Source organism: Acipenser ruthenus, chromosome 8 (genome assembly GCF_902713425.1).
Source record: "Acipenser ruthenus chromosome 8, fAciRut3.2 maternal haplotype, whole genome shotgun sequence".
Lineage (NCBI taxonomy): Eukaryota > Metazoa > Chordata > Actinopteri > Acipenseriformes > Acipenseridae > Acipenser > Acipenser ruthenus.
This window is the reverse complement of record NC_081196.1, coordinates 4,293,974-4,404,078: the sequence shown is the minus strand read 5'-3', so window position 1 is coordinate 4,404,078 and position 110,105 is coordinate 4,293,974. Positions and strand designations below refer to the sequence as shown.

At 38.2% G+C, this 110,105-nt stretch overlaps 2 protein-coding genes across 20 annotated transcripts; one reads left to right on the top strand and one right to left on the bottom strand.

The window, feature by feature from the left end:
• Window positions 1-22,103: 22,103 nt before the first annotated feature.
• Window positions 22,104-30,831, top strand: LOC131737683 (ATP-sensitive inward rectifier potassium channel 15-like). Of its 3 annotated transcripts, none has more exons than XM_059028168.1 (2): window positions 22,104-22,643; window positions 29,095-30,831. In XM_059028168.1, exons 1-2 carry the CDS (start codon window positions 22,623-22,625, stop codon window positions 30,211-30,213), a joined length of 1,140 nt encoding a protein of 379 aa, XP_058884151.1. In that variant the 5' UTR covers window positions 22,104-22,622; the 3' UTR covers window positions 30,214-30,831. The 3 variants fall into 3 exon arrangements, with proteins under 3 accessions (XP_058884151.1, XP_058884152.1, XP_058884153.1); XM_059028169.1 differs by lacking the exon at window positions 22,104-22,643 and adding an exon at window positions 26,418-26,515; XM_059028170.1 differs by lacking the exon at window positions 22,104-22,643 and adding an exon at window positions 26,964-26,982.
• A 4,018-nt stretch (window positions 30,832-34,849) lies between these two features.
• LOC117406025 (transcriptional regulator Erg) lies at window positions 34,850-103,938 on the bottom strand. 17 transcript variants are annotated; one of them, XM_059028151.1, is made up of 14 exons: window positions 103,730-103,937; window positions 84,300-84,392; window positions 56,902-56,979; window positions 55,785-56,002; window positions 48,876-49,027; window positions 46,329-46,376; window positions 45,791-45,994; window positions 43,883-43,963; window positions 41,912-41,983; window positions 39,943-40,005; window positions 39,531-39,587; window positions 38,556-38,603; window positions 37,610-37,648; window positions 34,850-37,006 (listed from the first exon to the last, which is right to left on the bottom strand). In XM_059028151.1, the coding sequence occupies exons 2-14, from the start codon at window positions 84,336-84,338 to the stop codon at window positions 36,486-36,488; spliced, it is 1,620 nt and encodes a 539-aa protein (XP_058884134.1). In that variant the 5' UTR covers window positions 84,339-84,392; window positions 103,730-103,937; the 3' UTR covers window positions 34,850-36,485. The 17 variants fall into 17 exon arrangements, with proteins under 17 accessions (XP_058884134.1, XP_058884138.1, XP_058884140.1 ...); XM_059028155.1 differs by lacking the exon at window positions 41,912-41,983 and having other exon boundaries at window positions 103,730-103,938; XM_059028157.1 differs by lacking the exon at window positions 43,883-43,963.
• Window positions 103,939-110,105: the final 6,167 nt, after the last annotated feature.

Sequence of the window (110,105 nt, the reverse complement as noted above, 5' to 3'; positions counted from 1 at the left end):
GTGAGACCTTCAGCGTCTTGGCAGCAATTATGCCTGGCGCCAGTTCAGAGCTCAGCTCCACTTCTTTAAAGGCAGAAACCACTGTAATGTGTGGAGACAGACAGCAGTCTATGAATTCCTGTCATCTGGAGTGGAGTGGGCACCAGTACCCCGGGAGACTCTCCTACGACTTTTTATTCAATCGCTGTCAGTAACGCTAAAGATACTTCAAGGTCCTCCATGGAGCGAGTGACATTTTAGGATGTTCTCTTACATGGAATAGGTCAAAGTGTTTGATGTGTGCTGATATGTCAAGCAAGGTGGACGAAGTAAGGATTATCAAAGTAAAACATATCTTTATCCTGAAAGCAGCAAACCCGCAGTGTGTGAAAACATGCATTGAAAAAGCTCCCCAAACAGAGTGAAAACACCCTCCACCCTCCCATCGCATCATTGAGTAGGCTTCTGTGTGACCATTCCCAAAGCATTAGGAAAACAAACGTGTTCTTGAAAAAGTGCTACTAGCACTGGCATCTGCAGAAGCTGAGTTAATATAATATCAAACGATCACCTTTTCAGCTACTGTTTATCCCCCCAGCCAACAAAGTATTACTTTTTAATAATTTTAAAATGTATGAACTCACTTTCATATACTGGATACATACACAATCCCATTTCAAACATTATTAAGTATACAGTAATGTATTCTTAATAATGACAGAAGATGTTAAATCAGCTGCCGCTTTCACTGTCTTAAATATTGTATAATGATCTATAGTATTCATATAATCTTTGAGAGGAATTCCTGAGAAACAAGAAAATCACTGTGTAGAACATACAGATACTTGCAGGTTCTGAGATACAGCCTAATTTATCCCCCCCCCCCCCCCCCCATGAGGTGACCTGCTTTAGTGCAGGTCTGAGGTCATGTAAGGGAGAACTAAACTGAAAACTAAGGCTCTTTTTGGAAAATGGCCCCCAGACTATAGATTTAAAAAAGCACACACAACACATTTTTTTTTGCGGGTGCCTGGCATATGGCTGGACTGCATGAGGCAGATCCGCTGGCACAGGGATGTGGAGCATGATGGGTGGATCTCATACATGGCACCTACAGTGTCTGCTTCTTCATGCTGCTCCTGTCAGCTGTTACCTAGTCCGGTAACCAGAATTAACCTCTACAAAGTGGAGCGTACAGTAAAGCGGCTCACATTGTAACACAACTAAACAGCTTCTGAACAGGTGATATAAAGACAGATAAAACAAATGATAGGCTGCTAGTGTAATCACTTCACACTGTCACTGCTGCAGTGTCTGCTCTAGTACTGAAAATGAGTTTCCCAGCGATGTGATTGCAAAGCACAATACCTTCGGAATGACTTCACTGTTCCGGCAATAGATTGCTTTTCTGTAGTTGAGCAAAATAACTGAGCAAAGTACAGTATCACAGCACTGGTTCTCTGTACTACTCATATTTTCTCTATACTTGCTGTACACAGTTTATATGGGTTTATATTTTCTTTAATACATTTCAATAAAAAAAGGCAGCTGGTGCAAACTGGAATTGAATTAATGGGATATGGTGATGACAGTGCCCATGCTTACCATAGTGATGCATTCAAATCTAAAGACAACTGGTGCAAACTGGAATTGAATTAATGGGCTATGGTGATGACAGTGTGCACATTTACAACAGTGATTCATTCAGATTTATTTGATATAGTGTGCATGGGCAGCATTTGTAAAAGAAAGAAAGAAAAAACCAGAACGTTTCTTCTCATACTAGTATTGTTTTTCTGTAGACTGCAAGATGTTGCAGTGCTGTGCCTTGGTAGACCATTGCCTACACTCTTAAACACTGTGAGCAGATCTTCCCTAATCTTTCTTGTTCTTGGCTAATAGATTCATTTCCCTCAATCTATCTTCATAACTCATACCCTTTTAGCCTTTAGATTAGCCTCATTGCTCTTTGCAATGTCCCTTTGTAATGCAGGAGCCAATATTGTATTTTAAATAATTGCATATCTAGACATTTAAATCACTGATAGAACATGGTCATTAAAACTATCAAGCATTGAACTTCACAGTGTTTTTTAAATCACAAATACCGTACATGTAAAAAACAAAAAACCACAGTATGCAACAGCAGAGATAGAAGTCATTGTACCGTGGGTGCACAAGCCACTTCTAATGGCAATTATCACTCGTCACTCATCCACTCAAACAGTACATGAGAGAAGCCCCTCTTGTGTGTGTTATTGTGTGCGGGATTCATATTGTAAATACATTGTCCACTCCACCTCGGCTCTGGCCTCATATAAACTGAGGCCAGGAGAACTTGGTGGATAATAGGGATGGTTTTCCTGCAGTATTGTCCAGGGTTGTATAAATTGTATCTGGGACTTTAAAAAGTTTGAAAAATACCATTGTTCAGTCAGGAAACTCACGCAATAGATTATTTATTAAAGCTTAGACTAGACAACACTAGCACACTATACATATTTTACACTACATTCTTTGGCCTTTGGCCTTGCCTTTCGAGGTACCTCTGCCCATCAATGAGCTTGCAGATAAGTGGAGAGGCTGACCATACAGGAGCAATGGGGAGGGGGTCAGGATAGCTGGGACGTATCATTGGACATATTGTTTATCGAAGAACAAATAAGATGCTAGCGATTCATTTGATGATTTGTTCTGGTATTGGAAGCGCCTAAAATATGCTTGATGTTTACATGATTTGATCTAAGGTTAAAGTGAGTTCCCTGCCAGAACCACCAGCTTTGCTTAATAGATATCATTATAAATGCATGCACTGTGAGGACAGGTTCTAAATAGAATAGAATAACATTCGGCCCATCAATGCTCACCAGGTTCCTAGCAGCTGATTGATCCACAAACAGTACAGGGTAAAAGAAACAGTGCCTTTCATCCAATTGCCATTTTCTGTTGTATTTTTAAACACACTTTCTAAACCATACAGACAGGTTAAAAACATGTTGCATGTATTCTCAATCAGTTTCCTGCATTTCCTCTCTCTGGTGTGGAAAGCACTTCCTTCATAAGCAATTCTCAATGGTACGACCCCTAGCCTTTTCGATTAGTGCAGACATAAAAAAAGAAATACTGTATCTAAAATGCATGCAGTAATTGACAAACTTGTTTGTGCACAACACAGGTCTAATTTAATTTGACTGTGGCGGAACAGAGGGACAAACTTACAAGGCATCCATTTCATAGCTGGCTAGTTGCCTGTTGTTGAGTCTGTTGCAAGGTCAGTCAATACTGGAGCTGTGACAAGGCATTCCTAGACTTTGAACATGATTCATAGGATTCCCCAGGTGATAAATAGCACAGTGGTAAAATAAAGCCCGGTATCAAACACTTCCATTGACCTCACCCGTTCTCTGCAATGTTTCAAGCAACCAGGCCATGGCAGATTGTGTGCTATGGGAGTGGGGGGGGGGGGGGCAGCAGGGGGGGACTGAGCAGTTTGGGGATGGGCACATTATGGAAAAGGTCACCCAAGTCAAATCATTTGCGCCGCAATAGGACTGCGCCCTTGAAATGTGCAGATTAGAAAACATCACATACTGTGAGAAACGGGGACCCCACAAAGGGGGTTGCTAATCTGGAGTAGAGTATTACTGGTATTGATTTGTAAAAATATACAACCTTGGAAATGTTCCAGAAATATTATAGTTTGTTAATTGTATTGAACTTTACTTTTGTTAATGACGTGTCGTACATTTCATTTGATCTCATTCTAGATTCTGAACAGGGGGCACTAGATCTTAGCTGAGGGTACTAACCCATTAATTCAACTTGTTTCCATATCCCTCGATTTAGAAGATAGCCAGGCTTTGCTATAAAAAACGTTGAGAATATGTCAATTATTTCACTTGAAAGCTTGTTTTTAAGGGTGTTAATGTAGCTTTTGAAACAAAGCTTTATAGCTTTCTTTTTTTATCCCAGTGCTATAAAATAAGCAGACATATCATGATATCACGTTCACACAAGAGACCGGAGTTGTGCTCCCCTGAGGGATGACATAAAAATTGGAAACTCCAAGATAAAGTCCAGGAATGTGGAGTTTCAGAACTGGGAGATCTTTCAAAAGAGTCCCAAAGCGAGCACACCATCAGGATGACTCCTTCACTCCAGGCACTGCATTCCACACACTAGAACCACACAATCATATCCATCACAGTGGGATCATTGCTCAGCAGTCAACAAGACTCTACTGAATCAAACAGTCCTCCAGGCCTCCAGCTCTCCCTGCAGTTATCTCAAGGTAGATCACTCTGTCATGTAAACAACCCCACTGACAGTAAGTAAGTGCGTTCTAAGACAGAAGGATCCCATGTTGGAATTAGTATTGGAAAAGCGTTTTCATCATGTGATAGTAGAAAGGAACTACTTTTGTCTTACTGATGAATTTGTGTCTTAAAAAGTGAAGCGAGGTTGTTTTAAAATTGACCACCAGGGACGTGCAGATGTAATTTATGTCCTGTACTAAAACTGTGATTTTTGTATAGAGATTCTCCATTTAGAGTTGCCATGGCTGCAGAGAGGAAGAAATTACAGTTGCACAATCCTATGGGTAATTTCCAAAACCACCTTACATTAGTAAATGATGATCCAACTAGAAACAACAATAGAGAACATACATAGGAGGGTCGTAAACAGAAGATGTAGCTGATACAAAGTATCCCTGTAAATGCCATGTTATTACACTGAAGCATCCCTTTAAATACCATGTTATTACACTGTAGTTACTTTATTCTGAAACCGACATTCCATTCACTACAATACATGTACATTTCAACACATACTGCTTTTTAATATTCTTTCACTCGTGGGATTGCAAGCTGATTGTACATATTGTGTGTATATATATATATATATATATATATATATATATATATATATATATATATATATATATATATATATATATACATACATTTTCATACCAACCTATTTGCAAGACCAGTAATACACACACTGTGGAAGATCATGCTGAGAACCAGAGACACCACATTGCTTGTCAGCACGACCTTCCACAGTGTTTTGCATCACTGGCTTTGCAAAGAGATAAATGGGTCCCAGTGTAATTGTAGGTTGAGTTCAAGGTGCAGCACTGTCCACATTGCATGAGCCAGTCATGATTATTACCAACACCCAGCATGGAAGTCTCTCCTTTTTTTAAAGCAGCTTGCCTCACAGTTGAACAGCATGCTGGATGTACCAACGCCATTTCCTCAAGAGACGCTGCTGCTTGTTGGCCCATAGTTTTAAAGACTGTACAATAATACAATCTCATACAGAATACTGTATATAGACTGTCCCACAAGAAGATACAGGAAAGCTGTTTTGTTTGAGTGATTTTTTAAATAGTTTTTTGTAATTAAGCATGTTTTTACATTGGAACTCTACAGTCAGAGAAAATAAAGAACACAATGATCTACTCAAATCAAAGCAGATGCTTAATCAAAAGCTGACAAAGGTGTTTTTCTTTTAATTCTGCCTGCGGTGTTTAAGGTATTCCCTGCAGGTAGTGTGAGAAGAAAGGGGTCAGCTGTTCCCTTTCAGCAATGTGGCAGTCACAAGATCAGTGGCATTGTTTTTAATCTGAAAAAGAAAAAGCTTGCAAAAGGAATACCTGATGACTGGGACAAAGTATTTGACCGCTCACTGGCACTGAATCGTAATGTGCTGGAATAATAAGATGGGTTTGGGTGGGTCTCGGCAGAGGGGTGCACCCTCAGAAGGAATTAGCTCACAAACCATTCGGACCGAGCTCACCGAAGTAGCCGGCCCTGTTAAAGAAAGCCTTTGTTCATTCTGCAGGTTTTGCAAATATAATCTCCATTCTGTTGAAATGTGTTTCTTTCACAAGGTGTGTAAACTCGTTCCACTGGTCTGCTGTCAATGTGATGCTTTTCAACAACAGATTCAAAACACAGTGTGGAGCAAGAGGAAAGAAAAGAGACGCACCAGCCTTTCAGCCCTACCGACGCTATCGATTCCCTCGATTCAATTACCTCAAGTGCAATTCTCACAATGCACTTGTGTGATGTTTTACCTACAAGCTGCAAAGCAGCTGTTCCAAGTTGGAGGGTGTGTAGTGCTCCATGGCAACAGGCTATCAATTCTAACACGATCAGAAGCTTTCTGATCTCCGTTGTTGATGGAATGTGTCTGATTCAGCCTCTACTAATCTATCACTGAAGACCAATTAAGACAACACTTTGTGTCTTGATTTAGAGGTAGAATAATCCACAGGAAGGGAGTTTTCCAGTTCAGGGTTTTAACCCATCAGTACGTGTTCTGGTAACGGGTGTGGTAAAGCGAAGCAGAGGGAGGTTGGGTAGTTTCCTCCAAGAAATTTAAAGACGATGTTGATGTGGTTGATGCAAATCCCGCATGATCATCCAGTGGTATAAATGCTTTAAAAAAATCCAACAGTAGTATTATAGGTTGATAAAATCTAAACCTTCACTATGGCATGAAACATCTGAATTAGGACAAACTGCAAGATGTCTTGGCACATTACTTTCCCACAATACTGTTCCTGCAGAGTACCAAGGATTCCAGGTAAATGTTAACAAATGTCCTGTGAAAAAAACGCAAGCAGTGGTGTGAAACTTATAGAGAACAATCCATGCTGTTCACACTGAAATAAGGGTAAACTGAGAAGAGGTAGCTGGGAAGAGATTACTTGAATACCCAAAGAGCAACTCTTTCTCTTCAGCAGCCCAATACAGGTACTAATGCATTTCTGCTGCATGTCCGCTGGTTTCTATTCATAATTAGCAAGAGCCTCGTTTCAAGCCAAATTCTGTGAATCCGTAGCCCTGTAGTGACTCTGAGAGGACTGACAGAGGGATGAAATGTAACGGAAGATAAGTTTGACACATCTTGATAACACTTTGAGGGTCTCTGAGACCTGACTGGGAAAAGCCCCTGAGCCTCATTGCATTATGACAGCTAAAATGTGTCATGCAAGCGGATTGCAATAGAGGGGTTATGCTAATGATCCCTGCTTCTTGATTTGATCTTATTTCCACCAATCCAACTCAAGTAGTTTAGCAGCTTATACACGGATTACCTACTTTTACCAGCCTAAGATGGAGTTATTACGTGAGCCATCGTGATGTCTTTTGAAATTCAACACTGGCGACCAGCTTCTGTGCTGAATCAGTGTATTATGTGGAAAGCCAATTTGCAGTGTCTTCGGAAAAGGTGAATCCACCAACTTGACAGTCTTGTTCTGTTGTCAAACCGTGTTCTTTTGCTCTGCCAGCAACTTGGCAGAGATGACTACACACTCTATGTGAAGGAGCCCAGCTTCCCCAGCTGCTATTCACACACTTAAAGCCTACCTTCATACTGCCAAATAATGTAGTGTACCTCTGTGTTCTCCTTAGTTTGGTCTAAGGACTATGCAGAAGAATGGAGTGTAAAAAAAAGTCGCTGTTTTAAAATAAATATGTTGAAACTGCAAAAAAATGTTAAGTGTTAAAAAAATGAAAATAGTCTGACCAAGGATCAGTTTACACCAGATTAACCGTCCGAATGTCCAAAAAGCAATTTATTTCTTCATAATTTTGGCTATTAACACACACACATATATATATATATATATATATATATATATATATATATATATATATATATATATATATCATATACCATCATCATCATCATCATCATCATCATCATCATCATCATCATCTTTAGCCTTTTTCAGTCTACTGCTCCACAAGAATCTTCCACAAAAGCCTGTCTGCTGCATTCCTCATCCATGTTGCTCCGGTGTGTTTCCTAATTTCATCTTGCCATCTTCTTGGTTGCTTTATACTGTATCTCTTGGGATCCAGTCTAGTATCTCCTTGGTCTGTTCTTCTTGCTACATGTCCGGCCCACTGCCATTTCATTTTTTTCGCTCTTAAAATAACATTGCATACTTTTGTTTGCTCTCTTATCAATTCCTTCCTTTTCTTGTCTCTTCTTGTTATTCCCAGCATGCATCATTCCATACTCTGTTGAGCTGTTTGTAATTTTTTTGTCATTTTTGCATTGAGGGTCCAGGTTTCGCAGCTGTAAGTTAGCACTGGCAACACACATTGGACAAAGACTTTTCTCTTGTGGAATAAGGGTAGTTTCCCTTTCAGAACAATGCTTAATCTTCCACAGGCACTCCAGCCCATTTTTGCTCTTCTGTTGATTTCGTACATTTGGTTCTCCATTGCCGAAACTAACTGTCCTAAGTATACATAGTTATTGACTTCTTCAAGCTTGATCCCATTGACTTCAATTGCCTGTGGAGTGGTATATTTATTGAACATGACTTGAGTCTTCTTCAGGTTCATTTTCAAACCCGCTTTGATGCTAGCCTTGTGTAGTTCTTGTATTCTTGTTTGCAATTCTTCTGGGCGCGTTGTAAATATGAGGATGTCATCAGCAAATCGTACGTGATTCAAGTAGGCGCCATTGATTTTCCCAAGCCAGTGTTTTGAAAATGTCTTCTAGGGTGGCCAAGAGCTTTGGGGAAATTGTATCTCCTTGACGAATTCCTTTTTCAATCTAGATTTTGACGCTGTTTTTATGGATATATATATATATATATATAATAGCTCCACTCCTCAATGTATTAAAACATATTTGCTTGTTATTTCAACAAGCATGCAGGAGATAAACAGTAATTGTGGAGGCTTTTAATTTAACTTGAATTGCAGTAACTGAATACACTCCTGAGGATGATCTGCTCCAGAACAGACAGCTCTGCCAAGTTGATGCTGATGAACAATATGCAAGAAGCGGAGTCGGGAGGGACCCACACCGCACTTCTAATTATATATATATAATTTTGGTGCTCTGATGAATACATGTTGTTGAAACGCGAAAGCTAATTTTCGTAAGAATAAAAAACTTGTTTTGTTGAAACCTTGATAGATAGATAGATAGATAGATAGATATTTTTTGAATATGAATTGTAATTGTATTTGTTGATGCTGTGCAAAACCTCTGGTTCAATTCACAACTCTGCTTACTAAGAAATGAACTGCTGGCCTGTGTGTACAAGGGCAAGTAATGGTATTGCAAAAGTAATTGAGAATAAAATAAAATACAGGGCTATAAGGAATAGTCCAGATGGCTCTAACACCATTTAAAAAGGTCTAGTTTAATTTTTAACTGTCATATGAAAATCTATATATAATTGAAGCTATAAATTACACTGCCAGCGAGTAGGACCTGGATTCAATTAAACTCAGTATTAAATAATTCAATTAAAAAAAGACTTAAAGACCACCATTACATCTGAATCATAATCTGGCACAAAAGCGAATGGTTGTATAATTTGTCTATTGCTCAACACAGTAAGGGTAAACCCTCATATGCCCAATAGTTCAAAGTGCCTTCTCAAACTCTTTCTCAAGACACGAAGGTACAAACAGCCAAACAGCCAGAGAGTTAGCGTTATTCTCACTAGACAGCTTTGCTGGCCGGGGGGGGGGGTGCAGGGATTATTTTTATTTCACGGTTTTACCTACAGTACATACATAAAAGGGTTGCAGGTCTTTTGTCATCTCGTTTTTTTTATGAAATTTGTGTTCAGAAAATAAATGTGCTAACAGCAATTTGGAGTAAATAGCTTAGATAATCTAGCCCATTGTTACCTAGTTGTGTTCACTTCACCGTTCAGTAAAAGCTGTATACTGTGTCGAGAATTTGGATTAAATGAACAGTTAACAAATCCCAGAATGATTGCTGGTAACATGGTACAGCATGCTCTGCGAATACAAGATCTACAGAGGTCCATTTATTTAGACGCAGGAAATGGGATTTGGCTGTTCTGCAGCTGGCTTTACTATAAGGTGATAGAGGAGATCATTTATAAATGGTTGTTCATGAAGCCGGGCGCTGTGAAGGAGGGCACTGTGCACTTGTACTGAGAGTAACAACATTACCTTCTGACTGCAAACAGGCTGGTAATGTTTCCCCCCTTCCTCCATGTGCTGTATCTCACTTTCACAGTCCAGCCCTGATACAGTCTTCCTGCTGTACACCACAGGAGTCAGGGAGGGGGTGGAGAGGGACCCTAACTAGCAAAACATACACTATATGTATGTGTTTCCATGGCAACAGACCCCGCCCCCCTCTTTATATATACTGTACAGTCGTGTGCAAATGTATTAGAACACCTGAAGATTTGTCATGTATATATATATCCTTTATATACCTACCTGCATGAAAACCACTGGGGGTGAGTGATCATTGATATAGAAACAATAGCCTTATAGGCACTCATGTGTGACACTTTGTGCTTCAACAAATAAAAACAACACAAGCAATGGGGTGCTCTGATAAAATTGCACACAACTGTATATATATATATATATAGATATACACACACACACACACACACACACACACACACACACACACACACACACACACACACACACATACACACACACACACACACACACACACATATATATATATATATCAATCGTTTTACTCCTCTTTTTCAGATACAAATCAGAGAAGACCTACAAATAACAGATGTATGGTTTTATAAACTGTAATGTATTTATTAAAATGCATTTATTCATGCCCGGTTAAATGTAGATTTACCTTCTAAAGAGAGGTGGAGGGATGATTGTCATTTCAAATGAAAGGGGGAAGGTAGAATAAAAAAACTAAAACACGTTTGCACAATTGCCTGACAGAATAATTGGAGAAATGAGACAAAATAGTTTTATATAAGGTACCAGCACCGGAGGGTGTTGCTTGCAGTGTGGGTGGCTGTCCATCAGAATTGGAAAATATGTAGAGAAAGTGTTCATTTTCATACTGAGATGGGGGGGGGGGGTATTCTAGGGATGACAATGAAAAAGGTTATTTCATTTCATTCAAGTACTTTTCCCTCATACTTTTAACCCATTAAGGTCTGTACAAAAGGCTTTTTCACAAGCCTCTAGCATTTTGCACCAGCTCTCCCGATTCCTTCGGAAGTTTTAATGACAAGAGAAGAGTTTAGCGAAGAAGATGTGGTTTACTGTACTGTGCATGAAATGTGGAGCTGTGGACAAAGAAGAGTTTATTGAATTGTTCACATTATTGGATAGTTGATTGAAACAAGCAATGTGAGCTAACCAAATAATTCAACAACGTCCAGTACATCTATTAGAAAGACCTTTCAAAATGATCTACTTTGTTTTAATGAGATGCAGCGTCTGGAAGAGGGACCAGTGTGATCGTATAGCCTCAAATTCGGTAGTGTTTGGGATTCGGTTCCGTGCACACACCTACCAGCTACCCTACACTGGGGCTGTATTTTGATCTGTAGCTTTAAGGGACTGTAAGAACAATTCAATAATTGATCATTCAGAGTTTATCAGGGTTGATTAGTTCTCTTATTAATAATATTAAATTGACGTGTTACAAAGATCGAGGATTTACTATGAACACACATACAAACGCTAGACACAAGTACTGTTTAATCAATAGCAGTATTTTATGAAGTACACAAATATGAAACAGAAAACAGAAAAGTCAGAAAGTAAATCTCTTAGTCTCTAAGCACAAAACACAAGTCAAAAGCTTTCACTAGCAGGGCTAGCAGGGCAATTGAAATATGACACCGCCTATCTCCTCACACCTGTCCTGTCCCGTCAACTGTTGGTGTTGTTGTTGTTGTTGATGTTTTGTTGTTGGTGTTGTTGTTGTTGGTGTTGGTGTTGTTGGTGTTGTTGTTGGTGTTGGTGTTGGTGTTGTTGGTGTTGTTGTTGTTGTTGATGTTTTGTTGTTGGTGTTGTTGTTGTTGGTGTTGGTGTTGGTGTTGTTGGTGTTGTTGTTGGTGTTGGTGTTGGTGTTGTTGGTGTTGGTGTTGTTGTTCACATGCAGTGTAGTAGTTCTACTTCATTACAAGCTGAAACAGATATTGATAAGATGTCTCAGAAATGCATTATTAGATCAGCATACATTGCTTTGCAGACAATTGCAACTCAAATGTCAGAAAACACGCTGTTGTGTGCCATGGCGTATAACGAGTGTCTGGACAAAATGACTTCTAGGACAGTGTCATGAAATTAACCTTAGCAAGCAAATAACAACGTCTCATTTATAATGCCAAGTCATCAGTGAAGACCCCAAACTGTATTGACAATGGATACAGCGTTTGAAGAGAAGCAAACACAAGAGAGGAGCATACTGCAGGCTAATAATCAAATGGATTAGCCATTAACATTAACTGCATGCATTTCATTTGACAGCTATAGATAATGACCTGTTAAAGTAGCCCCTTCAACAGCATGATCTTTTAGGATCCTAAATGGTAATTTGAAGAGCAATTTCCAGGGTAAATACATTTGTACATACAGTAACTAATTAGGCAATGTTCTAGTGTGAAACTAAATACCAGTATAAAAATACTGAAAGCACTGAAAGAGACTTTCAGGAGGTTGAATACATTGATCTACAAAGTGGTTGAATTAATCTGTGTTTCTACAGTATCTGATGCGAGGCTGTGTGGCAGTTATCTGTTTCACTTAGACAAGGTTTCTTTTCTGTTCACCGTAAACTCTTCATTACAAGAACTAGGCATTACTCAGCTGCAGAATGACCAGCACAGACCCCTGACAGTAAATAACATTAGCATTATTCATAACCGCTGCATTTGTTCTATATATGTATTTGAGTGGTTATTATTGCACTTACTTAATTGCTGTGTTTTTTTTTTCTTTCCCCCCTGTATTCAATAGCTACTCTTCAGTTAAAGATGCCAATATGTCAATATGAGGCTACTAGAACAGAAGAGCAGCTCCTGAACTCACAGCTCAACACCTTACACAGACTCATCAAAAACAACAGAAAACCGCGTTTGAGCCATTCTAACAATCAGAGAAATAGCACAGGAAGAGGACTGATCTTTGGAGCATGCAGCAGAAAACATCACAATAATATCGAGTCATCAGTGCAGGTTCCAAACTGTATTTGTGTATTTGTGCAGCAAGGACAACGCATACAAATGCCAAGCAGCATAACAAGCTGAGGGGACTAAGACAACCTATGTATAGCTACTGACTCTTTAACAGGAAAAACTTTAGCAATGCATTTTGATTTGCTATAGAAGGTGAATATCCACTAAGGGGATTAACAAGGAGAGCTAACAATCTGTCAAGCATGACAGAGAAAGCAGAGATCACATCCAGTCCTGTTATATTCATGCTGCAGTGTACTGGTTGAAATGTGTACAAGAAAGCACAGCAGAGGTTTATCAATGCCTTAAAAACCAAGTAGAGCACAGAGAGGCGAGGATGAAAAGCGAGCAGATAAAAATATATCTGGTAAGACTCAGAGGCATTGGTGATGCAAGAGAGAGAGGGGTTCTCTGATGAAACTTAACAGAAGTATGCATGCAGCATTCTGTTATATAAGCCACAAGACTAGAGACCAGGGTCTGGTATATAAAGTGAAACACATTTGGAGGTTAGCAGCACAGAAATAACAGATTTCTTCTGTACCAATTGGCAGCTCACGTTAAGGAGAGGACCACAATTATACTGTACAGCAAGAGCGGTCGTTCTGATGCATCCAAGACCTACATAAACATATTAGAGATACAACACCCTACCCCTCTGAAATATAACCTCATTCTCCCATATACTGACCTTCAATTTCAACACATGGCAAATAAATGAGTTCACTTTTACTGCACGCTTGTGTTTCACTAGATAAGAGGCGCTCTCTAGTGGATCCTTATGGAATTGCATGATCTCATTGGAACAGATCGAGTTCAGAGTAAAAATGCCAACAAATGCCCATTCAGGCACATGAAGCAGCCATCCACTGCTTTAATGCACAGTGTAAGCAAAGGACAAGCTACAGCGGCCAAAAGCATAGAAATCTTCAACACTGGACAGGCCATACCTGTCCCTCTAATGTTTATTTTTGCGTACAATTGAACGTAAATGTGGGACACTTCAGACTTAACTGGGTTGTAACAATTTCTGATGGTGTTTGTTTCTAATGATCACAACCCAGCTGGAAACTATGGCATATGACAAGAAGAATCATGGTTTATTTATAAGTGATGTACAATGCTGTTCTGCATCATCCCCATTCTCTGAATTGTAAATTACATTTTCCCATTGCTTTGACAGGTGAGATTGATGCACACATCAAACAGAACTCACTTACCCATTGTCATCAATTCACAGGCAGGGAATAAATTAATTGAGCTCGCTGGCATAAAGGGAAAATAAAGTTACAAAAATATGTGTGTATATATATATATATATATATATATATATATATATATATATATATATATATATATATATATATATATATATATTACAATGACATTATAATTATAAAAAGAAAGCATGCGATTACCAAATGTGTCTGAGTTCATTAACATCAAACAACGTTTGTCTCAGTACCATTCAAAACTACTGCAATGCAATTTTAAATATAATTATTCCATTTGTCTCAGAGGATGAAAAGGCAGGCAGCTGTCAACCTTTTGAACTTTCAACTCCAATGAAGTAATCCAGTAATACAGATCATTTCAAGACTATGGAAGTTGTTTAATCTGAAATGGAAATTAGAAATGTAAGGAAAATGTTCACTCCTTTTCTATAAACACTGAAATATCTGCCAATGCTTACGGACATTTGATTTCAACCTTGTCCTCCAGTTTGTAAGAGAACTCAGTCTGTAAGTGACTGCCCACAATACCAATTGCTATGTTAGTAAGTTTCCTTTATTGAATCCAATATTCAAAAGTTACATAGTGATCAATTACCTAAAGTTCTGGGAGAAGCTTGGGTATGGTGATGGTCTCAGGTAAGCATTCTCACTAGTACTAATGAGCTTGGCTTTCCTAACTGTGTGTGTGTGTGTATGTGTGTGTGTGTGCGTGCGTGTGTGTGTGTGTGTGTCTGTGTGTGTGTGTGTCTGTGTGTGTGTGTGTCTGTGTGTGTGTGTGTGCGTGACTGTGTGTGTGTGCGTGACTGTGTGTGTGTGTGTGTGTGTCTGTGTGTGTGTGTGTGTGTGTGCGTGCGTGTGTGCGTGCGTGCGTGCGCGCGTGTGTGTGTTTGTGAAGCTGAACTTCGTGAACTCTGCTTACACTCTGTTTTCCTAACAATATCTAAACCCTATCAATGTCATAGTGTGAGTTACACTGTTGCTCCAGACACAGATCGCACACCTCTTCTGCACAAGGTCAGCTGTACTTTATCAATTCCTTGTTCCTCTGTGTCCTGAGTTGGTTGAGCTGAGAAACACAATGTTCTCAAGTGTGCTCACAATATTTGTTGAACCTTTATTGGCCCCTATAGGTTTATTTCCAGTATCCAACACCTTTCTTTCATTCTTGCTTTGTAAAAGCAAATGCATAAAGTTTATTAACTGTTAACACCAACATGTTGTTGGCAAATGTGTGGAGCAGCAGTGTGGGCAGCAGTGTGGAGTAGTGGTTAGGGCTCTGGACTCTTGACCGGAGGTTCGTGGGTTCAATCCCAGGTGGGGGACACTGCTGCTGTACCCTTGAGCAAGGTACTTTACCTAGATTGCTCCAGTAAAAACCCAACTGTATAAATGGGTAATTGTATGTAAAAAAATAATGATAACTTGTAACAATTGTAAGTCGCCCTGGATAAGGGCGTCTGCTAAGAAATCAATAATAATAATAATAATAAAAATGTGTTTCATTAGTTGTTACTGGTTAGCGAATAGGCACACTTTAAAAAAAAAGACAGTTCTTTTTAAAATCCCTTCATTGAAAATCATTGAGAATCATTTAAGGGGGGCGGGGTTCTGCACTTGACAAGAAAAAGATAAACAATAAAATACCAATTAAAAAAGGAAGCTAGTTATTGACAGGTAATTATTATTTTAAAACGTGACCAATAAAATAAATTATGCGAGTGTCTTTTTAATACCCCTTGCCAAGTCGAACTCCTTCAGAATGTGTTGTTTGAGTTGTGATTTGTTTGTTGTTTATGTTTTTGTATTTTTTCAGTCGGTATCTTACAACAGGAAGCATCTGTACACAGCAGGACCCCAGCAATCCTCTGTATAGATATAGAACAAATTAAAAAATACATTCACGTTGCTGCGAGGAAGTATTGCTGAATGAAGCAGCCTGGCGATCAGAAACCGCTAGAGGATTATAACTGAGCGTCTTTTCTTGGTATTCCACTCCTGTGTATTGCCTTTTGAAGCTCCCTGTCCCTCATCCCTGCAGGGGCTAGGTACAGCCTGGAGTGGCTCGATGTCTCCTCACAGCTAGGACCTGTCAACACCAGCTTCCAGGGGGAGAACCTGGTTAGTGGAACTACACACTCCACTGCACAATCTGAATTTCAAATCTCAGTACCTTCAGGTGCAAGCTTTAGCAGTGGTAAAACATTAAGTGCCAGTAGCTCTGTTTTAAAAAAAATGTTTAGGTAAGAACATATTTCCAGTAAATCTTACGTGATATGTTTCATAATTACATGGTGATTTATTATACATGCAGGTTTGAAGGGGGCCAGCATAGTTCAAAGGTCCTGTTGTCACATGATTTAAATGGAAGTGCTGGCAGTTAAGATCCCCGGGCAAGCTCAATATCAGTTATTAAGGTCAGATCTAGAAAAAAAAATGCAATAGCAAGATATTGAAGCAGCAGAACCCATATATGTAAGAACAACATTGTATCAGAAACGCCACATGCTCTTTATAATAATAATATATGGGTCACTTCTGTTTTTAAGCTTGTTAAACTCTGTTTGAGTTACACACACGCCTTTCTCTCTGGCTGGAGAAAGTGTGCAGCTGTAAAATATGAGTACAGTATAAGAACTTGAAAGCCTCCCTTCTTCTTATCAGTTTGCCAAAAATTTGACATGGCAAAACATTTCAAGCAATAGAGCTACAGTGGGATTTAAATGTAATTATTATGTCGCTATTCTTAAAGAAAAACAGAAGATTGTAATAGAGATAAAGGCTGTGTTTGGTCATTTTAGCTGTTTTAGCAAACCAGTACCATAACTGCAGTTTTCTTCATCACAGTTCAGGTTATTTAAAGCTGCTATAAGGGAAGTGATGCCATAATTAAAATGGATCCCCAGGCAGTATTTCAAAGGGATTCGTTTTGAGTTTTATTATTTGACAATTCCCATCAGTCAATACAGATCAAACAAGACAGTGTCAAGACTGAACCTTCATTGGAAATATAAACCCTGCTCACATATGTAGGGTCGGGTTTCCATTCAAACTGCTCATGAACTCTAGCAGTTCAGTTCAGTTCAGCAGTACTATAAGACGTAACTCTTTTAAGGAGGTTCTCAAGTGTACGTGTCTGTTGCTGATCAATTGCGCTGCAGTTTTCTGCTACTTCTGCACAGTGATGAGGATCGTTTCTCCAACTAGTAAAAAACCTTTTTTTATTATTTCTGTTGCCAGCTTAATGCTTAGGTGCACACTCTGTCTTGAAGATTTCATACTCTACCTGTGAGTGTTGATAAAGTCATACAACAATCTTTTTGTTTTCTTTTGTATAACATGTCCAGTTTAAATTGAGCCCTATAATACTAGATATAAAGTCCAGTTAAGAGCTCTCATAAATGAACATTCGACATCGTTATTGACTGTAAATCTGCCCAGCCACTTTTGAACAGAACAATCACAGAGCTATTCATTATGTGCTGTTATAATTTTCTGCAGTTGCGTTGATATGAGAATAAATGCATTTTTTTCTATAGTAAATGAGTCTGTTCCCGATTTGGGGGCTATGATCTTTGATAAAATCTCTCTATAAATAGACCTGCCCCTATTCAGAACACAGCCTGGAGTATTGTGCTTGGAATTGTGTTATGTAACCGCACGGTCTGGACCTCAGAGATGCTGCTGGACCTGTTAGGCAAGTCTGACAAATGAATTGAAACCTTGCATAAAGGGCACCCTGTGTTTATACACAAGACGCATACAATACCTGAACAGAGGGAGGTCTTATGTAATAATAAACCATGTAAATGTGAAAATTTACACAAAATGCTTGTTTATCTTGTTTGGGAGACCATTCACTTCTCCTCAAGATCTTTATGGTAGTTGACTATATAAAGTTCAATGCAGTGAACCCCTGTAAAGTGATACATATAAAGCACTTATATGGACTATAATATACATTTAATAAACATCCCTACCAATAAATAAATACAAAATAAATAAATACAAAATAAATTCAAGCACAATTTTACAGCGAAGCTATAGAATTGTAGTCATGTACCAGGTTCTAATGGAATTGTAGTCATGTAGAAGGTTCTAATGGAATTGTAGTCACGTACCAGGTTCTAATGGAATTGTAGTCACGTACCAGGTTCTAATGGAATTGTAGTCACGTACCAGGTTCTAATGGAATTGTAGTCACGTACCAGGTTCTAATGGAATTGTAGTCTTGTACCAGGTTCTAATGGAATTGTAGTCATGTACCAGGTTCTAATGGAATTGTAGTCACGTACCAGGTTCTAATGGAATTGTAGTCACGTACCAGGTTCTAATGGAATTGTAGTCACGTACCAGGTTCTAATGGAATTGTAGTCACGTACCAGGTTCTAATGGAATTGTAGTCACGTACCGGGTTCTAATGAGCGTTCCCCCTGTTTTCAGACAGGAAAATGATTTAGGCATGTGCGAACACACACACCCCCAGACACCCCCCCCCCCCCCACAGCCCCCCCCTCCCCCCACACACACACACGCGCGCTCGCACACACACACACACACACACACACACACACACACACACACACCACACACACACGCACGCGCACACACACACAAACACACACACACACACTTATTTTCTGTTTGGTATCAGCACCAAGCAAAGCCCTTCTCTGGAATGTCACTGCTTACTGCTTAGACATGCTCTGCAGTGGCCCGAGGATAGATATTAGAGGAAGTGCTGTAATTTATGTACAGAGTGTGCCAAGCAGTAAGAATATTTCACACTAGGACTGACAGGCAATGATGGTATTTAAGGTGGAACAGCTGGATTCATTTGCAGGTGAGCCTGGTGACTGCTAGTGACGGCTGCGTGATGTTTTAATTTACAGTCACTGCTTCGGTAACACTGTTAGCTTTCTCAAACTCTGAGCAAGGTGTATGAGAAAGAGAGAGCTGTGGGTGCTGTGGGGGGCACTCTAGAGATTTTACAATTCCTTTAATGCTTTACATGAAGTGTCTCTAATTACGGTGTATTTACATGGTACATACATGTGTACCTACACATGATTGCAGTGTTGTTGTTGGCAGTTATAACATACTTCATGTGTAAATCTTTCTGCATGAACAACATTGTATCAGAGAAGGGTTAGGATTAGGGTTAGGGTTAGGGTTAGGGTTAGGGTTAGGGTGAGAGTTAAGGTTAGGGTTAGAGTTAGGGTTAGGGTTAGGGTTAGGGTTAGGGTTAGGGTTAGGGTTAGGGTGAGAGTTAGGGTTAGGGGGTTAGGGTTAGAGTTAGGGTTAGAGTTAGAGTTAGGGTTAGGGTTAGGGTTAGGGTTAGGGTTAGGGTTAGGGTTAGGGTTAGAGTTAGAGTTAGAGTTAGGGTTAGGGCTATATTACTGCAACTCCTAGACTACTGCAACTCCCTCCTGGCTGGCCTCCCTGCGTCCGCCACCCGTCCGCTCCAGCTCATCCAGAACTCTGCTGCCCGCCTGGTGTTCTCTCTGCCTCGCTTCGCCCACGCTACTCCACTACTCCGCTCGCTCCACTGGCTCCCGATCACCGCTCGCATCCAGTTCAAGACTCTTGTACTAGCCTACAGATGCCTTGACCAGTCTGCACCCAGCTACCTCCAGACCCTCATCTCTCCCTACACCCCCACTCGACCTCTCCGCTCGGCCTGCACTAGAAGACTAGCTCTACCACCGCTACGCTCCCCTGCCTCCAAAGCCCGCTCCTTCTCCACCCTTGCTCCGCAGTGGTGGAATGACCTTCCTACAGATGTCAGGACTGCCCAGTCCCTGACCACATTCCGGCGCCTCCTTAAGACTCACCTCTTCAAAGAGCACCTGTAGAACTCCTCTGTTTGTATCCTGGGACACTATCACCCTTCATGTAAATGTGCTTTATTTTGCTCTTATCAGCCCCTATTTTACTGCATTTAATCCTGTACTTCAGAATACTGTAATCTGCCAAGTTTTTAACCTGTAGTACTTTGTATTTAATCACATCCTGATGTAACTATCACTATTTAATCATATCCTGATGTAACTATCACTATTACCTGCTGTATTATTGAATTGTGGTTTGTCAAACTTGTACTTTGCTTGAACAAAAGTTATTGTATTTCTTGCTCTTATTGTATTACTTGTATTGTAACGCTTGAAATGTTTTTGCTTACGATTGTAAGTCGCCCTGGATAAGGGCGTCTGCTAAGAAATAAATAATAATAATAATAATAATAATATATCGCGCAAAAAGATTTACACATTAAGTACATTGTAACTATGCATAATAACATTGTAATTATGTGTAAGTACACATATATTTACTGAGCAACTACCATGTAAATGCACGGTACTTAGAGGCACATTATAAAGTGTTACCACATTAAATATATAAAGCCTCAAGAGTGCCCTTAATCATTTACTTTCCCTGCCATTCCTTTAAAGCTCCCTTAAGTGGGGTAGATAGCATATCCACATAAAACATCACCTTGATTTTAATAGCACAACAGTAAAGAGAATTCGAGTCATAAGCGCATGCTCGAGTTCACAGTGATTAGTGATTAATATAAAAGACATACAGTAAGTCACGCAGTCCACAGCATTGGTGCCCCTGGTTTTCAAGGTTACCTGCCTTCTTAAGAATCATTGCCTAGCATGTTATTATGAAGCAAAAGAACAAAGTGGTTGCGTGTTTTGAAGATTAGCTGTACTCTCACCCACTGAAAACAAGTGGTGAACCTGATCTGTTTGTTTTCCCTTGTCTTCTGTATTCCTGCTTTCTTGTGGTGAACGGAAGCGGGTGGACTCACTGACACTCTGCATTCCCCTTGACATATATAGACAAGTTTGAACAGGTCAAAGGAGACATGGTTTTCATTGGGAGCTATTTTCATCTCATTTTAGTTACAAATTGAAGCCCCTCCTGACGTCTGTTTTAGTTAGTTCTGTGAGTGGATGTCAAAAACAAGTAAGTTGCAAGTGGTTGATTAAGTCATGGCCTTGATCCAGAGAAAAATAAAAAGTTAGAGAAATCTTGTTCAAGACGGATAGGGCTTAAATTTCCTAATTATCCTGCGTTAAATATAAATAAATAAATAAATAAATATATAATACGCTGGCGGTGTAGTGCAGATTTAAGGTGTTAAATTATTTAAGACCATCATCCCCTAGATTTGATCAAAGGGACCTGGGGAGCCCAATCCTTCATAAGTTCAAATATATGATGAAGACGTGTCAATAACAATATATAACAACTCTGGTAAAGTAAAGCATTTTATTAAATACAAAATAATATCAGGTAATCATATATAGATAATAAATAAATAATAATAGGGGCTAATATCATGTTATCCATACCAACCAACATATTTTTTAACTAAAAACTTCAGACGCAGGGTTTAGTTTTAGATTATATAAGGGCTATATTCATTATAGATCTCAGAACCAATCAGGTTCCTTAGAATCTTGAATCAGGAATAACTTATGTTTTATAATAGCAATAGTACCCGGAATTGACCATTGGTCTGATTTAACTTTTTTAATGTGAAAAGTCCTTTTAAAATTGAAAGTAAATATTGTCCCACCATGTGCTCCATTTAGAACAGATGTCTTTTCACAAAACGCTTCTTTCCAGTAAATCAAAGTGGGCTCCTTGTTTTTATTTCGAATCCCTTGCTCAGTTATATACTGTAACAGCTAATGCCCTTAGCATTGGGTATTATGGCTTTGTTACTGTATGTCACAGCTGAGCAGTTAACTTGTTCGACATGTTAAACAGCATGTTAGGGGCAGTGCAGTTAGCCGCGTACTCGTCAGTGAGCTTGAATTCATTTGTCATGGTTGGCTGGTTTCTGGGTTTTATGCACTGTAGGGAATGTAAGTGTGGGTTGTTGGTTAATATCTAACGCAGCAATCTGTCCTCTAATCCGTTGCTTTCTTGACGTCCTTTTTATTTGAAGATAAGGGAATGTTTTAGTACTCAGTAAGTGAGTCGACGTGCTTGTTTTTGTTATTATCGCTATTCTAATTATTCATTCTGATTGGTAGACACATCATGCATGCTTTTAATATTTGTGTGGTGGCTTCAGGTTCTTGGCACCTGGAGGAAGAATCAGGGTAGAGTGGAAGGAGTTCATTTGCCTAGACTGCAGTGTTTACTTGGTGGAGTCCCTGAAGTTTCAATCAGGGTGACTGGGAAGAGCCAAAGTTCATTTCTCTATAAAATCTTTGAAGACACCTCTGGCCTCACTGATAGATGTCATACTTCTTGCATCTCATATTTCTCTCAAATACCTGGGCTAACTTGTTCTAGTCTGTCAGGAACCTACAGGCAGTGACCCAAAAAAGAAACTTAAACACAAAATAACACTGTTTAAAAACATCCATGCTCCCTTGAGGAATGGCAGTGAGCAAATGAACAGCAAACTTTTTAAGGTAAGAGATTTGGATCTGTTTGTTTAAAGGAAAAAATGATACGATTGCATTAAAGTTGACAAGATTGTTTTGGAAATAAAAATGACAAAAGTCTGAGTTGTCATTCCTGCGGAATATACAGCTACTTACGTCAAGGGATGTTGATTTAGTCAACAACAAGTCCTACTGGCTTGAATATCACTGAATAAACACTATACATGCTTTTCTGTTTCGTACATTTTCTACACAAGCAGATGGGAATGGTGCTTTTAATTTTAAATGAAAAATGACTTTAAGTTCCTTAAAAGCCACCTGTTCTGGTTTCAGTTTTGTTGTGTTTTTCTTTCCTTATAAAGTTAAATGAACTTTTGATGATCTTTAAAGCTATGGCATGAGAAATGACACCACCTGGAGTCTCACTGATTCACTATTTGAAAACAATTCTAAACTAATTTGAGTTATATCATCAGGTTTGAAACATTTTGCTGTAAAATGATTTCCAGCTGCTGGGTTATTGTCCTAAGCATTTGAAAGCTAAACAAGTTGAAAGCTAATTTCGTTATTGCAGTTCTGGGTGTGCCAAACATTAGTATGTGTTTGTTTTCATGTTCATGAAACGTTTTGAATTAAAATCATCTGCTGGTTGTGTAAAATCACTGTACCTTATCCTAACTTGCCGGATTTGGCAGCTCTTCCCATACGGAAAAATAATATATTGCAGTATATGTCAAAGCAATAGAAATATATTTAAAATACACGGCAATATATTGTCATCTCTTTCCTAAATATATACTGTACAGAGCAACATATTTTAAAATATATTCTCATACATTTCGAAAAACATTCAAAATATATTGCAGTACATCCCTACAAGAATACAAGATATATTTTATAGATGACAGAATACTAAAATATATTTTGGATTTCTTCAAAATATATTGCAATACATTCTAAAAAAAAAAAAAAGGTTACTTTATTGAAAAAAATCTTTGCAATTTCAACATGCAGAAAACGTTTTTTTTATTCATTTTCTCTGACTCAGAGTTCAAATGTTTTATATTTACATTTTTTATTGAAGATAATTAATTAATTAATTAATTAATTAATTAATTAATTAATTAATTAATTAATTAATAACAGTTCCACTCTTAACTACCTATAAGAATAAACCATACCGTAATTCAACACATTTTAACTAGGAAGGGGGTGGGCAATGTATTGCAATAAAACTGAAAAATTGCATGACAAAAAACATAAAATAGAAATTGTAGGATTATCAAGCAATTCGCTTTGAAAGCCAGGGGCTGGGTTCAGAACCACAGAAGCTAAGTGATTGGAGCAAACGGGTAGATATAACGAAATGCCTGAGCTTTATGGAGCTGTTCAGCTATGGCCAAAAGTTTTGCATCACCCGATATAATTAACTAATTTACCTGCATAAAGTCGAATGAAACCTGCTGAATTATGTTACGTTAACTTAATTACATACCGTTTTGTAGTTTTCCAGTAGACTTTTTGCAATATCATTGTGTAGTTTCTTTGATCATATGAAGTTAAATAAAATATCTAAATTATATTTAGATATTTTTTTTTTAAATGATGTCTCAGTCCTAACATTCTAGGTGAAGCAACGCTTTTGGCTCTAGCTGTAGGTACTTTACAGCAATCTGAGCGGAGAATCGAAGGCAGCCATGCAGACAACTGCAAATGAGCAAAGAAAACGGACTGCGAAGAAAGCGCGGAAACCCCTTTTAGGACAGTGTTAGTGAAGCAAGCACCGGAAAAGCTGTTAGAAAACAATAATACTAATACAGAACAGAAACTGGGCCTCTATTTTTATCCACAACTCATCCACTTATCTGTTGTTTTGGAAGCACAATTCTAACTAGTGTTGCTTCAGAGCTCCCAATTCTTCATTCAGTCTGTTATCAAGCCTGCTTCAGCACGAACAGGTGCCAGCTTTCTTCCAAGGCACTTCATCAATGTATTACACCGGCTTGCTACACTTTGTCCAATAATTGCTTGCTGTCAGCACCTGATCTAAAACCTTGGATTCAAGTTTTGTAAACTTCAATGTCATCCTGGTACTGTATATTATACCTTGCTTTAAAAAATGTTTTTAAAAAAAATTAAGGAACAATAGAAATTAAAACTAGATATTGAGGTCTAGAGAACTTGTTTCCATAATAATCATTTAATAGAATGTTTTGTACAGGAATGGAACTTTGTATATTTTTAGAATTTTATTCTGTGACAAATGTTCTGATATACAAATATAACAATAACAAAGTTTCTTTTGAGGTCTTGAAAGCGGATGATTTTATATGATAATAACATCTTTTTAGATTCTCACTGTTTTTAATTCATAGAATATAAAACAATTATAATTCAAAAAATAAATAATATACAGCTTATTACTTCTAACAAGCCACCGTGGTACATTTCTGACATGTTTCATTTTATTGGGTGTGTTTTTCATTTCTAAAAACAAATGTGCTAATGACAGTTGGGACTAAATAGCTTTGAGAATCGACCCCATTATGTTTAAAACAAGTGTCAAGTAAAAATGTGTAATTGTGCCATCAAGAACAATCAGAACTCCACACAGGTGATGAAGTTCTGATCCAGCAGCAGCTGGTGCAGGGGATCTGTTCCACTTAGCCATGTCTGGTATGTCTGAGAAATTCTAAGCATGCAGTTTAACCACGGATTCTGGACCCCCCATTGTCTTTGCCTTGCCTTGAAGAGAAGTCTCCTGTCTGTGCTTCAGCCAGTCCTTTCCCTCGGGCCATTGTTTGCCCAAGGGCATATGCGGTGATGTGTGCAGTGCTTGCCGGTGCTCTTAAACCTGTAGGTATCCTCTATTGCCTGCAGTGGTTCCATGAACACTTTATATTGAGCCCTCAGGAACTGTTACCTGTTTTCCAATTGGAGTGTTCCACTTTGGAGAAACTAATCGGGCCAGTTTGAGTTGGCTTGGTTTGCTTTTGCACTGATCACAAACTCCGGTCACCACCCAGCAATAAAGCAGTACAAAATGGTCAAGTGACTTGATAGCCTTCTTGTGCATTTGATTAAGGACCCCCTCTGGTACTGTACTGTATGTCCTTCACTGTTTCAGTAAATGCCAGCTCAATTTCTTTCTGATACAAGAAGAGGTCAGAATTATTTATTGCTGGTTTTGCTGGAAATGCTCAGTTGACCTTGAGCCGAATATGGCTTCTGTATCGGGTGGTCATGTGACTGTTTAATTCAGATCCAGAGTTCCATGGCTCTGTTTGCCAAACCTGATTGGCTTGCTGTTGATATTCATTTAACACTTCAAATCTAACAAACCATTGGATGCACTCCAGTCATTGCACACTACTGTTCTAATACATTCCACTGTGCTTCGGTGGGGCTTTGTTCGCAAAAAAGACACACAGATTATATCTTACAAACTGAATTTCACTCATGCACTCACATGGCTTTGTAAGTTGTAGATGTCTTAATAGAACTGGATTGATAGGAAATCTGATCTGGACGTGTCTCTCTTTTATATACTAACTCACAGTTGTGTTTGCTAGATTTAAAAAACAAGACAGGCTTATTTCCTTTCAAAAGAGAATAATGGTTGTCGGATATGTAGTAAACACGCTCTTGAAATCTGTGCGCATAAGAGCAAGCCTGCTGACTTGATATTTTCCTGTTGTTTTTGTTTTATTTAAATTTTTTATGAGGGATTGTCGTATTTTGCTCAACCCCCAGCCACGCCCTCCCACCTGTAGGAATGCACTGCTGGTATCATGACACATAGAGAGCCCAGGTTTCAGCGTGAATTCAACTCCCCTGGGCAGCAGAAGTTACTGCACTTCAGTGTCTTGGAAGGCTGGGAGCTAAGAAACGCAGACTCAGTGAGTTTTTATGCTAGGCTTTTGTGTCTGCTGTTTAGAAGAGTAGATGAGTACAAATGGGCTTGTTCATTTTAATAAGCAAAGATTTAAAAGATTTAAGCAAAGATCAAAACTTTTGGTTCTTCAGTAAAGGTTTAGGAAAGGTGATACATTCTTAAATTGAATAATGAAGTGTTTTTATGATATATGGTATGATGATACCACCTAATGGGATCAGGAGAATACCAAATGCGCATACAAATCAACATTTGGTTAACAATGTATTTAATTAAAAATTATAACTGTATTTCTTAGACCAACACATGCATTTATTTATGGAATATGTCCCTAAATAAGCAATGATTCAACGAATATATAGAAAATCACTTTAGAGAAGAAAATATCAATTCATTTGATTTTGGTGGTTTTATTTTGCAGTATTGTATATTGAGTAAACAACGGTAAAATAATATTCTGCACTTAACTGGGTAAGAAGCATTCTGGAGTTTTGCTAAAAATATATAATTTGCTTGAGCTGTAATTAACCAAAATATATATATATATATTTTTTGGATGGCAAAATGTACCTATTTAAACTATTTAAACAAATTTTCAAGTACATTTTGTTATGCTGTAGTTTAAGTGTTTATTATTAATATTTACTAAACATAAGTATTTAAAAGCTAGAATAATCTCTCCAATGCTTTCTTGTCAATTTTATAAATGTAGTTTTAAACACTTACTCAAAGATATATACTCCAGTAGTACTGAAAATACACTTTTTAGACAAACATTTCAGTAAGTTCTTTATCAAAGCAGCAACATTATTATTCAGTGAATAGAAATGCCTACAACCATCAGTTTTTTTTCACAGTGGTTTTGGTATTTGGTTTTTCAAAAGCCGTCATAAGGATAGCAGCAATTATTATTATTATTATTATTATTATTATTATTATTATTATTATTATTATTATTATTATTACTGTACTTTAATGTCATGGCACTACACTTATTTGTCTAGCAGCACATGTTCTTGAGCAGAGACATACTGTATGAGACTATTAATAATCAAAATGTTGGCTTAGCAATGCTTTACATTCTACCTGTGTTCAGATGGTTGGAATTCAGGAATGGAGAGATTTTTAATGGAACCCAACAATGTGTTTAGTTTAGATGCAGCTCCACATTAAACCCCTGTACATGCTGTGTTCAAAGTTTTAAGGGATTAAAAACAGTACAGTACAGTAGTATAAAATTGTGTTTATCCCGAGTTAAAGAATGACTCCCTCAATCTAATGCAGGTGCCATTGTTAAGAGGCCTTGCTCAAGGCGATTTGTCTCATAAACAGAATGCAAGCACAATTGAAACAGCGTTATGAATAAAACTTGAGGAAAAGGTACAAAGAAAAAAAAAAGTAATCTCAGTGAAGCACGACTGTCAGCAATTAAATCAGACAGTGCAATTGAAAAAAATGGTATTCCAATAAAGACAGCCCTTTGGGTTTGGAAAAGAGGCTGCTTCTTCAGATGAAAATATATTATCTAAATGTGGAACAGCACAAACAACTTTATCACATGCCTGTTGGTGTCTCAAAGCAAATACGGTATATCTGTAATAAATTGATGACCAGGTTCCGAAAAAACAGCAGTAAATGTTACTTGAAAATTCAGCAGTTCGGTCACCAGTGTTTACAGTGTGACTGCACAACAGTTTAGAAGGAAAACGTCCCATTAAAAAAAACAAATACAGGCATTGACTTCGGAAAAACAGAAAACATGAGGGCTCTGTGCGTGACGCCAGCACTTTGAGAGGAAAATCATAACCTCTTCTTTTGACCTCTTCTCATGTATTCCAAAGAAATCTATGTTTATATATATAACAGTGTGGAGTAGTGGTTAGGGCTCTGGACTCTTGACCAGAGGGTCATGGGTTCAAGCCCAGATGGGGGACACTGCTGCTGTACCCTTGAGCAAGGTACTTTACCTAGATTGCTCCAGTAAAAACCCAACTGTATAAATGGGTAATTGTATGTAAAATAATGTGATATCTTGTAAAAATTGTAAGTCGCCCTGGATAAGGGTGTCTGCAAAGAAATAAATAATAAATATATATATATATATATATATATATATATAGTAGTGTGCACATTTTAGAACATTCCTTTGATTCTGTTGTTTTGATTTGTTGTGCATATGAAATCAAACCACTGGAACTGAAAATCTAATATATATATATATATATATATATATACTCATTTAAATCTAATGTTTTTTTTCTTCCCAGAAGTGATTTAATAAACCCCTCAATAATATCACTAAATACAGTAAAAAAAAAAACAACAAAGTTTATTAGTGAATTATGAGTCAATGAGTTAATGAGTCAAGACTTTTTGATTTACGCACCTGCTTTCATATCAGTGATCTGCTCACATAGCAATATTCTCATTGTCTTCGTTGAGTTTAAGAAGCGGCCACTAATTCACCGTGGCGGTATTTAGATCTGCTTCTGTTAAGATGTTTATAATAGACGCCCTGTGACTTATATTTAATGAGAATAGCACTGGGTTCTGTTGCTGACCTACATGTTGTTTCTTCCCCAGGCCTGTAAGGAAATGGAAGCAACTCCTATTGACATGTTAAAGGATCCCCTTGTCTCTAGCTGTGCTGCCCAGGACACCAGAAAGAAGCGCAGGGTGGTGACCAAGGATGGGCACAGCAATGTTAAGATTGACCACGTTGACGGCTTGGCCATGCTTTACCTGCACGACCTGTGGACCACTGTCATAGACATGAAATGGCGCTACAAGCTGACCCTGTTCTCTGCCACTTTCGTGATGACCTGGTTCTTTTTCGGCCTCATCTTTTACATAATTGCCATGATCCACGGGGACCTGGACGTGCCCGACACGGCATCCAACCACACCCCATGTGTGATGAACGTGCAGTCCTTAACCGGGGCCTTTCTCTTCTCTCTGGAGTCACAGACCACCATCGGCTACGGCTTCCGTTTCATCACGGAGGAGTGCCCCCTGGCCATCTCCCTGCTGGTGGCCCAGCTGGTCTTGACTACCTTGGCGGAGATCTTCATCACGGGCACCTTCTTGGCGAAGCTGGCCAGACCCAAGAAGCGTGCCGAGACCATCATGTTCAGCCACAACGCAGTCATCACGAAGCATGACGGCAAGCTGTGTCTCATAATCCGGGTGGCCAACATGAGGAAGAGCCTGCTCATCCAGTGCCAGCTCACGGGAAAGATGCTGCACACCCACGTCACCAAAGAGGGGGAGAAGATCCTCCTGAACCAGACTAGCATCCGCTTCCAGGTGGACTCTGCCTCCGACAGCCCCTTCCTCATCCTGCCAATGACTTTCTACCACGTGATCAACGATGCGAGCCCGCTGAAAGACCTCACTGCCGCCAACCTGAGGGGGAAGGAGTTTGAGATCGTGGTCATCCTGAACGCCACGGTGGAGTCCACCAGCGGCACCTGCCAGAGCCGGACCTCCTACATCCCCGAGGAGATCCTCTGGGGCTATGACTTCATGCCTGTGGTGTTCAACTCCCCGAGTGGGAAATACGTTGCGGACTTCAAACATTACAACAAGGTCATTCGAAGCACTGATCACTTCTTTGCCACAGATCTTGAGAAGTTAAAACTGGAAGAAGAGTACCGAAAAGATGACCAGAAGGAAAGAGAAGGACATTTAAATGAGCCATGACACAAATACTTTTATAGAAACGGAAATACATGTTTAGCAACTTTCTATTTTTTTTTGGCAACTGCAGCACGGGGATTGAAGACTTTGCTATTTATAAAATAGCTGTAGTTCACATTTCTTGATCTCTCACATTCCTTCTCTCTATTAAGAATTGAAAACATTTTGTGTATAATAATAATACTGCTGGAGCCACCTGTCTCTTTGTTAGACTTGCATACAAATTCTGTTGTGAGCCATTGCTTAGCTATATATGAATATATGAAGACTCCAATGACTAAGCAGTTGAAATATTTGCTTGAAGAAAGTTCCAGCTACAACTGAAGCTCACTAAAACATACTCATTTACAATACTGCGCTGTGTTATTATTATCTAGGATTCTGAAGCACACAATAATGTCAGGAAATATAAATCATTGCTCGCAATATCAATATCAATATCAGTAGGCAAAACTGAATCTCAGAGTTTCACAATAAACACATCTATTGAGTACTTTGAAACTTTTAAAAGTTTTGCATTTGGTAATCATCTAGAAGTGAAAAGTTCTTGTTCTGTATATAAATCCAGTTAGTAAAGTTTAAAGAGCTTGTATGTGAATAAAGATGTCCTTTAACAATAAACGGTCCATTGTGCCACAATTATTTTCTCAGTTTTCTCGACTTTCACTACAAATGATATCTGAAAGAATCAACTATGGAATGGCATTACCTGCATCTATCAACCTTTTCTTTATTGAAGATCAAGCTCAATGTCAAATATGTGATGTTGTTCCAAATCGCCTATATACAGTGCTGTGTCTGACCTGTATGATTACTCTGAAGGAGCTCCTATACAGTCCTGTGTCTGACCTGTATGATTACTCTGAAGGAGCTCCTATACAGTGCTGTGTCTGACCTGTATGATTACTCTGAAGGAGCTCCTATACAGTCCTGTGTCTGACCTGTATGATTACTCTGAAGGAGCTCCTATACAGTGCTGTGTCTGGCCTGTATGATTACTCTGAAGGAGCTCCTATACAGTGCTGTGTCTGACCTGTATGAATACTCTGAAGGAGCTCAATGATATATTTTCTGTATTTAAAAATGAACCATAACCCTTGGATTCCCACACGCTTAGCATTAAGGTTAGTGTCATCAGTCCTTACTGCTACTTGGCAGGTCCATCATGGTGGAGGTCTCTAAGTAGAATCTGTAGGTAGAACAGTGATTCTCCCCTAGTTAAGAGTGACACTGAGGCTCCTAGAGATGCAAATCAACCTTCTCGACTTCCCAACGGCCTCACCCCTCTGATTCTGTTATCGGCTATTCATCAATTCTGCTCATTAATTCGACTGGCAGGTTTCCAACATTAATCTGCTTCGGTTTGGTCTAATTGACAGGAAATGTGTCAGGTTCTATCTTTTAAATATACTGTTCTGTTTCAACAAAACCTTTGAATCTGTTATTTTATCATGGAGTGCTATTTTAAATACTTATTTTTTTATGTCAGAAAAGATTTCCCCAAACGATTATTTTGCACAGTATTTTTGCAGTTTTACCATGGTTTTACTGGATATTTACCATAGTTTACCATGGGTTGCCATGTTTATTAATATGCTTTACTACACCTTGTGATTCTTTACATTGCGTACCTATGCTTTACCGTGCTTTCACTATGCTTTATTACACTTTGCTAGGCTTTTACTATGGTAAATCTTTATAAGGCTAGGGTTATCGAGATACATACATTTATGCATAAAAGTTCTATCTATCTATCTATCTATCTATCTATCTATCTATCTATCTATCTATCTATATCTGTATGTAATGACAAGGCTCTCTTAATATCTGTCAGAGCTGCCTGTCATTACTGAAACAGATTTGCAACAGGGAGATGCAATTATATTTACAGTATATATATATATATATATATATATATATATATATATATATATATATATATATATATATAAGCTCAAAGAGCCAGCTGCCCAACGTTTTGATATGTTGTACATATCTTTCTCAAGGGAGCCATATATATATATATATGTGAAAAACAGCCCATTTACACAACAATATAACAATATGTGCTGCAAACATGTAGTGTACCTGGTGTTCATTGTACTGTATTCTACATTACAAACTAGGGCAGCAGAGAATGGCATAGTAAACGTTTCAGTGCCCTCCAGAGGGATACAAACCATCAAGTCATTTCAACCACAGGTAAAAGGCAGCGCTGCTTGACCTCTAAATGTTCTCCTGCTTGATTGGATGGAAGAGCTGTGACCGCATTTCCTGCTTGACGTGTTTCTGTTGCATGTGAGGATGGTGCTGTTTTGGAGCACCAGTGAAGTGGGTCTATTGACAGGCTGTGATACGTTTTCAAGCATGTCTTGTCTCATTGCATTTCTTGTCCCTCTGCCGGCTTGTCAGTTTAGGATACTCCTGCCATCTCTTTATAAAAAAAAAAAGGGCAGTGTTTTTTTGCACACACGGCTATCTGAACTTACTGTAAATGACAGGTTTGTGGAGATCAAAATGGAGGGGATTTCAAAGTTGAACATGCTAATTGAAAAAAAAAAAGCGCTACTATTAAAATACAGCTATTTGAATGTGTCCTTTTATTTTGTGGATTCCCTGAATCTATTAAAGAGTTATGAAATACATGCTGACCAAATAAACCCCTAATTCTCTCTTAAACATCCCGATACAAGTTTACCATATTAAAAGCATAACAATGTGTAATGAAGCATAGTGAAAATATGCATGGCAAAGCATAGACAAGCATTGTAAATTCTTGCAAGGTATGGTGAAGCATATTTAAAACCTGGCAACATGGTAAACTATGTTAAATGCGTAGTATAACCATGGGAAAAGCAAGTCAAAACTGCAAAACAATATCATGGTAAACTTTTATAAGAGCATTTACCGGAACTGGTAAATAGATAATGACTTATTTATGGACAAAGGTCAGTAAGTAATAATACAGTAAGGGGCACCTTGACTTAACTCAGGGAAAAATAAATATAGAGCTTAAACTTAAACAGAAAGTGACAGATAACATAAAGGTCTATTGTAATATGAGAAGGAATGTGCTCATGTAAGAGTGACATTTCCTTGTTTTCCATTCTGAGCATGCATGCTTTAGTTTGAGGAGTGTTGTAAAACACACAGCTTGGTGACTGTAAAATACATGATACAAGTGTCCCATGTTATAACAAATGTTTTTTTTTTTCTTAGTTACCTAATTGTTTTGCTTCCCTGTGCTAACACAGAGCTCATGGCATTCATATGCCTTGTTGACGGTAATACCAGGAGGATGGTAGTCTGCAGAATGAGAGATTGGCCAGAAAATGTAAGACTAGCTAAAACTACATTAGATACTGCAAACAAACTGGTGAGCCAACAACGCCTGTCTTCTGATGCAGCGGAGTTCACAGAAAACTCCTTCAGGAATCAGTACAAGTCAACACAATTGTGGGACTATGCAGCTTTAAGTGTAGTTGAAAATCATAACCCCAGAATGATCTCATTAGACTAAATGGACCTGGATAAGGGTTTTACTGACAGACTCGGAAAAACAATTCAAAGGCAAGCAAAGGCCAGCACTGCTTTTAAGCTGATCAAGCTGCTGTAGTTCTGTGTGCTTTCAGTTGGCTTGGTTAGTCTGAGATTGCAATGCAGATTGAAGAGCTGGTCATGCTGGTTATAAAAATAAGTGAAATTCCACATCCTGTTGCTTACAGTTATACAAATGAATTGCTGTAAAACGTGGTAAAAGCATAGCGAAGTGTAGTAAAGTTCAGTGAAAACTGCACAGTAAACTTCTACAGTAAATCACATGCAGATTTTCCATTCAATAATGTGTACTGTTAATGTAATCAAGGCGCTCTAAACATAGGCTGTTTGTTGTGTATCATTGAGTGACCAGCAAAAAACTAAAACAGTATGTGAATTTCAGGTTCTTTCATTAAAGTGTTAATAATTATCTGTCCAGAACCAAACCTATAAAGACAGTGAATTCTGCCAGGGTGTGTAAAACCAAGCAGGACCCAAAATGAACATCAGATTTAACAACCAAACAGACTCATTTCCATTTCCAAATCTCAAGGGGTCAAACGACGTCAGTCTCTATCTCTGAGTTAGATTTCTGTTCTTTTGTTAATATGCAAGGGAAAAGATAGCAATCGTTGAGAACTGTTTGTCTTGTTTTAACCCTTTTCATCCTGGTGACTTTTTAAAGTTTAAGCACTCCTGTGGCCTCAGAGAAGCATACAAAGTGAATCTACACAACAGCATGAATACATGATAGGACTATTTCATACTCATACGAAGCTTAAGCACTCATTAAGCGCAGGTGGGATAGTTCAGGTTTTTCAGCTCACATCGCAATGCATTCTGGTACATGTTACCTGTCTCAGGTCCCTTTCACAGCAGGACTACGTTTCCCAGAATGCATTGCGATGTGAGTTAAAAAGCCCGGACTGTCCTACCTGCCCCAGTGTACACGGAGTCACGCGGTAACCCCAACTAAGCGTCATCTTTATTAAGTTTTTTTTGCTGCAGTGGGAAGTTTGCATCATTTTCGATAAACAGGCATACAAAGAAAAACCAGCAAGGAATATCAGTAAAAAGAAAAAAAGGAAAAAAAATACTTCAGTCGTTTAAAAACATTTTTATTAGAATTACACCCATACAAAAACATATTGCTTTCCGCAGTATTTCCCTTTCTGTGTTGAGTCTGTTAACCCCTGACTCTTATTTTAATACTGGTATGCTGATGAAGGCACTAGTAGCTGAAACTTCATTTCATATAAGTTTTACCTGTAATACCCTGTGCTCCCCCACCATCCACCATTAAGTCCATCCCACGTAACCCTCCTACTCCAATCCTACCCCCCTCCCTTTATTTTAGGTAATGTAAAATACAGAATATGCCTGAAAATGCCATGCCAGGCCAAGCTTATTTTTTGTTACATACAATCTGCATTTCTAAGTATTTATAGTTTGTAATGTAAACACAAAAGCATACAGAGTTAAAATCCAAGGCCACAAATGTTTCATAGTCCATTTCTTTTTTTTTTTTTTTTTTTGTTTGGTCTGTGTCTTTGGTTGGCCGAGATCAACTCGTAGTGTATAAATGCATAAGTTACATAATTATAATATATATAAAAAAAGAAAAAAATAATAACACTGAATTGTATATTTCTCTAACAAACGCACAGCGTTCGCGACTCAGTAAAATAATAAAACATAATTGGCCCTTTAATGAAATCTCTTTGGCAGTACAAGGGAGTTTCTGTGTACATCTAAGACAGCAGGAAGACTGCCCCCAATAAAGATTTGAGGTCCTACAGAACGTAAAAAAAACAATTCCAGTTTTTCCAAATTATAAAAACGAGATGCTTTTTCTGTAGTATTCTGGTATTCCCTTTTTAAAATATCTCAAGTAAAGTTACTGATTTCCTTTAACTGCAATAATGCCATATGTACTACTATGTAGTATAATAATACTGATAGAAACTGGCAATGTATATCCAAATAAGTAATAACTCATTGTCCAGTTGGTTTACGTTCTCTCCAACATCTTTCAAAATTGTGGATCTCTCCCCATTTCAAACACCCTAGCCTTTCCCTTCCGACTTCCTTCAATTCATCACATCCCAAGAACTTTCTCACATTCTCAGTCCTGACGATTGGCTCAATAATCTCGTATTGTCCATTACTGGTAAAGACTGCATGCATTTACTTCACAGTTTGATACAGCTAATACATCTTCGTCCTCTACAACATATGTAGAAAAATAGGTGATTTCTCTCTTTTTTTATTTGTTGTTTGTTTGTGCTTTGTCTCGCGCTACCACATTTCCAGAGTCTTTGATATGTTTGGTTCATTAAATAAAGATAGTTTAATATGTAATTCATACTGTATATATTTGCTAAGCCTTCATGCAGCTTTATGTATTTCCTGTAGCATTATCATTACTATTACTGTTTGGTCCCATTCTTTGTCCAGTTGCTGCACGCCACTGAATTTCTTTTAATAACCAGTTTTAAGATTGCCATGCTGAGATTCTCCAGTCTCTACAATTCAACGTTGTCCTAAATCTTCTCATTCCTGTCTCTCGACTCTCGTCACTTGGGTCCTAACCCTAATCTTAACATCAATACATTTCTCCAGTCTTTGCGATTTCCTTTTATTTATTTTTTCTTAGGGCTATATAATTCTAGTTTCGGCTCTCCATTTTTTCCTGCCGCTTACTAGAAGAAAAAGAAAAAAAAAAACACCAAACGGATCTAGTAGTAGGTGCCAAGGTGTGGCGTCATGTGGGAGGCAGGGTGCCTGGTGTTGGGGTAAATGGTTCCAGTCGGTGAATTCCAGTAGGGATTTGGGGTGGCAAAAAAACTAGAAGAGGTGACGGGGAGGGCGGGGGGGTGCGGGGTCACAAAGTTCATCTTTTGCTGGTGCGCGTGGTAGGAGCTCATGTAGGACAGGTCCGTGGGGTACTTGTACATGGAGGACTCTGGGGGGTGGGGCTGCAGGGCCTGGGCGATGCCGTGGAAGTCGAACTTGTAGGCGTAGCGCTTGCCGTGCACCTTGGTCATGATGTTCTTGTCGTAGTAGTAGCGCAGGGCTCGGCTCAGCTTGTCGTAGTTCATGTTGGGCTTGGTCTTGCGCTCCCCCCAGCGCCGCGCCACCTCATCCGGGTCCGTCATCTTGAACTCCCCGTTGGTCCCCTCCCAGGTGATGCAGTTGGAGTTGGAGCTGTCCGACAGGAGCTCCAGCAGGAACTGCCACAGCTGAATCTGCCCGCTCCCTGTTAAGAGAGGAGACAAGAGTAAGAGACGAGTTCATTGATTTAAAAAGCTGTGGCAGTCAAATCAATTCTTTCATTATTATTTCAGAATGGAAATATTCAGAAATTGAGTGGACAATACATGCTTTCTCATTGGTCAAACACTTGGATTGCTGAAATCCAAAACAAAAGATATCTGGATCTCAGCTCACATTACGATTTTGATCTTTCTTTTTTTTAACCCCCTATCAGCCGACTGTTCCGGAGTTTTCAGGCAATATAAAATACAATATGAAATTAGCCCTGTAGTCGCTAAAGAGATCAAATACTGCACGCCTCAGGCATAGGTGAGCATAATGCTGCAATGTTTGCTGAAATATCCACTAGACGACGAAAGTCAGCTAAGCAATCTGGAATAAACCTGCTTCTAATCTAAACAATGCTGAATAATGCAGACAAGTGGCTATGCACGTTTTCATCTGTATATTTCATTATGTGTCTGACAGTCTGGCACAATAGACCGGTAATGGGTTAATATTAGTAGGGGTGTCAGCTTTGGGTATAACACACAGCATGTAGGAGAGTCTGTATTTAGTGTTAGTTTTGGAGAACAAGGGTGCCTACTTTTTATAGTAGCCTGCTGGTAACATATTTCCCTGACACCTACACAAAAACACAGACACAAAGATATTAGGTATAGGTGAACCTCAACGGGTTCTTGTTTGGTTCAGTCTGTCTCTGGCTGAGGAATGATAAAAGTCATTTTTAAACCTTGTCACAAATAATGACACCCTCTAATTTTTCAATATCCTTGAAACTTCACTTTAACTATAAGTATGTTACAATGGACCAGGCTCTAAAAACTAAACTGACAATATTAAGATTAATAAGATTAATATTCCAAATAATGGACAAATAATTTGGAAATAAAACAGAACAGCTTTTTGAAGTCAGGGTTGTTTAATAAAGACATTTAAATAGGGAAAGACAAGCGCACGTTTCCAGGTCAAAGTGAAACATTGGGCCCGCTTCATACCTGAGTTATTTAATTAATGCTTTTTTTTTTTTTTTTTAAGTCTGTTTTAGGAATAAAATAAGGAGAGAATACATGAGTAGGTAATACAAAAATAAGCACTGACTGTATTTTAATTACCTAAGAAGAACCCCCTTCCTGTTTAGCATCACCCCAACAGAATGAACTAATTTTGCTTCATAAAGTCGAACGAAACCTGCTGAATAATGTTAACACATTGAATTGCATACCGCTTTGTAGTTTTCCCTATACTTAATGAAAAACTGACAACATTTGAAAAATGTGACATTTCGAAATCTAACATTAAATACTGTAGTACTATTAGACTTTTGCAGTATCATTTTGTTGTTTCTTTGGTTACATGATGTTAAATAAAATATCTAAATTACGTTCATATCATTTATTTTTATTTTTATTATGGCTCAGTACTAAAATTGTAGGTGATGCAAAACGTTTGTCCATAGCTGTAGATAGCGTAGGAGTTGAAGCATTGTGAAAAGGTCCCACCAATTGAAGTGAACACAGTTGTATGTTTACCTGGGTTCGCCAGTCGGCTGCTGGTTGGTCCAAGTATTTGGTAGGGATCTAAGGAAGCAAAGACAGGAAGAGTCCTCACAGTTATGTAATGTGTAGGACGTCGGAATTCTAACACATACATGTTAATAATAATGAATAGAAAAACAGCCAGGATTATAAAAGAGAGGGTTCCACTTGCACATGTAATGTCAGGGGTGGATTTTAATAACAGTATAGCAATCCTGCGGGCATGACAGCCTGGACAATGTATTTAATTCGCCATTCGGGTACTCAAGGCATTTTCTAAACACACGCATGCTGTAGTAATCAAAAGGTTTCTATCGGATATATTTTTATGGTAACACTTTAAAATTCGTAATGAATTCCGTCTGAATCCCACAGGAATAACACCGGAATATCTTCTGCACTTCCTCGGAATTCTGAACTCATTCATTTGGAATATTCCGCCCTAATTCATGTGGATTTAATTACCTGTATGCATTCCATATTCCTTTGTAACAAATTACATTGAGAGAAGTGTTAGTTCATGCATGAATGCATGCCTTATACGTGTGATCAACATCATTTGTTACAAAGGAATATGGGATGGATACGGGTAATTAAATCCACATGAATTACCTGGGCTGAATTCAAAACGAGTTCAGAACTCCGAGGAAGTGCAGAAGATATTCAGGTGGTATTCCTGTGGGATTCAGATGAAATTCATTATGAATTTTAAAGTGTTACCATTTTGATAATGGCTTTTGATAGGAAATTTCAAATAGGTTCAAATTTAATCGTTTCAGCTGACTTGTTCCTACAGTTTAAACGAAAGAGAGTAAAGATAATTAGACATCAGAATACAGAGGTGCTGGATCTGGTTATTTCTACCGAGCTAAACCTCGACCTGCGGCATGTATTAACCTGGCCTTGCGTATCCTGTGATGTATCCCAGCATTCCCTCTGCCGGTGCTCCACACATGTAATAGTACCTACCTAACTGGGGCCGCTGCTCTTCAGGCTTACCGACTGCGGAGGAAGACGGCTGTGCACCTGTTAATACAAAATTCAAATAAAGAAAAAAAAATCTCATTCAAATGTTTTAATAAAAGGCAGTCACTTGCTACAGAACACCCTCATAGTGATGGGATTTACAGATTTTCATCACTGGTACTGTGCAAATGAAAATATTTTCCTCTGCTGTTTGTAGAGATACAAAAATAGCCACATTTTATTGAGAGATGACAAGATTTAAATATTATCCGGCAGCCTGAACCCTTATTACATTTTTTTTAAATTAAAAAAGTCACTATACAGTGTCCTCCTCCTGAATGAATATTTTTCTTTGACAGTATAAATGGGTTCCTACAGGTCCTGTTTCAGTGCTGCCGTTTTTTCATTCCCTTACCCTTAGCTGGAGCCACAGAGTGTGGGGTCCATCCAGACCTTCTAGCTGCTTCGTAAGACAGGTCTGAAAAAGATTAAACACAGTAAACTTAAACCCCAAATCACTGCATTACCTTCCGCTAAAAACAGTTCTTTCAAAGTTTATTTTCATTCTTTATTATACACAGAACTACAGTAGTGTGCAAATGTATTAGAACCCCCCATTGCTTCAGTGGTTTTGATTTGCTGTGCCTATGAAATCAAACCACTGCAACTGAAAATCTTGGAAAACTGTCAAAATAAGCAAGTTAGTGATTGTCTAATTTAACTGATTATTTTAAAAGGTCACACATGCAATTAATTTAACATAATAAGAGAAAGGGAGCACATAGCAATATGGTAAAATGCATGAGACTTTTTAAACATTTTTAAAATGCCTAATTAAAGCACAAAGTGGTCTAAAATTATCACACATGAGTGCCTATTGTTTCTATATCACTGATTACTGACCGAAAATGGAAATTCTCACACCTAAAGGTTTCCATGCAAGTAGGTACATAAAGGATATAGATGGCAAATGCTGAGGAGTTCTAATAAACACACACACTGCTGTATATCTTATTAACCTATGTATGCTGGTATTGTTACATTGTTTTTAAGTCCTTGACAAAAAATAAAAAGGAGACCAGACAACAGAAAATAATTGGTTGTGTGGTCGGTGTCGCCCTCTAGGGGTGAGTCTCAAGCACCTCCAAGGATCAGCCCCCAGAAGGGGTAAACACAACCCATACGACACGCTGACAACGACTTCTCTCCAAAACATTAGTCTAATTCCAGTGCCGTCTTTCTTTTTAGTACTCCTGCAGGTGAAGAGTAATAGGGCAGTAACACTGAGGAGATGTTTTGATGAGTCTTAATCAGTTCATTACAAATGCATGCTGCTCTACACACAAAGATATTTTCGTGTCGTCAGTACGCACACTACCCCAAACACCGAATACAGGTAGTGAGCAATCTGTATCAACCAGAACAATTACGCAAGATGTCAATAACATGGATTATTATTATGAAAACACTCTTCTTTATTAAGTGGAAAAAAACCCTGTATCTGCTGTAGATGAGTTGAATGAATACCAAGCTAAAACTGAAAACCTTTACAATACGTCTATGGAAATCATTAAATAACAGAAAGCTTCTGTGTATTCCCACTCAGAACATGTGCATTAATTCGGTGGTTTTTCACACCCAACATCCACATATTTTGCATGCTCTAACCCAGTGCTCCACCGCAAATAAAAGGATTAAAAATACCTCAAGCAAAACATCATGCCCATGTGAAAACCCACCTGGAATAGACAAAGACACTGAACTCTGGAGGAAAGTCTACACGTCATCCAGGAATTTAAACAAGTCTTTTTCAAGGTCTACTATTTTATTAACTAGAATAACCTTTGACTTTTTTTTTTTAATCCTAAAAAACGTATCCAAAATGAAAAAATAAGTTTCTTAGTCCAGTTGACAAACTTTCTACATCCCCTACAGCATGATTCAAAACTTCCTTTAATTCAAACTTTCAAAAGCAAAGACATTCTGATGAGAAAGTCCTAACCCTAACCCTAGCCCTAACCTTGAACCATGATCCCGGCACATCCACCCTCATGACCAGCACTAAACTTCTCCATCGATTGACTGTAATAATATCATTTTTTACCACTAGAGGGCGCAAAACCCACAGAAACTAAAAGTCCAACAATAATATGCCAGCAGTTACCACAATAATTACTACTGGAGGAAAACAAGTCATAAAGCTTTATCTTTGTTGATTGGGTATTTTTATATACTGTAGAAACACATGAATGCACTTTCAGGGGACTCAGCAATAGCGTTTTGTTTTATCATGCACACATGCACCACACTGTGCCACGATCACACTTTAACAGTACTATAAGCTTCACTACAGTTTGAAACGTTTCCACTGGGGCGCACTGTACCTGGTCTGGCAGTCACCCTCGGGGTGGCATCAGGATAAACAGAAGAGTTTGGGAAAATAAAAGCTGCACCCCCTGGAATACAAAAGAGAAGTGGGACATTTTACACGACTCCACGAACAACGGGAACGCAAAACGAACACATGGAGGAGTTAGAAACCACTGTTTAGGAATAGTACTGCAAAATAACATTTCAAAAACAAATAGTGTGCTGCTGTTAGTAAATGCTGCTGAACTTTTCTCTCGCTGCTTCCTTGTAATGCAGCACAAATGTTTTTGTCCACAAAATGTCAGTGATTTGTATTCACATGCATTATTTCCACTGGAATGATTCAATCTGATGATGGGCTGCAATTCTGACTGACTGGCACACACCTTTATATGTAACACCAGGCTGTAGACCATTCCTTGTATTAGCAATATCTTAAATGAGACGCTCTCAGCCCCTCCTACTAATAACCTGCATGTTGTCTGCACAGTTGCCCGTTCGGCCCGTCTGAACAGCAGTCTCAGGTAAGCCAGGCTGGAAGCACAGACAGGCGAGTGGAGAGCACAAAGCAGGCATAGCAGAGCAGACTAGAGTCAAGGTGCATTGGGGGTTCTGTACAGACAGTGTTCATACTATACCCTGGCTTTAGGCTTCGGCCTAGCCACAGTGGAACTGCCGGAAAATATGGATTTGTGTGACATTACGAACAAAAACAATGGACATTTGGGAGAGAAATAAACTACATATATTTTGTTTGTTTGGTAGGTTCTGGAAATCCAGCATTATATTTACGATACATTTAATAATTTGACCAACGTTTTTAGGAAGTCTGACTCAAAGCATGAGAGTACATGGAATATGTCTGCAGCTGCGGCAAACAGCTTTGCATCACCTGCAATTTTAGGATTGAAACATGATCTAAAAATATATATTATTATTATTATTATTTATTTCTTAGCAGACGCCCTTATCCAGGGCGACTTACAATTGTTACAAGATATCACATTATACATTATTTCACATTATACAGATATCACATTATTTTTACATACAATTACCCATTTATACAGTTGGGTTTTTACTGGAGCAATCTAGGTAAAGTACCTTGCTCAAGGGTACAACAGCAGTGTCCCCCACTGGGTATATATGAACATCAATTAGATCTTTATTTCATGTCATGTAATCAAAGAAACTACAAAATGATATCGCAAAAGTCTACTGGAAGCCATAATAGTAGTCCAGTATTTCGAAATTTAAACATTTTAAAATTTTTGTCAGTTTTTCATTAAGTATGTGGAAAACTACAAACCGGTATGTAGCCTAATTCAATCTGTTAACGTAACATTATTCAGGAGTTTTCATTCAACTTTATGAAGCAAAATGAGTTCATTCTATTGAGTGATGCAAACGTTTTGGCCATAGCTGTACGCAAAATAATAAACTATATAAACTATATTGTGCCATAACTTAAGAAAGGAGGACACTGACCTTGCAAGGAAGCCCAGATAATATAATAATAACAATAAATGAATGAATAAACAATAGTTAGATCACTTTTATATGTTCTAGATAATTTAGATGTAAATTTGGTCCAAAGTCACTTTGCACGACAGAAGACACAGTATTTTTTTTATTTTATTTTATTTGTGTCTACTGTTTTGTTATGTTGGGGAAAGTTAATTACAAAACAATACAGAATTTAAAAAAAAAAAAAGATTAAAAGAGAAACACGCTTCTTGCAAACATTATTTATAAAGGGGAGCATAATTGTGTTACAGCAGTAGCTACGTGAAAAATGGATTAAAGGAAGAAATCAACCAATCAATCAATCAATCAATCAATCAATCAATCAATCAATCAACCTGACTATAAAACGTTCATTATGTATCTTACCTATAGCTCTAATATCTATATTGCATTGACCTAATGAATTAATGAAGTAAAGTCCCCAGCAATGCAGAGAGAGGAATCCAGGTTCTTCTTACCTGTGTTACGAGCATGCATTAACCGAGGGGAGTTTTGTAAGGCTTTGTCAACATCATCTGAAGTCAAGTGAGGAAGTGGAGCTGAGAAACAAAACATTCTTTTGAAAGAGGAAATAACTGGCAACGCCTAGAAATAACTTGAGATCATTTAGCCTCGGAAAGCTGTCATTCATATAACAAAAATTAGCCTTAACCATTAGCGCGGTAAATAACGTCCCATGTACAGCACAGCACATCTAAGAAACAGGGGGAGAGAGAGAGAGAGAGAGAGAGAGAGAGAGAGAGAGAGAGAGAGAGAAAGGGTGTTAGTAAGAGAAAATTAAAAAGTAAAGCAGATACCGTGAGAAAAGCCAAAATAAATAAAACAGTTAATCACTGCTGCCCACAGTCATCTGAGAAAATTGCATGCCTCTTATTTTTTTCTTAAGTAATTTCTACAAGCCTGTACATATTGGAAAAAAAAAGATTGCTTGTGCCAAGACAAAAAAAAAAAAGATAATGCAAAGCTTTTAGAGGACATTCTTCCCCTTTCCTTTATCAACCCTTTCCTCCTGGTCCAGATTTTAACGCCAAGATGTAGCAATAGCTTTAACACCCCCCTCTCCCCCCATGCTTATACATGTCTCTCTATAACCAAACCCTTATTTTTATCTGTTCCGTTTAAAAATATCTTAAAGCCTATTGTATTTAAGAGCCTTGTGAAGAATGAGAGTCAACACTGGTATTAAAAATCTAAATTTTATACTAGCAAGAAACGGGAAGCCGGTAATCAGTGGATTGCATTACTGACAGTCTTTCCCAATATGTGCAGTCCTGCCTTTTGGCTGTAAAAAAAATTCAAAAGTTATAAGACTGAAAAACAAGTATGTTATTGACATACATCTCCTGCCGCCACTGTAAAACTAGTTGTTTGTTTATTTTGGTGATAGTTTCTAAGGAAGAAAGGGTTAACATTGTAGTAAAGACTCTAAGATACACCGATACAGTATGACGGTAATATTGATAATGTGACACCCTATATAAGCTGACTATGAATTATGAAATCATAATACTCCATAAAGTTCTATAATTGGGAATTTCCGTTCGGTCAACTTCTAATCTAAACAGTATTTGACACTATGGATGACATTCACAAAGCCTCTTACACAAAGGTGGCATTAGTTGTTGACAGCATTGCGCTTGTTTAGTACATTTCATCCTAGACTTCTGACTTGCTTGCAACTGGTTTGCGATTATTGCAACAGCCGCAACACTTTAGTACATCTACCCCTTAGTGTTTTGAAACTCCAATGGCTCCTTTTTTTCTCCTTTCAGGATAAATGGGTGTAAATGACACTTTGAAGTAAATGGTCTTGTGAATCCTACTTATATTTTCAAAAACATTACAGCACTCATAACGCTTGGCATTCTCCCATCAGCCTGCATTTGAACTGTTTTTAAGACACTGAAGCATGCACCAGAGCCAATGATCTTTAGAAAAACTGACAGTGAGGACAGACCGATGCTGTGAACGAGCCAAAAATCCAATTATTTAATCAAACTTTCTTTAATAAATACGATATGAAACTTGTGAATTGGGGAGGCTGTGGAATTTAGCCCCTGATTGGGGTTGCCTCAAGCGGCCTAAACATAAAAACTCAAATGTTTTGTTTTTGGAAAAGGCAGGTCAGTTGACATATTGAAGTGGGGAGAAGTATGACATGAGCACCACCAGAAGTATAAGAAACACAGAAACATAGCATGCAGTGCTGCCACAACAATACTGACAACAATCAGCAACACAGGAATAGTGCAGAGAAAACCTGATTTCCAATGAAAACTGAACCCAAGAAAAGATGAAGGAAAGCAGAGGAAGACCAAGGGCTGGGCAGGTCATCGTATTACAAGCCAACCACCAACTATACTTACTCTCTCTGAGGTAGTGCAGGTGTGAGAGGAGGATGTCAGCATTGTAGCTGGGGGTTAGCCTTAGAAAGTCCTCCTTGCTCATTTTGCATAGCTCCTTCCCGTCGATGTTCTGGAACAAGGAGGTGTTGACATCCACGAGGACGTACTCCTTTACTGCCCACTCCAGCCACTGGCGCACGTGGTCTGTCGTCCAGAGAGTGGGGTCTGTTTAAAAAAAAATGATGTTAAGAAATCAGTTTGTTTCCATGTAACTTTTATCACACACCAGGGGTGGTAACTGTGTGTAAAAATGCCCAAATAGTATACCTAATATTTATCAGCCTAGCCTATATATTTAATTTACTTTCACTTTTAATGGGATTTGCACATAGCGCACACTGCCACCAGGATGACAAGTGCTGTAACTGTGGAAATGAATAAAAGCCTCCACTTCAGAATGGGCTACCCGCGTGAATGTTTGTGTTATGTCAGTTTATGTGAGAAATGAATTGCGTTCCTTGCTTTTGTTTAACAGTTAGAGCTCAAAATGAATACTTACACAGGCGTAAAACACGAACAGCAGTGTCAATTCCACGATCAGTTCTCTCTACACAAGACACAAGCAGTATACACATTATATTTATCAGCAATCTTCTCATTCCATTGTCATCCATCTCGTCTACTGCGCAGAGGAGAGAACTGATAATGGAAGTAACAGACTTCTACTGTTTGCACTCGTACTGGTAAGAGGTATTCATTTTGTTATTATTTTATATACAGCTGTGGCCAAAAGTTTTCTATCACCTAGAATTTTAGGATTGAGAATTAATTTAAAAAAAAAATTACATGAACATAATTGAGATATTTTATTTAACATCATGTAATCAAAGAAACTAAAAAGTGATATTGCAAAAGTCTACTGCAAGTCATAATAGTAGCACAGTCTTTCATGTTAGATTTCAAAATGTCACATTTTTCAATTTTGTCAGTTTTTCGTTGTGTATGGAAAACTACAAATTCAATGTTAACGTAACATTATTCAGCAGGTTTCATTCGACTTTATTAAGCAAAATTAGGTTGATGCAAAACTTTTGGCCATAGCTATATATATATATATATCTATATATATATATATAGATATATATATATAGATATATATACAGACCCGTCTATCACATTACACTACAGACCAGTCTATCATATTGCACTACAGACCAGTCTATCATGTTGCACTACAGACCAGTCTATCATGTTGCACTACAGACCAGTCTATCATATTGCACTACAGACCAGTCTATCATGTTGCACTACAGACCAGTCTATCATATTGCACTACAGACCAGTCTATCATGTTGCACTACAGACCAGTCTATCATGTTGCACTACAGAGAAGGGCTATCTAATGGTTGTTCAAGTCACAGCTGGTATTTTCATCCAGAAATATCTAGTCTCTGGAGAGACGAAAAAAAAGGTTCATGTCTGTGTTTCTTGTCAGTGTGCACTGTCTGACATTACCAATAACATGCAGTTAACATTATACTACCTATAACATGCAGTTAACATTATACCAGCTGCCTAATCTTCTGTTTATTCAAAGCACAATGAATACGGTCTGTGGCTGGAAAAGCTAACACAGTATAAATAATGCATTTTGCCAGCAGAGATTCATATCCAGTACACTACCTTCCCTTGGCTTTTAGCTTTGCTTATTATGTTAGTTTTTGTTGCTGCTGCTGTTCAAACTAACTCAAGTCATTCTGTATGGGAGATGCAATCTCATTCTGTTTTTACCAGCTTCAGTTTGAAAGGAAGTTGCAGCTTGAGACTGAAAGTGTTACACAATGTATGGTGTGCTGCAAGTAAGCTGTAATAGTATGGAAAAGCATGTGGAGCCGTGTATTCATGTGGAGCCATAGCTTCAGAGGTCTGCTGTAATTTTAAGTGAAAACTGCTACTCTATCTGTACTCTATAGCTTTCTCTTGTGATGTTTCTAGTTAAAGCATGATTTCCTGTGCCTCATAGCTATTCTCGCAAAAATGTCCCTTTTCAATCACTGGGTCTGCTTCGGAAAAGACCCCTAAACTGATTTCTTAATTGAGTGGGTTTGAAAAATGACCACTAATGGAGCCCCATCGGTTTTTTGTTGTTTTTTTCTTTTGCTAATGGCAGCAATTAAGCATTATTAAAAGCCTTTTTTACAGATAGAACAGGGTAAAGCAGCCCTGTGCTAGTTGAAGGTTGACCTCCAAGTTAGTGAAGTAACAATTCTCTTTATACAATGATGCACATACCGTAGCATATTCCAGATCACTAACACTCATTACATCAGTTTTGGGGAACCAGTGTTTATGATGTCCTAAACCCCAGTTGTACAGTGTACCACACTACCACAAACCATGAATCTGCAACTGAACACACATTGTAACACAGTATAGCAACAAACAGCTTACAGTGTGTGCCTTCTACCGCAACAACCAATCCTGAAGATTTTCCATTGATAACATGTTACCACAAGCTGCCATTTACAATTGCAATGCCATTTTACACAAAGTTTAAAAAATGTAATATCACATGATGTCTAATTTACCGATAGTGCTAAAGTTTGTAGTATAAATGCTTAGGATGGGACCACTGTTCTAAACCAAGACAGCATGAAGTTTTGAACTAGAAGGTAGAATGTATGCACTTACTCCATTTACCATTAGGTGTCAGTATTCAGTGGTGTTTTACTTTGGAAATGGCCAAAGCAGTGAACTATGCAAGAGATACAGTGCTAAAGCTTCCTGGCCAGTAACTATGTAAAGAAGCCGATTACTATTATTAATTTCTTAGCAGACACCCTTATCCAGGGCAACTTACAATTATTACAAGATATCACATTATTTTTACATACAATTACCCATTTATACAGTTGAGTTTCTACTGGAGCAATCTAGGTAAAGTACCTTGCTCAAGGGTACAGCAGCAGTGTCCCCCACCTGGGATTGAGCCCACGACCCTCCGGTCAAGAGTCCAGAGCCCTGACCACTACCCCACACTGCTGCAACAGAAGCGATGCGAACAGAAGTCATTTTAAAGCGAGCACAGACAAGTTAGTTCCCGTACCTGCAGGTACAATGACTCTTCGTTCATTGGTTGTCATGTTTGGGGGCGGGATGTGCTTCTCCTCCATGTAGCTGCCGTAGTTCATTGGGATGCTGTCTGAACCACCGACCATCTTCCCTCCCTTCACCACACTGCAGTTATCTGGGGAGTTCCTGTCAGTGAAGGACAGAATACTTTCAAATGGCAGCTTGAATGACAACAAAGACTGTATTTAGCGTTACACAGTATAGCCACTGGGGGGCACAATTATACGCAGCATCTGTCACAAATCATTCCAGTGAGGCTGAGCTTTGTTCAGTTTTTCTTGTGTATATATAAAGATTAATAACATACTGTTTGTACAGTAACTACAAATGTCACGTTCACCACCGATAACAAATAATGCCACTCAGAGCTAATAGGAATATTTAGTTTAGAAAATACAAGCAAACAGCAACGTAGCCGAGTTTCACCCTATAGTGTAAATGACTTTGTACAGCTATGGCCAAAAGTTTTGCATCACCTAGAATTTTAGGATTGAGACATCATTTAAAAAAAAAATAAAAACACTATATTTAACATCATGTAGTGAAAGAAACTACAAAATTGTATTGCAAAAGTCCACCGTAAGCAATAATAGTAATACGGTATTGTTAGATTTCGAAATATCACATTTTCCAATTTGTCAATTTTTTGTTAAGTATATGGGATACTACAAAGCGGTATGTAATTCAATATGTTAGCGTAACATTATTCCGCAGGTTTCATTCGACTTTATGAACCAAAATGTGTTCATTCTATAGAGCGAGGCAGAACTTTTGGCCATAGCTGTACATGTTTACCATTTTGTGCTCATCATTTCTAGCAGACTTCATGCATCAGGGGTCAGCAGATGTTTAGGATTACAGTAAGAATGCTTTATTAATGCATACCAGTCTAACGTGGCCCAGATATTCACCATTTGGAGGCCTAAGACTTGGATAAGATGCTGTCATGTGTCAAACAACTGTGTGACCTTCCAAAATCAAACTCAGAACGTTGTCATCAACGATACATTTCTAACCAGATGTGGAGAATTATAGAAGCCAGCTTTACAAAGTGAACAAAATAACAGATTGTACCAGACAGGCTGGCAGGTCCAGTAGTTACACATTCTAGGTACATTACATAAAAAGATAGATATCTGGGAGCAATAGCATAAATAAGAATGACCATTTCATCTTGCAAAGGACACAGAAGAAGAAATATACACGCATGAACTGGCTGCTCTCCAGTTTGAGCATGATACATTGTGAGCACGGATTGGAGGGACTTGCCTAGTTTTACTCATTTTCAGTTCCATACACTGGCTGATAAAATGGCTAATACATGAATCGTTTATCGTAGCGTGAGGACTCACAACTGAAATGCGTTTATAAAAGATGTTAAGTATTTAAGCTACAGTGCAGTAAGTAACATCACGGCTGCTGTTAAAGTACACAGCCGGTAAACTGCAAGTGTCCCATTTTATACTGATGTTGAAATTTGCAACGTATTCACATTGTGTACAAATTAAACATCAGTTATTACAAAATATGTCAGGGCCTTACAAAATGTTATTACAAAGAAGTGTGATAGCCAGTCCCTTTCCCAAACTGTGCTCGGTATTGTGAAATTAGCTGCAGGCATGGTGCACTTTTATATAGTATGTCACATTATTGACTACAAGGCCTGTTTACAACAAGTGACTAGCAATTTTAACTTGATGGGAAATATCATCCATTTGAGGAGTAGGGTTCCTGAGATCGTCACATCAAAATCCAGTTTGCACAATTGTTTTGGAAGAAAAGAAAAATCTTACAAAACTAATAAAAAGACCACGGACTGTCCTGCAAGCAAACTTCTGAGTCCTTAACTAACCTGACTAGTTTTGTAACACTCTGTTTTGAAGCAAGTGCACAGGCAAATCAAACTACTTCAGCGGTATAAAACTAGTAATAAAAAATGACTTCGTTTATTAGATAGGAACAGCAGTGTGTTTATCTGAGTAGTTTCCTGGTAGTTTTATGCTGTTAAAATTGTTTATCATTTCAGGACGTTCTCCTTTTTTTCGTGCCCTAACAGTTTTAATTTAGTTTCACATTGGTTTATCACACATTAACCCCCAGTTACTCACCAAAGTATGTTGTATATAAAAACAGAATACAGGAGACATTGTATTTACTACTTGGTCTTTGAGGCAGATTTAGTTTGTTTATCTTTGGTCTGGTAACATGTTTACCTTTTCACTCTTTAAATACATTTAAATAAAGTTTTTAGCAAATATAAAAAAAGACAAACGTTTCTACTAGAAGTTTCTTCTAATTGAAGTGTTTGTCATTGAATATATTTAGTTTAATTTAGAATTTAGTTTATTTAAAAATGTAGCACTATTGAGTGTTCATAGTTTTGGATGATACAAAAAATATGCAATACTTGGCACTGGAGCAAATGGACAATAAAATATGTCTGCCCTTCTGAAAAAAAAAAGATTTGGAAAAAGCATTGAGAATCCAACCCACTTTAAAAAAACAAAACAAAACAAAAAAAACACATATGTTGTGTGTCATGGTAAAGGGCCACCGATTTCAGGGTCCTGGTCATACAAACACACATTTAACTGCAAGCAAGAGAACAAAGCAAATGGTTATGAGCAACTGGAACATTTTCCATAACAAAGCCAACGCTCGTGCGAATGTGGAAGGCAAGAACACGATTAAAGCACTCGAAGCTCAGGTAACTTTTTCTCAGCTTCTTCTTCGTGTGCGGCACACCCTTCCTCAGAGATTCTAGTTTACAATACTCCCTGAGGAAAGGGAAAAGCTGAAAAGACTTCACCTTACAGTGTCACAAGTATTTTATCATACAGGAACTGGAAAAGACCATTAGGCCTAACAGGCCTGCTCCCTGTGTTTGTTTTTTATCTGTCCATTTTCCTGCTCTCCTCCCATGTCTTAGGACACTTGAGAGTTCTCTCTTCAAGAGAAAATGTTTCTCCTCTCAATAGCCTTCCCGTGCTAACGCATGTTTACAATTTGTGTGAGTGTGTATGTGTGTGTTAGTGTGTGCGTGTGTGTGTGTGGGAAGGTATTACTATCAATGTGCGGACAAAATTTGAGAAAATGTCCCCACAAAGATAGTAATTCCTGAAAAAACAACATTTGTAAAACACCTTTTTAAGAACTAAATTTGCCTTAAAAAAAAAAAAAAAAAAAAGAACTGGCAGAAGGCACAGGTGTCATTGTCCATCAAATCAACAGTACAAAGGTCACTCTTGAAATCAGGACTTAAAGGATGTGTTGCAGTAAGAATACCTCTGTTAAGAAAGGGGAACATGACTAAAAGGCTAAGTATGAACACAGAAACTGGACTATGGAACAATGGTCAAAGGTGCTTTGGATTGTTGATGGATGGAGAGCAACATCTGTGCCTTCTACCAGTTCTGTTGTCAATTCAATGCTTGTCTTCTTTCTATTCCTTAAGGATATTATCTTCAAGTATTGCTCATCCTTGTTTCTCTGTACTTGTTGATTATGCTTTGGATACCACAACTTCTTTATGCAAGTCAAGGTTGTTATAATAGTAGAAAACACTAGTGGAGGCGTTGAGTAAATTGTTGATGCTCATAATGCATCAGAGTAGAAAAATGCAACATGTCTAAGACTTTAGACTTAACATACCTTTTCTAAGGGAAAGTGTGTGCATACAGTAGTTAACTAGTCTTTTCTATTTAAACCTTCAGGCGTCAGGTTTTTCTTTTTCTTTTTCATATTCCCCAAGAAAAGGAGCCACTGTGGTCTTGTATTTCATTCATTCAGCAGAGCTAATAACTTGAACGCTCCCTTCTGACCACGCGAATGTGGCACAGGAAGCTCCCACGTGTTTATTTACCCACACACATGTGTAACACATTGTAAATCTCCCGGCACATACCGACTTGCTGCTAATTGAAAAAATCTTTCCTTCGTCTCACCGCTGGAGAAACTCCTTTGTGTTCTGCCAGGGCTGCTCTGCAGCACACTCAACCAGAGAGAGTGGGAGAGGGGGGGGGAGAGAGAGAGAGAGAGAGAGAGAGAGAGAGAGAGAGAGAGAGAGAGAGAGAGAGAGAGAGAGAGAGAGAGAGAGACTGAGGGAGTGGTCCAGACACACTATAAATATTACGAGCAGGGCGCTCTCTGGTAGCAGGGAGCTAGGACAGCTGGTTTGAGTTTCCCCCTTCAGTTTGAGTTTAAGCTGAAGAGAAGTGGTATGGTTAGCGTACCTGGCAAAGTTACAAGGCTGTGATTGTTAATGTGTGGGGTCTGTGTATCTGTTTAGTTGAAGCCTCAGATGTAAACAACGCCCTCTTAACCAATTGAGTGTATTACATTTTGTACCTTTAAAAAATATTTACATTTGGGCTTTTTACCAGGGCCTTTAAACCTCAGTCGACTGACCTGCAATGAAGTAACTACTATATTGTAAATAAAACAATTACAGGAAAAGGTCTACAGTTTGCAAAGTTTAGTTTTTTTTTAGTTTTTTTCCACATTTGTATCGTATTGAATGGTACAGATACAATACCAGAGTGCTGGTGTGATTCCTGTTCATGTTTTTGCCTGCGTCCTTTCAGTTACATGTGACAAGACCTTTCAAATGTGGGCAAAGCGCTGACCCCTTAATACAGCAGCTCCCTGATTCATTTTTGTACATTTGATAAAGTCGATGTTCCCTGTCTATCAATGTATTCAATTGAATTCCTGTGGGTTGCTTCCAGCCACTGTGATCTTACTTTGAATCCATCTACTGTACTAGTCCAAAGGTTTCCAAACACCAGCACTCTCCAACACACTAGGCTAACAATGTGTGTGTTGATCCAGCTACAAGCTGATAGACTTCTAACAACAGTCTTGCTTTCTCAAAACGACATTAATGTGGGCTATGAAAGCAATACCACATGACAGGGTGTTGAAATACCATGTCTAGGGGTGTTCAGCATGGGGTGTAGCCAAGTGCTGTTAAACAGCCTAGGCGTGTGGATACTGGACCATATTTGAACACCCAATCGTGTTATTCTTATAAAAGGGCACCACCCCCCACCTCTTCCAAAGTGAATTGGTTGCCAAGTGAATTAGGCAGAATGGTTCTAAGTTCCAAGCTGTGTGGGTATGGTGCACAGGTTGCAACACTTGTTAGCCAATGCGACTGCTCCCTCTGTTCTTGCCATTTTACACAGCTCTTTTATTCTCAGCACACGTATGTTCAGTGCTAATGTTACGGCCAGTGTTGTGTGATACATGGCCGTTACGGATTCTGTCCCATCGCTGAGATGAGAGGAGGTTAAAAGCTCTAACACCACGAATGCAGACGGGCCCGGCTCTTTTGCATTGTGGTTAAGACGCTCGCTTGCGGTGCGCGGGGTCGTCGGTTTGCGTCCAGCCTCCGCCCCGTTACACTAACTACATATGGCTGACCAGATGTTATGTTATGATAGGGTGAATGCCAGTCAGCTGCATGGAGGTCAAGGGGGGAATCTGCTGTCACTCGCTATCAAAGCGTGGGGTTCATGGCTGTCTGCGAATCCTCCTCCTCAGATCAGATCAGATCATCTCACACCTGCTTTACTAAGCTCCACGGCTCTTGAATTAGTGATTGGACGTTGCAGCACCTCTTGGGGAGTGGTACATATCTGGCTGCATAGATAGGGGCGTTATCATCCTGGATGTGGAAGAATGCTGATGCTGGCCAACTGTTGCAAATTTGTGGTCCCCTGAATCTTTTAATAGTCCTGGTCAATGCAGCTCGGGCCATTTAGAGACATCTGGAACCCTTTGAGGTCAGGCACAATACCACAGAGAGAGATTTCATTGAACATTGCAATACTGAAATCTGTATCTTAGCATTGGTTTGCTATTAATTATAACACATACACTATAAGGATTATAAACCACTCACAAACAAAGCAGGACCTCTTGAATCCTATCAAAGCTAAACCACAGTGAATTAACAATGGTATTAAAAAAAAATATTCAAATTGAATAACCCTGGCAGGAGAAAACTCGCTGGCCTGCAGCTGACGTCTGCCTAGCAACGTAAAATATTTAACATGGAAACACAACAAACTGCAAGGCAAAAGAAACCAACAGTTTTTTTATAGACCAAAGCCGCCTTCAGTTTCTGCTTGTCTACATGAGTACTGTCAAAGTAACAACTCCAAAAGGGCGGTGCCCTCTATCACCAGAGCAATGGGGTACAGTCAGATGGAAAGTATCACTTTCCACGCCACCAAAACACCATCTGTGGCCTTCCATCCAAGTACAATAGACACTCCCTAATGTGAACCATGTTGAATCGAACCATGTTCAGATTACTGATTGTTTAGTACTGATCATATTCTGTACCAGTGGTGTAGTCGAGCCGGAATGCTCCAGAACACCAGTGGTGTAGTCGAGCCGGAATGCTCCGGAACACCAGTGGTGTAGTCGAGCCGGAATGCTCCGGAACGCTCCGGAACACCAGTGGTGTAGTTGAGCCGGAATGCTCCAGAACACCAGTGGTGTAGTCGAGCCGGAATGCTCCGGAACGCTCCGGAACACCAGTGGTGTAGTCGAGCCAGAATGCTCCGGAACGCTCCGGAACACCAGTGGTGTAGTCGAGCCAGAATGCTCCGGAACGCTCTGGAACACAGCTCAGACATATAAATGACACGGAAATACTTGTAGAAATTAGATACCAAAAATCCCTTGTCCACTCTGCTTTTCATACTAACTTAATCAAAAATAACTCTTTGAATTCAAACTAAAGAGACAGCAGCTGCAAATGTTTTACATTGACACTGAAGTTGCGTCGTGCATTTCATAACGATAACGGCGTTCGGATTGTCGGTGTTAGGATTAGCGCCAGTGTTCTGTGTTACTGTCCAGGGAGACTTGCCTAGATCCATTGACTTGGCTGGGGTTGCACTCCATTTTGATGGTGACTCGCGTGGGTGGCTGGGGCAGCCAGTCCTGTGGGGGAACTCGTGGGCTCATCTTCGCTGCCTGGATGTACTCGCTGGAGGAGGACGCTGTCATCTCCGTTTTGGCGAGGTGTGGCGTTCCGTAGGCACACTCGAACAAGGACTGGTCTTCACTCACCACTGACAATGCTTCCTGCAGACAGGGATTAAAACAAAGGAAAACAGCGTTGGGGTAGGTATTCAATATCACATTGCAGTACTTTCATTTATAGAAAAGAATTGATGTTAAAGCAATGCTATTCTTTCATTCATTTTCTATAAACAACTGATTTTTGTATACAGCTCAAGTGGATGCAAGCCTATGAATTGTTTTTTGTGATATCATGAAAGGTTGATTATTGTTTGCATGGTTACATCCATATACAGCAAATTTACAAACTGTAAATAAAATATTATATTTGAAAGAAAACATCTTAAAATGCAACAAATGAATTCCACAAGCCTCATGACATCATTAAAGCTGGATTAGGTGAGCTGAATGAATAGTCGGCTCTGTCAATGTTCTTCAAATTCTACAAGCATGTATTTAACATTATAATATTTTTTGTATTCAAACTGTTCCAAATAAATGTCAAAAAGGCATCTTTTGACAATCAACAAATGCATACCAGATTCAAGCAACACATAGAACCTTGAATGAATGCATATATAATACACGATTCATCCACGTATTTATGGGAAAAGAATGCAAAAATAATCTATTTCGAATGTGTTTTGCTTAAAGAATCCCTGTTGCAAAACAACCCATTTTGATTTTTTAAAATGAATCCAGAAACAGCAAAGAATTCCTAATGACTGCATAAAGAATGCAGTATGAATACAAGCTGGCTACTGTTCCTTCTTTATCTGTATTTTGTTTAAAAGTTATTTAATTTAATTTAAATTAAATTAAAAGTTATGTGTTCTTTATCTTGCCACCACTTTTCCTAGGACCTCACTAACTGTGGTGTTCAGCTGAGCAACACTCCATAATGAACTTGTAAGGAATGAAGGAATGAATAGATTGTAAAAATAAATAAAACATTTCTTTACTTTAATCACAGGTGCTGCATCCAGCAGGACATCTCTGGAAACAAGATGCAGTTTCTCAGTGGTCTTATTGCTGTGCAACTATTTTAAAGAAATAAAAAGTATTACTGTATGCAATGAGCTATAAAAAAACAACTCAATTCAAACTGGCTAACTAGCCAATGGTCTACTTAGGTACACTTTAGTTGAGGTATCCATTTAGAAAACACACGTAGTAATACTAAACTTGTAACGTTCTTTAACACACTTTTCAACAAGAAGTCTTCATGAAGCACCATTCAAATGTTATTATAACACCTTGTTAAGTGTCAAAACTTTGAAGAACACATTTCTAGATGTCTTATAAATGGATCTTAAAAATGAAAGTGGCCAAAAATCTGATGGGACTTTACCTGGTAAATCTTCCTGTCATCTTGTTAAAAATAAATAATGAAAAAGGGGTCTTATAAACACGTTAGCTGCATGTTATTATTATTTTCTTAGCAGACGCCCTTATCCAGGGAGACTTACAATTGTTACAAGATATCACGTTATTTTTACATACAATTACCCATTTATACAGTTGGGTTTTTACTGGAGCAATTGAGGTAAAGTACCTTGCTCAAGGGTACAGCAGCAGTGTCCCCCACCTGAGACTGAACCCACGACCCTCCGGTCAAGAGTCCAGAGCCCTAACCACTACTCCACACTGCTGCCCATGTTCTTAAGGAACTGTACATCTATAGATATACATATATAAATATTACATTTATAAATCTGTTATTCATTGTTTATAACAATATCCCTAAACTAAAGTGTAAAGCTCAGGGAACACAAAGCCACTTTTTCAGGAACAGTGGCTTGAAACCTGGTTCCAGGAGACCGGGAGACTTTGCTCCCTTGTGTGCCATGCAGTGGCCTGAAACCTAGTCTCCTTAAACCAAGTTCCAAAACACAAAGTGGCTTCATGTTCCCTCAGCTTTACCCTTTACTCAACAAATAAAAACAAAAAATAAGTTTTCTCAATGTTCACACCCTTCTTCATCCCTTATTACACAAACCTTCATTGATATCTACAGCAGGTGTGTTCTACTGCTATTCACAGCAAGACAAACCACACCGGGGTAGACATTTGGTTACGTGACATCCTGCTTCAAACCACATACTGATAAAAACGCTTTTACAAGCTTTGACTTTTCATTGCAATGTATGATTTCCATATGCATTTCCTGTGTTATAGCACCGTGCTCTATTTCTATCAGAGCGGAACAGAAATGCGTACTAACAGCCTGTCCCTTTCCGTAGATTTAATTCTCACCCTCTCCGTGCTTGTGTTAGAACGCTCTGCACTTGTGAACCTTGTTTGTGTCCCAACAAATCTATAAGCTCACCTCAAAATATATTCTTTTACAAAAAAAATAAAACTCATCATGAGTACGAAGCAAAGACATTTTTATTTTTCTATTAATAATATGCTGGTTGTAAACGAGACACTGACTACAGTCTGAATCACTCTGGAGAGCCCTATAGCTGCCAGACATAGTGTTGTGTTTCAACGTCATCATTTCCAATCTGCCCCATCCAAAATCAGCAAATTGTACTTCCTGTATGTAGTGACTTCACACTGGAACAATGGCAAAGCTGCTAATTTGTTAGGTTGCACTATTGTCATTGATTTCTTGACAATAAATGCCTTAAAGTTCCTAAACATAGCCCATTCCAGAAATGCAAACCATCTAATTTCAATAATGCCACTGACCAGATGTTTCAACAACCCAGAAAGAAATCTCTAATCTAGAGCGGCTTCGGCTTCGTTCACACCCATTAGGATGAGGGTCTATGAGACCCATGAAATCCTTACTATAGAAGCTGTTCCCCTTTAATGGGATATGTTTGCAGAAATGAACTTGTCTGTTGCCACATTCTTCCATGTGTATTGAATCTTATGTCGTCTCGCTTGTGCAATTTTGCTCATTTGAAGGTATTTTTTTCCTACTTTCCAGCCACTTTTTAAAGTTAATGCCAAAGTTAATGACAACTTTAGTCTTCAGTGTTGTTTAGTATTGTGAGACATAATAAATATTAAAAGATGATATTGTTTAAATATGGCACTCACGTTATTAAAAAGTAAGCAAAGTACAAAAATTACTTGAAACTGAGCAGAATTGCACAACATGCTGTACCATTTAAAAATAGACTATGACTAATACATAAAATGAAAGTAAAACTTTTTAAGTGTTACTTTATGTTGTCTGAATTTAGCATCAACATGCACTTTCAGCCTTCCCTGAATAAAACAATTCTTGGATTTTCCATAAACATTAGTAGCATAAATACCTTGTCGAATTGACATTATGTTAGAAAAACATATCCCACATTTGGTATTTCATTTTACAGCCCACTGCTTCAAGTTCTGCTCCTTAATTTCCCAATCACGCAGCTTGCTTACTCATTGAATTCGTAATGGCTTTCATTGTTTGTAAAATCAGAGTTCCCAAAGATGTTCCTTGCAGATATGACATGCACACATCCCTCTCTGGGCTTTGTTTAATGTATTCAAGCACTTATATCCTACAGAGCGGCCCGCCCTCTCTTTTAGAAACTGATGACAGGTCCTGCGGCTGAATAAAAACCAGTTGTAGGAAAGGGAAGTCATGTCGGAAAGCAGATTAATTTCATAGCGACTGTTCAGCCCTGATAACTCAGCTGAGCACCACATTACATAACCAGCGGGGCAATTAACTTTCACCCATACGAGGCCTGTGCAACCACTGGTCATGGCTTTAAAGAGACAGGGTCCACTTCATTCCTGATGCTGTGAACAAAACAGACGACACTTCTCGGCTGCATGATTGTGCATTGGCAGCACAAAATGCTTCTCTGAGTGGGTCACTACCTAGGCTCACAGCCAGTTAGTATGGCACATCGGGATAGTCAAGGTACTGTACATCGGAAGAACCATAAAACAAAAGTATGTGTTGGGCTGAAATGATAATCGGTGATCCTGATATTATCGATGTCTGTTTAGTCTTGATTTTTTATTGTACTGTCGGCGATAATCGTGTTATCTAAAGCTAAAAAGACTCATTGCCACTGCTACTGAGATGTTCTGTTCCTCTCTCTTCCCGTACACAACTGGTTTGTCCATAAAGACATACTGGGGTGGTGTTGTTAAGTGCCATGTAATTAAACTGGGCATCGGAAAAACACTTGAATTCAGTCTATTATGAAAGAGAAAAATGGCGTGGCTTTTAAAAAGCCAGCAAGTGAAAAAAAAAGAGTGTGTTGGAGAGCAAGAACTACTAACTAGAGACAAAGTTCTAATAACCATTTTCACACTAGATTTAATTACAATGTATATTTGTTTCCTAAATATAGAGGCATTGGCTGCATATCTCCAATAAGCATAACCTTCCCTGCCTATAGAACAATCATCAGTAATCTAGAGACAAGCACACCCACACACACAAATCTGCTTTCAGAACCTTAAAGCTCGGCCCCAAACAAAAATAGACCGGGTGCCCTCTCCATTAATAAAGAAAACATCTTCATTAACGAAAGGCTGATGAACTCTGTTTCCTTCAGATAACGCAGGAATGCAGAGGCTTGAGTGCCAATCCATGAGCAGTGCAGACTCAGGTCAGGTACAGCAGCCATGTGGAGGGGTTTGTGTCCCCTGTGCAGTGCACACTAAGGTCAGGTACAGCAGTCATGTGGAGGGGTTTGTGTCCCCTGTGCAGTGCACACTCAGGTCAGGCACAGCAGCCATGTGGAGGGGTTTGTGTCCCCTGTGCAGTACACACTAAGGTCAGGTACAGCAGTCATGTGGAGGGGTTTGTGTCCCCTGTGCAGTGCACACTCAGGTCAGGCACAGCAGCCATGTGGAGGGGTTTGTGTCCCCTGTGCAGTGCACACTCAGGGGTTTGTTTCCTGAAACCAGCTTGGTTCTCATCCAAGTCGACCCTCGCTGAGCCAGCCCGAGGCTCAAGTCTTTTTATGCTTCGTTTTCTCCTTCTATGTTTATATATTTTACAAATGGACTACTGTATGACCCATAATTCAGCCTCTGTGTAATAAACAGCAGACCCTGCCTGTTTCTATTACCGTACTGGACTGGTGTTTTACAAGCAGCTGGTAATAATTAATTCATTTCTAGAAATAAAAGCTTTCCTAGGTTTTCAGATACTGGGCACTATTTTGTTTCTATCTTGTTTTACACCATTAAAATGGGTTATTTATTACAGAAGGATTCAACACAATAGGAAATGCAGGTATTTCATTGGAAAATTAATCTGTGGCCATAATTTAGAAATGTTAACAACCAGAAACCCTAACCCTAACCCTAACCGTAACCCTAACCCTAACCACAACCACAACCACAATCCTAAACCCAAACCTTAACCCTAATCCAAACCCTAACCCCAACCCAAACCTCAGGCTTAAACATAACACTATAATCTAAAGAATAATGCAAAACTAATCTCCACAAGTTTGAAAATAAGAACTCCTGTCAACTTTCCTTTTCTGACTGTCATCTGTTAAATATATCTTTCCTAATTATCGGTCACTGCCTCTGTACACTGTCCCCATAGTTTCACTAAAGAATGCCAACACACAACTGACCAGTCCAGCCCATTTAACTCAATGAAGATCACAACCATTCATACTGTATGGATCACACCAAATAGCATTCACGATGTGGTTGTAGACAGGAAATCCCTGCTTAAAGCTTTTCCTGAATGAATGGTTCCTGATATGGCTGGGTATCAGTGCAGGGAGATGGAAATAGGAAGTGGGTCTGTCTATCGCTTTTTCATCATGGCATCCAGTTTGCGCTCCAGCACCAATTCTGGTGAACACTGAAGTGCCAGCACAGGGCTTGACACAGACACTGCTATACAGACAACAATACTGTAGACTGCAAACTACATCACACTAACTCCAATGACAGATCATTGCGAGGCTTACTGTACTGTACATGAGGGCTTGACACAGACACTGCTATACAGACAACAATACTGTAGACTGCAAATTACATCACACTAACTCCAATGACAGATCATTGCGAGGCTTACTGTACTGTACATGAGGGCTTGACAGACACTGCTATACAGATACAGATTCTAGATATGTGGCCTGTAAATTATTAAATAAACCCTGAAGTCATTTACCACCGTCTCTCAAAAATTAAATAACAAAAACAGGTTAAAAGTAAAACGTTTACATGTCTCCCACGAAAGTTGTAAATAACAGATTTGTTAGTACAGCACCACAAAAAGATTACCTACATCCACTGCATGTAAAATAGCATAGGATGTCATGCATAATAATGCTGCTGGGGAACCCGCTGTTAGGTATAAAAAAGCTTGGCACAAAATGTACTTCTCAAACATAACCTTCATGCTAAGTCTCTGCACATTACACACACACACATGTTTATTTCAATACCACAGAGAACACAGTTATCGTAACAATGTTAACATGTGGTGAAATACTGTATAATAAAAGCATAGGCATGGTAATGCTTCATCAAGCCTGGTAAAACATGTGCTAAGACAACAGGAAGCATGGCAAAGAGAAATTGGTCAACTGTCAGAAAAGGAAATGCCCGTAATTTACAGAAATGCCCATAATTTACAGCAACATCCAAACTCGGCCGAACAGAGCCAAAGTGAGCTTGTCATGTGAGCACTGGGTGCATCAGAAATGTTAGCGACCCCTTACTGTAGAATGATCTGCAATCGTTTCCTGTTCAGTTTTTAATATAATTCCCCTGAATTCCATGTTTCCTGTTTCCTCCTTTCGTTGTCTAAAGTAAACGCTCTTTCCCATTATGAAAATCATTTGTTTGCTTGTGTAAATGACTCTTTCATCGTGAGATTACGATCAGCCATTACAAACACTTTTTTACCACATAAGAAAAGCCCTACAATGCCCATTGTCTTTTTAAAAAAAATATAAATATGATTGCATACCGTACACATCTAAAAAGAAAATATTGAAAGTCTATATACCGGTTCAAACATTTCTTTTGAGGTAGACGAGTAGAAAGATATGAAACATAAACACATCATTCATTGGGTTGGGAGACTAAAAGAGAAAGACAAAGAATGAAAAGATGACCCGTTATCATACCTTATTAATTCTGTTTTAATAATAATAAAAAAAAGTTATATCTGCAGAACTCATTTCAATTGAATAAATCTTTGCAAATTTTGAATATTTCTAATTATTGCTGCCTCTCAACTGTCACACAATCCTATCCTGGAGACAGACCGGCAGTATTGTCTTAGCACATCTGCCATTTAGTAAAAGATGCAGCAGCTTGGAGTGAGGCACACAGGTGCTCCAATTCAACACCCACTATCTAAGTATTACCTACTGTTCCCAACACCTCCTGCAGACACACTTTCAGTGTTGAAGCTGATCTTATTTAATAATCTCGGGATAATCTCTTGAGCCGTAACAGCTCTCTTCCAAGAGCGTCCCAAGCATTCAGCACGTATACATTTCAAATATTAATATCAAGAGTCTGTTTGGTCAAGTGGTAATGAACAAAGCACAGGAATCAGGATATCCTGCTTATGGAATGCCAGCTCAGCCAGCTCTGTGGAAACACTGGGAAGAAATACGCCCCAGGAAACACAATGCTGCATCTCAGGTAGGCTTGCCCTTGAGGTATTATTTGTATTTTCCCAGCAGTATGTCACAACTGTGTTTACTGTCAAGACACAAACCATCTCTCTCCACTATAGGCTGTGCTTTTTTTTTTGCACAATAACAGTTTGTACAGTTACATAACTCAGAACTTGTGCCAGGTTGTCCGTTCACTTCCCCTCACTTGTGAAGTGCCAGGCGATTTGTTTGTGAGAATAAAACCACAGCTCAGAGTTATGCAAAGGCATTTTTCAGAAAGGAATAACATCACATTAATTAAATAAAACTAGCAAGAAACTACTAGATGAATAATCATTTTTCCTTCCTGCCACTACCCATATAATATATATACATGTAACTGCCGCCCCCCACCCCCCAGAGTGTCTCTCTGCACGTGAAAACTGCTTGATGACTTTGTACAGTGAATGAAACTTGTTCCCATTATTTATTGACACTTGTGTCAAGTGAAGGTACACTTTCAAGTCTTTTCATTGTATTTTGTTGCTATGCAACCATTGTTTTACCTACCTCCCCCTTTTTGCCTGTTGGAACGGATGTAAATACATGTACTGTCACACACAAATGAAATGCTTCCCAATGCATGAAAATGTACTTTCTTATTAGCACTGATAATATTAGTAATAATAATAATAATAATAATAATAATAATAATAATAATAATAATAATATCACTGCCCCCCCCCCCCCCCCAGCTCTTGCAGATCAGTGAGGAATGTTAGTACATGTAGCTGTATCAGATTTTGCTACTTTTGAATGTATTATTTGTGTTTGAATTTTCCGAACTTGAAGTTCCTAATACAGTTTTACGGTATGGTTAACCTGCTGAAGTTAGATCATTTACCTGGTGTCTTTCTGGTTGCGATGACAACTACGACACAATAAAACATGTTTATCCCAGGTGGTAGAGCATCATAAAAATGTAAATGCATGGTACTAGAACAAGCGAAGCATGGAAACATTACTATGCAGACACACTTCAGTCTGCTAAGAAATAAATAATAATAATAGTGCATTCATGACGTGTCACGCGCAAATGACGCATGATTGTGCTGAAAAATAATAATAAAAATAAACTGTTAGAAGAGCAACTACCCAAACCAAAGAACTGCTCATTTCCCTTGTTAATGTATTATTTCAGTCTTTCTGAAGTCTATATCGATGGTAATATTATGATTGGGCAATAATATTCTATTTGAATTAGAGTGCACCTCTCCACTGTTCTGATTAGAATAACCATGCATCCTGCCCGTTACAGTATTCATGAAAAGCGGCTTTGTGTTGGTGAATGTGTGTGCATCCCCTCATATTCCCACAGGCCTGACACAGGAAGCATTTCCTACTCCTAAAATAATAGGTGAAAAACAATGCTTTTTCACATGGCACCAAGAAACATTCAGAAATATTCTGGAGTTTCTACTAGCTATAAAAATGTGAGAATAAGCGAGCACGTGCAATGCTTATTAAAATATAAGATATACAGCACAGGGCTTGTCAAAGTGAGATACTAATCAGAGACAGCCTTCTTTAACAACAGTGTAGAAATGTTTCAATACTTAAATATTATTATTATTATTATTATTATTATTATTATTATTATTATTATTATTATTATTAATAATAATAATAATAATAATAATAATAATAATAATAATAATAATAATAATAATAATAATAATAATGCATATCACTGTAGTTGCAGAAAGAAACACAAGCACCCACTGGCCCAGGTTTGCAGAATCTGCACATAACCACATCTGTCTCTGGGATTGCCAATGTGGCAGACATTGCACAAATTTGTGAGGCAGCTTTGACATCCGAAGGAAGAGGCAGGATTGCTGCAATCTCACAGCAGCCAGTTACAGTGCTGTGCAGTTGAACAGATAAGAGGGTGCAGACAGTTACAGTGCTGAGTAGTTCAACGGGTAAGAGGGTGCAGACAGTTACAGTGCTGTGCAGTTGAACGGGTAAGAGGGTGCAGACAGTTACAGTGCTGTGCAGCTGAACGGGTAAGAGGGTGCAGACAGTTACAGTGCTGTGCAGTTGAACGGGTAAGAGGGTGCAGACAGTTACAGTGCTGTGCAGTTGAACGGGTAAGAGGGTGCAGACAGTTACAGTGCTGTGCAGTTGAACGGGTAAGGGGTGCAGACAGTTACATTGCTGTGCAGTTGAACAGATAAGAGGGTGCAGACAGTTACAGTGCTGTGCAGCTGAACAGATAAGAGGGTGCAGACAGTTACAGTGCTGTGCAGCTGAACGGGTAAGAGGGTGCAGACAGTTACAGTGCTGTGCAGCTGAACGGGTAAGAGGGTGCAGACAGTTACAGTGCTGTGCAGTTGAACGGGTAAGAGGGTGCAGACAGTTACAGTGCTGTGCAGCTGAACGGGTAAGAGGGTGCAGACAGTTACAGTGCTGTGCAGTTGAACGGGTAAGAGGGTGCAGACAGTTACAGTGCTGTGCAGCTGAACGGGTAAGAGGGTGCAGACAGTTACAGTGCTGTGCAGTTGAACGGGTAAGAGGGCGCAGACAGTTACAGTGCTGTGCAGTTCAACGGGTAAGAGGGTGCAGACAGTTACAGTGCTGTGCAGTTGAACGGGTAAGAGGGTGCAGACAGTTACAGTGCTGTGCAGCTGAACAGATAAGAGGGTGCAGACAGTTACAGTGCTGTGCAGTTGAACGGGTAAGAGGGTGCAGACAGTTACAGTGCTGTGCAGTTGAACGAGTAAGAGGGTGTTGTTCATCTCAGAGCATGATTAAAGTTTCTGTCACAGTTCAATTCAGATTGCAGCACTATTGTATTTCCATACACAGATCTGCACACCGCCTAGATTCTTTGTCTAACAGCACCGTACTTCAGGGTGAGGCCTCCCTGGTCCAGGCTTAATAAATATTAATGAGTGTAAATCTACGTAATAAAACAAAAACAAAAAACCTATAAAGTTCCTTGACAGACCTTTTGACTAGATGTTTTTTTTTCACTGTCTTCCAAAAAACATTGAAAAAGACTTCTAGTTGAAACGCTTGGCAAATAATTGTATACATTTCTTTTAGTGTGTCTACATATTTTACCATTGTATACACTTATTGTTATGGATGTATATATATATATATATATATATATATATATATATATATATATATATATATATATATATATATATATAACTGTTTCTATATATATGTATATATAAGTAAATAATACAATAAGCATTGGTCTTATACAACCTACAGTAATATTTTCTCAGGTAAAATAGTCTAAGATAGTGCTTGTGAGGGTCTGTGAAACCAACCCTAAGTACTTGATCTGGTCAGAGGTTTAAATTATTTTAATTGTTGTAACTAGGACCTGGATTGGAAGACACACGATTGCCTTCCCCTGCTATACACAGTGGTGCTAATATCATAGCAGCTCTGCTCCCCTTCGTTCAATAGGGTAATGCCATTAAGAATGTGTCGGGCACAAAGATGAACACCATAAGTTCCATTGCTTCATATCTTTATCCATCTTTATGTGCCAACTGTTCATTTAAAAAGATGACACAATTAGCCATGTTGGTGCTTCTTTGCAGAATACCGTGAAGCAACAGTCTGGACTGCGTAGGAAAATATTATTTATCAGACTGTATTATTTCCTTGTCAGATTTTCTTTAACCGTCTGCTCCCCATATTTGAAGATTTATACTGTATGTTTCACATGACGCTGTGTTATAAATGAAAACAACAGGCCCCCATTCATAAAGCTTCAACTTCAACACTGTTTTCTAAAAGCTGATTCATAAAAAAAAACACAAAACATAGGATTTACATTCAGGAAACTGGTTTTGACTGATTAAAAAAGGATGAGACTTTTCTGAATAAATAAAATGTTTATAAACACTTAAATCAGTCTTTAAATTAAGACTGAGCTAAAAGACCCTTTTCACAAAGCAGTTAACCCTGATTGTTGTATCTAATCACATTTGTGTGGAAGGTATCTGAGTAAAACTGCTACATATTGTTCAATAGGTATACTGTAATAACCAAAATTCTGCAGGTACCACAGTTTTGATTACGAATGATTACGATTATATATATATAGTATTATAGTATTTTAATGTCATGTTATCAGCTAGTTGTTTAAGCAACATAAGCAATAATTGTATTATTTTGTTCATCCTGCTACACACCACTTTTAGGAAGAGTATGTTGAGATAGTCACGCTACATTTCATTTTGAATGGTTAATACGTTTGACTTTGGAAGCAGCGTAACCTGAAGACACCAGCGTATACGTTCATTTAGGAATCGTTAGCTTTTCATTTGGAATAACCTTAATATCATACAGTATCTACCACATTGAATGCAAACAAAATAATCATTCATCGATTCTTTGCAAGGTATAACCTACAAAACACAGTACATTTCTGTAGAATAGCAATACTTTTTATTTTCACTTTACTTTTTAAGATTAAAGTACATTAAAAAATATATAAATATAACTATTAAATTAAGTTAATTAGTTCATCATAGAATACAAATATGATAACATAATATTATTCCAAAATACGCACAAAAATATAAGAAAAAAATACCTTCTTATACAGTACAAACCAGTACTAATCTTTTTCACAACTACAGTAAAAAATCCTGAAGAAAATCTTTTAAAAAAAGCTGTAAGTAACCTCCTATATTCCACTGCGCACAAAGTCGATTAAATGCTAAAATCATTTTGGGGTGCCTTTGAAGATTTTTTAAATCTTGCAGACAGTTTTGAGTCGGAAAGAGGAAATTTCCAAGGCAGCACAAAGGAAATCTTGTACTACTGTTGTGGCAGCAAGGGTGTTACCAAATCCTACCTTATCTTTTTTCTGTTCTTCGCTAAACTGAAATGAAATGATATCAAGCACTTTGAGGGCAAAAAAAAAAAAACAGTAAAAAAAAAATAGAAAGACGCTTCACTTACCTTGATAGTGCTGGCCATTCTCGAGCTGGAAATATTGATCGAGAATGTTTAAAATTAAAGCTGTAGCCTTTTTTTTTCTTTTTTTTTTTTTTCCTGAAGATCAGTGAAGACCAGAGGTTTGTTGGAGTTGTTTAGAGCGGATAAGATTGTGCTAACGCTGGGAAATGAAGTCAGCCACTGGCAGGAAGAGGTTTCTATTGGTTCTGGCTAGCGCAACTCGTAGAAACAGGATATTTGGGAGCAAAGAGATAAGAGACTGAAAACAATGTTGTTTTTCTTGATGATGTGTGTTAGAAGATTTTTTTTTTGTTTTGTTTCAAAGGGGAGGGGGCGAGCGGGCTGTTATAGTCTCAAACTCTGGTGGGGCAGGTGCGATTTGATGTGCTATATGTGTGACATGCTGTTCGGTGGCAGGATGCAGATGTCTGATCAGCCCGTCCAAATTTTATACCGCTTCACGCCATGCGTCCCTAGAGGGTCGAGGCTGAACGCAACTGTGTCCGCTGTACTGCTGTTAGATTCATTTCAGTTGAAACCGCTTTTGCTCGCAGCTCACTCCATTGACATGATGGAAGTCTCACGGTACATTACAATATCGAATTGCCTTCCCTGGTCAGGAAAATCGGATCGGGAAAAGCAAATGTAAAGCTCTGTGTTAAGAAAAGACAAGCACAATAAAGAACAGAGAAGTTTGGTAAAGAAGGGTAAAAAAAAAGAAGCTTTTTTATCTCCCAGAAACCAAAGGATCACATGACAAAAGTGTGGCCGCCATATTAGGTCACTAGTCAAAAAGAACACTAGAATTACTTTTTGTGTAGTGTTCACATGACAATGAGAATATGAAGTGAGCATCTCAACTAGTTTATGAGATGACGGGGGTTATTTTCAAAGGAGATCCGCTGGAGGCTTGTGCTATACGCCACTATTTCGACCGTTTTTTCTGCACCTCAGTAGTATTTTCTAAAGCCGCTAGTTTGGTTCGTTAGTTATTATTTTGCCATTTCCACCGAAAATAAAACCCCTTTCAAAAATCGGGTGCCGACTGGTTCAGAAATAGGTGTCAACAGATTTTGCTTAAATATTGCATAATATAGGAGTGATGAGGCTGGTGGAGCATTAATAGGTACATACTGTACAGTGCCTGCCTCATTTCAGAATGGTCTCCCACAGCACATTATTTGTCGTATCGGTCCACCACTTTGTGAGGGCACGTTATCAGAGAGGTTTTGTGGAAACGTTTGATGCCACTTTGGAAGCACATGGGCAGTACCGTCAGAAGCATTTCATACATAATTACTGCAGCTGAACTCTGGAAATAGACAATACTAACTTTAGGAAGCGGACCACTACTCTCACTTCCTTTATGCTAATGTACAGAACTTGAGAAATAAACAGGAAACCATTCAGTTTAGTAAATCGCGTTTACTGAAGATACCATTCAAAGTGTGGTATTTTAGTGAAAACCTCTGCCCTTAAAGAATTTCTTGAACTATAAGGTTAATTGGTTTATAAGAGCATCACTATACAAGCCACATCAGTGTATAAGCCACTTCCCCACTAGGCCCCCAGAAGCTGCCTACAAAGTAGACTTATACACCAAACTTTGGAGTACTTGTTTTAAGGCTAGACTAATAGTTTCCAACTTATGAGGCACTTGTCATATGTTTAGTACATTCTTTAAACCTTGTTGTGCTAAATACAAAAATAAGTAGTAATGAACCTAGCCACATATATGTTTGAAAAAATCAAACAGTCCTTCATTATTAGCCTGGCTACAACGTGAAGACTGAACCAAAGAAAACTGAACCCCCCAGTTTCAAATACAGGTGTGTCAGGCCATGGAATTAAAACTGTAATAGGGAATTATACTCTATTCCCTAATACAGCTTCTGACAAAATAATGGTCAAGTAGCTTTCTAAAAACTGATATGACAAATCTACCACTGACACAATCAACTATAGATGTAACATGAATGAAATGTACAGAACTTAATATAGGAAAAATAAACACCTATGTTATCCACACCTTGTTGGAAGAATACAAATCTGCCTTATTTAAATATCCCTCTTCACGCTGTGACAGACAGTATGTAATGTTATTGTTTCTTTGCACCTTTCTTCTTTTTCTTGCATAATTTAAGATTGATGGTTCCTTACTGAAACTTGCCCAACAGAAACCTCAGTAGCACCGTGTACTGCACTGTAAAATTGCATAACTGTAATACTGGAAGGGTCACTAAAAGGAAGTTGCTAAAAACAGAACACACACACACACAAACACGCATACACACACACACACACACACACACACACACACACACGCACACACACACACACACACACACACGGCTCGCACAAGCAGGGTAGTTGAATGTTTGTCACTCTCAGAGAAAAGAATTGCCACACAAGTATTGACATAACGGTTTGAAATGTTGCGTTCCTGAGATCATTTATCTTGTGATCTTTACATAACACACTTGATTTTTTTCATGTCCTGAATGAGCCCCATAGTGCCCCATAAGTGCTTACTGATTTAACCCTGAGATATTTAGGTTCTCCAGTACAATATACCCATTCAGTAAACACTATGTGATGAATGAAATAGAAAAACTGTACTATAAAAAAAAAAACACTAAATTAGTGGCTTTTTTAAATTAAAATGAAATATATGCTGACAACATCAACCAGTGTGACTCAGGTGTATTGAAATACTGTACGCACCAATGTGTTTTTTTGGGAACTTTTGTGTACCTGGTCAAAAAAAGATTACATGTATCGGCCACATGGAAGTTTACTTGATTGCAAGAAAGTATACATCTGGCACATTGCCCTTTACCTCATGGCAATGTATCAAATATGCCAGCTTGCTGTTTCAACGGCCAGTTACCAGACACACAGCTTCTTGTGATGTGGACCAAGTCAATTCCCTCCAAGACTTGTGAGTACTGTCTGTGAGCTGGGCCTAACACTGTGCAATCAAGCCTTAAAGAGCTCTGCCTGTATCTTAACACCCCGTGCACCGTTACATTGCAGGAAACGCCATTTAAAAAAAAGAAAGAAATCTCAAGATGCTGTCCCTGAGGAGTAAGAAATCTCTCCCAGGCCTTGCTTTGGTTGTTTTTCTCTGCAGGTGCCAAAAGGCATCTTGTCTTTTTGTTTGCATGCAGATAACAGAAACTGATCTCCACTTGTCTTGCAGTTGAGTGGTTTCGCTGCCGTACTGAACTGTCAGCAAGAATTCCATTTATTATTATTATTTTTTGTTGCGGTTGTTGTTTTTAGATTTTTCTTTTTGGGCTCAAGCAGGAAATCTGCAGGAAATGACCCTTGTTTCCCTGTCACCCGAAGTCGCTGCTGTGCTTTGCTTTAGACAGAGAAACTCTCCCGTAATGTTCCTGTAAAAACAAACATGTGATACGGGGCCGGGCGGCTCAGTGATTATTGCACAGTACACCACCATTTTCACATCTGCAGACCTCAGTCCACACCTTACTTTACTATAATCTTGAGCCTTTAATTCATTTCCTAAAGAAAGTGCTGTCCATACCCTAGACTTTATTAACTACAGTAGGCTTTTATTCGACTGAAGAAGTTAAGCACATGGAGAGAAGCTGACAGGGACACAGAGGCTAATGCTCCTACTTCCCTATAGCAAGCACCCCATCTATTTCTTCAACTGTGCAAAAAGAAACTGACCAATTTCATAATTTTAAATAACAAGTAGTTGTCATGCCATCAAAAACCTATAAATACCTCCAATGTTTTGATTCAAACACAGGCTCCCTTGGGAAAGATATGTACAACATATCGAAACGTTGGGCAGCTGGCTTTTTGCACAAATATATATATATATATATATATATATATATATATATATATATATATATATATATATATATATATAGTAATGGCCCAAACAGCCTAGTATCTAATAATTAATGTTGGGAACAAGGTCAGCATTCAAATAAATAGGGCTATTTCATATTCTGAGATTACAGACGTCTAAACTTAAAATGTTTTACTGGGATTGACTGTTTAAGCTAAGGGAACACAAACCACTTTTTCAGGAACAGTGGCTTGAAACCTGGTTCCAGGAGACCAGGAGACCTAATTTGAAGCAACTTTTCTGGATCAAACCCCAAGTCTCCTCTGGTGTGCCATGAAGTGGCCTGAAACCTAGTCACCTGAAACCAAGTTCCAAGCCACAAAGTGGCTTTGTGTTCCCTCAGCTTTAGATATTTTGCTGCATCGAATTTCGCTTATTGTAAGTGGGCCCACAGTGCAAACAGCCACGGCGGCGGTCAAAACAGAATCATATTACTGAATGTTTGCAGTCTGTGTGTTTTAATTAAGGATTGTAATGTAGTACATTACAAAAAAAGTGCTGAGGCTGCGCTGTCATTAATTTACTGTGAGACCTGGAACAGGTACAGTAAACGTCAGTGGGGTTTTGGAACATTTAAAAAATGTTAATTGCAACCTTGCAAAGGCTGTGGAAAAGATGGCTTGCCAGCTACTGCCTGGTAGCTATAACCATTTACCACCCAGAACAAGCTATTACCAACATTTAAAAGTTATTTGCAGTCTATTTCCACACTTCCAGGGAAACTGACCAAAACCTACAGATTCTCACATGTAACCCTTTGGTTTATTGCTTGATAAAATAATGAATACCAATTTGGCACAACTAGAGGCATATTTTCAGAACATTTACTCCAGTATTTTATAAACTACTATATTTTCATAAGGAGAAAAAAAACCGGAACCAAACAACTAAATCACATATTTTTTAAAGTACACTAATGCACTACAATCCAAGGTATCTTAATTACTTTAACATGGAATGTTCTTCTTTCAGAAAAGTGAATTAAAGACTACAGCAAATTCTTTGAGTGGTCCCCTACACAGTTTTACACAATCAATACTGGGCCCTTTTGCAGACAGTGTCAAAAAGGGAGGAAGTCGATTATGAATGGAGAGTGAACTAATCTCTAACCCTCGAAGAGGAAGGTCAATCCAGGGCACACTTCCCTTATAAAAGGTTATGCAGTAGCAAAGCAAAATGCATTCTCATACATGCTCATCTGGATTGAGATCCAGGGATTGCGGTGGCCTGAAGTCTAAGTCATGCTTCTCAAACCGTCCACACACAATTCTGGCATTGTGGATGGGTGCAGTATCATCTTGAAGCAGCCATTGCCATCGGTGCACAAGTGCAAGATTGCTTTACTTGATCTGCAATGTTAATACAAAAAAATAGCAGAAGAAAACAAGGGATCCATGGTATAGCAGGAGAACGTGTCCCACACTAAATCCAATTGGGTAGACATGTCCTAATAAAGTGTCCAGACAGTGTAGGTTTTCCCAGATAGGCCTGGGGTGTCTTTAATAATAATATGCAATTTCAGAAAGGTCATTCCAGGCTGAAAGCTTGGCTGGGTGTAATGGATGTAACCATAACCCTTCCAACCCAGCCATAGCTCTGTGCTAATCACGAGGTAAGGTTGTTTGGTTGTGTACTCTTTGGTGTATGTGTGTGTGTGTGTTTATTTAAAGTGAGTAAATAATGTAAATAACGTGTAACTCAAGTAAAGATGGTGCCGCAGTATCCAGAAAATATCCCTCTTGGTTTCACAGCCACATTCCTGCACAGCCTTGAGCCTTACTGCACCAATAAAGACAAGCCACGCGATTTGAATTAATCAGCTTGGCCAGACAGTTATATTAAAAAAGCTGGTTGTTTTCTCCAGTTATAATGGCAGTCTGTGGCTTGCCTGAATCTCTGTCGTTATTGGCTTTCTTCTTTATGCCTGGGGAGACATGTGTTTTCCATTTGAGGGATCCAAATCGTGCTACATCATCAAAACAAACCCTCGTGTCAGCGGGGAGAGTTCATGACAGAGCACGGCTTTGTGCATCACATTTATATTTACTGTGCAGCTCTAACCCTATAGAATTAACTCATTTTGCGTCATAGTCGAATGAAAGTGGAATGAAATCTGATGAATAATATTACGTTAACATACTGAATTACATACCGCTTTGTAGTTTTCCATATATATATATATATATATATATATATATATATATATATATATATATATATATATATATATATGATAAAGTGACAGCAATACTGTACTACTATTATGGCTTCCAGTGACTTTTGCGATATCATTTTATAGTTTCTTTGATTACATGATGTTAAATAAAATATCTAAATAATATAGTTTTTTTTTAAGTTTGTTTCAATCCTAAAATTCTAGGAGATGCAAAACGTTTGGACAGAAAACACTCTTTTCCCAGCTACGTATCTTCAATTAAATGTATTATGAACTGTCACTAAATGCCCAGGGCACTGTCGCCCTACATAAACAAAACATGTATAGTTATAAAAGATTAAGTCACATATTTCAGGGAATTTATTATTTATTTATTTTTATTACAGAGGGCCAGATGCAAATATTTTAAATATACTTGCATACTTTTCCATAAACCCCGACCCCGACCCCAAACCTACACTAACCCTAACCCTAACCCCAACCCCAACTAGAACCCCAACCCCAACCTCAACCAACCCTAACCCTAACCCCAAACCCAACCCCAACCGCAACCCCAACCCCAACCCCAACCAGAACCTCAACCCCGACCTCAAACCTACACTAACCTTCCGCCATAGTTGGTTAACCAGTCACAGATTTACGTTTGTATGTTATATGTGTGAACATCTACCACTCCTGTCACAACTTCAAGACATGCTTTTGGTTTTTCAATACACACGTCATACTTGACTGGCTTTTTCAAACTACAACTCAGCCTCCTCATCCAGCTCAGGTAGCCAATTGACTGCTCCTCCAAATGACTGACACACTGAGTTGCCAATCCACTGCAGCCCTATCTCTCACATGACTCAACTAAATGATCATACTGTGTTTCCATGGCAACAAACCAATCCACGCAACCTTTATTTTTGCTTACCAGCATGATGCCTAATGTATAATTTGTTATTTACTTGGAAAACAACATTAATGCAGTTGTTAGAATTGTGACAATGCACATCACTCACAAGGCATCTGACAGCTAAGCAGGGTGGGGAGACCACAACAACCACATTCAAAAGATCAACACACAAAAATGTCAAATTATTACTTTTTACAACAGGGTGTGGGAATCAAGTAATTTCTTTCTTTTTTTCAAGATGTTGTCTTAATTAGAAACTCATTTGTTGTTTTCCCAAGGTTAATCATGCTATTTTTTAACATAATGTGATGCACTTGTATAAAAGAGAACCACCAGAAAAATCTAATGTTGCATACTTCTGTGAAACAGGACGTGGTAAACCACAGCGCACCAGTCGGCAGAATCCTTCAGAGCTCTGGGAACTGCCACTGAAAAGAGTCTCTCGTTCAGAGCCCCAGAAAAAAACTTACAGCCTCTTTCATAAGGTTTTAATGTGTCGTAGTGGAAACAAGGCAGAAGTGTGCCAACAAATGCATGGGCGTTTGGTCAACTTACAAAACAGCATTAGCCTGATAACCAAAAAAATGGATTCACTTTTGTTTGTTTAAAGTTCTGTTTTACAAAACGTTTATTTCATCCATAACTTGCAATAGGGGAACATTGAGAAATATTAAAAGAGACTTTTTGTAAAATTCAATGACAAACGTTGCAACTTTTAAGTGTTTCACTTGAAGACACTGAGCAATAGTTACAGTCGAAATGTTTTTTAAATTTTGCATAGTTCTGAGAAAGTTAATTCCCCTGGCCTGTGTCCAAATATATAAGCCTGATAGAGTCTGGAGTGCTTGTGGCACACTGCTTTAGATCCCAGTGTAGTAAATTAAAAGAAAAGGGAAAATCATATACATCATAAAACCTTCTACGCTTCTAAGATTACGCTTCCACCCAAACAAACACATGCTACCATTGAATCTGAAAAGCACTGTAAGCACATCCATTGATCTCTCTTTTTTACAGGAAATGTGCCGCTTCTATAGAAGACTGATTTGTTAAAAAGAGTTAATGACAGACTTACTTTTCCTGTGCCAAACACAAGCCTTGACCCACTGGGTACAAGATGAACATGTATATCCTGTAAGCAGCAGCCGATTCAGTTTTTTTCAACTCGAAACAGAGCCGTTGATATCTTTTTGTATCAATGTGACAACGGCATAAACTTGGCCGTCACATCAACGCGACAGCGGCGTGCGAAGCGTCAGTCTCAGAGAGGAAACACTTTCTTCAAGTATGGTTTGAACCAGGTCCTGGAGAGAGTGGCTGATATCCATTTCTTTTTGAAGAATGTAAAAAATGTACATTCCAACAATAAATTAAATACCAGTACCACTGGCAATAGCGGGCATTGTATTTGGCACCCTAAGCTCAGTCCCTATTTTTTTTTTTACTTCTAGAAAATGGGACAGAACACAGATTACTTACTCTTAAATCAGAGAAGTCAGACTTGGGGTTTACGCCAAATAAATTCTGAAGACCCATGAATTAGCCCTCAAGGATTACCACTGAACTAATGTGTCACAATTCAGCACAGAGGAAGAAAGATGAGGAGCTGTTGAAGAGGACTGTGCGCTGTAGAGAATGCAGGTGAAAGGAGAGTTAGGACTATTAGGACACATTCCTGAAACACTGAAGAAGGGAGCGCAAGAGACTTGTCTACTTAACTTAGTTTCTTATTTGAACCCTTTCACGCACGGCAACCTCATATGGGGATGGATAAAAAAAAAACTCTTCTAGTCTTTTACAGTATATGGGGACAGATGGAAGACGCAAACGCATGATAGCCTCATATGACGATGCCATTTTATCCCCATATAAAGCCAGGGGAACCATTTGAAAACATTTTCAATAAAAATATATTTATTATGTGTCCAAAACGACTTTTTTTCAGCTATTTTTAAAAATATTTGATGTATGAAAGGGTTAGTTCTTAATTTCGAGAGTGTTTTGAAACCCACAAAGAAACTCTAACGCCTATTCTGAAACAGCCCGTATTACACTTTGAGTAGAATGTACAGTTTTCCAAAACCAACATTACTTTATATCTAAAAATGAGTATAAGAATTGTTTTGTATATATTTTAGAAAAGAAAAGAGCTTAATACATCAGTAAAGTGAGTATAAAGCTGTTGCAGTCAGGATGTCATATGATTAAAAATATATTGTCTTTATGAATCACTGCACAGCGCTCCGGTGGTCAGACAGGATTTCAAAGCCCCACAGGACATGCCTTTTAAAATGAGTGCATTCTTTCATTCTGACTGATGTTCTTTTATATGTGCACATACATACAGTTCACGATGAAGAAGAATACTGGCCTGGCTTTCAGTCATTCGGGATACACAGCACGTTGTCTCTTTGCATAATGTTTTTAGCTTAGCCACCCAGCACTGAAAAAAGCCAGAGTTTGGATACATCACAATTCTCTCAGTTAATTATATTGTGCATTACAGATCATCACATGGCAACATTGAGCAACTAGACAATGAAAGACTCCCTATCCCATCTCTATGAAAAAAAAAGTATCTTGTACTCAATGGGACACTCTCGTTAATAATAATGGATTACTTCTGACCCCCATCTGCTGACCACGACCAGCAACTGGATACACACTAATGCCACCTACTGGTCATTTAACAGCACATCATCACTCACTCTGACAAATAACCAAGGCAGTACATGTGGCACCCTATCCAAGTCTCATGCATTGATTGCAATGCCCTCACATAGCACTTCCATCTAACATCAACAGACGTTGTGGTTTAAAAAAAAGAAAAAAGATAAAGAGGTTGGAAAAGCTCTGACCTGTGTTTAATGTCAGTTGTCTTGATTTTTTATAGTTACTGCCTTATTTTCATTGCACTGACTCCAAATCTCCAACATTCTGTCATTTTGTTCAAATCAGCTGCAGGATGTGTCCATTTTTAGGGAATCTCTGCTTGCTATTACGATTACGATTGGTCAGATATGCAGAATTCAGAAGGCAGTTAAGATTCCCCCAGACTACACTGTACTATTTTTGTTTCCCTTGCGTCTTTTTTTATTTTAATACTATTTAACTGACAGTACAATGACACACTCAACTCTCAGTATGACACACACAGATTATATACATTATATACATTATATCTTGGACTTTTTGAACCTGGAAATAACCAAGAGCCTGATGGTGTTAATTGGTGCTTCAGAGCCTATAGGGTTGAGCATATTAGTTGTAATTACTCCCTATTTGTTTAGTAGCCTAATTATTATTAGTATAGTCAATTTTCTGATTTGCTACAGTGCTTACTACATACCATAAATATGTAAAGCACATGCAGATAAACTACAGTACACTGTATTTATTTGCAGACTTGCCTGACATCAGCAACATACCCAGCAGGGAGGTGTGCTAGAAAACATATCCATTTATTTATTATTATCAATTTCTTAGCAGACGCCCTTATCCAGGGTGACTTACAATTGTTACAAAATATCACATTATTTTTACATACAATTACCCATTTATACAGTTGGGTTTTTACTGGAGCAATCTAGATAAAGTACCTTGCTCAAGGGTACAGCAGCAGTGTCCCCCACCTGGGATTGAACCCACAACCCTCTGGTTGAGAGTCCAGAGCCCTAACCACTACTCCACACTGATGCCCATTTATTTGCTTATTTATTTAAACAGGGTTTAATAACTGCTTCCCAACTGAACCACAAAGGTTTATTACAGACGGCCACTGCCGTGCACAAATGCAGTTACCAGTTACGCAGGTTCATCAAAATGCAAAATAAATTCACTGTGAACGTCGTAATCGTGAATTAAAAATGACAGAACATCCAAAACACTGCAGCAAACCTTGAACCAAAAATCCTTCAGAACAGACAATGAAGAGGATTGGATTATAGAGTGTTCAAAAGCTTTAGAGAACACCTCCCAACTTCTAGAATGTTCAAATGACTTACTGCAGCTGCCTGGTGTGTACACTCTCTGTACTACAGTGTTGCAAATTCAAATGTAAGGAGTTTCAGAGTTGTTGGCTGGAGCGCACTCCCTTCACAGTGAATGTTTTGTTTGTTGGGACTGTTCAGGCCAAAATATTTTTTGAAAGTCATATACCATGTCTACAAGTTGCAAGGTAAATAAAATATAGTGTGTCCCTTTCCAAAACTGAACAAACACTGTTCTGTGTTCTTGTGCCATCATTTCAAGTGAGAGACCTATACTGTGAGCGACAATGGTAGCAGAAGAAAAGTTTAGGGATAAATGTGTTTATCTCAATAACTGCAACTTTTTGACAACATAGGGGATGCTATATTTGTAGCATCTAATTATTAAAATGGTTAATTGCTGCATTGAAAAGAGTAGCTTCCATGTATATTTTTCTTTCAAAGAGATATTTTATACATAGTATACTCCTTTTAGGAATATGTCTAATTTCCTTCTGAAGAAAATAACATACTAGCTTTTCACTCAGAAACTCAACAGCGGACACCAATACTACAGACAGAACATGGAAGAGGAAATACATTTAAAAACGAACAGATACAGTACACATTTTCCAGGCGCAAACTTTTAGAAAACCACTTTTTTTTTTTCTACAGCCACTGAAAAAGAAAACAGATCCCTCTGGTTTCTCAAAATAATTCCATAATTTGGTCCAGAAGACGTTCTTAATGTGCTGAACCATCTGCCAAGGAGGCAGCAGGCATATGAAAATAATAATAATAATAATAATAATAATAATAATAATAATAATAATAATAATATCAGTAACAAAAGCAACCCAACCTTAAAAGCAACAGTTGCTAATGCAAGACTACCCTGAAAATCCAAAGCGCTGTTTGCATGTAAAAGCATGCTCAATATGAACACCACAACAAGCCAGATTAGAAGCCAGCTACCTTCAACAGCAGGAGGCACGGTAACTTTAAAATGGGAAGAAAGCTGATTACCTTTGGAGTGCAACAGAGGCTCCACTTGGTCCCAGTAGCTGCAGTTAACTTAACATCTGGATTCTCCTGCCTGCAGCCCTAGCAGTGCACATGCAAGTGTGTCTGCAGCTCTGTCACTTCTTGGCAGTGACAACGCAGCGCTTGCTGTGTAATAAATGACTGAAGTATCTGCCCAGATTTTCCCCACATGCCGAGCCTGGTTAAAATTTAAGTGAACGTGACCAGACCACAAGTTTATCTAAAAAAACCCATGAAATAAAGACGGGAGTATGGCCTGACCCCACTGCACAAATTCCTGGATTCCTGGATTTTTTTCTTCTTCTTTGGAACTCTTTCCAAGGCGCCTGGCCCTCTCGCCAGTAGGAATTCTGAGCCCAGGGCCAGGGATAACGTTTAAGCAGGCTGCTTCTGCACATTGGATCTGACTTTCATTTACAAAGGCTCTGGAATTCTCCTCAAAGGAATGTTAAATCTCAACCACACAGCCACCATCCACCAAATGTATGTGATTCAATAGCAGCTAGGGAGCTGCGCGGTCAAACATTTAAAGTTGCCACCCAGTATTACAAAGAGAGAGAAACAGACGTGCTGTGAAATGCAATGAAATTGAGCGTTATATGTACTCAGAGACGAGACACTCACCAATACCATGAAGTAACAGCATTTACAGTACTGAGCGTTACTCCCATCAGCTTTCAACATACTTTGGTTAAACATCTGAACTTGGCCCAATGTCTCATCATTGGGAGCAATAGGACAGGTGACCAAACCATAGGGCAGCCTCTTCCTGGTTCAGCATTCTGATTACCTGGCGGTGTGTTCCTAGTATTTCTGACATCACAAATGCATATATAATTTTGAACCTATTGAAAACAAGGTCATGTTAATTTGACATCACTGAAAATGTTTTTTTTTCTATTGTATAGCTCCTGTTATCCTTCCCTCTGCAACTTACCCCCCCCCCCCCCAAAAAAAAAAGTAAATTAATTAAAGCTAAAGGGCAAACAGCAGACCATCAATAGACTTGGCATTCGCTCATTATTACAAAGACATTCACAGCCAGCTTCGAGCAAATAAAATTTGAAAGTCTTTCCTATCTACTGTACAGTTTTTTAAGGCTTTAAAAGAAAAGAAAAAAGCTATGTTGGAAAAATGTTATTGCAATAAAGTTTGTTTTCCATTATCGCAGAAACTTACCCCCTGTTGTGAAGTAATCCCCATCTAGATGATTTTTTATTTTTTTATTTTTTTCATTTTGTATTTTAAAGAGGTTATCCAAGTTTTTTTGCAGCCATGCAATGCAGTTGTTGTGTGTATCCGCATACAAAGAACAGTTTCAGAGAGCGACAATGGCAAGGGGTAGAAAGTTGTGTAGTGCTCAGGACTGTGATTGGTACGTTGACATTCTATTCACAAGGCAAAGAGAAGGACAGCTGACACCCACAGGGTATAATGGTGAATTCTTTGGTTCATTGATAAACTCATGATTTTAATTAATCATGATGCATTTACATTGTCTGGTTTTGCATCGCACAGCAATTACGATCAACACAATCTGGATTTCAGTTAAATATTAGAATGTTAAAAAACAATTCCAATTAGCAATTTCAAAAGCCGTTTCTACAATCCACAGGGGGTATGGGGTTACCACAAGACCCCCTGGTATTTGTGGCTGTTTCTTGCTATGCCCCGTCAGCAAGGGTTCGTATTAGGCTTCTGGGTGTGTTTTTTATTTCTCAAACCTTGGTGATAAAGTCAGGTTGACCCCTTTTGACCAACCTGTGTTCAAGAGGTCAGGAATGGGAGAATTCTGATTGCTATGAAGAAAAAAAAGTCTCCCCATTAGCTCGTTACCAGACTGTACAGGAGTTTACAGAGGCATGGGAAGCTTTCTTTTCTGGCTTCAGCACTGTCCAGCTAAAATCACAGAAGGTGACTACAGTATATAGCTGTAGTGGTGTCTTTACCAGTCTGGTATTCATCAGGGAGAGAATGTCTCCAGTAAATATTGTGGTCTTGTACAGTTTGTGACAGGCATTTTCTAAGCTTTCAGAATAGCTTCTTGTTATGATGATTCACGATGACACAATGTCCACAGAAATGAGGCATAACACTTTTACTTTGCTCATTAGTTTCCATAGGCTTTTAAAAAACGATTCTGCCGTACAGTAACAGAAAGGGAACTTGTCCAAATATATGTGCCAAAAACAATTCATCACAGTTCTATCCCTTGTTAATATAAGTGTGCCACCATAACATAGATAGAATCACTTGAAAGCAAGGGCAAACCACTCAGCTCTATTCTCCATTACTGAACATTTTATTTAGGACAAATAAAATACACAATTGTATTATTTTTCACAACAGAACAATTATTTATGTAATTTAGAAAAATATTACAAAGTTATACGAACATCACCCATATATATAAATGCATTGAATACCAGAGACATTATACTCATGGTTTACTAAGTTCAGCTATTTTATACCTGATTTGTGATCTAGATGGAGGTTGACAGGTTGAATATAATACTTTTTGTTGGAACAAAGACCTATACTGGAATGCCCCAAACCCCAGAATATGGGGCAAAGATTAAATGCATGTCTGGAAAAGCAACAAATATTTTTTGGATCATTGTTGAATCAATGAATGTCCTGTAGTCTAAAGAGATGTAGCCAGTGAACTATAAACATGATATAGGCATCCTGAACAAAGCCAGGCAACGGCACCTGCAACACTGAGCTCCCTCACAGCAGTGAAAGAACACAACTTGAAGCACAGTACATTTCCATGGCTTGAGTCATAGCAATAAAACAAGTTTAACCAATCAGGCAGAAAGGAAAATGGAAAAAGCAGGTGTTCAGCTCCCAGAATGCTTCTCTAAAAATCCTGTATAATAACTATTCCTTTCCATTCAGCCTCTATGATCTTACTCACTAAAAAAAGGGGGGGTAGGTAGCAACTGACCAGAGAGCAGCAAACCTGCTTGAGCATGTCCGTTGCAGGTCTCAGTGTGCCACCCTGTATTTATAAATATATTTGTCGAATCCAGACCCCCCCCCCCCCCCCACAAGCTTTAGTCTTACACATAGCATGTCTGCAGACAAACAACAGTGTCTTTTTGAATAAATCTACTCGTTTCAGTGCAAGTTCACAGAGACCTTTCATTTTAATCATGCCACTGGAAGTCATTGTGGGCTATTCCTGTTCCAGGCTGAACTGCACGTCGAGGTTTGCTAGGTCTGTCCTGCAGGGGGCGCACTTCTCCCCATTATGTTATCTGCCCACGCAGAAACGTTTGAGAAATGTCATTTGGAAACCAACAAATAACAAAAAATACCAGTGTTAAAACTTTGAGAAGAGTGCCCATAATCCTAAATACCTTTCTTGACTAGTTAGACAGGTTGGTAGGTCAATTTCAATTACAGTGCAGAGAAAAAGTATAAGTGGTTCTTCAGCTGAAACATGCATACCATTTATACTCAACTCCTGCAATGACATAAAGGCAGGCAATTTCAAATGCACCAAGTGTCATACTCAAAGCAGGCACAGTCGTCATTTGTGTCTGTAGGTAAGCGCTTCGTTTTTTAACTTTTGAACTAAGGCTGTAAACCTGTGTTGAACAGATTCAACATTTAAACCTTCAGGGTAAACCGTTGTTTACCGTTTAAAGATCTTACGCATTTTCAATGAAAAATGTGACCTCATCTATGTTATTATGACACTGATGTTCAATGAATCCCCGTTAAACAGGCCATTTTCAGTTAAACGCTTAGTAAAAATACGATACCGTTTAAACGTTTATACCTTGATTGTGACAGTGTATTGGTCCTCAGAATGGATGCACTCACTTGGATATGGGATGCTGGGTCTGGGACAGTCTGAATCATGTCCTTCTGCAGGCGTCAGGAGGTTCTACAGCAGAGCGGTCCTCCAACACCTTCCTAGAGAAGGCAGCAGAAACGAAAGGAACAGTCTGTTGTAACAGGCAGTGGAAAAGGCTGATCATGGATTTGAATATAAACAACAAGAAGTCATTGTCATGCTATAAATACCTCCAATGTTTTGATTCAAACACATGCTCCCTTGAGAAAGATATGTACAACATATCGAAATGCTGGGCAGCTCGCTCTTTGAGTTGAATTCATATGTTTATATATATATACACAGTATATGTATGTATGCTAATGGTTTGGACCTGCTTGAGCATGTCCGTTGCAGGTCTCAGTGGGCCACCCTGTATTTACACATTCTTATTACATAGCATGTCTGCAGACAGACAAGATCACAGTTACTGTACATATGAATCAAACACACAAATGAGCGGAACAGTGACTCGTTAAACCAAACTCGTTAATTTCAAGCTATACTGAGTGCACGCTTGAAACACCATGTGTAAAGTGTTCAAATACACTGAAGCATCTCTTCACATAATTCACCAGCATTCAATCTACCCAATTATTATTATTATTATTATTATTTATTTCTTAGCAGACGCCCTTATCCAGGGCGACTTACAATCGTAAGCAAAAACATTTCAAGCGTTACAATACAAGTAATACAATAAGAGCAAGAAATACAATAACTTTTGTTCAAGCAAAGTACAAGTGTGACAAACCACAATTCAATAATACAGCAGGTAATAGTGATAGTTACATCAGGATATGATTAAATAGTGATAGTTACATCAGGATGTGATTAAATACAAAGTACTACAGGTTAAAAACTTGGCAGATTACAGTATTCTGAAGTACAGGATTAAATGCAGTAAAATAGGGGGCTGATAAGAGCGAAATAAAGCACATTTACATGAAGGGTGATAGTGTCCCAGGATACAAACAGAGGAGTTCTACAGGTGCTCTTTGAAGAGGTGGGTCTTAAGGAGGCGCCGGAATGTGGTCAGGGACTGGGCAGTCCTGACATCTGTAGGAAGGTCATTCCACCACTGCGGAGCAAGGGTGGAGAAGGAGCGGGCTTTGGAGGCAGGGGAGCGTAGCGGTGGTAGAGCTAGTCTTCTAGTGCAGGCGGAGCGGAGAGGTCGAGTGGGGGTGTAGGGAGAGATGAGGGTCTGGAGGTAGCTGGGTGCAGACTGGTCAAGGCATCTGTAGGCTAGTACAAGAGTCTTGAACTGGATGCGAGTGGTGATCGGGAACCAGTGGAGCGAGCGGAGTAGTGGAGTAGCGTGGGCGAAGCGAGGCAGAGAGAACACCAGGCGGGCAGCAGAGTTCTGGATGAGCTGGAGCGGACGGGTGGCGGACGCAGGGAGGCCAGCCAGGAGGGAGTTGCAGTAGTCTAGGCGGGAGAGTACCAGGGCCTGGACCAGGAGCTGGGTAGCATAGTTGGTGTGGAAGGGTCGGATTCTTCGGATGTTGCTCAGGAAGGCAAGTGCGTGCCAGAGTGGAGATGTGCTGGGAATAAGAGAGGCAGGGGTCCAGGGTGACTCCAAGGTTCTTAGCTGAGGAAGAGGGAGAGAGTGTGGTAGATTCCAGAGGAACAGAGATAGAGAGATCAGAGGAGGGGGAGGAGGAGGGAAAGAAAAGGAGGTCAGATTTAGAGAGGTTGAGTTTGAGGTGATGCGAGTGCATCCAGGAGGAAATAGCAGACAATAGCAGACAATTATCTGTTTTTGTAGCCTGTTTGTCATTAGTCTGATAAGTTAGCTCATGTTCCACTGGGACTTTAAGTAGGAATTACAAAACCCCATGAATATTGCATAGTGTAATAAAGCAGTCCGGGGAGGGTAAAAGACACAGGTGACCACACCTGGACAAACTTCAGGGTCTCTGGTTCCCCTTATAAACGCTTTACCATAGTAAAAACACAGCAAAGTGTAGTAACGCATAAGTGACTTCAATGTAATGCCTGTCCTGGGTAACTGGATAACATGGATTCAACGCAAGGAAAAATGTCTTCTTTTATATGAAAATCTAGTCTATGAGAAGGTGAGGTAGTGCAGTGGGTTAATAAACTAGCATGTCATCTCTGAAGGTCTGGGTTAAAATCTGGTTAAGTTGAATTCATTTGTTGGTTTCGACTTATCCGTCGATGGACAGCAGCCCACAATGATGTGTAAGTCAGATAGCAAAATGAAGAGGAAGCATTGTACAGCATTGGCTTGAGTTAACTTAGTCAGATCCTTATACGATTTTATAAACTTCAATGAGGTCTCCTCTAATCCTTTTTCGTTCTCATGGCCTGGAGACTAAACAGGTCCCTTAACCTTATAAAGGTGATCCCTCCAGGGCAGTACAATGAAGCTTTGTGAAGCTTTCTGCCTTGTTGATGAATAGAGTGGTCTTCAGCCTGCACTGCTGCAATTTCAGCACCTCACTAAATTATATATATATATATATATATATATATATATATATATATATATATATATATATATATACATACAGTATATATATGTATGTATATATATATATATATATATATATATATATATATATATATATATATATATATATATATATATATATATATATATAATTAAAAACTGAGGTAGGACATATGTATGGCAGTTTTGTACATTTTGTCAACATAACTAGCTATTTAATGGCTAGTGTTGCCCTGTGGGTAGGCTGCAGTGTTAAAGGTCAAAGGTCCCTGATGACCTCTCTGGAAAGTCTTGAATGGATGACTGAAGTAGACTTCTGGACATGTATGCATAATTTAAAATGGGAAACATTTATTTATTTTACTCTCTCTAGCCTTTATTCTTTGGATATAAATGACCCTATCAGCCACATCTGATTGTAGTTGTGCATGTAATTTGAATTAAGCAATAATATTTAATCATTAGTGTTAACCAGTCAACTCTTGGGATAAACATATCTTAGAATGTGTGCCGGAGTTAACATCTGGCAGCCATCATCACACAGACACGAGTTAAAATAGAAGGAAACTTCCCCTAGCATACAGCTTAGAGGAATACAGGATAATTACTTATAAAAGCATGTTAATGACAGTGTGCAAGGACACACCACATACACAGGTTGTTTATTATTGCAACTTATTGAAGGACCAGGAGGTTTTGAGGATCTCAAGCATAGCATTACAACGTGCCTTAAAGCACGTATTCCTAGTAAAGGTAATTCAGAAATGAATACCCACGCAGAATATACGAATGTATAGTACTGTGCATCAATAGAAAAATACTTTATAAAACAGATTCTACTTTATAAACATTTCCAAAGAGTGTAATTAACATCAGTGGATTTCAGTTACGTCACAAAATACCCATAATATACAACACAGTATATTCCTTGCTTAGTTGTCTTAGCGTAACAGACATGAGTTTTATTGTGGGTTTTCTTTGGGGTTTTTTTTAAACCTTCCTATAAAATTTGCAAGGATGGCCTAGAGACCAAAAACAAAAACAAAAACAAACTGGAATAAATGCATCAGAATAGAATGTTAATAGTAAATGTAGGAGTTCTGAAGAGTGTTGGTTATGTCACTGAGTGAAATCAACCTCCAACTTCACCACAGAACAGCCCACCCGAGCCCAAGAAATACACACAGCACTCGATTTGAAACAAGTGCTTAACAGTTTGTGGGAGAAAAAAATTATAAAACAAGGTAGTCTATTAATTTATTCTAAAATGTATATACTGTATATATATATATATTTTTTTAATAATGAAACACAGGTACAGTACAGTAGCAGTTATGCGGTGTGGAAGACCATCCGGGTTAAAAACGAGTTATTTAGTACGCATTTTAAATATTTAGTACACGTATTGATTTGGACCAATCAGACTACATAAAATACTACGTCTTCTCAATAAATGTAAATGAGCTCCGTATTTTCTACGTAGAATTGTCTTGCAAACTGTAAACGTGTGTAAATGCGCTCAATGCCACTGTGCTGTGGTGATCAAAGTGTGGTTGTGCCCCACACTTCCGTAGGTTTGTGTCATGTTTAATTCAACATTCGTCAGTACATGCTGACGCAGCATCCTTATAAAAGCAGTTTGCAAGCTGGAAAATAGTGTCACACACAAAGGTAATATAAAGCTTGCAAGGTTTTCAGGCAGGAAATCTATATTATCAGTAATACAGTTCCTAGTACAGTGCAATGTATTCATTGGTCAAACTACAAGCCAATTACCGGCAAGTTCCCATCAGCCTCTTAGGTATATAAACCTACTTCACAAATGCAGTCCTACCGTGCTTCGAATTATCATTCATTTGGTTACGTACCCCAACCGGTCGTATCGATGTTGTCCCTTACCTTCGCATTATGGATTCGACTCTCCAACTGTAGACCAGTCCAGGATTCGGGAGGAAAGCGTCCCAGACAGCAATCGTCTAAAACCACATCTATCTTAATATTTTTTGTTCACTGGGTTGAACACGTCACATAGATTTCTTATTTTGTTGTTTGTTTTTTAGCAGGCGGCACCGTAATGCTCCAAAGGAAGAGGCAGTGCTCCAACTATTTTTCACTCTACTTTTTATTTTTCTTCAACCATTGTTTGTGTTCAGTGTTTTTGGAAATCTGTAAGATTTTCTATAATAATAAAGGTGGTTATTTAACGCAAGATTGTTCCTGCTGAAAACCTTTAACATGGCTTTAAAGAGGTGATGTGTGGACTTTTGGTGAATTTGTGGACAATTCATCGGAATTCAAGTGGAATGTTACCTCATGCCACTTGATCCCTGCCACTTAATGCAGAGCGTTACCAGATTTTCATTTTTCCTTACTCAATGTGTTGAATTCAGGCTTCAGTGCTCGACAAGAAGCAGTACCTTCAATTTCCACACTCAGCCTTTTTTTGAAATGCTCAGTACATGAGCCGCTTGTTTTTTAAACAGCTTGTCTGTGAAGCTGCTGGAGGAGGTGTGCACTGACTGACAGGCTCAAGGAGGCACATACGTGGGGCGCTGGAGTGACTGGCTTGTAATCTCGGCCAAAGGGTTATAATTATCCCTTGTATTCTTTACCGAAATAAAACTTTCCAAAGAAAAACAGGCCCCTGGCTGAAAAGCAGCAGGGTGACATCACAGGAGAATATTGAGCTGGGAGATGGCGGTTTCTAAATACAGAGTGCTCAGGTCATTTTTAAAAGGGCAACACCCTGAATGAGTGGGAAAATACTTGTTGTGTCAGGGTTTAAGCACATGACCTGTTTAATACTGAAGAGGTGTGTAGCCCAGTTAAAACTTTCGTTGCAATTTTTTAGTTTTTCTTTGTATTGCTCTTTAAGGACTCTCTGGTCCTCGCCGGTATTACTCTTAGCAAGGGCATGCAAAGCTAGAAGAATGCCAGACTGCAAGTAGGCAACCCTTACCGTGGTGCACATGAGTACTGGTGCACTGTGAACTGCATTATTACACCCCTGAGTTGCATACTTTAATGAATGTTCTTGGTCCACAGCCCAGACTGTCTCCAGGTCTGAATCCAGAATCTGAACACTGCTGGATCAGCATGAGGAGGCTGCTGATAAACCTTTATTAAGCAGAAGCTGCGATAAACCAAAAGGAGGTTTTGCCAAATTCTACTGGCAACACTTTACATTAAGTGTCTCTAATTACTGTGTATTTACATAATAGTTACTTAGTAAATACATGTGTACTTACACATAATTACAATGTTATTATGCATAGTTACAATGTACTTAATGTGTACATCTTTTTTTCACGACACAATTGTATCAGAAAAGGGTTAGGGTTAGGGTTAGTGTTAGAGTATAGGAACATCTCCTAAGAGAACACTTCGCCTAACAGAACACCCTTGTGGTGAAACAGATTTTTCCCATTGTAAAGGAACAAGAACTTTGCTTATAAGAACACCTTTTTGGCACTGCTAGTGATTCCTTCACAACTGATACAGTACTGTATTGAAACCTGATAATTCATCAAACTTAAATTCAAATTGTTACTTTATTATTATAGTTTATTAACATACACTTGCCTATTGCTTTTCTCTTACTTATTACAAAGTTATTTCAAGTTCTCTTAAGCACTCTCAAAGTGTTTTGCTTGTTTGTTTTGTAACATTGGTATGATTCTTTCTCCTTTCAAATACATTTAAAATGGAGGAAACACTTTGAAAATACGGTCCTTAGATCGAACTTCAGGTTTCTTTTGTTTAGAAAATAATGAAACCAATAAAGAGATCCCAACTCCCTTACAGGTAACCCATAAGCTGCATTATTTAATTTCGATAAATATTGTTCTACTTCAAGAAAAAATTGTTTCAGGATCGATGAATATTGCTGTTGAAGATTAAAAGATACAGTGACTGTTTTGGGACACAAAGGAAATCAGTAACAAATGTCAGCTGTAATAATAATAATAATAATAATAATAATAATAATAATAATAATAATAATAATAATAATAATAATAATAATAATACTGTTGGGTTGATGCAGTAGGCCTGTATCATGTAAAATCCAGCTCCTAATGCATAACATTCAAAACCAGTTCATGCCTGTGGTATTCATGGGTTCTGTGGTCTATTTCACTTAGAGGTTAAAAAGCCATTGGATATGAGCAGACTGTGCAGCGTTTTCCACCATAAGGAAGAATTAGCACTGTCCAATCCACTGCAGAAATGCATTCAGTGAATAAACCTGGCGTGCCATCAGTAATCATTAGTGTACACAAGCACAGCCACAGTCCACAAGACAACATGTAAGAGGAGCACCATGTCAGCTCCATGAACCTCATTCGAAATAAAACCCTGCACTGCTTATGGAAACTATGCCTCATTGTATTTGTATAGTATTGTTACAGCTGGAAATACAAGACCCGACAGGACTGCAGCAACTGAACGTGCACAGGTTTGTGGAATCCAAGAAAAACAAGACTGTGAAAGTAAGTTTTGTATAACATTCGTTGATTCGTTTAAACTGCCATGGGCATTTTTAATAAAAGGCAGACTTCATTAAGTTTCTATAGTCATATTTGTATTCTACTTCTGTTATTATTTCCAATTTGACCTGCATTCCCACATACTGTACAGTGACAAAATCGAATTTAAACAATTCGTAAAATACTATGCCATTTAGGATTTTTATTTCATTACCCGTTTAAACATTTACAGCCTTACAATTAATTTGCTCCATTATAGAAAGGAATATAATGGTGTATATTATAATGGTGTATATGAAACTAGCACATACTCTACCACTAAACTGGCCCTTCCTGCAACTAAGTAGTGTCTTACAAGTTAAATACATTTACAACTGCTGTTAGTTCCAGAAAAATCTGCCTTTGTTCTTTAAATAAAAAGCAATTTTTTCCCAAAGAATGCATGATTTGCATATTTTAGAAACTGTCAATATTGGCAGAAAATAATACAGAGAATTTTGCTGCATTCTTCGCTGAGTTTACAAAAAAGAACAACAGAAATATGGTATATAAATTATAATTTGGTATTTGAACAATTTTTTTTTTAAACTCTGCATTATTATTATTATTATTATTATTATTATTATTATTATTATTATTATTATTGTTATTATTATTATTATTATTTAATTATTTAGCAGGCACCTTTATCCAAAACACCTTTATCTACGCGCATCATCGAGCAAAGTGTACATGGTTTATATGTCATTGCTGTTAACTATTTATTAACTCTGCAGAGACATTAATATATAAAGTGCCTTATGGTCGGCACCTCTTTTTGGAAAAAGCTTTGCTGTGCAAGAATGCCTTCAAGATTATATAGATATTATTAGTGCTGTGACGAACACAGGATTTTCATGTCCGGATATTCGCTCATAATTTAAATATTCGTTCAGATATTCATTCGTTTTCAAAAAGTTATAAAAGCCATTATATTGCTCAGAATGCAGGTAGAGACAGTATAGCAGCAGGAACAGGTGGGCGTGGCCCCTGTGTGTGTGCCTTTGTTTTACAGCAAGACGTTACCATATGTAACACGTTAAAATAGAGAAATATCCCAGGAGTAAAGAATACGTTGTGTAGGACTTCCTTTACCCCAGTGAATTAACTACAAAACAAAGGATGCCGAGTAGCAGGTCAAGTTAAACGATGTTTTGTTTATTCCTGAAATAAATAAATAAATAAATTTATTTATTTATTACTTTTTTTTTCATTCCTTGCCATTGCTGTTTCTTCACACTGGCACTCACTGTAAGGGAGACTCCTTCTCTTGATGTTTTTAAATCTCACCTGAAGACGTACTTTTATACTGAAGCTTTTTATTTATTTATTTTTTAATTGTATTGGTGTTGATTTTATTTTTGTTTTGCTGGGTCTGTTTTATTGTTACTGTTGTACAGATCTCATGAAAGGGGCTTTCTAAATTCAATAAATATTTCTGATTTGATCCAGTGTTTTTATATATATATATATATATATATATATATATATATATATATATATATATATATATATATATATATATATATATACATGTTAAAGTAACTTCTTTGAAATAAATGCAGATGCTGTGACCCTAAGCAGAGGGAAGCACACAGCTGGCAACAGAAGTGCTTTGAAAGCACTACAGTACCTTGAAAACATGTTATACTTGTAATTGTGGAACAGTCAGAAATATTAAGACGGACCTCCTGTTTGTAGCTGTGCTGGGTTCAACCGGTTTCCTGCAATTGTTTGTTCAAAAACATGAATGACATCATTTGAAAATATCCTATCTTGCACTCGGCTCTTATCTGCAGGATTGACATGCATTATTAGAAATGCATGAAAAAGGTAAACAGACAGCGTCACCCCAATGCAAGTTTCTTTTTAAGTTTTAAGTAGACAAACATGTCCTGTACAAGGCAACAGCCACCGGCTGAAACATTTCTCTGCTTAACTTGGTCTTATATAAACCTTATATTAAAAGGTTTTGGTCTTGTCAAAATCTATGAAATATACTAAGTATTTGGGGTTTAGTGTGTGCCACAAGGTAGGTTTTCCAGTCCTCTCAACAACAGGGTTGATTTTTGTGTGTAAATGCAGTCCTTTTTAAAAGGGGGTTTCAGAAACCTACAGCAGTCTTGTTTTTCTAACAAAACTCCACCTATCTGGGGTATTTTTGGCTGGGCTTGGTAAATTATACGCTTTTCAAGGAGGTTAAATTTAAACTTATTTTCATTCTGCCGTCATGTTTTTTTTTTTTTTTTTAAATAACAAATTTCTTTGATGCAGAAAAAAGCAGCATTGAGCCAGTGGGTTACACTGGGACTTTAATTGGCTACCAGCTCATTTTTTCTAACTAGTGACTGCTATCGTGACAGCACCCAGAACTCGCAAGTAACACAGAATAGAAACTATACATTATTTACTCCCACTTTCTTAATATTTGCTTGTCGGGTGTCTGACCTGGAAAATGAAAATGCTACATTTTTCATCATCTCAGATTAGTTGACAATATAACATATCAAAGTACGGTTTTGTTGTGTTTATCACACGGTGGGTTTGTACCAAAGACGCACAAGTAGCAAGTTTACACAAAACAAAAAGACTAATTCAGAAAGAAGCCTGAGGGTGACTAAAATGTTTTGTGACGTGGCTCTCTTCTTTTTTTATTATCTGATACATTTTTCAGCACAGAAGTTAAGGAGCACTGGTGGTACAAATGCTGTATAAATTACTCTGTATTATTCAACACTAATATAATCTCGAATCAAACTGCCAGATGTCCTACATTTAATAGCCAAGTCAAAAGATTTATTCAACTAATTACTGCATGAACAGCAATGTCCAAAGATAGTTCAGGTTACTCAGTAAGCTAGTTATTTGAAGATTATTTATTCAGAGAACAATATAATTCCCCTTTTGCAATCTAACAGTAAGTGCCACAAGAAAACACAAAAAGTTTTCAAAGGATTACTGGAGCTGTTAAAGGGTAAAAAGTCTGGAAAATTCATTTCTATCTGGGGAAACAATGAAGCAGGACGTAAAACTTTATCTCAATAGTTACATAGAGGAATCTGAATTTTATTTTGTTTTGAAGCCAAATTGTGCCATAGTAATATTTTATTTAAAAGGAAACTGAAAATGATCAGTATATGAACTAATAGCAATCATAAAGCAGTATTCCGCAGTAAATAGGACTGTGTTTAACACTTTTTGACTACAAAGTAGCCCTTATATATCTCACAGGACCCCAAAATACAGAGCATGCAAGGCTAGAAATATTACAAAAAAACTGATGACAAAAAAACAAACTTTCAGGTTTCTTTTAGTATTTCTAAATTTAGCACTACTGAGTTTTTAGTTATGGAACAAATAGTTATGGAACAAAATGCTACTGTAGCTAAATGCTAGTTATGGAAGAGAATGCTATACAAAATAGTTTTAAAAAAATATATAAAAAAGTGTGATCTATATAATGATCTCCTGTGCATGTGTGAACAAGGAACAATTGCTATGGCACGATACAGAACTTGAACTTTCTTGACAAGAAGAATAAGCTCAAACAAGCCGGTTCAATTTCACCCTAATGAAGTTGTTCTGAAAGTCATGCATCATTGCAAAACCTAAATCATGCTTCATTGCGAAACAAAAAAAAATCAGTTGGAAGCTTCTGAACGTGAAGTGCCCACATCTTCTCTGGTATGTACTGTTTCTGTTTTTATAACCAGAATAACAATCTGATACATGAGAAGCCTCATGGTGGGCCAGTATCCAGTATGTCACTGGCCCCTTTTAAGGGCAGGCGGTGACTCATTTCAAGGAAATATACGGTATAGTGCTGTGCTGCACTTGCTTTTTTTAGGGTCCTCATTCAAAGAATGGGGACCCTTCCATGCTGAGCGTGTCTGTCCGTCCGCCTGTCTGTCACACTCGCCATGGTGAATGCAGTGCGATAACTGTCTTGATTTTGCAGCAATCTGCAATAAGCTTTTGTCATACACTCCTAGACTCATTTAGGCATTTCGGATTGAATTTGGCTATACTCCAATAAACTTTTTTTTTTTTTTAACCTTTCATGTGAAGCTTATCAGGGACAGCCTAGGACGTGACAATCTTTTCATTGTTTTAATATTTTTGTTTTCTGTGAATGCATTGAAAAGCTTGTCACTATTGTTTGCCTACAGTCCTCATATGAAGCTCGAAATACAAAACAAAACCCTTTTCCGCTGGAGCAGAAACCAAGCAAAACTGGCCACGGAACTTTACACGGCGCTTTTACATTTTTTAGCGGCAGCCCAGTAAATCGTTCTTTCGTAATAGTTGCTGGCAGCTCTCCCACGGGGTTGGAATTGAATTTGTTCTTACCGAAGATAGAGCAAATGTGTGTAACTTTTAACATCTCTTCTCAGGCCAGCCAGAGAAACCTGCTTTAAAAATATATCAGCAACTGAAGACGGCTTCTAAAAGTATTCCATATGTGAGGTCCCCAGTGCTGCGCATTGATGATTGCTTTCAGATGGGACGAGTTCTTGTTCCACCTCAGAGTCGCTTGCTGTTAACAGGATGCATGACGCCCCTTCTGATAGCGGGGGTGAAGCCCATTTCTGTGGATTATTTCTTAGTAATTCACTGCTAGTAATCGTGAGCTCAATACATCCACGCCACCCACTTAAACCGTTTTTTTTTTTAAATAGATCCAAAACTCTTTCAAATGAGTTCTCCACATTTCAAAAAGAAAATTGCTAACTCAGGAGAAAAGATGAAAATTGTCTTGTTTTCCCAGACGTATTTTTCTGGCCTGTAGATTTTTGGCGACAAAATACGCACTCTTTTTACACTTACGCGTATTTATTTTAAATATACTGTAGTATAAGCTGTTTCTAATGGTCTGTATAGCGTTAAAATATATATTTCCATTTACTCCAGAGAAGTAGTAACGTTAATTCTGAGGTACTCTGTGATGTAACAGCCAATCATTTTCCATAAGCCTAAATTTCCTGCAGACCACATTCTGAAGTTTGTATAATCTGTGCATTTTTCTTTGGAATGATCTATTACTCTGCTATGATAGTTGACTTCCTTGATGTTCCATATTGTATCTAATTAAATACAGATACATTCTTTAAACACTAAAATGTCCAGAAAGATAAGATTACCAACCCCTCCACCACCTAAATAAGCCAAACATGTTTTGGTGTGTCCACCAAAATAGCAAAGAGGTATAAAAAAGTATATCATATTGAAAAGAAACATGAAATACAGTGCTAATCCAAAACCTCCTTTAAAACACAGAACAGGCTGCTCTTTATCACGTGAAGGGCATTCAGTGAAGGCCTCTATGAGTGGACTTTTAGTTTATTAGTAAAAAAAACCAAAAAAAAATAAAAACCTTTGCTCATCCCACTTATCTGTCATTTTCCAGTCTTGGGTTTTGAGTAAATAACTTATATCAAAAAACATTAAATCAGCTTTACTTTTGTATTTCAAATGTTCAGTTGTCAATATTTTGTATTTCAAAGTTAGGTTGTCAATACCTAACTTTGAAACAGTGCAACAATTATAGTAATTACTATTTCAGCAATGATTGTTGTTCAGATGCACAAGACTGATTTTGAGGAACCAAGATGGGGAAGTATATTACAGTTGCGCTGTGCACCGAACCCCATAGTGACAGTGAAGTACTGTGTGCAACGCTAATATGCTTCCCCAGGTCACTTCCTCTTTTTTTTTTTTTTCTTGTGCTGGAATAGTTAGTAAGCATGGCAGATAATGATGAAAGCAGAAACAACATCAGGGAATGATACCAAACAAACACATGGATATATCAGACAGGCATGCAATAAAATAGTCCAAAAATGGAGATCATAAAAACAGTGGCTAAGCTTACCATGATGGCTTTATTCCTTTTGGATTTTCTCTGTATGTTTTAAATGAGTTGTTAGTGGTTTCATTGGTAGTCTAATTGAGAGAGTCACAGGTTCACCTTCCAAACGCATGACTTTTTGCTTATGCATATCATAGACGTCCACAACATTATACAGTTTACAGAATAATGACCAGAGACATAAACAGTGCTGGTCTAACCCCAGCACAATCACTATCGTCAGTCTTCAATGTTACTAGATAAGCGTCCTCATTCTAACAAGATAAACTGCTTTATTCATGACAGCTTGAGCCATTGTGGACTGAAACAGACCACGTTGTTTGCGTTATATATAATCTATACGGTTGATTTTGTTACTTTGGTGCTGAAAGCGAGTGAAAAAGAACAATAAGCACTGCTGATAGAGTGGTGATGCTTAAGTAAGCAGAGGCATCTGTACTTCCTTTGGGTTAGGTGAAGCGAAAGTGCAACCTGCCAGTAAACAGCTTGACAATTTGTCCATCAGGGATAAGCCCTAAAACCCATTTAGGGGAGGGTGTGGCTTGTAAATATGGATTTTACCGCATTATTATTTGACAGGCAGAGCTGCAATAAAGCCCACTGCCCTTTTAAACAGTGGGGCCCCCGTGCAAGTGGTAGCAATCAGCCGAGACACTGGAGCTAGCAGGAAATCTAAAATTAGTTTTTACTACCTATAATGGAAGATTTACGGGATAGTTTAATTTGCAGTCTTGGGGCTAAAAAGCTGCAGCCGGCGAACAAAAAAACAACTTTCTGAAGTGGGCCAATCAAGCCCTTTCCCCAAACAGGCACCCACAGCACAGCTATACACACTGCCCTGGCAGAAGGTTTGAATTAGGCATCAGGGGGCCTCCACTTAATGCAGCCCTTGTAGGGTTTCGAGTGTCCTTCCATCCCACTCTTCATTCAGTCCTTGTTTTTTAATAGCCTGTGTTGCCAGCATTACACAGCAGTCAATACAAGCTCATATCCACTCCAACTCATATGTTGGCTTACTGTCCGCTCTGAGCTTGAGCAGGTAAGTTTAAGGTCATGACAGGTGTATGAGTGGTGTTTTAATTGGCTCCCACAGCATACTGCTTTCTAATGACTACTAGTTACTGTAGAAGGTTGCATCTGTACGCATTATATACTTAAAGCAAATATGGATCCTTAAACCTGGGCCTACTGGAAACGAACAATACAGCTGGTCTGACATCACAATTGGCACAGTTTCCCTCAGCTAAAATATACAAACATTTCCTCCAAATTAGCCTTTTCATATTGGTATAATGTGAGAAGGAATATATTAAGCACAGAGCACGCTCTCAAACAGTTTGTTGACAAGCACCAAAACTGACCGGCATCAAATTTCATAATATGTCAGTAGTGAAGCCAAGAGAAAATTCGAAAGATGTGATATTAATGAAAAAAATAAATACTGGCACCGTACAGTGGGCATTGGTATGTGATTTTTATTGGTTTATAATTATTTTCAGGAGGTTTTCAAATTTCCCAATCAGTTACTGTTTTCACAAGTCAGATTGGATTTCCCAGAACAAGGAGCGAGATCTGCTTTGTTCATGCAGGTCAAGGCAACCTGGCTTCGGTTTCTGATCACCCTCACCAAAGCTTTTAAGGGTCAGTGTTCTTTTGGTGATATTTTGAATGTGGTTACGCCCAGCCTCACCGCCATTCTAACAAGCCTTTGCGATACACCACCTACTCATAATAGGGCTACATTTGAAGGCAAAACATCAAGTTACTATAGGGTAGAATGGGAACCTGAGCAACAGTCTCTCGTTTTCTATCAAGAGGGCTTTTGGAGGAATGCTTTATGAGTATTAAACTGGATATTTTATTCATAAAAACACTACGTGGATAAAGCGCTATATAATATAGAAAAACTGGCAAAAGATGCAGCTTTTAAAGGACAGGAGAAGAAAATTCACAAAGCCACTTAATCAATGTGTCAATGAACAGTAAGAAAAAAACTCTGAAAGAATGGAAACAACCATTTAAGTTACAAAACTTGAAATAAACAAGCCTGCAAATTAGGCATTCTGTTGTTGTTTTATGTCTTGTTTTTTGACACTAAGGAGGTGTTTTTCTCTTTAAAGAAAAAACAATGCCATAAATAACACTGAAGTTAAAGGTTAAAGTTCACTTAATCTTTAAGAATAACAGACATTCTGTTTCTGTAAGTATGTTTTGTTTTATATGTACAGCTATGGCCAGAGGTTTTGCATCAACCTATAGAATTAACACATTTTGCTTCATAAAGTCGGATTAAACCTGCTGAATGTTAACATATTGAATTAGACTTTTGTGATTTTCTTTGATTACATGATGTTAAATAAAAGATCAAAATGTTCATATAGTTTTTTTTTCAATTATGTATCAGTCCAAAAATTCTAGGTGATGCAAAACGTTTGGCCATAGCTGTACACTGCTTCCCAATGTACATAAAACACATGCTCACAGCTTCGGATGCTTTTGACAGACTTTACCAATTTTAAAAATGTATGGTCTGGTTGACACAAAGACCTGGACTGTTACTAATCCCTGAGGACCGGGTCTGGTCCCCTGCCCTACAGCTTTCTCATGACCCTTACACAAGGCAGGTTCTCAGAATAATGTCAGGAGCAAGTGGTTGATAAATAACGCCATCATGCTTACACTTTGAAGATTGCAAATATATTTCCATCCACAGGAAGTCATATATTATCCTTAGCCCTCCGTCGGTTCTCTGTGTTCAAAGCACATATTTTTTTTCGCTATACTCTTTTACCATTTAGTCTCTCACAAACAGGCTGATTTAGCAGAGATATCCAGAGAGGCAGATGTCAACATTTTACCCGTGTTTCAATCGTCGATAAGCGTGAAATTGTTCTTGTTAACATTACATGTGAAAATACTGACAGATGTCGCCAAATTTACCAGAATTGGGTTGACCACTGACAGCATGTCAATGAAGTGATTGTTCAGCAGTTAGCAACATTCACAAAACTAAGATTACTCAGAACATCCCATATTAGGGTTAATTTAACTATTGTCAGGCTATGACCAAAAAAAATACAAAGGAAGGAACTGGTAATGGACTAAACCATGAATGAGAAGTAAAAGGTAGTGCTATGCTGCCCATTATCATAATGAATATCTCAGCTGGAAGGAAATAGTTTAAAAGATGTGTTAGAAGCAATTTCTGGTCTAATACAGTAGGTTTGGAAATTGCATTAAGGTCCTGTGGTTACAATGCATTGAAAGATAATTGGCAAAAGCAGAATCGGCAGCAGTAGGAAAACTAATCAGGTGTGCTGTTAGAATATCCTTTAGCAGCAACTTCAATGTTAACATAGGCTGGGTAGCATTGACCTTGGAGACATCCATAGTGAGTTAGGGTCAGTGAAACCCATGCTTAAAACTAAACAACACATACTTCAATATTCAAAGCTGGAAGTGAAAACCTTCAGGGCTTGATATTGCATGTATCGGCACAGGAAGCTGATTATATTTATCAATAATATAGCCCATAGATTCTGGCAGCACAAATGTTCTTAATGTGTAAATCTTTTTGCACAGTGTATATGTAAGTACACAATTGTATCAGAAAAGGGTTAGGTTTAGAGTTAGGGTTAGTAATAGAGTTAGGGTTATAGCATGCAAAAAGATGTACACATTAAGTACATAGTAACTATGCATAATAACATTGTAATTGTGTGTAAGTACACAGGTATTTACTAAGTAACTACTATGTAAATACAGAGGAATTAGAGACAGTGCCTTTATTAGATTTGCAATGGAAAATCACCAACAAACTCACTGTTTCATGGAAGGGGAATTACTGGTGCATCCCACACATGAAAGGTTAGGTCAATTCAGAAGGTATCAGGTATTCCTTTAACCACTGTACCAATGAGACAGTTCCTGAAGGGAATCTGTTACCGAATCTGTGACGGCAGTGCTTCGCTCAACGCAGCCTGTTACAAGGGTACACCACTGGCAATGGCAATGCAAGGTTCCTCTTGAGAGGCGAGGGAGCAGTCCAGTCTGCATGTCCATTCACAGAATGGACTCTCTTTTTAAGCCTGTCTGCAAAGTACCCAGCTTCACATATCAACCAAAATTGTCAGCAGGGAAAATCGTAAAAGGTCCTCTGTAATGCCTTAAGGTGGGAGACAATGGAGCGCTCATACTGTCTGTCTATAAACAATTCATAATAACAATCTCTTTTCCTAATTGTACTATTAGGCAGAGAATTGCATTTAATAACTCTAATGCATGTGTAATTCAGGCAGAGCTGGGTTCTAGTAACACTTACTGTGCACATGCGACAACTTAGAAAACACCTGAGGCCTTCTCCGTTTGAAGTGGTTGAAAGTCCAGTTAGATTAAGAAACGCAGCATGATGAAAAATTACAGCTAGACATTCTCTGCTTTTCATTTCTGGAGAATTTTCCACCTAATTCGATACCTTAATATTCAACAGACCCCTTTATATATAAAATATACTCCTAATTCCTAGGGACTTGGATAATTTGTGCCCTGGAAACGATTTTCTACTTGTAAGTGTGCTTCCCTGATTGTTTTTCTCTACCTTGTATATATATATATATATATATATATATATATATATATATATATATATATATATATATATATATATATATATTATAATATATATTTTTTATTTTTTTATATACTTAAACCAACAAACCTAATAAACCATTATCTCAAATGGATAGGTCAAAGGTACTTTCTATAACAGCAATAATTAGATTGTATGTATTTGCCTGAGCACCACATGGTAATATAAGAACTTTTCTTCAAAACGTATAGAACTTTCGATTTTGAATACATGCATTTAGAAAATTTGCAATTGCATTTGTAAATAATCTATCTATTTATATTAATAGTGTAGCGTGCAGGGGAAGGCAGCAGCAGGGCTGGTAGGAGCAAAGGGAGCCGGCTTTTTGGTACAGCGGTATCGGCTCTATGCTGTAGTGCGAGAGGTCCCGGGTTCGCGCCCGCCCTCTCTCCGCCTGTGTGTGTATTGGCTCGCCCCTGTGTGATGCGTCTGCCTGTGTTAACTGAGATCATTACAATATTAAAATGGGAAACTGAAGTTGAAGGTATTATATAGTAATGACAAAATCCTGACTAAAAAGGCAAATTCCAACTAATAGAAATGTGTACAAACGTATGAAATTGCATTACGTGTGTGTGTGAGTAACTCTCTTAAGTTATAATGCAAAGTATTTTTACTCAGTCCCTGGAAAATACACGTTCTGCAATTAGAACAGGAGACAAATAACTGTGTGACTGTACTTCTTTAATGAATGAATGGGTACAGGTGGGAGGGTGATGAAAAATATCCCTAAGGCATCAAGTCTCACAGCACCTGACGCACTACGTGAACCCACCAAGAACAAACATTTTGAACAAGAATTAGTTTGTAATCATTGTGTCTGATGAAATGCCAGTTGCAATCACACATCTGCAGGCACACAATATGTGGGCTACAGCAGGCACATGTTTGCATAGAATCATAGACATATCTTTTCCATAAAACAACAACTTAGAGGCCATTAATTAGAACATTAAAGGTATTCTTTTTAAAAATCATGTTTTTTTCTTTTTTTTTTTAATAATACCGATAATTTCTTCCACGGGTAAAAATACTTAATAATGTTTCCGCTATATTTCACCTCAGGAACAATGTCCCCATAGACTTGCAGTAAGACGAAAGAAGTTGAACAGAACCCCACACATCGATGTGTTTTCTCATCCAAAACAGCAGACAGTGTGAGTCATTTTACTGTTAAACACAATACACAAAGTTTACAAGTAAACTCGCTGTTACAGGATGAAACCTCAAATATTTATTCGATTGTGTTTATTACCGAAGGTTCGTTGCAGTGCATTGCAAACGTGGGTTGAATGTAGTTTGCATATTTTTCCATCCATTGTACTAGTTTTTTATTATTATTTTATTTGCTTTTATATTTATAAAAGATGCAGTTAATGAAGTCGTATTTGCATATTTGATGATAACATGTGCTAGTCAGTTAATTATATTATCAAAAAAAATGTTAGAAAAAATTGGCCCACAATAAGGCATCATATTCCAATTTATTTATTTATTTATTTATTTATTTATTTATTTATTTCTTTTTTTAAATACAAAATTCTGCATATTATGCATATGCACCGAATGTTTTAAATGTACAACAAAATACTGTACACTATAGAACAGCTGTCATGCTTTAACAGAGGGGGAAAATGTCAGGGTTACTTTGTGAACTGAAACATTGGCATCAATACCTTTTTGTTTATAGCTGTATAACCCGCTCGGTGCCGCAAATAAAAACGGGGCTGATTGATCTAACATACTTACAAAAACAAAACTAAAAAAAAAAAGTAAACAAACAAACCAAAAACGCAGACGTTTCGATTAAAACACAGTCCACAGCAATGGACCAACGTAGGCTACTGCTGATGCTTTTATTTTAAGGATACAGTTTGAATAATAACGGTTGTACTTACAATAAAGTTGAAGGAGTCGGGGAATAGGTGTACACAAACGCTCTCGTTCCGATGTGTTGTGTGTTGAGTAAATGGGCTGACTTGAGAGTGTTTGACTGAATGAGTTTCCTTGTTTCTCTAACCATGGATCAGAGCAACTGCCCAGACTACATCTACTATTAGTATAGTATACATCATAGAGACAGACACACAAAACCACTGTGAGCGAGTGAAGGAGGGAGAGAGGGAGGCGAGTGAAAGAGAAAAGAGAGGGAGGCAGAGAGAGAGCGAGGGAGAACGTTCTGAGACCGAATAAAAACATGATGAAGTGAAAGAAACAAAGTTGGTGGTGAAAAGAAATAATAATTTATTTATTAGCATACGCCCTTATCCAGGGCAACTTACAGTTATTAAAAAAAATCACAATACAAAGTATCACCTTAATATCACATTACAGAATCCCATACGGAAAAAATAATATATTGCAGCAGTCAAAGCAATACAAATATATTTTAAATACATGGTAATATATTGTCATTTCTCTCCTAAATATATGCTGTATAGTACAATATATTTAAAAATATATTCTCATACATTTCAGAAAACATTCAAAATATATTGCAGTACATTCCTACAAGACTACAGGATATATTTTATAGATGGCAGAATATTAAATATATATTTTGGATTTCATCAAAATATATTGCAATACATTGTATTAAAAAAAAAAAAAAAAAAAAAAAAAACTGTAGCGTGTCTGCCTTTGGTATTGGCGGTCGGCGGTTCGAATCGGGACCACGTGAATGGAAAAATAAGAAATAAACATATTTAAAGCGTTACAAATGGCTCCCGAGTAGTAGTACGACTCACACGTGATGTGTAGTCTAATTAATGAGTTCAGATGTACGCTGCTCAGTTGCTCCACGCTCGAAGACGAGCTTTCTCTAAGCAGGGTAAATATGTAGAATGACCCCTACTGGCCGAATAGGCACATTGCATGCATAAACACATGACTGCAAACCCTGGCACGTCATCTTTAGCGAAACTGTAGCGTGTCTGTCTGTAGTGCCGAAGGGCGGCGGTTCAAATCCAGACCGCTGTAAGTGTGAAAATAAAATGAATTAATAAATAACAAAAATAAAATAAACGTTACAACAACGGGTCGCTATTGTCTTGACACAAAACAACTTTATAAATGACATTACCTCACAGTACAAGGAATCAGGGACCAAATTAGCATCTGGTCAGAGAGGGGCATGCTGGGACAGAGCGATTGGACTTTCTATCGGCTCTGAAGAACAGGACGGACTGTTCTGTTCCTCTTTTCGGGTGTTAACCCTGGTGTTATTGTTTCCCCTTGTGTGTACCATCGTCCTGTCTTGTGATGTGTTTTATGGAATATATGGAAGCATGCTTTGAAATATGTTCCCTTATATTTTGTTATTTTATATATTTAAATATATTTTTGACATATATTCCCAACATATTTCAAAGTATATGGAAGCATTTGTACCCTTATATTTCATACTATATGTTGGGATATATTTTAAAATATATGTCAATATATGTCTAAAATATATTTAAATATATACAATTATATATTTTTACAATGTATTTCAATATATTATAATAAGAGCAAAATAAAGAATGCAGTAAATAATTACATTTAAGAGCGAGTTCAACTAAGAGCAGTTAACTTATAGTAAAAATATTTGCTTATAGGAGTGAAATCCATTAAGAGCACATAGTAAGTACGATAAATGGATAAGAACAATTTCAAATAAGAGCAGTTACCAAAAACGTGAATATGGATATCTAAGAGTAAAATAATGAAACTGATATGCAAATAATATGGCTTACTAAATTACTAATTATATTCGGTATTTAAAGTCGTAAACATAATTTAAAATAAATCATTATAAAGCGACATCGAACTGCACAAGAACCCACGAAAATGTGCGGTGCAAAAAAAGATGAACATGGTATTTATGCAGAACAGCCGTTATTGCAGTCTGTCATCAGTTGGCCTCATACCAACTAGGATGCTATCCCTCCTGTAATTAGCCTAGGTGCTTTGCTGCAGTATGAATCCATAATATTTGTGTCTCCTAAAAATCAATCAAAGTGAAAGTGAAGTTGTCACAGAATTGTGTGTGAAGTTCAGGGGTGAGGTGGTTTGGGAGAGAGTCTTGCCTCTTTTCAGTTTCAATATTTACCTTCTTTCATGTATAGTGCATCCCAAGCTCACATATTAAACAGTGATGATAGCTAGTCTCCCTGTTCAGATGCATAACTACTGATATGCAGGGCTAGATTCTCAAAGCACCTGACTCCAAACCGTTACTGGCAACCAGTAAAGTTAACAAAACCACAAATAAACAACGTATGGACCATATTTTCACAGCGTTTCCTCTATTACTTAATTAACACCTGTTTTTTTTTTTTAAAAAAAGGAGAAAAAAATGTCAGTGTTACAAAAATGAAAAACAAAACACCTTCAGGATGCTGAAGGGAACTTGAAACGCTTAACGTTGTTTGGTTCTAGTTTTATAACATTAATAGGTGTTTTACCTCTTTCAAAATATAGAAGTTAATTAAAGACTGGAGAGTAAACTCTTTGGAAGCATGTCCCTGTGTGTTTAATGAACAGTTCTGTATAGTAGTTTAAAGTTGTTTCTTTAACTTGTCAGGTGTGCAATTGTTTATTATTATTATTATTATTATTATTATTATTATTATTATTATTATTATTAGTCATTGTGCCAGTAGGAAGCTCATACCTGCAGAGTAGAGGCTTACTGATCGGCTATCATAAGTGCAGTAGAGCCATAGTGAAGATTATCGTACATTGGTGTAAACTAAAGCCAAGAATTTAGCTACTCTGCTAAGATTGTCAAGCTGCCTGTTAAAGCAAGCCACGGTGCCTTAAACTGTAAAAAGGCAAGCAGTGCATGTTCATAGCATACCCTTGAGGCTGTTTGTCTTTAGGGTGTGATATTTAAGCACTAAAAGAAAGCTATCCATGTGAGCTTATTTGTGTGCTTGCAACAGAATAGCTATTTGATTTATTAATTGGATCTTACTGACGCGCTTTTTTGACAGAGCATCGCGCACAGAAGTTTGATTGTGACCGAGGGGTGTTTTCAATGAAAGCGAAGTTATTTTAGCTCCAGACATGTTTACATTTCTGTGGTCTAGTCTCTAACTTTCTCTATTTTTTCGCTTTCAGAATGCTGCTTCGTGAGCAAGTCCCAGTCCCTTGACTCCCAGACATTCCTTGAGTCTGCCAAATCAGAGGGGAAAAAAGATAAATAATAAAAACAAAACACACTGAGAGAGCCCCCCAAGCCTGGGTCAGATGCACAACTGCCAGCCTCTGCTCCGCTCCATTTCCTGGCTTTTAAAATAGCAAGAAATAATAACTTGGTCCAGTCGTGTGACTGTTTGATACCTGTCTGATAATGCAGGATTAATCATTTTGTACAAATGTTAACTCTGAAATGGCTGCAATTGTCCTACTTTTCTACTTTTCTTCATAGAGAAGAAAACATCTTTCTGTAATATGTAACACATTAATTAATCACATTTAAAAGAAAAAAAATACAATCTTTACTTACTTATTTCTGGGAAAAGCCGGAGAGCCAGCGCATCGCAAGCGAGTGTCTAAACCACTCTGCAAAAGAGCTCATCTGCATTCGAGGTTTTAGAGCTTTTACCCCTAAACTCATCTCACCACCAGGGGACAGAATCCGCACAACACAACACTGCCCGTCACATACGCAGAAACCGTTTTGGTCCTGCAAAACACACAGCTGATTCATGGTGGGTATCACAAACATTTGCTGGTGTTTGCTTTTTTAAATGATTACTGTCATTTTGTTTTTTGTTATTATTTATTTATTTCTTAGCAGACGCCCTTATCCAGGGCGACTTACAATCGTAAGCAAAAACATTTCAAGCGTTACAATACAAGTAATACAATAAGAGCAAGAAATACAATAAAACAAGTAAAGTACAAGTTTGACAAACCACAATTCAATAATACAGCAGGTAATAGTGATAGTTACATCAGGATATGATTAAATAGTGATAGTTACATCAGGATGTGATTAAATACAAAGTACTACAGGTTAAAAACTTGGCAGATTACAGTATTCTGAAGTACAGGATTAAATGCAGTAAAATAGGGGCTGATAAGAGCAAAATAAAGCACATTTACATGAAGGGTGATAGTGTCCCAGGATACAAACAGAGGAGTTGTTGTTGTTGTTCTTGTTGTTGTTGTTTGAGAAGTGGATGCAAAAAAGAGAAATCATTTTTAAAAAAGCAGTTACAGTAACTTGCATTGGGGTTTGTTAACTAGGAAGTAGGTTTAGACCAATAGAACCTATTTTAAATATGTGTCCTAGGTTTCTATTAAACAAAGGTCCCAGAGATTAAAGGCATTTAAATACCATACCAATCTCTTAGACATGGCACAGGATCAACTCAATTCACCCTTTAGTGTGCCACTGTCACCCCACATAGAAATAGAGTCTCCCACCCCAGACATGAGATGTTGGTAAATTTGGCGCTATGGAGTGAAGGTGTGTGTCGTGTGGGAAGTTTAACTGCAGTTTAACTGCAGAAACTGGTCACAAACATGTCTTCACAGCACACTTTTACCCAATTATAACACTAAAATGAATTGAAGAGTGGGGGAGGGGAGCTTGATTAGGACAGGGTTTGATAATTTAGCACCAGTAGGCTCTCTTTTTCAAAACCATTTGCACCCCTGTGGGTAATGCTGGGCTAGGCATTTTTAACATGCTAAACACTCTGTCTCAGATCTTAAATTCTGTGCCATACAAAAATGATCTCACGCCCTTAGGGACCCTGAAGGTAAATTGTTACAGTGTGAATCGAAATGGGTTTTCTACCTCAGAGCGGGGCAACCTCAGGGGATTAATGAAGAACTTGGAATGTCATGTTTTCTGTAATAACTAACTTGTGATATGCATCCTATCATACTTGTTTCCATTGATTGGTTGATATTAATTCAGTTATCTTTCTGAGAATATATTTATGTATTATATCGGTCCCTTTTCAATTAGATTTTAATGAATTGAACACTGACATTCATGCTCCTTTTGCACATGTTTGGCATTATCCTAATCAAGTGGATGGTTTAAATGCGTGGGTGTTCTTCACCTGTTAGCACAGAGGCTGGTCTTGAACTGACTGACACGTCTGCACTTTTTCACTCCTACACTGTTTGTCTAGCACCTTTGGCCTGTACTTTGGTATAAAACACATTTTGCGGATCTAGTGCATGTCTATGGTTTACGAGCCTTGATTTAAAAACATTCACAGAGTCTGCATTCCTAATACCTAATAGAGTTGCACAGGTTGAGATGGCATTATAACTGACAGCCCGGGCTGCAGTGGACTTCATTAGGAACATGAGGACTGCAGGGAGAGCAGCATCCTGAGATCTCTCATTACCAGCAGGGACACAGGGAGTGAGCACCAGCAAATAATTGCAGTGCCAAATTCCTCAAACGCAACTAACATCTACATTTAAATGGAAACCACCCCAGTGACTTATAGTTTATTATAGTGCATTTCTTTATGCTACCAAAATTATGCAAGCAGACCTGTAATAGTTTGACCTAAGTTGGTTGGAGGTATAATTAGACAGGATGTCTCAATTAAAGTCTGTTGCAAAGGGCCCGGTATAGTACAGTACCAGCTGAACAGTAAGGTTGAGAAAGTAAAATGAGAAAGTGCATTGAAAAGCTGCCACACAATCATAAAACCAGCAGGAATTGCCGATGTTATATGAAATGAAAAGAAAAAATCAGGCTGGATGTAGTAACATTATTTATCACTATAAAACACTTTAGTGGTAGTATGTGCAGTTAAATAAACTTTGACAAACATTTCGACTAGATGTCGTTCTCAATGCTTTAATAATATTGAACGTGTTAAAACAGGAGAGGGACATGGAGGAGATAATGATGTACTGGACCCTAGTCACAAAATTCCACAAAACAGTCCTGAAAGTTCTGTCAACAGAGCCCATTATTTACACAGGGCTTCAGCAGAATATCTTCTGTATCAGAAGGGAGAGAGGTACAGAACCCGACGTGCCAAGACTGGGGTCATCCCTTGAGAGTCACCGTGACGTATTGGAGGTACTGATCTCCACCGAGCTGCATGGCTTCATTTCAACGAGGAAAGCAAAGCCTGTGTATGCAAGTTTATGTTTTGGAAGCAAATCTGAAACCATCTACAATGCAAGAATGCAAGTCAGAGGCACGTCTTTTCACTAACCCCATAATCAAAATGAAAAAAAAAAGCAATACGTCCTTTTACATGCTTGCCTAAAGACACGTGAGAACAAAAATAATAGGAC

Excerpts from the sequence above, each read along its gene's own strand:
- LOC131737683 (XM_059028168.1), top strand. The coding sequence starts at position 22,623 with ATGAACAGCAAACTTTTTAAG. Across the intron at positions 22,644-29,094 it reads TGAACAGCAAACTTTTTAAG|GCCTGTAAGGAAATGGAAGC; the intron begins GTAAGAGATTTG and ends TTTCTTCCCCAG.
- LOC117406025 (XM_059028151.1), bottom strand. The coding sequence starts at position 84,338 with ATGATTCAGACTGTCCCAGACCCAGCATCCCATATCCAA. Across the intron at positions 38,604-39,530 it reads AGAGCAGCGGCCCCAGTTAG|ATCCCTACCAAATACTTGGA; the intron begins GTAGGTACTATT and ends TTGCTTCCTTAG. Across the intron at positions 37,007-37,609 it reads CCAGCAGGCTACTATAAAAA|GGAGCGGGCAGATTCAGCTG; the intron begins GTAGGCACCCTT and ends CTCTCTTAACAG.